We start from the raw sequence: 144,179 nt of genomic DNA on the forward strand, positions 1-144,179 counted from the left end.
CAAAGGGGAGGAAAATCTACCATTACTGCAATCAAGGAAGGCCAAAGGAACCCCTCCAACTGCTTGTAAAAACCTTTTCCAGCCCTACATCTTGATAACTTTTCCGTCAAGTTTGCATTACTAACAGGGCAAATAATAAAAACAATAGAACTGAAGTTGCCCAGCATAATCTAGGGAAAAGATTGTAAGGATGTTTTTAATGGACGAATTTGCATTTTGTGTGGGTTAAATTGATCTCAGAAAAGACAAGAAGGTGGCAATTGAACCAGTAATAAATTGATGTGGTGAAAGCTTTGAGTCTAGTGATATCTTTCCCCCGTAATATCATCTGCTGCTGGTTCAGCATTAAAGTAATAGTTTCCGTACATACCTTTTAAATTATAGCTTTAGGATACCAACTCCCATTAAAACCTTTCCTCCTTATATTTCCAATACACATCTGCATGCCCAGGCAAATGTTTGGAATAGTATTACGATAATCTATGATTTTAACTTCTTGTGCAAGTGGGGAGATGAGTGACAGTTGCCAAGTCATTGAACATGACTATTCACACCAAGCAGTCCATCAATGCCGCAAGAGAAAAAAGATCTTAAGAATTCTAGTAACTCATCCTGCACAACCACTGATTCAGATCTCTGCTGCTTAACATTTCTAATGAAAACGTCTCATATGAAACAGAGAAAAAAGACTTTTGGAGAAAAGGGCTTTCTTTGTTCTTGTGCAATACAGAACATTCTCAAGGCATTCTTTGTTTTGTGTGTTTTTTAAGGCTAAGCAGCTCTTGTCTACTAGATGAGTGTTCATGCAGGACTACAAAAGAAAAGAAATTTGAGTATCCCAAGCCAGATGACTCCTCCCCCGCAGCAATGGCGAGCCATCTCACAAGCTTTTCTTTTTACAATGCTTTTTTTTTTTAAGGATGTGAATTCCTTCCTCCAGTTCCTGCATGAGAGAAGACATCTCCTGGACCATATTTGTTCAAAAATGCAGGATTCCCTGTATGCAGCAGGACTTCATTCCCTTGAGGCAAGGCTCATTTATCCACATGGCATCTGCCAGCACCAAAAGTCAGGGATTTGCAGCTGGAAATTTACATATAAAGAGCAATTTTTAAAATCCCTCATTTTTAAATATCATAAGTGTTCCAAATTATTTGGGAGACTGGGAATAGCTGCCTTATTGGCTCATTTCCCCCCCCCCCCCCGACTAGTGGTAAGGTTGGGAAGGGGTGGGGGGAAGTCGATATATACCTTACAGTGAAGTGATGTTTTCCATTGGAACTGTAAACCCATCTTCCCATTCAGATTGTCCCACTTGCCAATTATACCATCTCTCGGGCTTTAGGAGGACATCTCTATATAAGAACGGACCCTTTGTTTAAAAATCTGACTTCAGTTTCTGAAGCAAGAAGTCACCCAAATCAAATTCCAATTGGTTTTGTTTTGTTATTGTTATGCACAGCCCTTACCCACATTTTTACCTGAACTTGTAGCCAGGACTGGAAGCCAGGGGCAGAGAAAATTCTCAATGCTACTGCAGCTGCATTTCCAATATGTGGCACAGTCTAGTTATGTATGTATAAAATTAGCTCTGGGTGACTGGCTTCACAGCCTTAGCAGGATATTGCTTTCAGGATACCCATTCTGCACTGGCATGCCCGACCCCCTCCCTTTTCAGTTCTTGCCATTGTGTCAGCAGGATGCCCTTCATGCAAGGACAGAGCCCTTGTTCATCGCCTCCATCTGAAATGGGCTGGGGCATACCTGCAGCATTCCAGTGGCTTTGGCCAGTGCATCGCTACAGGAGATAGGAGACTGTTGATTAGGCTGCTTTTGGGCCTGCCTGTGATGTTTGTAGCTGCAGATGAAGAAAAGCCTTTGTGGTGCTGGATGACAATTGAATGCTGAAATTCTGGGGCAGAATATGAAGTAGCTGCATTGGAAAATCAGAAGGAAAGTCTCAATTGCTACCAACCAGTCCCATTTTGTGTTCTAATTAGGTTGACAACTTTAAGTTGGTGCATTCCTAGAGATTTGGGGGTAGAGTCTGTGGAGGGCAGGGTTTGGTGAAGGGAGGATACTCAGGGAAATATTTTGCCATAGAGTGTTATCCCAAAAGTTCTGATTTTAACAATGTGGAATTTAGCTTTGCAAAAGGGGGATAACCAGCAAGTAATTGTCTTGCACAGTTTACAAGGTGATTCAGCCATTTAGGAATTAGCAGATTGGAAATATTTTTAAAATTAAGATTATGGCTTTATTCACAGAATAAGACACAAGACAATCACTAACCAAGACTAAACAGCTTGGCAGGAAGAAGCAGAAGGTGCCAGCTCAAAAACTACTAATGAGTTTTGCTTTCTTTTTTACAGTGTGTGAGAGTATATAGGTTGCAGGAGAGTGGGGGCTGCTTGAGCGTGTGTGTTTTTGATCTGTTCCTTGCCTGGTGTTCCCCGAATCGTGCTTACACATGCCCTGAGACACATGTTTTAAGCCATGGGGAACTAACTGAGCAGCGAGGGGTGGGGGGTGTAATTTAGCGTTTAAGGTTCAATTTTGCCTGTGTTTAATGACGTAATTATGCCCTTAAGAACTTAAGGCAGACAATGTTGCTAAATTGTAATAAGAATAAGAATAATCTTTATTAGAAAGAAATTAATTAAAGCATAAATATATCTAACACACTAACAAGCAATCATATAAAGAAGAATAGGGTGGAAAAAGAGAGTCCAGTATAATTACCTTTCCATAGAGATGATAGACAAGAGAAAGCAGGCTGCACGGAGACTGTACAGGGTGTTTCAGATGAGTCCCATAACCAAAATACACAAGGGGGCTTGCTAAAGCCACTGCTTACTAAAGAGTTTTTTTTTGGGGGGGGGGGGGCTGGCCTACATGATGCAAGCCAGGCATAAGAAGTGGAAATTTCCACTGAACCAGGTGTTGGGCAACTGCTGGCTCAAGCTGGAGATGGTTGTTAATGGCCCTAGACAAAGGGAACCATCTTTAAACAGCCCCGCAGCGCGGTGCGCCGCGGACTGAATAAAAGAGTAAGAGCTGTCTGGGAGGAGTTAGGGCGGCCCCTGTCCTGGATAAAAACTCGGAGGGGCCAATCAGGAGCCACGAAGTGGCTCCTGATTGGCCCCTCCGAGAGTCCATCCCGACCCAAGCACGCAATGGGGAGCCGTGCTCCATTGGTTGCTTCGCCCGGCCAGGGAATCACCGCATAGATTGGACTGCCAGCCGATGCGGTGAGTCCACTGGGGGGCCACGCCACCTTCTCCCGGCCGCTGGAGTGGCCTCGCTGCGAGGCCGCTCCGGTGGCCGGGAGAAGGCTCCAGAGAGCTGCTAGGGAGGGAGGGGGCCGCGCCGCCTTCTTTCGACTTCGCCCACGGTGGAGGGGCGGGAGCCGGCCTTCGCTCGGCCCCGGGAGTGGCCTCGCCATGCCGAGGCTGCTCCCAGGGGCGAGAGAACGCTGTTCAGGGCTTCGGGGAGGGTGGGGGGGCGGGACCCGGCCTTCTCTCGCCCCCGGGAGTGGCCTTGCCACAGCGAGGCCGCTCCTGGGAGTGAGAGAACGTCATTTTGGCCTTCGGGGAGGGTGGGGGGGCAGGAGCCGGCCTTCTCTCGCTGCGGCAAGGCCGCTCCCAGGGCCGAGAGAACGCTGTTTGGGGCTCCAGGAAGCGTGGGGGGGCGGGAGTCGGCCTTCTCTCGCCCCCAGGAGTGGCCTCGCTGCGGTGATGCTGCTCCCGGAGCCGAGAGAAGACCGGCTCCTAGCGCCCATTTTATTGCAGAATAAAATGGGCTTTATTTCTAGTCCTAGACTAGATATTGTGCTATCTATTGACTGGATGATGGGCTTAGACCCTCGCAGAGCGACCAAGTTTGGGGAGACCACACTATGGGGTGGGAGTGGGGAATCAGGAGAGTCCAGAGGCACCTGAAATTCCAGCCTATAGCAAAGGACCAGCTGAGGCATGTCCTGGTTTACAAGATGGATTCTGCCCCATAGTGTGTCTTGTCAGGGTGTTTCAGGGTGTTCCTGTGACTGGCTTGCTCCCAAGCCTAGACTGTTGTGGTGTACTACTGGTTATGGAGTACAGTCTGCCAGTATGTGAGGCAGGGGTGCTGCGATACTTAACAACGGGTGGTGGAGGACTGCTGCTAATCATATTAGCTGATTTGCATTAGTTGGCAGTGTTGCTTGGGGCCGTACTTCCAGGGGATTCTCAGACCCCACCTGGAGGCTGGCATCCCTAAACCTCAGTGGAATATAATGCTACAGTCACCCCTCCAATGCAGCCATGGAGCTGACCTTTATAGTCTGGAGATGAGCAGCAATTCCAGGAGCTCCAGGCCCCACCAGGAGGTTGGCTGTCCCTGGTCTGGAAATATTCCTTGAGGTTTGAAAGTGGGGCCTCAAAAGTGTGTAATGCCTCCACAGCTACCTAACCAGCTACATAGTGCCCCTTGACCTATTTCAGGTCAAGAAAACATTGCAGAGAGGAGGTAAGGTTGCCAGACCGGTGTAGGTTCATGTTCTGGAATTCCACACGACCTAGGTGTCCATGAACCTGATTTGGATCAAGACTGCTGGGCACAGAGAGACCTCTCCTTAGGGGTGCCAGCTTCCAACTGAGTCACTAAACCCACACCAAACCATGACCTAGCACCCATTGTATTACAGAATGCAACTTATTTTTTAATTGACAAGCAGCTGTGAAGCCCTGCTGCTCATACTGTGGAGCAGTAGGGGTTCTTTGCAATGTTATCATCCAGTGTGATTGTTGGCAGTTAGGGATGTGTGATGCAACACAATTAATCTGAAAAAAATCCGAATCAATACTGCCATCACGTTTCAACTGACTTCTGGCAAGCCCATAGGGTTTCTAAGGCAAGAGACGTTCAGAGGTGAATTGTTCTTGCCTGCCGCAACATAAACTCAGCACCAATAGGAGATCATTAATCAACTTCTTATTGGAGTGAAAAAGAAAAGCATCATAGTCATATTTCATTACTCCCTCCCTTTCTTGCTTCTTGCTAGTAATGTACACAAATGATAAATTTAGAACACATGCAATTCCCATTAATAAAAGTCACAGACAAGCATCAATACAACTCATGGTTAAATATGTAAGAGGAAGTTTTAAGGATCTATGATTTCTCTTTTTTATTTGATGGAAGGAAGACAAAGGTGAAATTGTAGAGATGGAGCACATGATGAGTTGAACCCAGGTGGCTGCCTTATACTGAGTCATACTATTGGTTTTCCAGGTCAATATTGTCTACTTTGACTGGCAGTGACTCTCCATAATGACATAACTACATGACAACTTAACTGAACACCATAGGGCTCCCTATATACCCCCCCTGAAAAAGCAAAAATCAAGATGCTTTTTGTTTTTATCTGCCCATACAGCTGATTGACTGGTTTTAGATTATTTTAGATTTTACAACTGGATTTGGACTGCAAAGACTTGGACTGCAAGGCGAACAAACCGGTCAGTCCTAGAGGAGATCAGCCCTGACTGCTCCTTAGAAGGCCAGATCCTGAAGATGAAACTCAAATATTTGGCCACCTCATGAGAAGAGCCTAATGCTGGGAGCGATCAAGGGCAAAAGAAGAAGGGGACGACAGAGAATGCGGTGGCTGGATGGAGTCACTGAAGCAGTGGGTGTGAACTTAAATGGACTCCGGGGAATGGTAAGGACAGGAAGGCCTGGAGGATCGTTGTCCATGGGGTCGCAATAGGTCGGACACGACTTCGCAACTAACAACAACATACATTTATTGTATATGTTTTTATGATCATGTTGTAAATTGTCCCAAGCTGGCAATGCCAGGAGGGGTGGGATATGGACAAATAAATAAAATGAAGGATGCAAAGTTTACATCAAATTCAGCACTTCCCTGCTCAGATCAACAAGGCCCAGTTCTAAGGGCCATTCCGCACCTCTAAAAATATAGCTTTAAGCAACCGCAATTGCTTAACGCTATAAAAAAACTCGCCCCCCACCATTTCTCATCTCCTCGCTCTCTCACTTTCTTCTCCTGCTTTTTGACGCTTCCAGGCACTCTGCATGGCTGATTAAAATGGCTGCGGAGAGGGACTCACAATACCAGCAAGTCTCCCCCTGCCTGTCAATCATGGCAGCCAGCCAATCAGCTTTCTCCTAACTTTAAAGGGAAAGCAGTCTTTTTTTAAAAGTAAAACTTCTCCATTGTTATGTCTGTGCATATAATCATAGATGCATAGTGCATAGTTTAATGCCAGCCTGTTTTGACAGTTTGAAACTTGAAGATGAAGAGAAATGATTCCCCCCCCCCGATTTTGGGGGAGTGGGTTGAGAGGCATGCTTTGTGTGCCAACTGGTAGGTGGGAATTTTTTTTGTTCTGCCTCTATGGACCAATGCGTATTTGTTGCTCCAGGCAGCTTGCTAGCAAAAAAGAAAAAAGCCCCATTCCAGGGGGAAGGGAAAGGGAGGTGGGCACGAAGGCAGGTACTGGAGATGGAGATCACACTACTTCTGGCCACTTTGGTTACATACAGCCATTTTGTTAGTGGTTGCTGGTTGCTCTCCTGTTCATGCAATATAGTTGGGTGAATCCGTTTTATGCGATTCCCCAATTACCGCTTTAAAATGGAGGATGTAGCTGCCAGTTTGCTGCTGGAACACTAGATGCTGACGACGTCATGTACAACATTTAAAAAAAAGTGTCTTCAAGACTACACTATACACTTTCTGGGTGTGGAATAGCCCCAAATTTTACTTTGGAGACAGTGGGCTGGTAGGAAAGGATGAAGACCTCTTCCAAAGATGCAGTTTTAGGATTCACAAGGTAATATGCTCTGAATCTCCCTACCAGAAACTGACTTGTTCTTGTTAGAATCTGAGTGCAATAACTGTTGAGGTTTTATTGATTTTGATGCTGTCATAGATCAAGTAAATCTTTTAAAACAAAGAACTCCTTTCCCCCTGTTCTTACACAATCAGTAATTTGCAGGTACAGCAGGGATACATTCTTTCAGCTCTCAAGTAATCATATTTCAAATTGCATCAGCATGATTGGCAACGCTGCCCATAGAGCTCGTGCTCTAACAGGCTCAACAGCTTTTCCTCTCATCTTGCTTCCCTTGCAAGTCTTTCACTCGTGGCTTTTCAAGCAGGAAAAACAGACTTGAACTACTGCAAACTGAAACCAACTAAAGGGGGCTGGCCTCTTAAGCAAATCTGGTGCAAAATACAAGTGGGTATGGAGTGAAAATACCATCAGGATTACAGGCCACCCTAGAAGACATCGAAAGGAAGAGCAGCTAGGGTAAGAATATGAACTTAAGTTTGTGAAGTTCCAGTGGTAAACAGAAAGTTCTCTAAAATGTGATATATACTGATGTCAAGGGGTATGCAGAAACATTGATAGCGGCACAGATGTGGCAAAGGTACTGATGCAGGAACAGAAGTTTAGAAAGTAAAGACCTATATTAGTTCAATATACACACGCTCGCAGGATAATCCAACAAGGACTATTTCAAAGACAGTAGTAATATATCTAATGTAGACGTAATGGTTGTGAGGGAAGAAATGTTTGATAATCACTGCTTACAAAAACAAAAAGGTGGGGAAACTGTTCTTCATTTCTGGTGTGAGGAGTACAAAACATATACAATAATGACCTCAAACAAAAGAATGAAAGCCATGGTTAGGGTATTGCTGAAGAGAAAGAGGGTAACCTTTATGGTATTCAATGATATTTTTCCCCAGTGGTTTTTGATGAATGATATGAACTTAGCTCAGTGAGGGAGCATTTGACCCCTTAAGAGACTTAATTAAACAAAACGTAAAAGTCAGCCTTTCAAATGATGAGAAGACGCCATATGAGCGGTCAGTTGTGTTTCACGGGATGATGGCAACACTGTCCAGCAGGCTCTCGGAGCACTGGCACGGCCACATTCCACCCAGCACTTAATATGGCAATTGGAATGCAGGCTGAGACACTCTCAGCCTACCTAGTTCTAAAGCTTGTTGTTGTGGGGATAATATGGGGGAGGGCACAATAATGTTGTATGCCACTGTGGATCCCCACCGGGAAGAAAAGTGAGGTGCAACTATAACAATAGAGTTAACAGGCTCTATTTTCTTCAGTAAAATATAATTTTAAACATATAGCTTTATAACATAAATACATATCTTAATCTCATGCAACAAATAACTACATATTTATTGGGTAATAATAATGATAGTGATAATAAAGAGCATTTTTGTAAATTAGTCTTTTCAGCTCCTCTGTGTTGCCATTATTTGGTTGAATCGAAGAGCAGAGAAGCTACTATTCTTCCTGTAGGACTCTCCCTTCCTGTTTCAGGAATATTGATTTTTAATCAAGTATTGTTTCCATTTGTCTTTGAACAAAAGATTATCCTACAATGCACAAAAAACCCAATCCCCTCAATGTATTATTACTATTATTATTAATTAATTAACAGTTTAGCAGCATCTGATTAACAGCATTGATTGTCTTTCCATCCACAAAACTAGTCACTGCTGATGGATCTTCCCAGGGTGGGTGTCTCTATGGGGGTGTCTTTTTTGTCAGGGGACCCCATAGATGTAAGTAAGTGAGATATGACAACAGAGTACTGTAGCTGGAGTACTGATGTACTATAGCTGGAGTACTGATAAAGGGAGCGATCTGCAAACATCTGGAGGACAATTTGGTGATCCAAGGAAGTCAGCATGGATTTGTCTCCAACAGGTCCTGCCAGACCAACCTAGTTTCCTTTTTTGACCAAGTAACAGGTTTGCTGGATCGGAGAAATTCGGTTGATGTCATTTACTTGGATTTTAGTAAAGCTTTTGACAAGGTTCCCCATGATGTTCTGATGGATAAGTTGAAGGACTGCAATCTGGATTTTCAGATAGTTAGGTGGATAGGGAATTGGTTAGAGAACCGCACTCAAAGAGTTGTTGTCAATGGTGTTTCATCAGACTGGAGAGAGGTGAGTAGCGGGGTACCTCAGGGCTCGGTGCTCGGCCCGGTACTTTTTAACATATTTATTAATGATCTAGATGAGGGGGTGGAGGGACTACTCATCAAGTTTGCAGATGACACCAAATTGGGAGGACTGGCAAATACTCCGGAAGATAGAGACAGAGTTCAACAAGATCTGAACACAATGGAAAAATGGGCAAATGAGAACAAGATGCAATTTAATAAAGATAAGTGTAAAGTTCTGCATCTGGGTCAGAAAAATGAAAAGCATGCCTACTGGATGGGGGATACGCTTCTAGGTAACACTGTGTGTGAACGAGACCTTGGGGTACTTGTGGATTGTAAACTAAACATGAGCAGGCAGTGTGATGCAGCGGTAAAAAAGGCAAATGCCATTTTGGGCTGTATCAACAGAGGCATCACATCAAAATCACAAGATGTCATAGTCCCATTGTATACGGCACTGGTCAGACCACACCTGGAGTACTGTGTGCAGTTCTGGAGGCCTCACTTCAAGAAGGACGTAGATAAAATTGAAAGGGTACAGAGGAGAGCGACGAAGATGATCTGGGGCCAAGGGACCAAGCCCTATGGGTGCTGTCGCTTTTGAATAGACTCTTTTTATTTTGCTGATCCAAATCACTTCCTGCTCTGAATAGACTTCCAGGTTTTCAGTGCTTTCCTTCCTTGAATCTGTTTTCCCAGGTTCTTCAAAGTTACTTTGGGTTTTTACATCCCTAGCTCTCTCCCCCTCATGTTGATTAACTTCCAAGCATTGAATTTTCGTTTGATTTATTATTGGCTGGGCTATATCAGCTGCTCTCTCCAGACCGTCGGCTCCGTCCAAAAGCTCCCCCTTAATCCCACAGATTTCCTTTTCCAGCTTATTGACTGCTTTCAGTATCTTGGAGTTCCCTTCGCATAACAAATGGAAAAGCTGTGCCTTAGTTAATTTTTCCATAGTTCTAGGCAGTCACAAATTATAAACAGAAAGTCTCGTGAGGTCTCGCGGGAGCACGGGCGATCCCAAATTATCAGTTTGTCGATCTCCGTATCAAGTCAGCTACCCCCACTGAACTTTTTCCAACAAAACTTCAAAGCTGTCTCTTTGTTTGGTTAGCGGGTATAATTAGCTGGGAGTCTCTCACTCGACGAAAGAAGGAATTCACTTGTAGATTGGTTGAGGAGGGGGGAGGAAGAGCTTGTGGGAGAAGAAAGAGAAAAGCCAGAAAGCTTTCAATCCTTACTGTTGTAGACTTCAGCTTCTGTCAACGCTCCTGTCAATCTGGTAAAAGATGGTCTGGGAAGAATGTAAGGTCAGCTGGTCGTTTCAAGCTTGTAAAGTTGTTTGTGACAAGGGCGCCATCGTGACCTTGAGCACACGCCGCTGTTGATCTTGGGAGCTCGGTCTCCCTACCTCCCCACAGATCTGTAGGACCCTCAGGATGCCGTTCCCGGTTCCTGGGGCGACCGGTGAGCAGATTTGCGTATCTGCTCAGGTCAGCCAGGTGCAGAAGCTCCTGACCCTCGGCATGGCTTAAGAGCTGAACAGAAGTCCAGCTTTTATGGCGCCATCTTCAGTCGACTCCTCGGGACCAAGCCCTATGAAGATAGATTGAGGGACTTGGGAATGTTCAGCCTGGAAAAAAGGAGGTTGAGAGGGGACATGATAGCCCTCTAAGTATTTGAAAGGTTGTCACGTGGAGGAGGGCAGGATGCTGTTTCTGTTGGCTGCAGAGAAAAGGACACGCAGTAATGGGTTTAAACTACAAGTACAACGATATAGGCTAGATATCAGGAAAAAAAATTCACAGTCAGAGTAGTTCAGCAGTGGAATAGGCTGCCTAAGGAGGTGGTGAGCTCCCCCTCACTGGCAGTCTTCAAGCAAAGGTTGGATACACACTTTTCTTGGATGCTTTAGGATGCTTAGGGCTAATCCTGCGTTGAGCAGGGGGTTGGACTAGATGGCCTGTATGACCCCTTCCAACTCTATGATTCTGGAGTATGCAATGTCTAGCACTATCAATTTAAAAAGCCCATATTCTGTATGGATGCATATGTGCAGGAGGACAAGCAGCATGGTAGATCTTGATAGAAGCTAAACAGGATCAGTACTTGGAAGGGAGACCACCAAGGAAGACTCTGTGGTAGAAAGCAATGCTTCTTATTTACTTTGAAAACATTTTGCTGTGGCATTACCATCAATTGGTTGCAACTTGACAGCACTTCACACACACACATGTGCAAACCACAGGATTTAGTTCTGTTGCTGAAGACAATCAACATTTATGTTGCTTGGCTGAAGAGTACTAGGGGGCCATATTTATTTATTTGATATTTGATATATATATTTGATTTTTGTTCCATCAAGATGTTCAAGGCAATATAAATGGGAGACCCCTAGAATGCCTCATATTCTGGCATAGACTTGATTTTCTTCAGACTGGTTGCTGCACCATACATATGTCCTAAGGCAGACCACTGACAGCAGGCATGTCTTGAAGACTTCACAATGAAGTTCACATCCATGGCACCAGGCAGTTTGGACATTTCTGGTCTGGTGAAAGTGATAGCCATAAGCTTTTTGATTGGGGATCCTAGAGGGAAAAGCCTGCCAGGCCTAACTCTGATGTTAGAGTGCAACCAGAAATAGCAGTGGAAAGAACCTGGAAGGGTCTCCTTACCGCTGGACCTGAGCTGAAAACTGAGGATGTTTCCACACAAGGACCAATGTTGCCAATTGGTTCCACAAAGCGGATACGCTATTTTAAATAGTGGAATCTCGGTGTTCCGCATACCTGCATTTGTAGTGGAATCCAGTAGCATTTCATTCGTTCCCCACAGGTTTCCGGTCTCACAGGAATCGCTAGAAAGGAAGCGATTTTTTCTGTGCTTGGTCCCGCCCCTGGCTGTCAATCAAATGAACAGCCAATGGGCGGTTGTTATCATGCTCCACAAAAGCCCCTTTCCCTTTAAGCACAGTTAAAAAAAAACCACGAATATGTGTTGATTCGTTGCACCAGAAAGACACATCTAGCTGGCGTGTGAGCTGGCGATTCATCGTTACCACACTCCCCCACACTCCCCCAAGTGAAAAAAAAATCCCCCCCCCCGCACAGGCACGATTTTTGGCCGAAAATAAAGGGAACTTGCAAACGGGGCTGTGTTGTACTTGGGGACTTAGGGGAGCTTTAAGCACTTCTGTGGAGAGACTGTAGCCTCGCTGAGTGAATGAAGCCTCGCTGGTTCATTGCTTTCCCCGCTCGCTCCGAGGGGGGAAAAAATGGCAATCGCTTCACCGGAAGTTCGGAGGACAGAGCCAGGGGGAGGGACTTTGTTGGAACCGCAACAATGAGAACGCACAGGTCTTTTTCGCTAGTGTTGCAGATTGTTCACAAGAGTGTAGCGCTTTTCGAAGGGTGAATCCACTTTTCCCGATTTCCCTAGAAGCGCTACAACGAATTGCTTTTCGCGAAACTGTTGCAAGAGTGTTGCAGACTGTGTGCGACGTCTTGCGGAACTGCAAATTAGTAGAGTTTACAATATGAAAGCCTTCTGCTACATTAAACTCATGCGGAATGGCCCTGAGCATGGGACAACCAAGAAATGGGACACTTCTTGCACTAGTCTGCTTCCACTAAGTCAGCCTTTCTCGACTTTTTTTTACCACTGAGAAACCCCTGAAACATTCTTCAGGCTTCAAGAAACCCCAGAAGTGGCATGATCATGCAGAATATAGTTGGGAGGCATAGCTGTGTATACGCCCACCTGGGGCCCCTCTCCTTCCCACCCCCTCCAGTCCCATCATTGGCCATTTCGGGAGGGGGGTCGACATGACCATATACAGCCATATCATCCAACAAATGTTTAACAAATGTTAAACATATATTAAAAATTAATTAACTCCCACCCATTCAGGAAACCCTTCCAGGGCTGTCAAGAAAACTGTCAAGAAAACGCAGGGTTTCACAAAAGCCTGGTTAGGCCTGCACTAAACCCAAGAGCTCTTTGTATGAAAGGGACCTTGTTCTATGTGGGTTAACCAACTGCCTGAAGAAAAAAACCTCTGTCTTGCCCCTTTAGTAGAGGCTTAATGGGATGTTATTTACCAGATGATGTTATTGATCTCCATACCATGAAACATTTCAGCTGTTTGTTTCTCCACACTAAGCCTCTTATAAAGGAACAAAGTTCAAGTCCAGTGTGTATGGACACAAACGCTTATATCCAGAATTGGTCTGAATTCTGGGCTCAAACTTTTTTCTATCACTTCAGACCAACACGGTGACCCACCTGAATCTAACCTTTTAGAAATGGATAGGACATTGTTTTTCTCTTGGCAATATTATAAAGGACTTACCTACTGATAGCAGAGTGAATAAGGCAGTGGGACTGCACACTCTGATTGAAGAGTAGGTAAAGGTTTATTTAGGAAACACCATACTGCAGAGGAGAGACAGAGATAGTAGCCAACTACATGTTTGAGTGGGGGGCAGCAAGAAATTGCCCCTAAGAGACAGATTAGGAATGACACTTGACAGGACAGAAGGTCCTGACTTCACTATCCTATCTAACAGTCTCCTTGCTGCCCCCTGCAGTCTTCTCATTTTCGTTGTACGCCAGACTTTGCCTATTCCAACACCTACTTTGCCAGTTTGGTGTACCGGTTAGGAGTGCGGACTTCTAATCTGGCAAGCCGGGTTCGATTCTGCACTCCCCCACATGCAACCAGCTGGGTGATCTTGGGCTCGCCACGGCACTGATAAAACTGTTCTGACCGAGCAGTGATATCAGGGCTCTCTCAGCCTCACCCACCTCACAGGGTGTCTGTTGTGGGGAGAGGAAAGGGAAGGCGACTGTAAGCCGCTTTGAGAGAAAAGCGGCATATAAGAACCAATTCTTCTTCTTCTACTTGTGTCTGGTCCATTGCTGCTGTGACAATAGTAGGAAGAAGTCTCCCAGAAAGGTGGAAGTTCTTGATATCAGAAGCTTCACAATACACCTACACAAAGAGGGGGAAATGGAACTGGAAAAGTAATATAGACACGGACTGTACAACAATTCACCAGGGCTGTTTCTGCAGTTGTCTGTATTCTCTGAATCTCCCTCGTTTTGGTCTCTGGGAAGGCAATTCGGTTTTGCGCCTTGCTGTCTGCACTAGGTTGCCTCCAAAGGCAAAAACTGTGGATAGAGTTTGCTTCCTTCCCTTCACATTAACCTTGGACCAGTGGTCTTCCCGGAGCCGTGAGTACACCATCCCCACCCCCTTTTTGTTTTTGTACATGTGCACTAAGGATTGATGGTTCTATCGCAAAGGTGAAAAGTTCAAGGTGAGGATTCTTTGCTCTGTGGTCATGTTTCACTTCTCTTAGTTGGCCATGGCTTTGGAGTTACAGCTCGCATTACAACTGCTGGCTCAATTGATTTCAGTGCTGCCGCTCCTGCTTTTCAGCATGAAAAATTCCATAGACTTTTGTGCTGCTTACCTGTAGTGTTTAAAGAAAAGGAAGCGGCAGCAACAGGACTATTTTGATTCATCGTCAGCAAAATGGTTACATGTGGCCACCAGCTACCTTGGGAGCAGCAATGACCTGTGGGTCGGCTGGCATGCCGTAGCTGGAGTGCGGTTCCCTCCCAGGTTCTGGGTTGACAAAAGAAGCCGTGACTGGTGGGACAACTTCATCCTTCTAGCATGGAGTGACAAGATGTGGCTGAGCAACTTCAGGATGACATGGGGAACCTTCATGGAGACTGTTGAGGTTCTAAGACCAAGGTTGGAATGCCAGCAGATGAGGATGTGGTCACCAGTCCCTGTGGAGAAATGTGTTGGGGCAGCCATCTGGTATCTTACCAGAAAGTGGGGCAGCTTCTTGGACTCGGTGTCTCCATAGTGGCAGAAATGATCCGGGAGTTCTGTTTTGCAATGGAGGCTGAATTGTTTCAAAAGATCGTCTGCTTGGGTGATGAGATTAGGAAGGTAATTAGACTTTTTATTTCATTTCTTTTTGATTTGCGAAATACTGCTATCGCGATGGACATGGGGCTAATTTTTACCTTTTGTGTCATATTCTATGCTAGATCATGGATGGCTTCACAAGACTCGGCTTTGCACATTGCATTCATGCTGTGGATGGCTGCCATGGACAGCTGACCAGTGCCGCTCCAAGTTCAAGTGGGTAAAGGGGGCATTTATGGACAGCCTGGAGGCCTAGCAGGAAGTGCCTTGAGAGAGCAGCTGGACCATCCATCACAAAAAAAATGATGGAGATCTGGGAGGCAGCCGGCCATCCCACTTGGGAGGTACGCTGGCACAGGGGTGAGTCTACTACAAGGCAGCCATTTTTTAAAAAACCTAGCAGGACTGTCTGTTGGATGTTTTATTGCAGCCCTTTCTCCATTCATCCTATATCCGTGCAGCAGTGCTGTGTTAAATTACCCTTCATTTCATGTTGACATGTTCTGAGATAGTTGGCATTTCAACCATACATATCACTGACATTTTGGAGAGATTCCATGATAATGTGGGGCCATACAAGCCATGAACCTTTGCAAGTGCACACATTGTGCAGATCCATTCACGTCTACACTTTGTTGAGGTGGGAAACAGGTTTGAGGGAAAGTAACATTGGTGAAGGGACATGTTTGGTTGAACAGTGAAAGCACATCTCTACGCAATGTCCAAGCATGCACTTCCACAGATCACAAAGCAGCATAGTTATACATTACTGCAATTGTAAATTGCCATGGTTATCATCACATCCACCCAGCCAACCCTTTTTCCTTGCATATTTCTCACTTTCCAATTCCAGCAACAGCTACTTGTCAACCCACACAGGATCCTAGGGATGCTTGGGAAGAAGAAGAGAAGTTTGAGGAAGAGTGGGGTGGTCATGAGCCAGGCCTGGGAGAAGAAGAGGAGGGTGGGGATGCCACCCCACACCAGCATCAGATCCAGGTTGATGGGTGGTGCATTGTCCTGGCACTGTCCTGCACTAATTGCAACTGATGAACTAATAATAGATAACACCCTTGAAACTGATGCAGAGTTCTTTATAGAGGGAATGCATGTTGACTTGCATCCTTCTTAATTCCTTGACTGGCTCTTAATTAGGACCTCTTATTGGCCAGATACATGTGAGTCTCCAAACTGGTTTCATATTAAAGCACAATGAAACTCAAGTGGTGTATACATCAGCAACAAAATAAAAGCTCTGTGGGTCTTGACTGTCTCCCTTTCCCTCCGAAGCCACAAGGTCTTCTTTGACAGAGTAAGAAGCAATGCAGGGGGGAGAGGATGACGTGGGTCAGACAGAGAAGGAGGAACCCCACCACTCTCAAGAACCAGTGCCAGGTATGTTTTATCTTGAGAATCTTGAAGGGAGTATGGGAATGGCCCTGAAGGAGATGGCATGATTTGCTGGCAAAACAATTAAGTGGACTGCATGTCTTCTTTCAAAGAAACTTCAGGGCAGGTGCAGCCTGAAGGGGAGGCAAGGTCCACAACAGTGGAGGGAGCACTTGGAGAACTGAGAAACACTATAAGCTCCCACCGCTGCCACTTATGCTTCCTGTGAGTAAGATAAACATTTTGAGTTAAAAAAAACATGTTTGGAATGACATAACGATTTTGTCTTACTTTCCCCAACAGTGTACAGAGTTAACTGCCGGCTCAAATGATTGAAGCAAGGATGGAGAAGTTGGAGGCAAGACAAAGAGCATCCATCAAAAAGTTTTCAGAACTCTGGTCGAGTTCTCGGGGAGAGGGGCAGGAGTAAGGTTCCTTGTTGGGAATTCTGTTATGGGGCAGAGGTTTGTTGGTTCATTGTAATTGTTGGGTGTTTGCTAGTAATCAGTTTCAAATTGTCACGAATAAAAGAAAAATTGTTTGAACATGGATTTATTTTTAATGTACTGGGACAGAAAAACACAGGCAAAAAATGTTTAACATTGAATGACCAAAAACAAAGCATTAGCAATTTCGTGGAAAGGGGGTGATGGAAACAATGGGCCATTCCGCACCAGGATCTACGTAGCAAATTGGTTGTGGAACAAAAAAAATGCCATTTTAAATAGTGGAATTCGTCGTTATGCATACCTGGCTTTGTAGTGGAATCCAGTTGCGTTTCTATCGTTTCCCACAGGTTTCTAGTCTCGGCAAAAATCGCTAGCCAGGAAGCGATATTGCCGAGCTGTATCCCTCCCCTGGCCATCAAGCAGCCAATGGGCGGCCATTATCATGCTCCCCAAAAGCCCCTTTCCCTTTAAGGAAGGTTAAAAAAAAAAAACGTTGCAACGAATCTGCATTGATTCGTTGCAATGGAGAGACCCATCTAGCTAGCAGGTGGTGTTTGAGCTGCCGTTTCATTGTTGCCACGCTCCCCCCGAGTGAAAAAAAATACCCCCCCCGCATGGGCGCAATTTTCGGCTGAAAATACAGTGAAAAATAAAGGGAAAATAAACCAGCAAACGGGACTGTGTATTGCTTCGTGCCTGGTGAGGGACTTCGTGCCCAGCTCTGGAGAGGGACTGCAGCCAGGGAAGCCTCGCTGGGTAAACAAAGGCTCGCTGGTGCGTTGATCTCTGCTCGCTCCGAGAAAAAAAATGGCGATTGCTTAGCCAGAAGATCAGAGGAGAGAGCTAGGGGGAGGGACTTTGCAGAAACCGCAACAATGGTAACCCACAGAACTTTCCTGCTAGTGTTGCAGATTGGTTGCAAGAGTGTAGCGCTTTCCGGAGTGTGAATCCACTTTTTGGGATTTCCCTGACAGCGCTACAACAAAGCACTTTTTGCGGATCGGTTTCAGGAGTGTTGCAGATTGTCAACGACGTTGTGCATAACAGCAAAATAGTAGCAATCTCAATTTGTAACCATTGTGCTATTTTGAACGAGTGCGGAATGGCCCAATGATTACGCTCCACTTACAGGTTAAATGTTTTCCTTTTTCTAATTGGGTGTTTACCTATCCTGGGCGCAACCTGCGTTCTCTGTGAACCTACACCTGTGTCCTGCTGAGGGGGCAGATTCTCATTGTTCAACTGCAGAGTCAGTATTGTGGATGCATGCCTGTGCCCAGCTGTGCCACTTGTACTTGCTTCCTCAGGGGTCAGTGCAGCTCTGGTCTGCTTGCTCCACCTTTGCCATACTTGGCTGGAATGCTGGATGTCACGCAACACATCTCCCATGACAGAAATTGCTTCCACTGCTGACCTCATGATGTCCGATCTTTCTCCCCGTCCTCCAGCGTGACATGTGGGTACTGTTCATCCCTCTCCATCCAGCGGTCAAGCTTGGCATCTGCATGCTCATGCTAGAGCCTTGCCTGGTCAAGGATCTGCTCAGCCATATTGCTGAGCATGGCAACTCTTCTGTTTCTCCTTCGCATGTTCTCCAGCCATGTGCTGGCTAATGCGCTGCCAGATCCTCATCTTGCTCCTCAGCCGCACCTGAATGAGTGAAGTAGGCAGCAGGAGTCCTCAGTTCCATAGTTAAACAACAGCACATTTTTTCACCCAAAAAGAATTTGAAAATTAGGGAGACATATAGATTTAAAGATAGTCCTATGCATGCATTTGTTCACACACTTCTACGTTTAAACATTAACCCTGGCTGGTAGTGTGGTTGGGATTGATAGATGGGGGTATGGGATGGGTTGGGGAAGAGTCTGATTGCAGTCCAAAATGCAGTTCCCAGTTGGAAAACTGTATCGTGTACTCCTCCCATACCCACGATCCAGCCAGCACACCCTGGAATGAGACCCACTTTCCTCTCAGGTCACCATAACCCTGACTGCTCCCTGCAATGCCAACGTCACACTCGCCACTGGGTGTGTTCTCCTCCTCCTGTTCAGGCTCTGCTCCATTTTCTTCTTGATTGCGGGGCTCCATTGGATCTCCCTGTAGTGATTCCAAGCATGGAGGTATGCACAAGCTTCATAAAACAGATGTCCACAAGGACCCCATCAACACTGTGGTCAATGCCAGTTTTCTCCACCATAACCAGTTTGGTGTAGTGGTTAGGAGTGCGGACTTCTAATCTGGCATGCCAGGTTCGATTCTACGCTCTGCCACATACAACCAGCTGGGGACCTTGGGCTCGGCACAGCACTGATAAAACTGTTCTGACCAAGCAGTGATATCAGGGCTCTCTCAGCCTCACCCACCTTACAGGGTGTCTGTTGTGGGGAGAGGGATGGGAAGGCGACTGTAAGCCGCTTTGAGCCTCCTTCGGGTAGGGAAAAGCGGCATATAAGAACCAACTCTTCTTCTTCTTCTAACCATTCAGGGAGGCTTACTCAGGCACCCAGATACAAGGAAGCACTTTGTTGTTGTTATGTGCGAAGTCGTGTCCGACCCATTGCGACCCCATGGACAATGATCCTCCAGGCCTTCCTGTCCTCTACCATTCCCCGGAGTCCATTTAAGTTTGCACCTACTGCTTCAGTGACTCCATCCAGCCACCTCATTCTCTGTCGTCCCCTTCTTCTTTTGCCCTCGATCGCTCCCAGCATTAGGCTCTTCTCCAGGGAGTCCTTCCTTCTCATGAGGTGGCCAAAGTATTTGAGTTTCATCTTCAGGATCTGGCCTTCTAAAGAGCAGTCAGGGTTGATCTCCTCTAGGACTGACCGGTTTGTTCGCCTTGCAGTCCAAGGGACTCGCAAGAGTCTTCTGTAGCACCAAAATTCAAAAGCCTCAATTCTTTGATGCTCGGCCTTCCTTATGGTCCAACTTTTGCAGCCATACATTGCAACTGGGAAGACCATAGCCTTAACTAAACGCACTTTTGTTGGCAGGGTGATGTCTCTGCTTTTTAGGATGCTGTCTAGATTTGCCATAGCTTTCCTCCCCAGGAGCAAGCGTCTTTTAATTTCTTTGCTGCAGTCCCCATCTGCAGTGATCTTGGAGCCCAGGAAAATAAAATCTGTCACTATCTCCATTTCTTCCCCATCTATTTGCCAGGAATTGAGAGGGCCGGATGCCATGATCTTTGTTTTCTTGATGTTGAGTTTCAAGCCAACTTTTGCACTCTCCTCCTTCACCCGCATCAACAGGCTCTTTAGTTCCTCTTCACTTTCTGCCATTAGAGTGGTATCATCTGCATATCTGAGGTTGTTGATATTTCTCCCTGCAATCTTGATCCCAATTTGTGACTCCTCTAATCCCACATTTCTCATGATGTGCTCTGCATACAAGTTAAATAGGCAAGGCGACAGTATACAGCCTTGCCGAACTCCTTTCTCAATTTTGAACCAGTCAGTGATTCCATGTTCAGTTCTCACTGTTGCTTCTTGACCTGCATATAAATTTCTCAAGAGACAAATAAGATGCTCTGGTATTCCCATCTCTTTAAGAACTTGCCACAATTTGTTGTGCTCCACACAATCAAAGCTTTAGCATAGTCAATGAAGCAGAAGTAGACATTCTTCTGATACTCCCTAGCTTTCTCCATGATCCAGCGTATGTTGGCAATTTGATCTCTAGTTCCTCTGCCTCTTCGAAATCCTGCCTGTACTTCTGGAAGTTCTCGGTCCACATATTGCTGGAGCCTAGCTTGTAGGATTTTGAGCATAATTTTGCTAGCATGAGAAATTAGTGCAATGGTGCGGTAGTTTGAACATTCTTTGGCATTGCCCTTCTTTGGGATTGGAATGTAAACTGACCTTTTCCAATCCTGTGGCCATTGCTGAGTTTTCCAAATTTGCTGGCATATTTAGCACTTTTACTGCATCGTCCTTTAAGATTTTAAATAGTTCAACTGGAATGCTGTCACCACCACTAGCTTTATTGTTGCTCAGACTTCCTAAGGCCCATTTGACTTCACATTCCAGGATGTCTGGCTCCAGGTCAGTAACTACCCCACTGTGGTCATCAGGGATGTTAAGCTCGCTCTTGTATAGTTGTTCTGTATAATTTTGCCACCTTTGTTTAATCTCTTCTGCTTCTGTGAGGTCCCTACCATTTTGGTCCCTTATCATACCCAACTTTGCATGAAACGTTCTCTTCATATCTCCAATTTTCTTGAAAAGATCTCTGGTCCTTCCCATTCTATTGTTTTCTTCTATTTGTTTGCACTGTTCATTTAAGAAGGCATTCTTATCTCTTCTAGCTTTTCTCTGGAATTCTGCATTCAATTGGGTGTATCTTTCTCTTTCTCCCTTGCCTTTCACTTCCCTTCTCTCCTTAGCTATTTGTAAAGCTTCCTCAGACAGCCATTTTGATTTCTTGCATTTCTTTTTCTTTGGGATGGTTTTAGTTGCTGCCTCTTGTACAATGTTGCGAACCTCCGTCCATAGTTCTTCAGGCACTCTGTCTATCAGATCTAATTCCTTAAATCTATTTGTCACCTCTACTATGTATTCGTCGGGGATATGATTTAGTTCATACCTGAGTGGCCTAGTGCTTTTCCCTACTTTCTTCAATTTAAGCCTAAATTTTGCAACAAGAAGCTCATGATCTGAACCACAATCAGCTCCTGGTCTTGTTTTTACTGACTGGATAGAACTTTTCCATCTTTGGCTGCAGAGCACATAGTCAATCTGATTTCTGTGTTGACCGTCTGGTGATGTCCATGTGTAAAGTCGTCTCTTGGGTTGTTGGAAAAGAGTGTTTGCTATGACCATTGTATTCTCTTGACAAAATTCTACCAGCCTGTGCCCTGCTTCATTTTGTACTCCAAGGCCAAACTTGCCTGTTATCCCGGTTATCTTTTGGCTTCCTACTTTAGCATTCCAATCCCCCATGATGATAAGCACATCATTTTTTGGCGTTGCTTCTAGAAGGTGTTGTAGGGCTTCATAGAACTCATCAACTTCATCCTCTTCAGCAGCAGTGGTTGGGGCATAGACCTGGATCACTGTGATGTTGAATGGTTTGCCTTGGATTCGAACTGAGATCATTCTGTCATTTTGGGGATTGTATCCCAAGATTGCTTTTCCTACTCTCTTATTGATTATGAAGGCTACTCCATTTCTTCTGCGAGATTCTTGTCCACAGTAGTATACCTGATGGTCATCTGAATTAAATTCACCCATTCCTGTCCATTTTAGTTCACTGATTCCTAAAATGTTGATGTTCAGTCTTGTCATTTCTTGTTTGACCACGTCCAGCTTGCCTTGATTCATGGATCTGACGTTCCAGGTTCCTATGGAATAAAAATCTTTACAGCATTGGACTGTCTTTTCGCCACCAGTTACTTCCACAACTGAGCGTCCTTTCGGCTTTGGCCCAGTCGCTTCATTCATTCTGGCGCTACTCGAACTAGCCGTCTGCTCATCCCCAGTAGCATATTGGACACCTTCCGACCTGAGGGGCTCATCTTCCGGCGTCATATCGTTATGCCTATTGGAACTGTCCATAGAGTTTTCATGGCAAAGATACTGGAGTGGTTTGCCATTTCCTTCTCCAGTGGATCACCTTTTGTCAGAGCTCTCAGCTATGACCTGTCCGTCTTGGGTGGCCCTGCACGGTATAGCTCATAGCTTCACTGAACTACGCAAGCCCCCTTGCCACAACAAGGCAGCAATCCTTGAAGGGGGACAAGGAAGCACATTGGCACCTTAAAAACCAAAATAGACGTCAGTTGTTGGGCTCAATTCACCCACCTTTTGTTTTGTCGCGTGAGAAAATCTGGGAATGTTATGGGTGCGTGGAGAGCTCTTTAGGAACTGCTCAGTTATGTAGGCTCCATAAGGACAGGCTGAAGCTAAAATATATACACAGAACTGTACTTTGAGGAGTGGGGAAATGCTTTCCTTGACTATATCATGCCTTGCAATGTGAGAAGCAAGTTTTGGGGTGTGGGGGACCAGAAACAGCCCATGTCTTCCTCTTCTGTGTACATCTCAAGCAAACAATTGTTGTGCAAGAAATTTACACATCACACAGAGACTGACTTCAAAGGTTGCTTTCCAACAGATGGTTTTTACAACAGTTGACAGGGTCATTACAGTGCAGCAAAGCTCTCTCTATCTAAAACGTATATAAATGTTCACCCTGTATTCCATTGTAGCATGCTGTGTCAAGCTCCTGAACTGGATAAATGGCATTCTAGTCCTGATGTCCCTATTCTGGTGTATGTGGATAAGCACACCCACTACGAGGGGTGTTTCCTTGTCCTTGCTAGATTCCCACAGGAGAGGGAAACAGGGTTTGGAATATATGCTAAGACCTTTGTCCACAGCTCCAGTTTCGACAATGCCTTGATGAGAGTACTTTCTTACTTAATAAATCTTTGACTATTTGCCAAGAGTTTGCTTTTCTGAGTAACCAAAGATCCTCACAATACCACCCTAAGTCTCAAGGGAGGGTGGTATATAAATGTAAAATAAATATCTTCACACATAGTAAGAAAGAAAAAACACTCACCAGTAGCTACTGAACTGGCACTTTTTCCTTCTCCCTGACCAGCTGCAGGAAGATGGTTTTCCAGCACCAAATTCCAAATTGTTTTGGTTGTAAGCTTACAGCCTCAACTCCAAGGTATCACATCTATCTGGCTGTGTCAGATACAACACTGATGTCACAGACCCCAATGAGATATATCACTTATAATGTTAATGCTTATAATGATAGATTCAAAAGGGTAGCCATGTTAGTCTGAAGTAGCACTGGACTCTGGTTTTATAATGCTTATAATGTCAATTGATGTCATGCTGCACAATTTGTACTATCTTTTCCACTTTTAAAAAATTTAAATCTTAGAAGCAGATGACTTCTCCCAAGCTGGTACTTCCAGGGGTGTCATCTTCCCCCTCTACTGTCAGTCAGTAACCTTTTATTGGCATAAAATATGTATAAAACATATAGAAATAGGGCTTAAAATTTCAACGAAATAATAAAATAGGCCATGGGGTTACATAACCGAACAGATCTTAAAATGATTAGGTAAAGGTAAAGGTATCCCCTGTGCAAGCACCGAGTCATGTTTGACACTTGGGGTGACGCCCTCTAGCGTTTTCATGGCAGACTCAATACGGGGTGGTTTGCCAGTGCCTTCCCCAGTCATTACCGTTTACCCCCCAGCAAGCTGGGTACTCATTTTACCGATCTCGGAAGGATGGAAGGCTGAGTCAACCTTGAGCCGGCTGCTGGGATTGAACTCCCAGCCTCATGGGCGGAGCTTTTAGACTGCATGTCTGCTGCATGTCTGCTGCCTTTAAATGATGAGATAAACTATAAAAGATAACATACAAAATAGGCAGCATATTATAAAAGCATCTTAGTTAAGACTCTGGCAACTATAATGGTTACCTTTGGGTCTTTGTCAGAGAGCAGAAATTACAAGGTCATAGACTTACTTACAGAAGGCTTGTTTCCCAGCAAAGCAACAAAACTGTCATCCCAGCATTGCTCATATAAAGGGCAATCTAACAGATTTATTAAAGGCAGGAACCCATAAGGGGCATCCAAACAGGAGCTGGGACATCACTTTGGCATTAAAAATTTTAATTGCTGCAGGAATAAATTGGTTACCTTTCGCAGATAAAAAAGAACTGTTTTATCAGGAAAGATGAGGATTTGCCCAAATTGACAGCTCGTTTGCAGTGGGAGCGCCAGTTCTGGTTATATTGGAAGGTAACACCTAGATACTTAAATGTTTTGACTTGTTCTATTGAGGTGCCTCCAATAGACCAAGTCATCATGTGCCAGCTCTTAGAGAAAACCAAAACTTTTGTTTTACCATAGTTAATTACTAACTTATTATCTTGGCAATATTGGTAAAAGGTGGATAAGTATCGTTGTAAGCCAACCCTTGTGTATGAGAGTATTGTAGTGTCGTCGGCATACAACAACAAAGAAATATGCTGGGAACCAAGTTTTGGGAATGACCATTAATAGGTTCCAATTTTTGCACTAAATCATTAATGAATAAATTAAACAGCAAGGGGGCCAGAATACATCCTTGCTTAACTCCAATGGTCATTGAGATCTTAGAGGTTAAGTCTCCCTTTGAAGAATACTGGACTTAACAGGAGGTGGACACAAAGTTTTCGGATGAGAAACACAAGTCTCGGTTCCATACCCATTTGTTGCAATTTATTCCAGAGCATATCCCTATCTATCTTATCAAAGGCACTTTTAAGATCTATAAAAGCTGTATAGAGCCTCTTACCGTTTTGGGTCGTATATTTCTCAGCCAGACATGAGAGAATTAAACAATGATCTATAGTAGAGTTACTCTGCAAGAAACCAATCTGTACTGGACTTATAATTCTTTGAGAGAGAGCACAATCAGTTAGGCGCCGTTCAAGATGTTTTGCATAAATCTTACCTATAATTGATAATAAACTAATAGGTCTAAAATTATTAGGGTTATTAAGGCCACCATTTTTAAACACGGGAACAATCATGGAATTCAACCAAGAACTTGGGACAATCCCATGTAGATCAATTAAGGTAAATAATTGGCCAAAGGTGGAGCCCACCATTTAGAGTTGTTTTTTAAAAGTTCTGCAGAGAGGGCATCCTGGCCTGGAGCTTTGCCTATCTTAAGGCTCAGAATTAGTTCCTCTACTTTGTCAGGCAATACCAGGGACCATCTAGGGACATTAGTTGGAATGGAATCATTCAGCAGATTTTCTGGAGCTGCTGGGACATTAAATAGAGCAGGTCATCTTCCCACTAGGGGCTCTTGGAGGGGCTGTGGAAGATAAATAAAGAAAACAAAAAATCAATGAGGTAGGGGTTCCAGACCTGCTAGCAACCTTAGTTGCATGCTGCTGATCCTAGCAGCAGTGGGAGAAAAAATGGCAATATTGGCTTTATTGTCACTGCTGCAAAAAACCTGGAAGTGATGTAGGATAATCCTGGGGGGCTTTTTGCACGCCTTCAAAATAGCACAATGGTTGCCAATTGAAAACGCTACTGATTTGCTGTTATGCACAACGTCGTCGACAATCTGCCACACACCTGAAACCAATCTGCAAAAAGCGCTTCCTTGTAGCGCTTTCAGGGAAATCCCCAAAAGTGGATTCACCCTCCGGAAAGCGATACATTCCTGCAACCAATCTGCAACACTAGCGAAAAAGACCTGTGCGTTAACATTGTTGCGGTTTCTACAAAGTCCCTCCCCCTGGCTCTCTTCTCTGATCTTCCGGCGAAGCGATCGCCATTTTTTTTTTCTCCGAGCGAGCGGGGATAAACGCACCAGCGAGCCTCTTTCAGTTTAGAGGCTTCCCTGGCTTCAGTCCCTCCCCTTCAGTCACTAAGCACAAAGAACAGAGAAGCCCGTTTGCTGATGTATTGTCCCTTTATTTTTTACACATTCATTCAGCCGAAAATCGGGCCCGTGAGAGGGGGGGAGGGGGGGATTTTTTTTTTCTCACTCGGAGGGAGCGTGGCAACGATCAAACGACAACTCAAACACACCAGGCAGCTGGATGGGTCTCTCCGTTGCAACGAATTAACACAGATTCGTTGCAATGGGTCTGTTTTTTTTTTTTAAAAAACCTTTCTTAAAGGGAAAGGGGCTGTTTGGGAGCATGCTAACGGCTGCCCATTGGCTGCTTGACGGCCAGGGGCGGGACGAGCTCGGCAATAGCGCTTCCTTTCTAGCGATTTCTGCCGAGACCGGAAGCCTGTGGGAAACGCTACAAAACGCAACTGGATTCCACTACAAAGGCAGGTATGCATAACGACGAATTCCACTATTTTAAATGGCGATTTTTCATTCAGTGACCAATTTGCTACAAAGATCCCGGTGCGTAAAGCCCCTGGGTATTGCCAGAAACTCTGTGGCTGAGTAGAGATTTAAATCCAGCTCTCCTCAGTCTGCAGCCAACATTCTAGCCAGTACACTCATTCTCCAATATGACTAAAGAAATAGTGATTTATATCCCTGTCTTTGAATCCTGATAATTAATGCACAATCACTAACCAACCTCCTTTCGGTTCAGAGTTGACAATCCACATTCTTGTGCATACAAACACACTAAGAGAGTTGGAAATTCACTCTTGTTTTTATCACTCTGACCTCTCTGCTTGAGTAGCCTAAGAACAAGAGAGAAACGGAAAAAGTCAATGAACATTAGTGCAGGGGAGGAAAGTAGAATGTATTAAATGTCAGTGTTGTACTTCCAAGCGGTATATTTACGACTTGGATGCCTGTAAAAGGCTTGGCTGCACTCATGTCTGCCCATTTAATGTAAGATATAGGTCTCTTCAATCAGACCCACACTCAGCAGAACATTATCTTTCAAGGTTTTAAGCAACCTTTCCCTCTAATTTCACCACCACATACGCAATTTGAGGTAGTCTAAATGTGTTCTCTGTCCATCAGTCTATCCCCACCAATCTGAACCTTATGAAATAATGGGAAAACTCAGCTCAAAAAACCTACTAATTCTCTGCAGAGCAGAAACGGCTGCTGTTAACCTTCTTCTCTTGATTGCTCCATGAATCTCAATTGTACTGTTTAAATGCCACTTATTGGAATGATAGGAAACTATATTTTCATACTGTCAGTAATTGGGTGGGTGGAGTGGGGTGTTGCATCTGGCATAGAAATACTTCTCTATTTTCTGACTGCCTACTTTTCTCAGTCCAGCCTTTTTAATTTATTTGATCCTGTATCTTCACCACTTCCTAAGGATTACCCTAGCAAGTTCTATCCCATGGGATAAAAAACATAACCTAGCTGGCTGATCATATCGTCCAACCATTCTGGGATCCCACAATCAAAATCCTATCCATGCATCTTAATAAAATAGGATATAAATGGGGTTCCCAAAGTATGGTTGGAGGACATCTGATAGACCAACGTATCTGAAGCTAGGGAGCTTTAGGTCTGATCGGTACCTAGATGAGAAGCATCCTTGAAGTCCAATACATGATTTCCATGCAAGTGGGAAAGTGTTCAATTGTCAGTTAATATACAATAATATATACAACATGTAAACTTTTCTCACTTTACTTTGTTCATGTTTCTTTGTTCATGTTTAAGGCCATACACGGTCTGGGCCCAGTATACCTGAGGGACTTCCTCTCCAACTACACTCCTCAGAGAGCCTCGTGCTCTACTACATCCAACCTCCTGGTGGTCCCTGGCTCCAAGGAAGCCCGCTTGACCTCAACCAGGGCCAGAGCTTTCTCCATTCTGGCCCCCACCTGGTGGAACGAGCTCCCAGAGGAGATCAGGGCCCTGACCGAACCTAAACAGTTCCACAGGGCCTGCAAAAGGGAGCTCCTCTGCCAGGCATTTGGTTGAGGTTGACCCAAACCACCACTGCCAGTTGGCCCCCAAGCTCCCCTCCCCTACGACCAACAATAATCGGTTTAACCCACTGGGTCCCAGTAAGAGTTCAGCTGAGGCTCTCGCAATTTCTATTTATAATGTTATTGTTTATGATCTTGTTAAGTTATTATTGTTTTATTGTTATTACCGTTACCTGTTGCCATATGTTAATTGTATCTCCTCCTGTTTTCTGTAAACCGCCCTGAGCCCTCAGGGAGGGCGGTATATAAATATAATAATAATAATAATAATAATAATAATAATAATAATATACTGAAATGGAATATTACTTGGATAACATATTGCATTTCCTGTTCAATGTTTTGCATGCATTGAAAATTAATCATGGCATGTATGCAGCTATCTCAGTGCCTTTGAAGGAAATTGTGAATGCTAGTCATTCAGGATGATGTCACTGTAAGAAAATTAAATAGAACATCATCAAAGAGATGTTGAAACACTGCTTACCCTGTCTGGACATTACAAATAGCAGCTGTAATTAGTTTAAAGTCTCACATCACTTTGTGTGTACTCATTTCTATATGAGGGACATCAGCTTTTTAAAAAAAGTGTAGTTTTCAGAGAAATCATTTGGCAACTCAAGTCGAGGCAAGCATCTCAAGATCTCGGTGTTTATATTTTAACACTTTGCAATGTTCAGATCATGGGTACCATGATGATTTATCAAAATATTAGTAAAATGCCACTGTGACAAGCAGATGGAATCATTAAACTTAATTGTAATTTTCTTACATGGTGCATTTGACCACCGCCGCTTATATGTTATATGTGACTTGTTGCTTGACATAAATTGGGGGGTTTATGGGAATTTTATTGTGTTTTAACTGTTTATGTTGTAAACCACCCTGAGACCTATTTGGAGAAGGGCGGTCTAAAAATTAAATAATAATAATAATAATAATATGCTAGTTACTTAGCAAAGCAATGGATATCCATATGATTGAGATGCTCTGCTAATTAAAACCTGATTACTCAAGCATCAGTGAAAATAATTCTAGAAAAGTAACCAGCCACACTAGATTGCATACAGAAACCATGAATAGACCTTAGTTTGTTTGACAGGGCATGAAAGACACTTAGCAGGAAATGAACCTCCATTATCTCAGGGCCCCACATTCAGAGGTTATGATTACCTGGATTTAGCTGAAGATTTGTGTCTTCAGAACAGGATATCTAACTCTGGTTTGAGAAATCCCTGGGTATTTCTCAGTGGATCTTTAAGGAGAAGAGGAGCCTCAGTGGGGTATAATGCCCTAGTAGAGTCTGCCTTCCAAACGTTACCAGAAATTACATACACAGGTGTCCGGTGACGTAAGTATATTCAGCAGTGAGGGAAAAGCTTTGTGAGAGGTTGGTAACAGCAAAAATGGATTGTTTGCCTGTTTCTATGAGGTAATTGCACCCTTAATAACTCGATGCTAAAAGCCAGCCCTGCAGAGCAGGCTGTTGTACAGTTTTATACATAGGGAATGCTCTGGGACTCCAAAGGGGTTCTCTGTGTGACCGGAAGAAGTTTCAGAGAGTGTGGCAGGGGATGGTGGGTGGGGGTTTTTTGGGGGAGCTCGGGGGGTGCATTTCTTCCCTTCTACACTCAGTATCCAACTATGGCTTGATTAAAATAACAAAATGAATAAATTTTGGATCTTTGGTGCTAAAAGCCAGCCCTGCAGAGCGGACTGTTGTATGGTTTTACACATAAGGAGTGCTCTGGGACTCCAAAGGGGTTCTCTGTGTGGCTGGAAAAGTCTCAGAGTGTGTGCCAGGGGTGCTAGGAAGGGTTTTTTTTTTTTTTTTGGAGCTCCAGGAGCGTGCATGCTATCAGCATTTAAAAGTGCTAACGAGCATGCCTTTCAAATGGGAGAGAGGGAAGGCATCCAGGGTGCTTTCTGCTACTGCAGAACCCACTGCCCCCATGGAAACCACACCAGTATATCTACTGCAGAGTCAGGATGAATATATATTTCTGTTCAAACACATAGCTCTCAGCCTGTATGAACTGGCTTTCTAAGGAATTGCTCAGCCAGTTTGCCTACTGAATAGCTCACATATGTCAGAAAGGAAAAGGCTGGTTAGGCTCCGCCCCCCTCCCCTCGAAACGTCAGGGAGTGTTGATTGTGGCTTGCTGGAGCTTGGGTGTCCAGCGAGTGTGTTTCGATGTGATTAGTAGAAGGGTGGGGTACGACTAATGGGTTTTTTCTTCTATCGTGGGGGGATATCTGATCATTCGTGGAATAGAATATAGGAATTTCTGAGTGCACTCTTAAAACAGACCAACATGAAGTTTTTTATTCTTGTTAATTTCAAAAGTGGCAGGCCTTCCCCCCCCCCCCCTACACAGAGCCTGAAAGCAACTGGCTGTATATAGTCAACGATGTGAGAGCCTCTGAGTTGACTGATTTATTTTTGGAGGGTGGGTGCCCAGGGAGATTCACAATATAAAGAAAATCCATAAAATATATCACATAAAATACATACAAAAGCAAATTTTAAAACCACAATTTAGGACTACTTTAATCCGATGCAATCCTAAGTAAAGCCGACAGCTGCCTAGTAAGGACCAAAAGCGGGAGGTTCAAGTGTACAACCCAGAGGAGCTTGTTCCACAAGTGTGGGGCTGCTGCTGAAAAGGCCCTTTTTTCATGTAACCACCAAATAAGCTTCTTTGGTTACTGGGACAACCAGACAGGCCTCTCCCAGTGATCTTAATTCCAGGACTGAGTTTTTCTATGCAGTGGTATATTTTGTGTACAAGGAAGCCTTCAGACGTGTGAGCTCTCACTTGCTGTCTGCCATGGTAAGCCACATGGAGGATCACCATCTCACTGAGAAGAATTAGATCTACATACTAGGGAAGGTCTTGTCATTGGAACACAAACTCAATAATTTGCCTGTCAAAAGCTGCTAAAGGGGATCTGATGTGGACTTGAGCCGTGCAAAACTTGTCCCAAAGTTGTTTCACTAATTAAAACAACAACAACAAAAATGCCCTTCTCCAAGCCTGGATGTGTGTGTGTGTGTGGGGGGGGGGGAAGTTGAGCATAATACAGATTCCTGTATTTTTCCTATACCAGGGCTTAATGGACCTAGGGAGGGGTGGAAAAGTTCCAATGGGGTAAATAACAGATGGAATGGAGAAAGTTCCTCATTACCACAACACCAGTCTAGTCACACACACTCTACTTCTATCTAGGGCCGAATTACATGCTCAGTTTTCTGCTCTGTGCCTGTTTTCCTAGATGCTATTCCTGGGACATCTCTTGCCACCCTACAAAAAGCAGCCCCCCCCCTCCCCCATATGTGTACTTTTGTTTTATAGTCTTGTGTTAATGCCACATCTCATACTGGTGAAATTCACAAAATAATAAATACCACAACATAGACAGAGTGTAAAAGAGCACACCCCCTCACCCCCCACAAAATATTCTCAACACAGCGTGTTTAATCAAGAATATTATTTATTTATTTGGATTTTTATACAATGTTTAAACAAAATTATACCTGATAACAGCAATGTTCCTACACGTTCTGAAAACCTGCTGTCAGCAATCTGAACATAAGTTTGATCAGATATACAACGTTAGGGCAACTCAGACCGTCAGTTCGGTATAGAGGGCTCCAACATAGCCTGACAATCATGTCTTTTAAATTTTCTAAGGGAATGCTCAGTGCAAGCAGGTGTGGACAGACAGCTCTCTGTGCAACAGGGTGCCTTCTAAAAATGCTTTTTCAATTGCACTTCGGGTTGCTTTAGAACAAAGTAGGGTTGATGGGGGAACATTAAGATTCCGTTATTTTAGCGGATGTGTAAGGGGGTGTGGTGGGAATAGGCTGAGGCTCCTGTATCTTTTTCAGTATTGATAAGAGATCCTTCCGAGAAAAAGCAGGGTGTGTGTCTTAACTGTTCCTCCACTGTGCCCTGGCCTCTGGGGGAAAAAAAACCAGGCCATCCCCCCCCCCCAACACCCTTCAAACACAATAATGGGTTTGCAAAACTTCGAGCTCCCCCCCCCCCGTACACAGAACCCTGAAATTTAAGATTCGGTTATTTTAATAATTGGATATACATTCAGCTAAACTATTAATGTGTAATGTCCATTACAGCCCCTTGATATTTCACCACAACAGGGGGTTCCAGAGACCAGAGTGGTAGACATGGATCCTGCAAACTCTTCTCTGGTATGGAGCAGTTACATCCTTCAGTTTAGCCTGCCTCAAAAGGGTGTGTTGCAAGGGGGCTACAATTGTTTGTGTGTGTGTGTGTATGTGTGTGTGTGTGTGGTGGGGGGGGGATTTGCCCCACGTATTGAAGGGCACGACACGGAAGAAGTCTGCAGAATTATATATGCTGTTAGAATTAAGTATGGGGAAATTATTCTCTCTCGCTCATAGGATACATTTTTCTGACCACAACCTGGTAAATTTGGTTCTTGAAACCTAGTCCAATTTAGATGGAGATTAAATGAAATATTACAAAATGAAGGTTGCCGGGAATTGTAAAAAATTAAGCCAGTTCTCTGAAATTTATTTAACCCGAGGTATTTGAGAATGAATTTGGATGCGAAGGAAGCCTTGCTGCGATCAGTTGTGCAAAAGGGGAAGGAGAGTTGTGTGTGTGTGGGGGGGGGGGGGGTTGGTCATTTCAGAAACCAGGGACACGAGAAAACGTGAAGGAACATGTTTTCCTGATAATGTTTCTGTCTTCTGCAAAAGAAAGCAGATAAGGTTCAACGTTCACCCAAGCATACTGTGATATCAACGTTATTCAGCTTGACACAATTCGAGATAAACAAACAATGACCACGGGCCCTCCTTAGAAAGCATTAGGTGTTTGGTAAAATAATAAATAAATAAATAAATAATCTTGTTTTGGGAACTGTTAGAGCAAGGGTATGTAAGAGCCTCATGTTGTCTCACTAATGCGCACTCAAGATCACTTAATGCAAACAGCCTTGCTATTGGCCTATTCTTACAACAGTCCCTACGCATTTTAGCCAGACGTTTCTTAGGAATTATATAAAAAAATGTTACCTGTAGATTTAATGATCCAACTGCAAATTATTACTCCTATGTTTAGAAAGCGTTAAAATCAGGGTGGCTGAATAATAATAAAAGGTTGGCTTCCTCCAATGTATTGGCCAATGTTAATTATTCCAAACTAATGAAATAACAATTTATTATGCATAATGTTATTGTGCTATTTCGTCGCTATACATATGTGGTAGAAGAGTCTAATTTACATTAGAAGAGTTAAGTAAACTCTTCTTTACAATAAGGGACTCAAGTAAGGTAAAGGTAAAGGTATCCCCTGTGCAAGCACCGAGTCATGTCTGACCCTTGGGGTGACGCCCCTCTAGCGTTTTCATGGCAGACTCAATACGGGGTGGTTTGCCAGTTGCCTTCCCCAGTCATTACCGTTTACCCCCCCAGCAAGCTGGGTACTCATTTTACCGACCTCAGAAGATGGAAGGCTGAGTCAACCTTGAGCCGGCTGCTGGGATTGAACTCCCAACCTCATGGGCAAAGCTTTCAGGTGGCTGCCTTACCACTCTGCGCCACAAGAGGCTCCTTAGGGACTCAAGTAAACTATCACAAATGGCAGCTAATTAGATAAAATAATCCAGAATACAAAAGTGAGGAGAAAAAGATTAGATTTGTCCCACATATTGAAGGGCCATGGCACGAAAGAAGTTTGCAGATTATAAATTATTTTAAATAATGATATTTGAGAATGGTTTTGGATGCACGTGAAGCGTTTATACAGCATAATGCTGAAACCGAGAAAAAGAGACCAAAAAAAAAAAAAAACGAAAAGAGTATGACTTTTTCTGATGTCTAACTATAATCATTAGGATCAGGGGGCAGGGGGGCTGCAGTCAGGGGGCCCTCTCTGCCTCCGCTTTCCTCACAGAAGTCTTGATTAGTGATTAAATTCCTTTACTGAAGAAGCAAATTGACAATTGTATAGCCCCCCCTCGGAAAAAAAATGCTAAGAAAGGAAAGTACAGGGGGAAAATATTCACCCATGACAGTTTCTCTTTAAGATGTTACTCCTTCAGATCTACAAACTGCTTTTAAACATGCGGTACAGATGCATTTCAGACTGCCTGGATATTTAATAAGGGAATTCAAAATTTAGGTGAACGCATACCCGATTATTATTAAAATAACTGAAAGTCTACGATTTAAGACTCAATAATCCCCACTGCTGAAGATGAAACTCAAATACTTTGGCCACCTCATGAGAAGGAAGGACTCCCTGGAGAAGAGCCTAATGCTGGGAGCGATGGAGGGCAAAAGAAGAAGAGGACGACAGAGAATGAGGTGGCTGGATGAAGTAACTGAAGCAGACGGTGCTAGCTTAAATGGACTCTGGGGAGTGGTAGAGGACAGGAAGGCCTGGAGGATCCTTGTCCATGGGGTTGCACTGGGATGGACACGACTTCGTAACTAACAACAACAACAACAAACCCCCACTGCACTTCATTTCAGAGTACAATGTACAGAGAGCAGGATTTGCAAAGCCCCTCTTGTGTTTGGAGTGGGTGGGGTGGGGAGCGGCTGTTTTCAGAGGGCAGACACGCTAGAGGAACTGCGAATACATGCATCCTGTTTTTTCCAGGGGGGAATGCTTATCAATACTTTCCAGAAACACGAATATTACTCTTCTCTCATCCCACCTCACATCCTTACACATCTTCCTGTCTCAGTGAAATCACAGGTCAGACAGGGTCCGAGTGACTTTATTTTATACAACTGATCTTTTAATATGCATTTATACATGCCGGTTGCATAATATTACTGGAATGACACAATTCTGTTGATCATCAAAAAGGTATGAAACCCCTTGATGTGATGAAATATCAAGTCCTATAATGAACATAGATGCTTCACAATGCTGGGTGACCAGAACTAAAGCCCTTTGTTCTAATGTTCTACACAGTTCAAATTTTTTTTTGTAACCTGAAAGCAAAAACCAGAATTCGGAGAATACGTGTATTTAAAGGCTGAAGTTGCTGTTTGAAGACACCTGTTGAAAAAAAATCTTTATCTCGGGTGTCCTCACAGAAGTCTTGATTAGTGACAAGCAAGTCGATAATTTTATACCCCCCAAAAAATGCTAAGAAAGGCCAGGAGGAAAATTTTTCACACGTGACAGTTTCTCTTTAAACTCTTACTCCTTCAGATCCACAAACAGCTTTTAGACACGTGGTAAGGTTGCATTTGAGACTGCCTGGATATCTACTAATGGAATTCAAAGTTTAGGTGAATGCATACCCAATTATTAAAATAACTGAATCTTAAAGTCTACAATTTAAAACTCAGTAACCCGCACCGCACTTCATTTTGGGGGACAAGAAAGAGACAAGTTCCAAAAAACCACCCGAGATGCTACCTGCTCTCCAGTAATACCAAAGAAAAACACTAATACTGTGATTTTCCATAGACTATTGATTTTTGATTTTTAGCTGATGCTTGTGTCAGTTGTAGCCCTCAACGGATCACTCTCATGGTAAGCAATGTCTCAAATAGGTAATGTGCATAGGAAACATAAGCTACAGATTTATGATTTCCTTTACTGAAATAGATGTTTTGAGATGCACCTTAACTACCATTGCAGAATTAGGTGTACGCAGTCAGTCTGAGTAAACAAATCGTCTGAACTTTAACAGAAGAATGGGAGTAAAAACATTGTGAGCCTGCAATGTCAGTGCTGCTGTGCCAACAGTGCTTTACGGTAGATACTAAGGACAGTCCCTATGTATGAAAGTCCTTGACTGGCTATTATCTTATTAGCAGGATTCCCCTCAACTCATGGTTTGTTCTAAAGCAACCCAAAGTGCAAATGAAAAGCAAGCATTTTGCATTTAATTTCCCCCCCCCACCACCACACACACACACACACAAACAATTGTAGCCCCCTTGCAACACACCCTTTTGAGGCAGGCTAAACTGAAGGATGTAACTGCTCCATACCAGAGAAGAGTTTGCAAGATCCATGTCTACCACTCTGGTCTCTGGAACCTCCTGTTGTGGTGAAATATCAAGGGGCTGTAATGGACATTACACATTAATAGTTTAGCTGAATGTATATCCAATTATTAAAATAACCGAATCTTAAATTTCAGGGTTCTGTGTACGGGGGGGGGGGGGGGGGAGCTCGAAGTTTTGCAAACCCATTATTGTGTTTGAAGGGTGTTGGGGGGGGATGGCCTGGTTTTTTTCCCCCCAGAGGCCAGGGCACAGTGGAGGAACAGTTAAGACACACACCCTGCTTTTTCTCGGAAGGATCTCTTATCAATACTGAAACAGATACAGGAGCCTCAGCCTATTCCCACCACACCCCCTTACACATCCGCTAAAATAACGGAATCTTAATGTTCCCCCATCAACCCTACTTTGTTCTAAAGCAACCCGAAGTGCAATTGAAAAAGCATTTTTAGAAGGCACCCTGTTGCACAGAGAGCTGTCTGTCCACACTTGCTTGCACTGAGCATTCCCTTAGAAAATTTAAAAGACATGATTGTCAGGCTATGTTGGAGACCTCTATACCGAACTGATGGTCTGAGTTGCCCTAACGTTGTATATCTGATCAAACTTATATTCAGATTGCTGACAGCAGGTTTTCAGAACGTGTAGGAACATTGCTGTTATCAGGTATAACTTTGTTTAAACGTTGTATAAAAATCCAAATAAATAAATAATATTCTTGATTAAACACGCTGTGTTGAGAATATTTTGTGGGGGGTGAGGGGGTGTGCTCTTTTACACTCTGTCTATGTTGTGGTATTTATTATTTTGTGAATTTCACCAGTATGAGATGTGGCATTAACACAAGACTATAAAACAAAAGTACACATATGGGGGAGGGGGGGGCTGCTTTTTGTAGGGTGGCAAGAGATGTCCCAGGAATAGCATCTAGGAAAACAGGCACAGAGCAGAAAACTGAGCATGTAATTCGGCCCTAGATAGAAGTAGAGTGTGTGTGACTAGACTGGTGTTGTGGTAATGAGGAACTTTCTCCTTTCCATCTGTTATTTACCCCATTGGAACTTTTCCACCCCTCCCTAGGTCCATTAAGTCCTGGTATAGGAAAAATACAGGAATCTGTATTATGCTCAACTTCCCCCCCCCCCCCACACACACACACATCCAGGCTTGGAGAAGGGCATTTTTGTTGTTGTTGTTTTAATTAGTGAAACAACTTTGGGACAAGTTTTGCACGGCTCAAGTCCACATCAGATCCCCTTTAGCAGCTTTTGACAGGCAAATTATTGAGTTTGTGTTCCAATGACAAGACCTTCCCTAGTATGTAGATCTAATTCTTCTCAGTGAGATGGTGATCCTCCATGTGGCTTACCATGGCAGACAGCAAGTGAGAGCTCACACGTCTGAAGGCTTCCTTGTACACAAAATATACCACTGCATAGAAAAACTCAGTCCTGGAATTAAGATCACTGGGAGAGGCCTGTCTGGTTGTCCCAGTAACCAAAGAAGCTTATTTGGTGGTTACATGAAAAAAGGGCCTTTTCAGCAGCAGCCCCACACTTGTGGAACAAGCTCCTCTGGGTTGTACACTTGAACCTCCCGCTTTTGGTCCTTACTAGGCAGCTGTCGGCTTTACTTAGGATTGCATCGGATTAAAGTAGTCCTAAATTGTGGTTTTAAAATTTGCTTTTGTATGTATTTTATGTGATATATTTTATGGATTTTCTTTATATTGTGAATCTCCCTGGGCACCCACCCTCCAAAAATAAATCAGTCAACTCAGAGGCTCTCACATCGTTGACTGTATACAGCCAGCTGCTTTCAGGCTCTGTGTATCAGGGGGGAAAGGCCTGCCACTTTGAAATTAACAAGAATAAAAAACTTTATGTTGGTCTGTTTTAAGAGTGCACTCAGAAATTCCTATATTCTATTCCACGAATGATCAGATATCCCCCCACGATAGAAGAATAAACCCATTAGTCGTACCCCACCCTTCTACTAATCACATCGAAACACACTCGCTGGACACCCAAGCTCCAGCAAGCCACAATCAACACTCCCTGACGTTTCGAGGGGAGGGGGGCGGAGCCTAACCAGCCTTTTCCTTTCTGACATATGTGAGCTATTCAGTAGGCAAACTGGCTGAGCAATTCCTTAGAAAGCCAGATCATACAGGCTAAGAGCTATGTGTTTGAACAGAAATATATATTCATCCTGACTCTGCAGTAGATATACTGGTGTGGTTTCCATGGGGGCAGTGGGTTCTGCAGTAGCAGAAAGCACCCTGGATGCCTTCCCTCTCTCCCATTTGAAAGGCACGCTCGTTAGCACGTTTAAATGCTGATAGCATGCACGCTCCTGGAGCTCCAAAAAAAAAAAAAAACCCTTCCTAGCACCCCTGGCACACACTCTGAGACTTTTCCAGCCACACAGAGAACCCCTTTGGAGTCCCAGAGCACTCCTTATGTGTAAAACCATACAACAGTCCGCTCTGCAGGGCTGGCTTTTAGCACCAAAGATCCAAAATTTATTCATTTTGTTATTTTAATCAAGCCATAGTTGGATACTGAGTGTAGAAGGGAAGAAATGCACCCCCCGAGCCCCCCCCCCCAAACCCCCACCTACCATCCCCTGCCACACTCTCTGAAACTTCTTCCGGTCACACAGAGAACCCCTTTGGAGTCCCAGAGCATTCCCTATGTATAAAACTGTACAACAGCCCGCTCTGCAGGGCTGGCTTTTAGCATCAAAGATCCAAAATTAACCTGATTATTTTAATTAAACTATAATACGTTTAAAATTAACAAAGATAAAAAACTTTGGGCTATGTCCAAGAACCAAATTGGGACATCATGATTGCTTTTCGCCCTATGTGCTTCTGCAGGGAGACTCTTCTTGTAAATACTTACAAGAGCCCACCCTGCAGGATTGGTTTTTTAGCATCAAAGATCCAAAATTAATCTGCTTATTTTAATTAAACCATGACTCAAGCTACAACACTCCACCAACCAGCCCCCGTGGCACACTCTCTGAGACTTCTTCCAGCCACACAGAGAACCCCTTTAGAGACCCAGAGCACTCCCTATGTGTAAAACTGTACAGCAGGCAGCACTGTTGTGGGATGTTTTTGTTTTGTTTTTTAGCATCAAAGATCCCAAATTAATCTGCTTATTTTATGCAGGCTATGATACTTTTGAAATTAACAAGGATAAAAACTTTGAGCAATGTCCAAGTACCAACTATGGGACATCGTGATTGCTTTTTCGCCCTATGTGCTTCTGCAGGGGGAGACACTTCTTGTAAATCCTTACAAGAGCCCGCCCTGCAGGGTTGGTTTTTAGCATCAAAGATCTAAAATCATTCTGCCTATTTTTTAAGCGAGCTATGATACTTTGAAATTAACAAGGATAAAAAATACAGCACCATCTACAGGGGCATTCTGATCGGCTTTTCTCTCAGGTGCTTGTGCTAGGAGACTCTGCTTGTAATATCCTTACACCTAACCGCCCCGCAGGGGTGGTTTTTCAGTATCAAAGATTCAAAATTAATCTGCTTATTTTAATTAAACCAAGACTCAGGCTACAACAAGACATAATTCCAACCCCCGTGGCACACTCTCTGAGACTTCTTCCAGCCACACAGAGAACCCCTTTAGACACCCAGAGCACTCCAAATGTGTAAAAATGTACAGCAGGCAGCACTGTTGTGGGATGTTTTTGTTTTGTTTTTTAGCATCAAAGATCCCAAATTAATCTGCTTATTTTATGCTGGCTATGATACTTTTGAGATTAACAAGGATAAAAACTTTGAGCAATGTCCAAGAACCAAATTGGGACATCATGATTGCTTTTCGCCCTATGTGCTTCTGCAGGGAGACTCTTCTTGTAAATCCTTACAAGAGCCCACCCTGCAGGATTGGTTTTTCAGTATCAAAGATTCAAAATTAATCTGCTTATTTTAATTAAACCAAGACTCAGGCTACAACAAGACATAATTCCAACCCCTCCCATTTTTTCAGGGGGGAGGGGCCAACCTGACCACGTGGGCAGGACCTTACACCCGCCTTAGTCCCGCCTCCTCTGCGCTCTCATTGGTTAGAAAATACTACTCCTTCTGGTAGAGAAAAGCAGCATATAAGAACCAACTCTTCTTCTTCTACATCAGTGGTCCCCAACCTGCGGGCCGCGGCCTGGTGCCGGGCTGCAAAGGCCATGGCGCCGGGCCGCGGCTCCCTCTCCCCGCCCCCCCCTGCAGTAAAAAACTTCCCAGGCCGCAAGCTTGCGTCCGGGAAGCTTCTTACTGCGGGAGGGCGGGGAGAGGGAATCAGGGCCGGGCCGTGCCCGTGCAGGCCGCGCCCGCACGACTTGATCCGCGGGCGCGGCCCGTTCCGTGGGCGCGGCCCGCGGGCATGGCCAGCACAACACAGCCTCGTTTGCAAGTTCCTTAATTTTCGGCCGAAAATCACGTGCAGGGGGGGGATTTTTCTTTTCACTTGGGGGAGCGTGGCAACAATGAATTGCCAGCTCACATGCCAGCTGCCAGCTAGATGGGTCTCTCCGTTGCAACGAATTAATGCATATTCGTTGCAACATGTGTGTGTGTGTTTTTTAACTTTTCTTAAAGGGAAAGGGGCTTTCCCGGAGCATGATAACAACCGCCCATTGGCTGTTCGTTTGACTGATGTTTGACTGACAAAGCACAGGAAAAATCGCTTCCTGTCTAGCGATTTTTGCAAGACCCGAAACCTGTGGGAAACGAATGAAACGCTACTGGATTCCACTAAAAAAGCAGGTATGCGTAACGCCAGGATTGCACTTTTAAAAATAACGTTTCCGCTTTGTGGGACCAATTGGCAACATTGGTCCTTGTGCGGAATCAGCCCAGGAATTTCTCAACCTGGAGCTGGAAGTCCTGCCTTGTGAAGCAGAAGGGCAGAGTCCCAGGCTGTAGTGCCCTCCCATATCTCCTTTGAGTCTCACCCCAGGACGAGCCTCACAAAGGGCAAAGGGAAGGGGGTTGCCTTCACCCTGATCTCTCCTCCTCACACTTCCTCCTCTCCCCAGGACAAACATAGAGGAATGCAGTATATCAGAAAGCAGCTGACCTGTACACATCAGCAGGCCAGTATGGATGCACTGATGGATCTAGCATGGCTGAGAGTAAGAAGAGTGTCAGTTACATTCATTAGTTTGTTTTTAAGAGGAAAATTAGGTTACTGTGTTTATTTTTGTAGAAGTCTGGGGATCACAGGAAGCAATGGGAATCATCTCTGTAAGACAAAGGAAAAATGACGATTTGCCATTGCTTCCAGTATTGGCACATGAATCAGAACACTGAATGGGAGGAAGCTGGACCAGAAGATTGGAAATTAAGGATGAAAAATGGTTAATACCAGGAAAGGAGCTGATTCTAGAATTTAAGAGAGCTGGAAATAAAGCTGGAAGGCAAACGTAAGCAAAAGGTAAAGTGGCAATTGCTGGGAAGAAGAAAAGAGTCATTAATGGGAGTAATAATGACAGTGATGATTAAAGATGTAAGATGTAACTTCAGCTGGGCTGTAGGAAAAAGGGACAGTGATATATTGTCCTGTAGAACCGACTTCCCCAGAGGAATAACACAAGCGGCATCAGTTTGAAATAAGATTGCCAGGTCCCCCTGGCCCCCAATAGGGGGGTATGGTTGCCAGCTCCAAGCTGCAAAATTCCTGGAGATTTGGGGATGAAGCCTGGAGAGGACAGAAATCTCAGTGCGGTACATCATAGAGGCCGCTCTCACCGTTTAGGCACTGGGAACTTCACTGCCCCAGCTCCCATGCAGGAGCACAAATCGGGTGCAGGAAGAGGTGGGGCAACCTGCCACGACTAAAACTCCAGCCGGCAGCCCGACATGAAACCTCCAGTGCATAAACGGTCCCTGTGAAGCATCTGTTTTCTACAGAGGAACTGATCTCTATAGTCTGGAGATGAGCTATAATTCCAGAAGATCCTCAGGCTGAAGGCTGGCATTTCTATTAATCAGAACATCCTACAACATGCTGCTCACATAAATTAATTCTATAGCTTGAAAATCAGAGTCCAAGATGATATGATATGTTATAATATAACAATTAATATAATAATAATAATAATAACTCTATAGTAGAGTTTGCCCAAAATCCAGAGTGGGTGCCATACCTCACATCCCCCCTCCCCGAAAAATTGCACAGCCTGTATTTGCGGCTCTGTGCCAGACACCACCCACTGCCATCACCAGCTTGCAGAACTGGCAGCCAGCTCCACAAGTTTTGGGTGGGAGGGAGCTGGCGTGTGTGACAGCAGCATGCCACATCTGCAGCACAAGTTTCAGAGGGGTGAATGGAGAGGGGAGAATTCCCTTGTTATATTAAACCCCTAATGGGGAGAGGTATCAAGTGGGGATTCCCCCATCCCCAATGCCAACACATATCTGCTCAATGGGCAGGAGCCAGCTGGCAAAATGGAGGGGGGGGGGAGGCAATCTTCATTGTTGTATAATGATGCCACTTCTGGTGTGATCTGGAAGTTCCAACACTGCACTAGTGTGAGGCTCCAGCACTCATCCAGAAACTCCCTTGAGTGCTGGAGTGTTGCCCTGCTGAGATGTCGTCAGTGATGTCATCACGGGGTGATGAAGGCCACCATCTCCCTTATGTACAAAGCCCCTGCCTGTCCCCATCTCTGGCTGGTTGCCAGGCCATGCCTAGCAGTCCTACTCAAAGAGATTAATAAATAGAAGCAACTGGACAATTAATAACCAGGAGCCTAAAACGGCAAATAAAATATGCCTGGAAGAAACTGCCTTCCCAAACGCCTGTGTGATGCCACAGCACCATCCTCAAACACCACTTTTCAATGAAGTTTGTGACACAATCCCATAGTCCATCTTCTCTACTGAAAAGAAACCGAAGAAGATAAGCCCCATGGGAAATGGGAATCGAAGCAACCGGAAATACTGTTGAGATTTGGCTGTGATACATGGAAGACCACTGTTGATGGATCTGTAGAAAATGCCAGTCCTGCTCTCCATGTAACCTTGAGGATAAAAAACTGATCTTGTCAAGTATGAGAAGATTAGCTGGCTGCTGCTATTTGGAGTCAGCTCCCTCCCACCCCCAAACATGATTACAAAGATAGGAAAATGTAATAAAGCATGAATTAAACATTAAACTTAACTCATCCATTGCTACAATTTGTGCTCCTTCCCAATCAAATCTGTTTTGATTTGGGGCTATTACTGTGCCAAAAAACCCACCCACGTGTAATTACAAAATGCTCCGCAATCAATCCCAGGAGAAAGTGTATGTCCCCACCTGACAGGCCAAGAACAGGCCATTTAGACCTTTAGGGCTGTCTAGAGAGCAAAGTCTGTTTGCTCACAGCTGACATAAAGGCCTATACTATCAGCCTATTAATAAAAGTAAATGAAATTGCCCCAGGAAGGTGTGACCTGAACATGCTGAGGTTCATGACATTCAGTAAACCCAGAGGAAAAGGGGGCCCAGCTTTAAAGAAGTGGCTGAGAGCATAAACTCTGTCAGCTGACTGTTGTGGCCCACACCTGCAGTATATCTCCCCCCCCCTCTGTTTTTGTTGAGGTTGTTATTTTGCACAGCTTGTCTCCCTGTTATTGGTTCCCTAGGAAATCTGCATTTCTGTTTTCATCCAGCAACTTCCACAGCTGGCCTGCAGCCAGAGGGTTTGTTGCTCTGGCAGTTTGTGCTGCATTGAGAGTGCTGGGCAGGCTTACGCCTGTAGCTCTGCTGGAGTCGCACACAGCCTGAGCCTGCAGTAAACAGCACAAGAAGAGCATGGCAGCGGCTGAGCGGAGCTGGGCCTGGCTGGCGAATCCACTCACGCAGCTGAGTGGGCTGGTCCTTTCAACCCTCTGAGGCTGTGCTGCTGCGACTGGCACTAGCTGGGTTTATTATTAACTCCTCTAAAGCTACAGCGGTGGCAGAGGCACCTTCAACAAGGCCAGAGCTCCTGGCTAATTAACAGGTAAGAATTAATAGGTAGGAAATAGAGTGGGAGGGAAACCCACTAGAGAGCATTTGCTTTGCTGACAGTGGACTTAATTCTCCTACAGGGGCCAAGCCCTAAGCAGTGTGTGTGGTTAGGAGAAATATACCGGGTAGCCATCACTCAGGGTCTGCTGCCTCTGTCTGCATGGAGGAGAGGAAAGGTTGTATAACCACATTCCAGAGTCAGCACTATCTCCTGGAGGAAAAAAAGCAGGTGCCTGTCACATGAGGAGGTGAAAGAGAAACCTGCTGTTTTTGTTGATTTCACGAACATTCCTGCCTCTTGTTTTCTGGCCATGATCATCCTGTACAGGCAAAAATATGGTTGGTACAGTCAAGTCATAAAGCTGCAGTGTTGAATTTCTGCCTGCCACATAGCTATTAGCAACATTTTTCCAGAAAAAAATGGTGGCAGCATTAGTTATTAGGCAGACCTCCGGTAAAAAGCGTAACCAGGAGCCTTTTGAGTGTTTGAATCTGGGAAAATGAGGATGAATGGTTCCAAATTTAAGGCACACTAGAATATAAATCTGATGAAAAACCCATAAATAATTTTGGCACTTTCCTGTCTGGTTTTTGTAAGATGTTCTAAATGTTCAGAAAAAGCATGTGATATATAGTCTCATGTTTCTTTAGAATCTAGGGGCACATTACTAGGGGCACATTGCCAACTTCCAGGTGGTGGCTTGAGATTCCCTGGGATTACAGAGATTAGGTAACAGAACAATTCACCTGGAGAAAATGGCCATTTTAGAATGTAGACTCTGTGGCATTATACCCCATTGAAACAACTCCCCTCCCCCATTCTCCTCAGGTTCCACTTTTGTCCAAAGATACGCTTGACTCCTGAATATTGAATGGGGGAATTAGTGATTTTAAGGGATTCCCTACAGAGAGGTGTAGATGCCGAACTGTGTAGACCAGACTTGTTGTCTCGAGAGGTCTGCTGTCTACCTGGTCCACGCATCAAGGATGTCACAGAACAGCTGGACAGTCTCATCAAGCCCACAGATCATTACCGCTTCCTTCTCATCCATGCAGGAATAAATAATACTGCCCAGCATAGCATGGAACAGATTAAGAAAGACTTTCTGGATCTGGGGGAAAGGTAAAGGATCTGGGAGCACAAGTTGTGTTTTCATCAGTCCTTCCTGTAAGTGGCCATGGCTTAGGAAGGGAGAGATATATCATGCAAGTAAATGACTGGCTACATCGCTGGTGTCATCAGGAAAGGTTTGGATTTCTGGATCATGGTCTACAATGTCAATATAAGGGGCTACTATCAGGAGACGGTGTGCACCTCACAAGGGATGAAAAAAGTATTTTTGGGAGAACCCTTGCATACCTGGTGAGGAGGGCTTTAAACTAAATCCAAAGGAGGAGTGAGATGTAAATTCAGAACCTGGTGTGATGGCAAGAACTGAAGATGAGAAGATTGAAAAGCTACAGGGAATGGAACATAAGCAGGGAACTACTAACTTGCAAGGAAGTTCAAAAGCCAAAACCATTGGGCACACAAAAGATGGATTACAATGTCTTTACACTAATGCACAGAGTATGGGAAACAAGTAGAATGAACTAGTAGTCCTAATAGAGGAAGGGGACTATGACCTAATAGGAATCACAGAAACTTGGTAGGATAATACTCACAATTGGAATACTAGAATTGAGGGGTACAATCTATTCAAAAGGGACAGACAAGTAAAGAAGGAGGGAGGTATAGCAATATATATTAAGAATCTTTATACTTGTGAAGAAATACAGGAACCTGAACATGAAAGTTCAGTTGAGTGTATTTGGGTAAATATAAAAGAAGTAGGAAAAGAGAATGGTATTATTGTAGGGGTCTGCTATAGACCACCAAGTCAATCAGAGAACTTGGATGAGATACTCCTATAACAAATTACACAATTCTCAAAGGGGGGAAACAGTGGTTATGGGAGACTTCAGTTACCCAGATATCTGTTGGAAGACCAACTCTGCTAAAAATACAAACTCAATTTCTTAACTTGTCTTGCTGACAGCTTCATTTCCCAGAAAGTAGAGAGGGAACTAGAGGCTCTGCTACTTTAGATCTGATTCTCATCAATAGGGAAGAACTGGTAGATGAGGTGGAAGTAGTGGGAAAACTTGGTAGTAGTGACCATGTGATTTTGGAATTTTCAATTGTGGGAAAGAGAAAACCTTTACATTGTCGGAAATATAAACTGGACTTCAGGAAAGCAGTATGTTGGGTAGAGTCCTGTGGTCAGAAAGACTTAAAGAGATGGGAATCCAAGAGGGCTGGGAGTTTCTTAAAAGTGAAATATTGAAGGCTCAATCACAAACAGTTCCCTTGAGAAGAAAACATGGAAGGAGCCTAAGGATGCCAAGGTGGCTCCTTAAGCAATTATCAAATGATTTGAGGAATAAAAAAGAGTCCTTTAGGAAATGGAATTAAGGCCTTATTACCAAGGATGAGTATAAACAAATAACCAATGATTGTAGGGAGAGTGTTAGAAAAGCTAAAGCTCAATATGAGCTTAGGCTAGCGAGAAGTGCTAAACATAGCAAAAAAGGGTCCTTTAGTTGTATTTCAAGTAAGTAGGGACACCATAGTGCCACTGTGAGGACAAGAAAGTGAAATTATAACAGACTAGTAAAAAAGCCCATTGTATGAAGAAGACAATGGGCGCTAGCAGGTGGGGACCAGAGCGAGCGGCAGGCGAGGGACAGAGCGAGGGACAGGCTACCTGAAAGAGGAGGCGGGCGGCGGCTCCTCGGCGTCTCGTAGTTTTTGCCGGGGAGTCCGAGGTGTGGTGCGCTGGGCTGTGGCAGCTCCTCTGCATTTTTTTGTTCTTCTGCGGCTTTCCCGGCGGCTCCATTGTGTTCTGGGGCCATGAGGGCAGGGAGCACCCAGCAGCTGCGCTGTGGGCGGCTGCCGGGGCTCCCAGGGCGCCGGCTTGAAGCGGCGAAAGGCTCCTCCAGGGTTTTTTTTTTTCTGCTGCCTCTCGGCTTGGAGCTGCGAAAGGCTCCTACAGGGTTAATGCTTTTCTGCTGGCTCTCGTGGGCGTGCCGGCTTGGAGCTGCGAAAGGCTCCTACAGGGTTTTTTTTTCTGCTGGCTCTCGGCTTGGAGCTGGGAAAGGCTCCTACAGGGTTTTTTTTTCTGCTGCCTCTCGGCTTGGAGCTGCGAAAGACTCCTACAGGGTTTTTTTTTCTGCTGGCTCTCGGCTTGGAGCTGCGAAAGGCTCCTACAGGGTTAATGTTTTTCTGCTGGCTCTCGTGGGCGTGCCGGCTTGGAGCTGCGAAAGGCTCCTACAGGGTTTTTTTTTCTGCTGGCTCTCGGCTTGGAGCTGGGAAAGGCTCCTACAGGGTTTTTTTTTCTGCTGCCTCTCGGCTTGGAGCTGCGAAAGACTCCTACAGGGTTTTTTTTTCTGCTGCCTCTCGGCTTGGAGCTGCGAAAGGCTCCTACAGGGTTTTTTTTTCTGCTGGCTCTCGGCTTGGAGCTGGGAAAGGCTCCTACAGGGTTTTTTTTTCTGCTGCCTCTCGGCTTGGAGCTGCGAAAGACTCCTACAGGGTTTTTTTTTCTGCTGCCTCTCGGCTTGGAGCTGCGAAAGACTCCTACAGGGTTTTTTTTTCTGCTGGCTCTCGGCTTGGAGCTGGGAAAGGCTCCTACAGGGTTAATGTTTTTCTGCTGGCTCTCGTGGGCGTGCCGGCTTGGAGCTGCGAAAGGCTCCTACAGGGTTTTTTTTCTGCTGCCTCTCGGCTTGGAGCTGCGAAAGGATCCTACAGGGTTTTTTTTTCTGCTGGCTCTCGGCTTGGAGCTGCGAAAGGCTCCTACAGGGTTTTTTTTTCTGCTGGCTCTCGGCTTGGAGCTGCGAAAGGCTCCTACAGGGTTTTTTTTTCTGCTGCCTCTCGGCTTGGAGCTGGGAAAGGCTCCTACAGGGTTTTTTTTTCTGCTGGCTCTCGGCTTGGAGCTGCGAAAGGCTCCTACAGGGTTTTTTTTCTGCTGGCTCTCGGCGTGGAGCTGGGAAAGGCTCCTACAGGGTTTTTTTTCTGCTGGCTCTCGGCTTGGAGCTGGGAAAGGCACCTACAGGGTTTTTTTTCTGCTGGCTCTCGGCTTGGAGCTGGGAAAGGCTCCTACAGGGTTTTTTTTCTGCTGCCTCTCGGCTTGGAGCTGCGAAAGGCTCCTACAGGGTTTTTTTTTCTGCTGCCTCTCGGCTTGGAGCTGCGAAAGGCTCCTACAGGGTTTTTTTTTCTGCTGGCTCTCGGCTTGGAGCTGCGAAAGGCTCCTACAGGGTTTTTTTTTCTGCTGGCTCTCGGCTTGGAGCTGGGAAAGGCTCCTACAGGGTTTTTTTTTCTGCTGGCTCTCGGCTTGGAGCTGCGAAAGGCTCCTACAGGGTTTTTTTTCTGCTGGCTCTCGGCGTGGAGCTGCGAAAGGCTCCTACAGGGTTTTTTTTTCTGCTGGCTCTCGGCTTGGAGCTGCGAAAGGCTCCTACAGGGTTTTTTTTTCTGCTGGCTCTCGGCTTGGAGTTGCGAAAGGCTCCTACAGGGTTTTTTTTCTGCTGGCTCTCGGCTTGGAGCTGGGAAAGGCTCCTACAGGGTTTTTTTTTCTGCTGGCTCTCGGCGTGGAGCTGCGAAAGGCTCCTACAGGGTTTTTTTTTCTGCTGGCTCTCGGCTTGGAGCTGCGAAAGGCTCCTACAGGGTTTTTTTTTCTGCTGGCTCTCGGCTTGGAGTTGCGAAAGGCTCCTACAGGGTTTTTTTTTCTGCTGGCTCTCGGCTTGACTCCTACAGGGTTTTTTTTTCTGCTGGCTCTCGGCTTGGAGCTGGGAAAGGCTCCTACAGGGTTTTTTTTTCTGCTGCCTCTCGGCTTGGAGCTGCGAAAGGCTCCTACAGGGTTTTTTTTTCTGCTGCCTCTCGGCTTGGAGCTGCGAAAGGCTCCTACAGGGTTTTTTTTTCTGCTGCCTCTCGGCTTGGAGCTGCGAAAGACTCCTACAGGGTTTTTTTTTCTGCTGGCTCTCGGCTTGGAGCTGCGAAAGGCTCCTACAGGGTTTTTCTTTCTGCTGCCTCTCGGCTTGGAGCTGCGAAAGGCTCCTACAGGGTTTTTCTTTCTGCTGGCTCTCGGCTTGGAGCTGCGAAAGGCTCCTACAGGGTTTTTTTTTCTGCTGGCTCTCGGCTTGGAGCTGGGAAAGGCTCCTACAGGGTTTTTTTTCTGCTGGCTCTCGGCTTGGAGCTGGGAAAGGCTCCTACAGGGTTTTTTTTTCTGCTGGCTCTCGGCTTGGAGCTGCGAAAGGCTCCTACAGGGTTTTTTTTTCTGCTGGCTCTCGGCTTGGAGCTGCGAAAGGCTCCTACAGGGTTTTTTTTTCTGCTGCCTCTCGGCTTGGAGCTGGGAAAGGCTCCTACAGGGTTTTTTTTTCTGCTGGCTCTCGGCTTGGAGCTGGGAAAGGCTCCTACAGGGTTAATGCTTTTCTGCTGGCTCTCGTGGGCGTGCCGGCTTGGAGCTGCGAAAGGCTCCTACAGGGTTTTTTTTCTGCTGGCTCTCGGCTTGGAGCTTGGATAAACTCTACGCACAAAAGGTTTTCAAAAGGTGTTCAGTGGGGAAGCGGCCTACCTGTATTGACGGACGGCAGCGGGGCAGTCACGGCAGTAGCGGCTCGGCTGGCGGCGGCGGCGGGTCGCTGGCGGCGGGGCGGCCATTTTGGGCGGTTGGTGATTTTTGGCAGCGGCTGGCTCGCTGGCTGCGGCGGCAGCTGGCTAGCAGGCTGTAACGGCGGCCATTTTCGGCGGCGGCTGGCTGCCGGCGGCTGCGGCGGCCATTTTCGGCGGCGGCCAGCTGCCGGCGGCGGAGGCGGCTGCTGGCTGTCGGGGGCGGCGGCCGTTTTGAGAGGTCCGTCGGAAGAACGGACGGGAGTCCCCGGCAGCCGCGTCAGTCCGCCGGGCAGGGAGCACCCGCCAGACGCGCATAGCGCGGCTGGCGGGTGCTCCCTTGCCAGTGAAGCAGGGAATGGGCCGGGATGGACACTTGGAGGGGCCAATCAGGAGCCGCTTCGCGGCTCCTGATTGGACCCCTCCGAGTTTTTATCCCGGACCGGTTCCGCCCTAACTCCTCCCCACCACCCCTTACTCCTTTATACAGTCCGTGGCGCCACGGGCTGTGTACAGATGATGAAGAGAGGGCTAAACTGCTTAACTCCTATTTCTCCTCAGTCTTCTCTTGTGAGGGAAATAGTGCTCAATGTGTCAAAAACATAACACAACAGAGGGGAGAAGAGGTAAGGTGACAGATGATTGGAGGTGAGAAAAATGTTGTCCCCCATCATCAAGAAAGGGAAAAAGGAGGATCCGGGTAACTATTGACCTGTAACTGCCAAAAGTTTGGAACAAATCATCAAGCAGTCAATCCTTGAGCAGCTGGAACAGAAAGCCGTGATTTCTAAGATTCAGCATGGGGTTTTGCAAGAACAAGTAATGTCAGAACAACCTTATATCTTTTTTTCAAGAAAGTGACTACCTTGCTGGATAAGGGGAATGCTGTGGACATAGTTTATCTGGATTTCAGTAAAGTTATGATTTTTTTTTATTTTCATATAGAAAGAAAAAGGAAAGATATCTTTGATTACAATATTACAATATCATCCCTCCCTCTACTCCCCAAAGTCCCCATTTGCTTGAAGTTGTGCATTGCTGAATACTGTAGATGTCAGTTGCCTGTAAATATAAAAACAAAGCCACAACAAAAAAATCCCACTTTAACATAACATTTACTTACAGTCAACAGGTGTTTTAAAAATTACCTTTAGAATTGAACCAAGGCATATCCTTAATCTAGAAAATCAGCTGGTTCCTGCACTTGTTTACAACAACATATTTTAAGTACTTAACGTTAAGCATTTCTTAGAAAACAATCTGAACTTTAATCTAGTATTTATAAAAAGAAAATAAAAAAGGAAAAAACCCTTTATCATGACATTTACAGCTACTTTAGCCCAGTATTTTTTTTTAAGGGAAAAAAAGAAGCCCGCTTTATTGTAACATTTGCAGCTCTTAAATTCTTCAATTCAAATTGTTTTAAAATCTTTGCAGTTACTGTTAATGCCATCCATACAGAAACAGAATATAGAAAAAATGTCAGCCCTCCCTCCCTCCCTTGCGTCTTTCCAATCTTCTTAAGGAGGTCTCCATTCGAGGCTTAGGAAATGAAGTTGTGCCCCTTTCCACAGAATATCTGCCAACGATTCTTGAAAAAGTTGCACCTCCTGATCTCCAATCTGGAGACCATTTTTTTCCTGGGAAGCTCTTTTAGAATGGTTACTTTCAGGACAAACAATTGTGTCTTTTGGCTGATTCTTTTGTGCTTCTGCTTTGAGATATGTCTTTTCAGTAAAGGTAACCTCATCTGGGGGAACTTGATCAGTGATGATAATAAGTTCTTATTGCAGGTCTCGCTTTCTGAAGGACTCCATCTCCAATGCTTCAAAATTTTCTTCCACTGGAGATTTCCAATCCTGTAATTCTTCACTCTTGCTATTTTTTTTGTTCCAGTTGGTTAATATTATCATTATCATTTGGTTTATCATTCCTGTTCTTGCCATTTCGGATCTCCTTAAAAATATCTTTCAACAAATTTTCTGTGAAGGCATTTAGATCTTATCTTTCTTTTGCTAACAGAAGGACCACCTGAGTCAAAATAGCCATATTAAAAATCAGACTTAGAAGTCAACACCAGCCAGTTTTGTGCAGTGTTTCAAACAGCCAGGAGAGGTCCTCCCGCAGAAGTTCTGATTGCTTAGAAAGTCACACAGTGGGAGAGATATCACGAGAGCCGTTATCAAGGGAAATCTCTGTATAATGTAAAAAGTCCAAATTAGCTCATTTATCTTTAAAAATTGTTCATATGTTTCACCTTTCCACCAGAGTTTGAAAAAAGACAAGAAAAACAAGCAGGAAAGTCTTTGTGAGAAAGATGAACTCACTGCCGCGGCTTGGTAGACAAGACAGGGGGAGGTGTACAAAAACAATTTAGTGTCTTTAAAACGTTACTCACTGTTGATAGCAGGCATTTGAAGTTAGAGAACTCTGAAGTCTCTTCAAAGCAGTTCAGAAAATGAGAGAGGAATGAGAAAGAAAAGGCGATCCTTGTTAAAGAAGGCTCTGATGGTAGACTGCTTCTTGGCCTTAATAGTCACGTATAGCTTAAGATCTTGAGAATCTCTCTCCGCAGATCAGTGATGGGCCTTTTTAGAGCTCCGGAGCTTTCTGAAGCTCTTATAAGGAGAATTTAGCAAGGTTTGCGCACCTTGCTTGCTTCTGCCAGACGTAGATACGTTCAGCCCCCTATACGGACCAAGAGCTCCTCTTTAGGAGAAGTGCTCAAGCAGCCATCTTTCCCATCTATCTGGATTTCAGTAAAGTTTTTGATAAGGTTCCACATGATATTCTTTTTGACAAGTTGGTAAAATACGGTATGGATCCTAATTCTGTCAGGTGGATCGATAACTGGTTGACAGATCGCACCCAAAGGGTACTTGTTAATTGTTCAGCATCCTCTTGGAGAAAAGTGACAAGTGGAGTTCCCCAGGGATCTTTCTTGGGCCCTGTGTTGTTCAAGATATTTATAAATGATTTAGATGAGGGATTAGAGGGGTTACTTATTAAATTTGCAAATTATACTAAACTGGGGTAGCAAACAAAACAGAAGACAGAATCAGAATACAGGATCATCTTGATAGGCTCAAAACTAGTCTAAACTGAATAAAATAAAATTCAATAGGAACAAATGTAAAGTTCTGCATTTAGGTAGAAAAAACCATAGACACCAATATAAGGTGGAGACTTGTCTTGGCAGTAGTATTTGTGAAAAGGATCTAGGAATCTTAGTAGACCATACATTTAACATGAGTCAGCAGTGTGACTCGGTGGCTAAAAAGGCAAATGGGATTTTGGGCTGTATCAAATGGAGTATCATGTCCAGATCACGGGAGGTGATGGTACCGCTTTACTCTGCTCTGGTTCGGTCTCACTTGGAGTACTGTGTTCAGTTTTGGACAACCCAGTTGAAGAGGAATGTAGACTAACTGGAGCAGGTCTAGAGGAGGGCAACAGAGATGGTAAGGGTTTGAAGACCAAGACATATGAAGAAAGGTTGGAGGAGCTTGATCTATTTAGCCTAAAGAGGAGACGACTGAAAGGGGATCTGATAACCATCTTCAAGTATTTAAAACGCTGTCATATAGAGGATGGAGCAGAGTTGTTCTCTCTTGCCCCGGAGCGATGGACCAGAACCAGTGGGATGAAATTAATGCAAAAGAACTTCCATCTGTGCTAGAAGAAATGGTACACATAACTTTTTAAATCACATAACCCTTTTAGGATATGAATATGTTATAGAATGGGGAGTCTCAGATTTTGCAAATGAATGGACAAGGCTCTCATAGCTTTCCTTCTAGTTTCAGGTGCAGAAATTGTTCAAATATGTATCCCATGGCTGCTGAAAAGGAGCACAGTGCATAGAGTTGCTAACTTTTAAAGTGATTCCACTATATGTGCCTTTAGATCAGTGGGACCTGCAGCAATTATCAAGAGATATTGATTAAATTAATTTATGTATTTACTGTATTTGTATCCCACCATTCTCCCCAGTGGAGACTCAAAGCAGGTGACATTATTTTACTTTCCTCCATTTTATCCTCACAACCACCTGTGAGGTAGGTGTGAAAATTGGTTCTTATGGGAGGAAAGTTCTACTCACTAAGCTTCTCTGAAAGGGGCAGGGCTTCTTTTGTCATGTCCCCTTTGCAATATTTGTGCATTGAGTGGAAGTCACTTACAGGAAGGACTGATGAAATAAAAAAATTAAATTTGGGCAGAATGTTCATTTTAATTGTAGCAATACCAGGAATATCAGTTTGACCCACCTTGCCAAGTCCTGCTGAAGAGTGTTCCACAACTTTTCATAATTATTTGCCAACTAGAAATTAAGCCCGCTGTACTTTAAATACAGCGGGTGCTAACGGCCCTCCAATCAGGGCCAGGGGGCCCCTATGGGCCCCCCTGCATGGAAGGCTTTTAGCCTCCCCCCCCGGAAAAAAGCGTTCCCAGCGCTCGCACTCCTCGGCCCCTGGGAACGCTTTCCAAACACCCCCCCCCCATTAAAGATAGATCTGAGGAATTTTTTCCTAAGAACACTCCAAGGTATTTCACCATCTTATGTTGACTTCGCAACCAGAGCTAACCAGAGTGTCTGAATCCGAGACCTCCAACAACATAATTTTAGTCTTAGCTCTATTAACCTGATCTGCAACCAAAGTCTTTCAACAAATCAAACAACAGTGGGGTAGATATCACTGGGTTAGTTAAAACACAAATAACATCGTCAGCATAGCATTTAGTTCGAATTTTAGTTTGATACTTCTCCATCCACATTTAAGCCCATGATTTGAAGGGGTGTGCAAAAAATACCAGAATCACTGGAGCATTACTCACATTTGATAACAAGCAAGTGAAGTCAGATGTTGGGGTCTGTCAAAACTCTGGAATCTCTGGAGTAAAAGGAGGAGCTCAGGGAGTAAAAGGAGGAGTAAAAATTGAAAAAAGAAAAAAGAAATGGTGGCCCCTTAGCACAAACGGCTTGAGATTCAGAGACTAAGCTCCACAGATCAGTTTTGGGTCCCCTTGGACTCCAGAAGCCCTCAGGGGAGACTTTTGGTGAGATTTGCAACTCTTCACCAGCATCTGCTGAGCTCTTCTGGGCTCAGCCCCTCCACTCAGATAGGGTGCCATTCCGCACCAGGATCTATGTAGCAAATTGGTTGCAGAACGAAAAAATGCCTTTTTAAATAGTGGAATTTGTCGTTATGCATACCAGCCTTTGTAGTGGAATCCAGTTGCGTTTCTATCGTTTCCCACAGGTTTCCGGTCTCAGGAAAACATTGCTAGCCAGGAAGCGATATTGCCGAGCTTTGTCCCGCCCCTGGCCGTCAAGCAGCCAATGGGCGGCCATTATCATGCTCCCAAAAAGCCCCTTTCCCTTTAAGGAAGGTTTAAAAAGAAAAAAACACGTTGCAACGAATCTGCGTTGATTCGTTGCAACGGAGAGACCCATCTAGCTAGCAGGTGGTGTTTGAGCTGCCATTTCATTGTTGCCACGCTCCCCCCGAGTGAAACCCCCCCCCCTCACGGGCACGATTTTCGGCCGAAAATAGAGTGAAAAGTAAAGGGAAAATAAACCAGCAAATGGGGCTGTGTGTTGCTTGGTGCTTGGTGACTTAAAACAGCTCTGGGGAGGGACTGCAGCCAGGGAAGCCTCGCTGGGTAAACGAAGGCTCGCCGGTGCGTTGATCTCTGCTCGCTCTGAGAAAAAAAATGGCAATCGCTTTGGCAGAAGATCAGAGGAGAGAGCCAGGGGGAGGGACTTTGCAGAAACCACAACAATGGTAACCCACAGAACTTTCCCCACTTGTGTTGCAGATTGGTTGCAAGAGTGTAGCGCTTTCTGGAGGGTGAATCCACTTTTGGGAATTTCCCTGAAAGCGCTACAAAGAAGTGCTTTTTGCAGATCGGTTTCAGGAGTGTTGCAGATTGTCAACGACGTTGTGCATAACAGCAAAACAGTAGCGATTTCAATTTGCAACCATTGTGCTATTTTGAACGAGTGCAGAATGGCCCAGGGAATTCACTGAAGAGTGGATTGGTCAGGACACCATCTTCCCCACCTCCTCTATCTACAAAGAAGTTCAGTTCAGACAATGGCCTAATGTAGGTGGAACAATTACATTGGAGGCAGCCCAGAAAAGTTTTCAGAGTTAAGTCATGGCCATGCTTGTAACCTGCATGCAGTGTCTGAGGCACTGAGCAGGCACAAAGGTAGTATCAAAGGTATCCTTTGGCTGTGAGAGCAGGAATGTATGAGTTCTGTGTTTCCTGAGTTCCCACAGACTACATCATCATGTGCATCTGCCCCCTAGCCAAATCAGGACTTGGGCACCCTGCCTGGAGGAGCAGGAGAACAGATCCAGTCATGGAGTTGGCTTTCATACAAAGAGGCCATTGTGTCCTGCTGTATCTCCACCCCACCATTCATTCTTTCAGCCTCCTGACTCCAGTGGCTGCAACCAACAGCTGAAACTGTGTTCTTAATGCTTGGTATTAAAATGAGGAGGCAGCATTGTTGCAAACAGGAGCACTGTCTAACAAGTCCACTTCTATTTTGGTCTGGAGCAACAATGAGTACAACTTCCTTTCTCCCTGTTCCAAATCCTTGAGTGGAGTTAGGCATCTGAAACAGTGGCCTGAATTGACAGAACACAGTTGACTTGCAAGAGGGCAGTTTTAATCTAAGAAGACGTGCACACATTTTGTTGGTATATAAAAGCTTTTATTATTACACAACATGAGGTGTTGGCATAGCAGAGGTATGGAGCCCCTTAAGTAACCATCTGGCCACAATCCAAAACCCCACTACAGCAGCTCCCCTTATATCCTGCACTGGTTCCCAGCTGGGAACACAGGTCCCAAATATGCTGCTGTAGTTCCTAACCAGGGAAGTGGCCCATGGAATGCCAGAGTGGGCATACGGTCCCTCTTGGCCCATTCCAGAGCCACTCAAGCCTGTGAGGTCCTCTTTGCTCTCCTATCCTGGAAAGCATTGTCTTGCAGGCCACAGCCTCTTTATGGAGGCCTCTAAGTTGGGAAGTCAGCCGTGCAAGATGGACTCCCCCCAAAACTGGCTCCATCCCCTGCCAACCTGCAAACCCAAAGTCAGTGACAATGTAATCCAAAACTTTATAACATAAACTCCCATGTGGCCTGAAAACCCCGCCAGCCTTTAACTTTAAACAGGGTGGGAGGGTGGGTTAATCCGGGTGGTGTTGCTCGGCAGAAGCGGCCAAGCTGAGCACATGGCTCCCTTATAAGGGAGGAGCATGCTCCACCCCCTGTTATGGCCAGACGCACACCGTGCTTCACGCCTGCACCCTGGCCCCCTCCCTGCGTGCCTTCTTCTCCCTACTCCTTTGCTGCGTCAATGGGGGCCCCGGGTGAGTCCATGCCACTGAGGACAAAATAGGTAGAAGAGTCTTGCCACTGCATTATCACCAGGCCTTTCTTGCCTGAGGCCTCTCCTTGGCTCAGTCTCTGATGCCAGCTTGCTTCAGGTGGAGGTTGCTGAGGAAAAGAGAGTACCATAAGTAGGATGGTGCTTCTTCACCCCACGCAACTCCCAAATGCTTTTCTTTTAACTTTGTTTAATAAATATGCAACACATTACAGTAATACTGTATAGCTTCAATGATCTCTTCTTCAAAGGGAAACAACCCAAAAGTAGCTGTGTTAGTCTGAAGTAGCACAATGAAATCAGAGTCCAGTAGCACCTTTAAGACCAACAAAGATTTATTCAGGGTGTGAGCTTTCGAGTGACTCTTCGTCAGACTGTGATCATGTATGAAGAGTGCTTGCACTCGAAAGCTCACGTCTTGAATAAATCTTTGTTGGTCTTAAAGGTGCTACTGGACTCTGATTTTATTGAACCCAAAAATACTGTCTCAAGAACTTCTAGTTACTCATAGAGCTGGGGAATGCCTAACATTTTCAAATGTAGCAAAATAAAATGTGCATTTGAAGCAGGCCTGAACATTATCAAATGGCTTCACATATATAAACATCATCTATTTCTTCCTCTCTCTGCAGTTTCCAATATGGCAAATGACAACACAGTAGAGCCGCTGGCTCAGGAGTCACCCGAGACTGATTGTAACATATATGAAGAAGTGAAATGGTTCAACAAAGCAGAACAGAACCAACGGATGGCTGTGGAAGAGCTCATCAGCACAGAAACTAGCTATGTACACAATCTCCAACTCTGCATTTCAGACATACGTGATCATCTTCAGATAAAGCAGGTGAGAAAAGAGAGAGACCTTGACTCTAAGGACAATTATTTGGAAGGGAAATGCATGCCAAAATGTCTAAATCATAAAATATACCACAGGGAATTCCAGACTGTACTGCAGCATATTTTAAGGAAATTAGGAGAACTAAGCATTACTTTCTTGTTGTGAACTTTGACAGTTGGAACAGAATAAAGCACTACTATGATGTTAGTGTCTTCTATCCAATAAGATCTACTTGCACTGTAGGACTTTCCTCAGGAACACTGCAGGGGTCAAAGTGGGGGTCTGTAATGAGAGTGAGAGTTGGCATAAATGGCTGATCCTATTCCAAAGATGGAAGCAGTCATTCAGAACTGTGTGGTGGAATGCAAGCCAGTTGACAAAGGACTTTTGCATTCTTTTTGTAAGATATTGCACATTGTGGATAGGAGTGCACTTAATTCATAAACCCTTGTAACTTGCTCCCCATATTTTTTCTCTCAACAATGCTGGGAGATTCTGAGACTTGATCTGGAGGAGGCAGATAGACAGACTGAGACAGGAAAGTCAGCCTCCAGGTGGGACCTGGGGATCTCCTGGAATTACACTTCTTCTCCAAGCTACAGAGATCAGTTCCCCTGGAGAAAATGGATGTTTTGTAGAGTAGACTGCATGGCACTGTAGCCCACTGGTGTCTTTGTCCTCCCCAGGCTCCATAGAGCCTATCAGGGTTGTGGGCAATCTCTCCAGTTTCATGCTGGGTGTGATTTTTGAAACAGGATCTAGAGATTCTTCAAGTTATATTTACTCTCAGGTACCCATCTTAGCAGAAGTTTAATGGTTCTCTTCCCTATAGCTCCACTATAGCTTGTGTTTTCCATCATTTAAAGTTTTGTTGGTTTTTTTGCTAGCACAATAAGTTTATTTATATGAGATTATTACTAGCTTTGGAGTGCTGAAGAAAAAAATCATTGGCAGAGAAAGTTTTAAAAGTTTGACTTGAGGTAGCATGTAGGTGCACAATTAAAAGTTTGAAGAGATGAGTGTCCTCAGGAAATGGTGAACAGGTGGCCAGAGAGGCAGTGGTGGGCACGCTGCAAAGGAAGGGAGAGAATTAAGAACTTGGCTAGTATTGTGCTGGCGATGCTCTCCCCAGCGGTCAAATGACAGCCTGAGCCAGGCCGCCTTGCCAGCCCTGTGGCAGGACTCTGGCAACTTGGTAGCTGCCTGACTTTGGGCTGGGCTGCCTCTTGGCACTAATGGCCAGGCAGTGGAGGAGGCGCCTTCCAGAGCTGCTGTGGGCAGGCTGGTTCAGTAGTAGAGCACAAGGAGGCTCAGGGCCAGGATGCAGAGGATGAGCCTTTTAACTGCACACACACACTTGTTTTCTCTAGCCAAACATTTAAAGATTTCCCTGCCAATAATTTTTTCCTACAGTGATTCAAGATTGCTAGATTCATTCTGTTTGTAACGCCCTTCCCATTAAAAAGTTGGAAACATAAGCAATATAATAGCTTGTATACTAATGATGATGAAGAAGAGTTGGCTTTATACCCTGCTTTTCACTATCCAAAGGAGTCTCAAAGTGACTTACAATTGCCTTCTCTTTCCTCTCCCCACAACAGACACCCTGTGAGGTAGGTGAGGCTGAGCTCCTGGCAGGACTGCTGAGTCAGAACAGCACTATCAGTGTTGTAAGGAACCCAAGGTCACTCAACTGGCTGCATATGGAGGAGTGGGGAATCATACCCTGATCGCCGGTTTAGAAGTAGGCACATGCGCTCCGGACTGTTCTCGTCAAAAAATCTCTGAAGCAGGGTTGCTTCAGAGACAAATAGACCGAATACAGTCCAAGGCATAAAATTCTATAGGGGAATAGAGCCAAAATGGCTGTCTGAAGCGAGTTTTGGCACGCTTTGGCGTGCTTCAGCACCTGCCCTGGAGCACAGTTTCTCTTGTGAGGTCTGCCCTGAACAGAGGAGAGCAAGAGCCCCACCCTGGTCCACTCCCTGCCTGGGCCAGTACCGCTACTCGCTCCCTCACTCACGTGCGCCTGGTCCCCCAACCGCCATTCGGAGAAAAGCATTCCCGCGTCTCTACCCACCAGAGGGGCAACGAGCAGCAGCCTCTGGGGCTGCTGCCTCCCCCGGGCACCGCGAAGTAAGTACACCACTGAGGGGAGCATCCTGTCGTCCCACCAGGCATCGAGTTTGAGGTAGAGCGGGAGCTGCACCAGCCCAGGAAGGCGTCCAAGCCAACTTGCTTGCCCTGGAGCCAGAGAGGGTGGGCTTTGAGGAGAGGGAGTCAGGCCTTGCTTTTCCCATCTCCCAAAGTAAGCCCCACGTCTGCCATGGAAGCGTGGCTTTGGCCTGCCTGGCAGAGCGGGAAACTGAGGTGAGACTTTAGTGGCCGAAGCGTTTTGGTCAAGCTTATACCAGTCCAAGGCATGTTCTTCTGATTCTGAAGCGGTCCGGATTTTTTTCATTAGCACACATGCCTAATTAGAAGTCACCGCTCTTAACCACGCTGGCTTTTGATGAAAGGAGGTGAATGGCAGAAGGTGCAGACTTGAAGGAATAATCTCAGTATGGGTGGTGGAGTGGCCTCTGAGACCGTTTCTGCACTGGATGCTCCACGCTGTGCTGCTGTGCTATGGTGAGCCCAAGGTCACCCAGCTGGCATTATGTAAGCTGGCTCACCAGATTAGACGTTGGCATTCCTACTTACTACACCAAGCTAGCTCTCCTGATGGACATGATGAAAGCGAGGAAAAACACCTGTGCGTAATAGGGCAGAAAGGAAAGGTCAAGAGAATTAAATCCCTTCAAGAAGCTTAGAGACTATTTGAAACTACAGTCCTAAAAGCTCAGTACCACAGGACTCAGTCTAATGGTTTTAAACTTGTTTATTAATGATTTGGGGCTGGGAGTAACCAGTAAAGTGGCTATGTTTGCAGAGGACACTAAGTTGTTTAGGGTGGTGAACACCAAGGAAGACTGTAAGGTGCTCCAGAGGGATTTGTCAGAACTGAACAAGAGGACATTAATGTACCAAATGAAATTCATCATGGGCAAGTATACATTGGAGCCATAAATCTCAGCTATAAATACATGTCAGTGGGGTACAAACAGGTGGCAACTGGCCAGGAAAGTGACCTTGGAGTCATGGTAAATAATTCACTGAAAATGTTGACTTCGTGTGCAACAGCAATAAAAAAGGCAAATATTATTATAGGGATTAGTAGAAAGGGATTGAAACCAAACTAGCCAGTATCATAATGCCCCAGTATAAACCTATGGTGCAGCCTCACTGGGGATACTGTGTACAGTTTTGGTCACTGCATCTCAGAGAAGATATTATAGCAGTAGAAAAGGTACATAAAAGGGCGACAAGAATGATTATGGGGATGGAACACTTTCCTTATGAAGAAAGGTTAAAGAGGTTAGGGCTCTTTAGCTTTGAGAAACATGACTGAGGAGTGTCTTGAAAGAAGTTTACAAAATTATTCATGGGACAGAGAAGGTAGAGGGGAAAAAAGTATTTCTCCCCCTTCTCCCAATACAAGAACTCGTGGGCACTCAATTAAATATGTTTAGAACAAATAAAAGGAAGTACTTCTTCACCCAAAGAGTAATTAAGACATGGAATTCATTGCCACAGGAAGTAGTGGCATCTAGAGGGGATAAAAATATGGAGCAGAGGTCCAGCAGTGGTTATTAGCCACAAGGTTTAGATGGAGCACTACATCTGGGGCAATGATGTGCTGCATCTATGGTCTTTGGAGGGCCACAGTGGGAGGCCTTCTGGAGTTCTGGCTTACTTACTAGAGAACCTCCTAATGACATCTGAATTTGGGCCACTTTGTGACACAGAGTGTTGGACTGGATGAGCCATTGGCCTAATCCAACATGGCCTCTCATGTTCTCTCACCCCACCCCCATCTCCTGCCAGTGGCCAGGGGGAACCTGGCAACCTTATACTGTGTACAGAATACTAGCGCCTTTTGGACTGAGTAATCTTTCAGTGAGGTTTTGTCAATAATGTGTCATAGACATGGATTAGCTTGGGAGATAAACATCTCTGCCTAGAGGGTAATATATTTGTATCTCCTGGAAAATGTGAGCTTGTGTGGAGGATTGTCCTTTTTGCTTTTCAGCTGCCTGAAATAGACTTGGAAGGACTGTTCTCTAATATAGATGATGTCCTGAGCATATCCAAACAGTTTCTGACAGGCCTTGAAGACATGACAAACCAGGAACATGAGCAGCTGCTTCATATTAGTGAGTAGGACCAAGCTAATCAGTCTTCCTAGATATGACCTTTGGGGGGGGCAGTAGCTTAACTCAACTGTGTACCTCATGTATTGTGAATGCTTGCCTCTGAAGCAATAGTGGTGAGCAATTTTCTGCAGCTAAGTCATATCCAGACTCCATAAGAATTTGAAGAACCCCAAATGAAGTATTTGTAGCTGCATATATTAATCTATGGATCTAGTGATCAGGTGAGCTATGTTCTGATCCCACCCAGGTTAGGTTACTGTAATTAATTTAACATGTGCCTGCTTTTGAAAACTGTTCAGAAACTTCAGTTGGTCCCAAATGCAGCATCCAGGCAATTATTGGGTATAGGGACCATATAACTCCTGTGGTAAAGGAAAGGTTGTTCACACATTTCTGAGCAAAATTCAGAACGCTGGTAATTACCTTCAAGACGTTATGAGCCTTGGTCCAGAGTACTTGAAAGACCATCTTCTGATCTCTCCTGACACGTTACACCCTTCCCAAACCCTGAGTTCTGTGGCCCTGCCTAAAGAAGTGTGTTACTTAACAGTTAGAGGCAGGGCTTTTCTAATAGTAGAATTTAATTTTTGAAATATCCTCCTCCTGAGGCTTACCTGGTACCAGGCTAAAGAAGTTCTATCTTTTCAACCTCTTTTGAATGGCTTGCTTCAAGCCTAAGGGCTGCTTTATGAATACGTAGTTTTGTTTCAGGCTGCCTTGATCTCAATGGCTTGTTTTTAACTGCTTGTTTTTTATATTAATAATTTTTGTTGTTTTAATTATTTTATCACATTGTTTTTTCTTTTGAGCCACCATATACATTTTTTTCAATAAGTTTAATGGACAAGCAATCTAGCTGATCCAGAGAGAGAGAGAGAGAGAGAGAGAGAGAGAGAGAGAGAGAGAGAGACCAATAACTGCACATCATTGCCTTGAATTTTTCAGTCCTCCAAAATGGTGGAGGGCATTTATCCTGGTTCTTAAATTTGTGAAAATAAATGGACAATACTGTAGTTGCTGCAAGCTTCTTTGTAATGTGTGCAGTGATCATTCACAATTTCCCACAAGTATGGAAGAAGGTTGAATCGCTTCAACTTGTGGACATGTGTTATTTGAAAGTCTCTAACAATGTTAACAGGTATTTCTGTTGGTAATGTGACTTAACACAGAATGGCTGCCATATAACTTTCTTCTACTAGGCACCTTATTCCAGGAGCTCAAAGAGGAGATGGAAAATGTCTACAAGGTTTATTGTGGCAACTATGATCAAGCTCTTTTCCTGCTGGATATTTACAGAAAGGACCCAAGATTACAAAGAGCAATTTTGGATACCCTGCATACTACAGTGTATGTGAATGTTTCTAGCTAAATGGATAATTTCAGCTCTGTAGAAGATAGTGAATCGCCAAGAGATTCAGCCTTGTAAAGTGTTAATCATCTAGCAAATGAAAACTGTGCTAGTAGTATTAAAATCTGTCTAAAGCTGTTTTAACCTAGATGTAGCTAACTCAACTTTGGCTGCAAATGAAACACGAGTTTTCTTCTAGACAAGGGCTCCTCAGCCTTGTTGAGCCTGTGGGCAGTTGTGCAATTTTGAGGGGGAAATAGTGATAGTACCAGGAGGCAGGACCAGTTACAAAATGAGTGTCATGGAGACAATCACAAAATATTGTGAGGTTTCAAGCCAAGCATTTTCCTGTGAAGGGGTAGTAATTTCTGAATGAATGCTTTCTGCAGCCTCCAAAGTGATGTCTCCTGGGGCAGATGTGTCAAACATTCATGTTGTTATGTGGCTCATGAGCAGTGGGGAAAACCATTCTTAATATGGACCAGAAGGGCCTCTATTAGGGCATTATATCCCCAGCTGAGATTCCTCTATGAAACAAACACAATAGGATGAAGAAAGGTAGTTCTAGATAAGTGATCCCTAATGTCACCCCTAGGCATCACTGGGCACACTTGTGTTCCTCCTCAAAACACCTGACTATCCTCCAGCTAACTGAAGCAGTCTTTCAGAAGGCCACAACAGAGGTGTCAAACTCATTTGCTATAAGGGCCAGATGTGATATAAATGTCACTTCATTGGGACAGGCCATGTGTGCCAGAAAATGCAAGACTGGAACTATTTTACCACAGACCATGACTACTTCACTGTTAGATCCCTTTCTTCCCCAAATCTGGGCCGTTTCCCTGGATCTCCAGGGATTGCCCAGCCTAGCCTTGGCCACCTTAAGGGTTGAGGTCTGGTTTGGCCCCCAGTTCTGTGCAGCCCCCGCCCCAGCACCTAACAAATCACCTTGTTTTGTATGACACAAAATGCATTGGGATATCTGCTCTCTGCTGTTATCATGGCCCAGAGTGTAGATGTCTTAAGGGACCGATAAGGGTTGCCAATCTCCGCGTGGGGCTTCTGGAATTCTCTCAGAATGGCAATTCATTTCTGGCCTCCAGAGGAGAAGAAGAAGAAGAGTTGATTCTTATATGCTACTTTTCTCTACCCGAAGGAGTCTCAGAGTGGCTTACAGTCACCTTTCCTTTCCTCTCCTCACAACAGACACCCTGTGGGGTGGGTGAGGCTGAGAGAGCCCTGATATTACTGCTCAGTCAGAACAGCTTTATCAGTGCCGTGGCGAGCCCAAGGTCACCCAGCTGGCTGCATGTGGGGGAGTGCAGAATCGAACCCGGCATGCCAGATTAGAAGTCCACCTAACCACTACACCAAACTCCTAACCACCTCACCAAAAAGGCCATTTCCCCTGGAGAAAATGGCAGTTTCACACTGTGGGTTCTATGGAATCATCCCCCTGCTGAGCTCCCACCCTTCCTCCCTCCTCTGAACATCGGGAATTTCTGAATCTGGAGTTTCAATTTCTGCCTAATCTCAGTGTCTAATTGGATGGCTATCCCAAAGCCTTGTAAATGGGGACAGAAATGTTCCTCCCTTGGAGATAGGATTGCCAGCCCTTGGTTGGGAAATGCCTGGAGACTTTGGGGTTAGAGCTGGAAATGAGCGGGATTTGGGGTAGGGAGGGACCTCAGTGGAGTATAATGCTGTGGAGTCCACTCTCCAAAGCAGCTGTTTTCTCCAGGGGAACTGACCTCTGTCACCTGGAACCAGGGGATCCCCAGGTCGTATCTGGGGACTGACAACCCTACTTGGAGGACTTTTGATCTAGATTAGGGGATGTCTCATGGCTTTACCCTGCTAACCTATACATAGGGTTGCCAGCTCTGGGTTGGAAAAATGGAGATTTTGGGAGTGAAGCCTGGGGAGAGTGGGGTTTGGGGAGAGGAGGGACAGGGAGGGATATAGTGGGGTATAATGCCATAGCAAAGCAGCCATTTCCTCCAGGGAAACTGATCTCTGTTGGCTGGAGATCAGATGTCATTCCAGGAGACCTCCAGGCACCATCTGGTTAGGTTTTTAACAGATTGCTTTCATTTTATTGATCTTATACATCTGGGGCCAACCCCTGCTTGCTTTATTAGTCAACCTCTTAGCTCTCTGTGCTCACAACTGGGGATCATCCCCTGCTGGCTTCCCGGGTTAACATTAGAAGTGGAATTTGGCCATGTGTCTTTCCTATGTTCCACAAAAGCATTCAGTTAGCAAACAGGATTTTAAAACAACATAGCATCTGGATTTTAATTAATTTTATTATGAAATTAAAATAAGTATAATGATTTTTTGGCATATATTTTAACAATTCAGTTTAAGAATGCATTGATTTAATATAATAATGATATCCAGCAATTTTACATCTACAATTATATGGTAAAAATATAATAACGAATAACAAATAACTAAGTTACAAATATTAATTAAAAATTAAAAGAGCAAATTAATTATGATAGCAAAACTTCCTCTTGTGTGTTGCATTAATTGTCCTTCTCTTGGGAGCTACAGTAAATAGGTTTTTTTTTCAATTTCCTGCTCTTCGGCATCTTACATAAAGTTGCCCATGCGCAAAGCAGGGATTTTGCCAATCAAGACCAACTGTTTCTGAAAGTATAGTAAGGTTCTTATAATTTTTTTTTAACAGTCTTCTAATGCTATTTTATACTGACCCAAGATTGCCAGTCCAGCACTGGCAACTGCTACGAGTGGGTGGGTGGACACCTGGCAAAACAGCATAACACAGTGATGTGATGTCACTCCCAGCTACACTGCACTGCACTGAGCTCTAGGATTTCTCCCAAACTCTATGGGAAAAACCAGGGAAATGTCTACTGTGTTGTTCTTTGCATCAGGGCTGTTCCAGGTTTTGAAGGACCCTTAGCAAAGAGAGCCCAGGGGCCCTGTCTTCTCCTTTACTCATCAACAGGCCTTCGGTGGTATCTCTTTTCCTGTTTACTCCCCGGCCTAAGAGTCCTTCAGCCCATGAACCCTTCCACATGCCCTTTCTCTAGTGGCACCAGGCAACATGGGGATGGGCAGTGCCACTTTTATTGGTTGTTGGAGGGTAGGGTTGCAAGATCCACATGGGGAAATTCCTGGATATTTGGAGATGGAGCCTGGGGAGGCCAGGGACCTCAGGGGAATACAATGCCACAGAGTCCACCCTCCAAAGCATCCATTTTCCCCAGGTCTCACCTAGCTGCCCCACCTGAGAATATGCTGATACCAGCCCTGCTATACAGTAATGATATTTCTGTGTACATAGCTAGAAGGGACACCATGTCATTGTGCAACACCTTCCCCTCTTTGCCCTATTGAGCAATAGCTGGGGCCAGAGCTCCAGGTGGGAGGCAGCATGAGCTATCCCAGTCTTTTCCAACCTCTTTTCCCCTAAAAAAAAAAAGGGGAAGAGAGGCCCCTAAAATATTCTTCAGGCTTTGTGAAGCCCCAGAAGTGGTGCCATCATGCAGAATATGGTTGCTGTGTACATGCCCACCCAGGACCCTTCACCTTCCCATCCCCTCCTGGCCCATCACTGGCCATTCTGGAAGGGTGGGAGAGGTCAACATGGCCATATATATTCATTTCCTCTGATAAATGTTCAATAATTTATATATTTGATTAACTTCCATCGACTTGGAAAACCCTTCCAAGGTTGTCAAGAAACCCCAGGGTTCCAGGAAACTCTGGTTGAGAAAGCCTGAGCTATTCTGTTAGTTAATGGTGGTATTCTTGGGGGGGGGGGCTCAACCTGTTACAATTCTCCTTTTGAATGTTTTTAAAATGTTCCTTTTGTTTTATGAGGAACATCTGTGTTCTGAAGGTGTGCTGTTCAGACAATTGTTAAGTGTTAGGCTATTAACAGTAGAAGGATATCTTATTTCTTTTCTCTTTTGCTCGTAAGGACAGGCCCTCTCAAAATTTAGTGCACAAGTATTTTTTTTAAAAAAGTAGTGACACCCAGGCTCTCACAGATATGTGGAACACATACCTGCTTCAGAGCTATTTGATCCATCCCCTCTCCCTCTCTCTCACAAACACACACACACATGCAGACCACTTCCCCCTCCCCTCTCACTTCCCTGACCTACTCCCTGGTCACTCCCCCCGTCACAGACACGCACACAAGGAGTCTTCTCCCCTCCCTCCTTGCCTGATCTCCCAGGAGGGCCACAGCCTCCTCTGGCCTGGAGGGCAATGCCTGCATCACGGCCTGGCCCCTAGAGGCCTGGAGGGCAGTGGTCCAGCCCCCGGCAGCTGTGTAACCTCTGCCCTGGCCCCCAGAGACCTCCAGGGTGGCGGGGCAGCTTCCGCAAGCTACATGGCCTCACCCCGGGCCCAGAGGCCTCCGCCTCCACCAGCCACCTCCTTCCCTTGTGGCAGACAGCCCAGCATCCGCCTCCACCAGCTCCCTCCCTTCCTCCCGCCATCCCTCTTCTGACATACTCCCTGGGGCAGGACTATGGATGTCATGTCCAAACCCATTTCCATCCCCAGAGGCACACCAGAAGATGTGTTCCACATCAAAAACCTATGTGTTATCTGAAGAAAATGTGTGGGCCTTGTTGACTACTCTCATTTCATGCTTCTCAGCTTTAGTGGAGACACAGGTTGCTGATCTGGTTATGAACTATTAATAGATATCTTAATTTAGGCAGGTTCTGGTTATTTTGAAAGAGATTACCTCAGTAGCAGTTGCTCCTACCTGCAGACTTGTTGTCTGTAAATAGGGGCATAGGTTACTTTTATTATGCAGGTGATGCTGTCAGCTAGTTAAAGCTGAGGTACATTTGTGGTGGTTGATGCTTTTTGTTATGTCAGGCATAGTTGGTTTTGAGCCTGCTTATTGTGACAGCAGAGCCTCATGTGGTGCAGAGTGGTAAGGCAGCAATATGATGTCTGAAGCTGTCTGTCCATGAGGCTGGGAGTTCGATCCCAGCAGCCGGCTCATGGTTGACTCAGCCTTCCATCCTTCCGAGGTCGGTAAAATGAGTACCCAACTTGCTGGGGGCTAAAATGGTAATGACTGGGGAAGGCACTGACAAACCACCCTGTATTGAGTCTGCCATGAAAATGCTAGAGGGCGTCACCCCAAGGGTCAGACATGACCCGGTGCTTGCACAGGGGATACCGTTACCTTAACCTATTGTGACAGCAATGGTGCCCTGCTGTTTTTTGGTTTTTAAGCTGTCTCTTTAGGAAAATATGTATGCTTTAGGCAGTTCTGTTTTGTTACCTTTATTACCTTTTCTGTTTTGTTACCTTTCAAACAGCCCACCTTCTCTGAATGTTCGGGAAGACAAAATAGAGACCCCAAAGGGTTTCAGTAGTTGCCAATACAACTCTTGATTAAGGAAGTACAAAATGACAGAGAAAATGAAAGGATTTTTGAAAATTGTATCTCAGAGAAGTTGCTAAACCTCCCTTTCCCATCCTGTCTCTTCCATCTCCACTTTCCTGCCTTCGAGTAAGTAAACCGGCATGTCCATTACAAATAGCACAGAGATATTCTGGAAGGAATCTGGGCCAGGATGGTCTAATATCCCTCATTTTAGGAACTGTAGTGCCATGAAGCTAATGGCCAGTTTTAAAACATCCAGCTTTATTTTCGGATAAGTTACTCCTGCCATGACACACATTATTTTGTTGTTATAGATTATGGCCTTTGTGTTCCATTTTAGTAACTGGCTACTAATGGATTTTTTTCTGTCATTTCAGACAGACCCATTTTAGTAACAGTCTGCTAATGGAATTGATGTACCTTTTCAGAAAATCTGCTTGCATTTGGGAACTACCTTCTTCCATTTCTACCCCTTTGTTCCTCTGAATCACTATAGTGTGATAGCGCTTCCTACCGTGCCACTTTTCCCTTGCCCTTTTTTCACCACACAATCTTCTGCATACTTTTTGAAACACATTCTATGTTGAGCGCTTTAAAAGGTAAATGTACCCCCTGTGCAAGCACCGAGTCATGTCTGACCCCTGGGGTGACACCCTCTAGCGTTTTCATGGCAGACTCAATACGGGGTGGTTTGCCAGTGCCTTCCCCAGTCATTACCGTTTACCCCCCAGCAAGCTGGGTACTCATTTTACCGACCTCGGAAGGATGGAAGGCTGAGTCAACCTTGAGCCGGCTGCTGGGATCGAACTCCCAGTCTCATGGGCAGAGCTTTTAGACAGCCTTTCAGCCGCTTACCACTCTGCACCACAAGAAGCTCTTTTAGCACTACACTGATATCATTCTATAGTGGCACCATTGAGACTCTCCAACTTCATTGACTCCTGATATTATGCAATGGAAAAGGCGGGGGGGGGAGCACTCTTTGAAATGGCGCAGCACTTTAGAGACAGCTCATTAATGGAAGGAAATTCACTGTATGAAGCTCCCTGCAATCCATCCCACCCCCCACCCACCCCGTCCTTGTATCACTTTACTCGAAATCAGGCTAACAATGAATATCCTCCGGTTTAGAATGGTAATGTGAAAATAAATTAAATAAATAATGGGACCAATTTTTGGTCTGGTGGGGATCTTAGGTTATCCTGATTCACAAATGAACTTCCAAGTGGTAAATTCCATCAATCCAGGTTCAAAATTCAGGTTTGAGGCCATTTTCTATTATCTCTGTCACATAGAAATAGGGAGAATAGCTGACTTCCTTCCCCATTGTTCACTTGGCAGAGGTAGATGGGGGATATTTTTTTAAAACATCATAATGCAAATGGCAAATCCCTGAAAGTGAGATCACATCAAAGGAATGTTCTAGGACTCTGTGGTAAAACCATCATGTATTGTCTTAATCCTAGAGCATCATATCAGTGTCATGTCAGCAACATCAAGGGATTGCCCTCTTGCTCATTGGCTGGCAATGTTCCACAGAAATGAGACTATTTAGCCTATGACAGTTCTGTGTCAGGCACCAGTTTTCCTGCAGCCTTCAAAGACAGAAAACCAAACAAAATACAGTCTTGTTTCAGAAATCTAGCCAATATGTCCTTCAGTTATGTATAGGCCAGGAAATTCTTGAGCCCTGAAATTTGTTTACATCTGTATGCATTTCTTGTGCAGACCTCACACCGGTGCTTCTGACTTGAGCTTCTTCTTGCTGATGCCAGTCCAACGAATTACAAAATACCCACTACTTCTGCAGAAAATATTGGAGAACACTCTGGACAGTGACAGCGCTTATGAAGCTCTTTCAGCTGCAACAAAGGCAATGATAGAGGTGAATGCTAACATCAATGAATACAAAAGACACAAGGAAGTAGGTGAGGGAAACCAATGTGCTTGGGACACCTTTTTGACTAGAAGTCCATAGCTCTGTAGTGTTGTGTGGTTTGAGCACTTGGAAGTATTTAATACCTGTATCTGCCATGGAATGCTTATTGTGTGATCCTGAGGGTTCAATGAACTTATTTTATTTTTTACTCAGGGCCAAGCCCGTTGCATTCAGGAATACAATGGGCACTAGAGTGGGGGTTGGGCGGGGGGTGAAAGAACTCTGTGGATGGCCTCTCCCTCCACCCTTTGTGTGACACCCTTGATTCCCGCACCAGGTAGACAGCATACCTCCCGAGACAACCAGTCAACACACTTTGATTTCTACTCCTCTCAATAGGGAATCCCCAATTATTAGCAGGCGTCTCCTAGTCCTAATATGTTGGGGAGCAGAAGAGGTAGTCCTCTCATCCACAGGGGCCTGTGAGACATCTGAGCTTTTGGGGAGCTGGGGGAATAGCCCTCGTTCCTGTGGTCCAGAGTCACTATCTAAGGGCAGTTCCTGGAAATGTTTTCTGAGAATCAGAGGGGCAGAACTAGGCCTTGTTTTTTGACACCTCTGGGTAACATTCTTCCATCCAGTGTCCTCCTGTATTGGGTTCTCTTTTAATTGGTGAGACACCTTTCCCACCTCTTTCAATTGTTACTGTTATCAAACCAGGTTTTGAATTTATGTCTCACTCCCACATTGGATTTAGTTTAAAACCTTCCTCACCAGGTGCGCAAGGCTCTTTGCAAACACATTTTTCCAACCCTTGTCAGGTGAAACCATGTCCCGAGAGAAGAGCCTCATCACAGTAGTATAAATCTGGCCCTTCCCATTTTTTTCCAGAGCCACATAGTTTGTTTTAATATGTTCCATGCCGCACCAGGCCATATCATTTGTTCCCACATGAATGAGCAGGGAGGGATAATGATCCGTGGGCTTTACGAGCCTTTCCAGCCTTTCTGTGACATCCTTGATGCATGCACCAGTTAGACAACATGCTTCTCAAGACAAGAAGTCCATTCAGCATGCTTTGGCCACCATCCCTCTCAGTAGGGAATCCCCAATTACCAGCATCCACCTCGTCTTACATTGGGGAGCAGAAGAGCCAGTCCTCTCATCCACAGGGGACTGTGAGACATCTTCTGAGCTTTGGGAGAGTTGCAGGAAGAGCTCTTGTTCCCGTGGTCCTGTTCAGCTATGCCATATTAGGGAATGAGAAATCACTGGGGGGGGGGGGATATGTGTTGCTCCCTGGGACGCCATTAACCCAGCCAGCTGTCATGGAAATGCTGGGGCTACTTTTTATTTGGTATATCAAAACTGATTAAAAAGAGGGATTTTTCCGCCATCATAGCCATACTTCAAAAACAAGTTTTTCCCATATATTAAAAAAAGAGTCTGTATCACCAGACTCGGATAGTCATAGATTTCTTCACTGACTTATATGATACGTTTCCTTTCTTGTGGTTTCCTGCCTTCAATATAACTGAGAATAGCAGACAAATACAACAAATCGGGGTATCTGACTTTGAGGGAGCGCCTGGCTCGACTCAACACACATTCCATTGCCAAGAAGACGACACGACTGAGTCGCCTCTTTATGCATGAAGCCGGAATTATACCTAAAGTAAGTTTCCTAACCAGCTTGAAGAGCACACATTTCTCATGCAGAATGTACTAAATATGTATTTACTAGAGGCACAACCTGTTGTACCCAGGAATACAATGGGTGATACCACATACATCTGCCATGTGATCTTCCTTGGTTCTGCCCTTTCCCCCTGCTCCCCGCTTGATTTTGAGATCCAGTGTGGTGAAGAGGTTAAAGAGTAGAAGACTCTAATCTCGAGAGCTGGGTTTGGTTCCTGACTCCTTCATATGCAGCCAGCTGGGTTGCCAACCTCCAGGCAAGGGCCTGGAAACCTTCAGGAATAACAACTGATCTCCAAGGAAGAAGGAGAACAAGGAAGGAAGGAAGGACAGAAAGAGAGGGAGAGAGGGTTGGAGGGAGAAAGAGTGAGAGGAAGGAAAGAAAGAAAGAAAGAAGAAATAAGGAATGAAAGGGAGGGGAATAGTGGTAGGAATAGAAAAGATAAAGAAAGACATAAAGAAAGAGAGAGGGAAGGAGATGGGAAAAGACAGAAAAAGAGAGAAAAGAAAAACGTAAGAAGGAAGGAATGAAAGGGAGAGAGAGAAAGGAAAGGAAGAAGAAAGGGAGAAGCACAGAGAGAAAAACAAAGAGAAAGAGAGAGGGGAGAGAAGAAGAGGGAGAAAGAGAAAAAGGAAGAAAGGAAAGACAGAAGAAGGAATGGAATGGAGGGAGAGAAAGAAAAGAAAGAAAGAAAATGGAGGGAGAGAGGAGGGAGTAAGAGAGAAAGAGAAAGAGTGAGTAAGAGAGAAAGAGAAAGAGAAAGAGTGAGAGAAAGAGAGGATGAAAAAGAAAGAAAGAAGGAGGGAAGGGAGAACTAGAGGAAGGAGAAGGAAAGGAAAAGGAGGAATGAAAGTGAAAGAAAAAAGCATGTGAGAAAGAGAAAGGAAGGGGGAGGGGATGGGGAAAGGATGGGGAAAGGAGAATGGAGGAAAGGAAGGAGGGGGAATGGAGGGAGAGAGGTGGAAAGGAGGAAAGAAAGAACAAGGAAGGCAGAGAGAAAGGAAGGATGAAAGAGAAGTTGGAAGAGAGAAGAACAGGATGACAGAGAGAAAGACACAGAGAAAGAAAAAGAGAGAATGAAAGAAGGAGAAGGGAAGGAAGGTACACATTCTTCTGGAAAAAACAGCTACTTTGGAGGGCCACTGTCCCTCCTGTCCCGCATACAACTGTATCTACACAGGTCACCACTATACCTACCTTCCTATCCAATCCCACATCTTCCAAAGGCCAGGCTGGGAAGGCTGTAGGGGGTGGGTGGGTTGCCACCTTCCTGCTGCTCCACATCTCCTGAAGTCTGGGCCAGGCAGGGATGTCTGGGCCTGGGAAGGGGATGGACTGCCTCCTTCCCACCTGCTATTCCACATCTCCCAAAGATCAGGCTGGGTAGGGAAGGCCATGGGGGAGGGGTGGCTGCTTCTTTCCCACCCACCCTCACATCTTCCAAAGGCTAGGCTGCTCAAGGAAGGCCACGGGGAGTGGGCTGCCTCCTTCCCACCTCCCCATCTCCCAAAAGGCAGGCTGGGCAGGCAAGACCATGGGGGGCAGGTTGCCTCCTTCCCATCCAAAGGTCAGGCTGGACAGGTAAGGCCATGGGGGGGGCTGCCTCCTTCCTTTCCCCCACATCTCCCAAGGGCCAGGATGGGTGGAAATGGCTGCTGGATCCTCCAAACCCCTCTGAGGGGAAGAAAACAAAGACTCTAGTAGCCAGCTACAGGACCATGGGGAGGTTTTGTGAGCCCAGATCCTGTTAGGGAGGACTCCTTGGAGGAATAGCCTTTCCAGGAGCTGCCAGCTTCATCCCAGCTGGTTGAGAGCTCAGCCCAGCCATATGTTCAACAGGCAGAGAGCTTTGACCAGCAGGAGGGAAAGGAGCTACAGGCAAACCAGGGCTTAGATTCCAAAGTTGTTGCAGGAGCTCCTCATTGCTCTGTCCAGTATCCAGCTGCAGCTCCCTGGTTCACCTGAGCCAATTAAGCAATGAAAGCTATGTGCTGGAAGAAAGCTCAAGTCTAAAAGGCATCACACCACATTAGCAAGACATTAGCTAACTGCAGAAACTTGTGAGATCACAAAGTCAGAACTGAGAGGCTGCTGACAGCCTATATTAACTTGAGGCTGGGAGGCCTGGGTTGTGGACACAGCTTTGCAGCTACCTGTAACCTGCTTCTTCTGCTGATGTCCTTGGATTGTCTGAATGAACCCTTGAATTACTGGACTGAGTCAAGATGTTAATTGCATTCTGCATGTCTCTTGGACTTCTATTTTTGAAATACTGATTGTCTCTGCCTTCTTGCCACTTCATCTGTGCTTCCTTCCAGCAGAGAGCTGATCCTGGCAGTCCCTCCCAAGTCAGTGATTCTATGAAACCTGAGACCAACACAGGAGGCAAAGGAAGCAGCTGGCTTCCCTCCCTTGACTGGGGGAGATGAAGGGTTGGAAGAGGCTGAGGATGGGGCAACTTAACAGCAGCAGGCCCTTTCAGAGAGGCCACTCCTCTTCCAGGAGGACATTTCAGCCCCAGTATAGGCCCTCATTGGGAGAGTGCTCTCTCCCTATTGGTGGCACACCCCAGGGAGGGCCAACCAGGTAGGGGGTGAGTTGTCTACAGATTGGTCATCATTGGGAGAGTGCTCTCTCCCTATTGGTGGCACACTCTCAGGGAGGATCAATCAGGTAGAGAGTGAGTTGTCTGCACACAACTTGAACTTTATTATGGTTAAAGATAAAGATTTGGATATCTCTTTGATTTGTAAGACTGGGTGAAGACAAGACATTCACTTACAGTGACTATTCTTGTGGAAGAGTTCTTTCCTTAGATGCTCTTCATTTCTATCTGTCAGACTGAACTCATGGGTGGCTTAATGATGCTTTAGGAATAGTGATATGCCATTCTATGCCAGCCATTCTGTGGTCACTTTGGGGATCATGACATTTGTACTGTGAAGACAGTAACAATGACTCAGAACCCACTTATGACCTGGCTGGGGATGTTTCATATGTAATTTCAAGACTAGCAAAGTCTACAGTACTGTTAGCATTGAGTCATTTTCCAGTGTGCTCATTGCACCCATGGTGAGGTAGGAAGTTCAACACCATTCCTGTTTCATAGAAATTTAAATTCAAGGCAGTAAATCCCTGAATCCCAATGCCAGGAGGTGACATCAGGGTTCTTGGCTTCTATGCCCTGTTGTTGGTTATCTAGAAGAACTAGTTGGGTACAGTATGAGACAGGTTGCTGGACTATATGGACATATAGTCAGTGAATGAACTCTGTAAACTCTGTAGCTTGGAGCTAGAGCATGCATATATCACTAGCAATGTGTTATTTCCTGGAAGTCTTTTCTCACAAAAGCTATGAGGTAATTTTCTTTCTCTGGGGTTTAGACAGAAGACAAGGAGTTTGATGACTTGGAAGAGAAATTTCAGAGGCTGGCATCGTGTATAGCTGATCTGAAGGAAAATGTAGCATCTTTCCTGAGCAACACAGAGGTAATATTCCTTTTACTGGTCTGCCTGAGGATTTGCCAAGCATTTGTGTACTCAGAGTTCCCTGTTGAAAATTCTTGGGTGTCTGAGGGAGGTCAGTCCAGATTGGGATGGGAGAAGGAACTTAAGCTTTTGCCCCATTCCATTTTCCTAACCCGAAAATGCTCCAGAGGGAAATGCCCTGTTGGGAAAAGTACATGCTTCCATTAAAGGAATACAGAGTTCATGTTAAGAAATACTTCTTTTCTGCTTAAGACCATGAAAAGCTGCTGTCAGTCAGAGCAGAAATACTGGACAAGAAGGGCCAGTTATCCGATTCATTACAAAGTGGCTTTATAAATTCATCTTTAACTTGCAGAGAGAAAACTTCTTCCAGAGGACCTTCCAACTGTGTGATACAATGGCTCTCCCTTGATTCCTTCTCTGGAGGCCTTACTCAATCCCTTTTCTGACACATTCTGTGGGGATGACCTTAGATATGTTTGTGATGATGATGTTTGGCAGTACTGTGCATCAATCCACTCTAAGCTCCTCACCTTTCAGCTGGGGAGATTTTGACAAATTGCTGTGAGCTTAGAGATGAGAAAGAGAAATGACCAGAGGGCTGGTGAGACCTGACTTCAAAAAAGAAGAAAAAGGCTGCTTCTAAAAATGGGTAGCTGAATTATTATGAAGATTAGCACTGAATAACCAGGAGAGGTTTTAACCTCCATAGCAGAAGGTGGTTTATCTTGTTCAGGGACAGCCAAATGTATAATATTCTGAATGAACATATTGTGGAGCCATTTGAGACACAGGGAAAGTGCCTAACTATACATTTTCTGAAATACTGGGCCATTCCACACAAGGACCAATGTTGCCAATTGCTTTCACAAAGCGGAAACGCTATTTTAAATAGTGGAATCTCAGCGTTCCGCATACCTTCATTTGTAGTGGAATCCAGTAGCGTTTCATTCGTTCCCCACAGGTTTCTGGTCTCGCAGGAATCGCTAGAAAGGAAGCGATTTTTTTCTGTGCTTGTTCCCGCCCCTGGCCATCAATCAAATGGAAAAGCCAATGGTAGGTTGTTATCATGCTCCCAAAAAGTCCCTTTCCCTTTAAGCACAGGTTTTTAAAAACACACACACACGTTGCAATGAATATGCGTTGATTCGTTGCAATGGAGAGACCCATCTAGCTGGCGTGTAAGCTGGCAATTAATCGTTACCACGCTCCCCTGAGTGGGAAAAAAAATCGCCCCCCCCCACGGGCGCAGCGAACAGGGGGCTGTGTTGTGTTGGGGACTTAGGGGAGCTTTAAAGCACTTCTGTGGAGAGACTGTAGCCAGAGAAGCCTCGCTGGTTCGTTGCTTTCCCCGCTCCAAGGGGGAAAAAATGGCAATCGCTTCACCGGAAGTTCGGAGGAGAGAGCCAGGGGGAGGGACTTTGTTGCAACTGCTACATTGAGAACGCACAGGTCTTTTTCGCAAGTGTTGCAGGTTGTTGGCAAGAGTGTAGCGATTTTCTGAGGGTGAATCCACTTTTCCCAATTCCCCAAAAATCACTACAATGAAGCGATTTTGGCGCTAGTGTTGCAGGAGTGTTGCAGATTGCTCACGACATCATGCAGAATGCAGTTTTATTGGCAAAAACAAAATGTAAGACTAGTGCTATATTAAAGTCATGCGGAATGGCCCACTGTTTCCAGTGGGGTTTACCATCAAGTTAAGAATACATAAGATAGTATGCAGCCGTGGTGTCTAAGTAGCCAATTATTCAATGTCATGCCAGTTTTTTCAGTCCTTTGTTTCAGCTTGGCTTCAGATTTCTTCAGTCCTAATCTTATGACACTTCTTATTGAACATTCCATCTTCTTGATTGTATTTACTCATATTGGGTAGTTCTCAATGAGAAAAGAGGATGACAAATAACATAAATACATACAAATCTAGAACAAAAGTGCTTCTGCCTCTCAGTGTGTCTGGAAAGGTTGAAGACTTCTGGAAAGGTCTAGAAAGGCTGAAGATTTCTCAACAAGATATTACTGGGAGATGGGGGGGAGGGGGGATGATGTGAACTTATAGTGACCATATCTTTTAACTAAGGCCTTGAGACATGAAACAGCTCTTGTTCATATCACACTCTTCAAAATGCATGTTACTGCAAACAGTAATTGTACAAACTTTCTGCAGTTTATCACCAACTGCTAATTCATGCTTCCATACCAGTATTGTTATATGCAGCAGTATGAGCACAGTGGTTGAGGATGTGGTTTCCCAATGCAGTATAAGTGAGAGTGTGTATTTCTGTCCATGCCACATAAAACAGATAGAAGTCATGGTGGATAACCTGTATTTGAATAGCCATCTGCATGACCTAGCAAGGAAATTTGTGCATTGCATAGTTTCCATGCACACATTTCCCTTGTTGGATTAGGGTACTCAACATTATTTTGCTTCAGTTGTGGCACTTTTAACGCTGCCCTTATACTATTCACTGATGGACTTGCAGAAATAGATACCTCTTTTTCTATATTACTGAAAAGGAAGTCCCCTTCTGGCAATTCTACCATGTATACAGCAGTGGGGCTTAGGCTTTTATTTAGTCCTGTTCAAACCCACCCTAACAAGGGGCCATTTCTACTATTATATTTTGTTATTCTTGTTAGGAATTTCTTGTTAGAAATGCCAGCCGGACAATATGCTTCATTATAATTCATAAATTTTTAGATGTGGATCTGTGACAAACATCTTATTATGTTTGTGCCGTCTTCCTTGGTATACTCATATCTCAGATGTTCACCTCTTGATCTGATGATCAATAGAAAACTACCAGGAAGAGAATGAGGATAAATGAAATATTCTTGTGAGAAAGAGGCTGTAAATCTTTCTGCAGGAATTGTGTCATTAGCAGCAACTTTTAGGGCAGATGGAACCAAACTATTGAAAATATTTCTCATCAATACACCCTACCCTGTTCTTAAGCCATGTGCTAACACTGCCAAATTCTTCCAGTGGCCTTATCTCTTTGTGCCAAGTAAACCAGCCAAATTGGATTCGGAGAAGAAACAAGAAACCAATAAAAAAAACCCAGTCTGCTCTGTGGTGTGTCTGGCAAGAGGTAGAATTGGGAAGGTTATCTTTGAAACTGTTAATAATTCTTATTACACCCTGAAAGTCCTTTCCTTTGAGATTCAGCACATTGAACATGCACCAGCTTTATACCCTGCTGGGGATATGCATAAAATTTGGGGATTAAATGAACCTAGGTTAGGAAGTCCTGACCTCCAAATGCATTGCTTGGCAGGTTGGCAGTAGTTTTGTAATCCCTCTGCCTGGGTCCTTCTTGTCCTTCTGCAAAGTCAGTCCTTTATCACAGACAAGGAACTGGAACTATGTTTATCCACAAGCTGCAGAAATAGGGCTGTTCTTATACAGGTTTCAAAATGCAGATCTGGAGAGTTTATTTAGACAGTGGCCTTGAAATTAATCACACTCAATTTCTGATCCTTATCTTTGTATTCCAATAAGTGCCTGTCCTTCTTAGTTAAGGGTACACACATGCAGGTGCATGGACACACACACCACAACTATCCTGAAATGAAACTTCATAAAGCTATCTAAAAATGCCATTGCCACTGAAAAGTGATACAAGTGGCCCTAAGGAACCCCAAATGTCTGTGGGTATTTCACCAATTCTCTAAGGAGGAAGGGTTTATGAAGGAGAGGTATTATGGCTCTTTATCTAAGTCAATAGAGTGTTGATTTATGTGACTTAGATAAAGTTCTTCTCAAATTCTCTGAATTGGAACCTATGCATAGTTACAAATAACTTTTCAGGCTAGTAGCAATGACTGATTATTGAGCTTGGCAGGAGGTCAGATATGGTAAATAACTATTGGATCAGCATCTCCCCATTCGATTTCAAACAAAATACCATCATCCCTCCCCCTGCACTTTGTAAGAGGCATGCCATAACTCACAGTTGCAATATTGCAATATGGTATTTGCTGTGCTCTGGTACCTGCCCTGGGCTTTGGAGAGGTAGCACACCATCTAGTTCGGCCCTTGACCCATACCAGTCTGGCTTCCGACCTGGCCACGGAGAGGAGACCGCGCTGGTTGCCCTGACGGATGATATCCGGCACCAGCTGGACCGAGGTGGTTCCGCCATGCTCATGCTCTTAGATCTGTCAGCCACATTTGAGGTGGTTGACCATGAGATATTGGCACACCGCCTCGCCGGAACCAGAATAAGAGGGACCGCACTACAATGGCTGGTCTCCTTTCTCCGGAACTGGACGCAGAGGATTGCAGTGGGCGATGAGTTATCGGAATACTGCAAGCTCTCATGTGGGGTTCTGCAGGGGGCGATACTCTCCCCCACACTTTTCAGCATCTATATGCACCCTCTAGCCCAGCTGGTCCGGGGCTATGGGCTGGGATGTCACCAATATGCAGATGACACCCAGCTCTACTTCCTAATGGACAGCCGGTCGGACCCCCCCCCCCCCACCTGAATACATTTGCCAGCTGTTAGGAAGCAGTGGCTGGATTGCTCAGGCAGAGTCGCCTGAAACTCAACCCCTCCAAGACGGAGGTCCTGTGGCTGGGTAGAAGAGGGCAGGACCAGGGAGCACGTTTCCCATACCTGGACAGAGTACAATTAACACCTGCACCAATAGCCAGGAATTTGGGCGTGACCTTTGATGCTTCCCTTTCCATGGAGGCTCAGATCACGAAAGAAGCCGGACGGCGTTTTTCCATCTTTGCCAAGCCAGACTACTAGCGCCCTACCTGTCCTCAGATCAGTTAGCCACAGTGATCCATGCAACGGTCACCTCCAGACTAGACTACTGTAACTCGCTCTACGTAGGCCTGCCCTTGTCTTTGATCCGGGAGTTACAATTGCTAGGGTCCTCACTAGAACACCTTGGAGGGCCCACATTCAGCTGGTACTCCAACATCTGCACTGGTTGCCAATTTGTTTCCGGATCAAGTTCAAGGTTTTGGTTTTAACCTTTAAGGCTACACACAGCCTGGGTCCTACCTACCTATGGGACCACTTGGTTGCTTATACCCCCCGCAGGGCCCTTCGCTTTGCGGGTGCAAACCTACTGGTGGTTCCGGGCCCTCGGGATGTTCGCCTGGCCTCGACCTGGTCCAGGGCTTTTTCGGCCCTGGCCCCAACCTGGTGGAATGAGCCTGCAAGATAGAGCTCTTCCACAAGGCATATGGTTGAGGCCAGGGCGGGCGGTCCCGACATTAGATCTGGGCTCCCTGGGTTCATCTGAATGATCTGATTGCCTCACTCCCATATTAGCAATCTGATGTCCCTCGGCTAATGTGGGGCAGTTTGGGGGGGGGGGTTAGTGGGGTTAGTTAGTGCTCGCCTATTGCCTAACGTTGATAACGTTGATAGTGTGGATTGGTTTTAATGGTTTTAACTATGGGTTTTATTGTAATTTTTATCTTGTAAACCGCCGTGAGCTTAAGGGAACGGTGGTATAAAAGTTTAATAATAAATAAATAGTTGATAAGAAGTCATCCTCATGGTCATTTCCTTCTCCTTCTTCACACCACTAGTCCCCCCCCTTTTCTTTAAGTATTCTGCTTTCACAAGGAATCTGTTTTAATATGTCTTTGAGAAATGTTGCATATACAAATAATGATGTTTCTGAGGCTGTCTTTTTAGTCACAATTGTTTTTATTTGTTCATAGTTTTCCTGAATGCTCAGGTGAGTCTTATGCCCTGACAGTGTTCTTGACAAAAACGTATTCAAGTAATTTTTATATGACCTGGCCCATTTTTTATCATGCAGATGTTCCTTGGCTCTAAACCCCATGAGAATGAGCTGAACCTAGAAGAAGAGACCAGACATCAGTATTGCCGCTTTGCAGGAAAACTCAACAGCACTATTTTGCCAGAATTTGTAAGTGCCATTTGTTTCTAGTTGCATTCCATTGCAACAGGAGGGCTGGTGAGAACCAAGTCAGGGATTTGGAAAACAATGCTGCTAGTTTGCTTTGTTCCATAAAGGCTATGTTTCACTGTGTTCCAGAACTTTCCCATTTCGGTCCTCTGGTGGTCGCCCTTTGCCCAGTCATAATAACTGATGCTTCCAAAATTACTGTCATCCAAATCTTTCCCCAGATTTTGGAGTTCCTGTTCACGTAATTTAATTTTCAACCCTTACCTGAATAGACCAGACTAGCTTGATCTTGTTGGATCTCAGAAGCTAAGCAATGTTGGCCTTGGTCAGGATTTGGATGGGAGATGACTAAGGTTGTGACACAGAAGTAGGAAATGGCAAGACAGTCGTCTTTTGCCTTGAAAACCCTTTGGGGTTGCCTTAAGTCTCCTGCAGCTTGACAGCTTGACTTTCCATGACCCATATCCCTTTCAAAGCAGAGATGCAACATGTTAGTCATTCTCCATTGACAGATATTGTTATTTCTGAATTTTGCACAGAGCAGTGCACAGACAGTTTGCAGCAGACTTCAGTACGTGCCATTCATTTGTCTAGTTTCCCCATCTGTGTGACCAAGGAGCATGTTGTTATGGAGTCGCCTCAATGATGCAGCTTACTCCTTAGTGCCTGCCACTATGAACTAGATACCTGAGCAAGGTCGCCTGTGGGGTGGGATTGTGGGGAAACCTTCCAGTTCAGACTCCTTCTGTTACAAATTGGCTCAGAAGAACTAGAGCAGTGTTATCAGCACCATAAAAGTTCCAGTTATGAAGTTTTTCTGGTGTAGTACTGAAAGAGATGGTCTCTAGTCCACCTCAGCTAGGTGAGTGTGTATGAAAGAAGAGATGACAAACCTACCCCTTCCTGCTTGTTTATTGGTCTCCCTGCACCCCCCCCCCCAGGGCTGTTAGCATCCCCATGTGAATTCTGATAAATCTAAGGCAGCGGTTCTCAACCTGGGGGTTGGGACCCTTTTGGGGATCAAACGACCCTTTCACAGGGGTTGCAGCAGGGCAAGCAGCTTGGCCAGAGATAGAGTGTTCATCTGTCTGGAGCAGTAGAAAAGAGCAAGATCGGCATGGTGAGACAAGAGGCAGAACTGAACTGAGAAACCCCAGCGGGGAAAAACAATTTATATACAATCATGAACAATGGATCTTCACGCCATTGGTCAGTTTCGGTTTAATTTCTGTGAAAGAACACTTGCATAATTTTATGGCTGGGAGTCACCACAGCATGAGGAACTGCATTAGGAAGGTTGAGACCTACTGACCTAAGGACCAAGGTGGGTTGGAATCTTCATGCAAGAAACTTCCTGTCTCAAGAATCAAGCACTTTGGTTCCTACAAAGATCTTTATTCCGCTAAGAGTCTAATTTGAAGAAACAATGTATTTGTTAAGGACAGTGTTGAACCTCTTAGGAGCCAGCATGGAGTAGTGGTTAAAAGCAATGACTTCTAATCTGGCAAGCAGGGTTTGATTCCCCAGTCCTCCACATCCAGCCAACTGGATAACCTTGGGCTCTTCACAGTCCTGATAGTAATGTTCTCATAGAGCAGACCTATCAGGCTCTCTCAGCCTTGCCTACCTCACAGAGTGTCCATTCTGGGGAGAGGAAGGGAAGGTGATAGTAAGCCGCTTTGAGTCTCCTCCTAATAGTGAAAAATGGGGTATAAAAACCAACTCTTCTCCTTCCTGGGGATCTCCAGGAATTACAGCTCAACTGCAGTCTAAAAAGATCAGTTCCCCTGGAGAAAATGGCTGCTCTGGAGAGTAGCATTATACTTCACTGAGGTCTCTCCCCACAACAAAGTTTCCAACCCAGAGCTGGCCACCCTGTCCATACATGAACTCAAAGTGGCTTACAAGGTCCAAAGCACATCAAGGACAAATGTCACAGATACACAAAATAAGCCAGTTTCACAATTTCTATTTGCGGTTTAACTAGTTCATAAGGCGAAGCAGGTGGACACTCTTGAAGAAGAGTTGGTTTTTACATGCCACTTTTCTCTGCCAGGAGTCTCAATGTGGCTTACATTTGCCTTCCCTTCCCTCTCCCCACAACAGACACCCTGTGAGGTGGGTGAGGCTGAGAGAGCCCTGATATCACTGCTTGGTCAGAACAGCTTTCTCAGTGCTGCGGCGAACCCAAGGTCACCCTGCTGGCTGTATGCAGAGGAGTGGGGAATCAAGCACGGCTCTCCAGATTAGAAGCCACCACTCTTAAGCCCTACCCCATGCTGGCTCCCAAGCTGGCTTGATGAATGAGTCTCTCCTCCAGGCAGGGAGGCACTCGCTTCCTCCTCCTAGAAGGCCACTTCCTTTACAGCTGCAGGAGGAGAGGAGCAGGACAGGTGCAAACAGCCCTGCCCATAATAGACGTGTCTCTCCCCCAACCAGAAAAGGAGAAATATATATATACTAGAAATTAAGCCTGCTGTAGAAGAAAGACAGCGGGCGCTAGAGCATGGGGAAGCAGACTGTAGGGAAAGAAGGAAGAAGGGAATAGGAGGCATGGGAGGGAGAAAGAAGGGCAAGGGGTGGTTGAAGGGATGGGTAGAAGGGAGAAAGAAAGGAAGTAAAGGAGAAAGACAGGAAGCAAGTGAGAGGGAGAGACAGAGAGACAGGAAGGAGATGGAGAAATAGAGGAAGTCAGGAAGGAAGAAAGGAAGGCAGGCAGAGAGGTAGGTGAAAGGGGAGGGGACAGGGGTGTGTGAAGGGTGAGGGGAGCAATCGGGGGGGGCGAATCGGGAGGGGGAGGAAGCGAGGAAAGAGGGGGTATAGAGGAGTGTGTGCGTGGGTGTGTGGGGTGAGGGAAGGTGAGAGAAAGTGGTGTGTGGGTAGTTTGTGTGTGTGTGTGTGTGCGTGTCTGGGGGCGGGGAAGTGGCAGCGGTGCAATGGGGGGCAGACAGGGAGGTTTTCTCTGTGTGTGTGCCTCTGTAGGGGCGGGGAAGCGGTGGCGGGGCGATCGCAGGGGGGTTGGCTGGTGAATGTGTGTGTGTGTGTAGCTCTGGGCACGGGGAAGCAGGGGGGGCACGATGGGGAGGGCAGCCAGGGGGGTTGGTTGTGTGTGTGTGTGTGTGTCGGGGTGAGGGGAAACCAGCGGGGGGGACTCACCATTGGGGAAGCCTGCTTCTCCTTGTGTGCAGTGAGTCCCCGGCCGGGCAAGGCTGGGCCAAGCGGCCAATGGAGAGCCAGGCTTTGTGCGGCTCCCCATTGGCCGCTTGGCCCTGGAGTGGCACTCGGAGGGCCCAATCAGGAAATTTCATTTCCAGGACTGCAGACTATTGAGTGGTAAAACTCAAGCCACAGCTTGCATCACTCTGGAATTGAACCACATAATCACATTTTAAGAGAATATTGGGAACTACAGAAATGTCTCTGCCCCACATCTGCTACATGAGGAAAGGAGGGATGACGCTAGCAACTGAGTAGTGGGCCAGTTAACAACATGAAAATCCAGTCAGGCAAACACCACTGACCTCCCATTTATAAACTCAATGCTTCAGGCTTATGAAAATAAAGTCAATTAGGAACAGCAGCGTTCAAGAGCAAAGATTATTATTTTTTCCAAGGTATTATATTTACAGTCATCTTCAGAGTTGGAGAGTGATGAATTTCTACATATTTTTTTCAGTCCTAAAAGGTACAGCCTACATATTTGCCAAACTTTAGCATATTATTTCTAGAAAAGCAAACGTTCTGGAAATGCTGAAGATGGGTTGGGGATGTTTCTCAGACTGCAGCATCATTCCCCTCCTTTCTTTGGACTGAAGATATCTGAGAGACTCAGGGCCTTTTCGCACAGGGATCTTTGTTGCAAATTGTTTGCGGAATGAAAAATCGCCATTTAAAATAGTGGAATTCGTCGTTATGCATACCTGCCTTTGTAGTGGAATCAGTTGCGTTTTTTAGCGTTTCCCACAGGCTTCCGGTCTCGGCAGAAATCGCTAGAAAGGAAGCGCTATTGCCAAGCTCGTCCCGCCCCTGGCCGTCAAGCAGCCAATGGGCAGCCGTTAGCATGCTCCCAAACAGCCCCTTTCCCTTTAAGAAAGGTTTTTTAAAAAAAAAAACCCGACCCATAGCAATGAATCTAGGTAGATTCGTTGCTACGGAGAGACCCATCCAGCTGCCTAATGTGAGCTATCGTTTGATTGTATGATCGTTTGCACGCTGCCTCGAGTGATAAAAAAAAAATCCCCCCCCCCCTCTCACGGGCCCGATTTTCGGCTGGATTTATTTGTAAAAAATAAAGGGACTTTATTTCAGCAAACGGGCTTTTCAGTGGTTTGTGCTTAGTGACTAAAGGTGAAGGACTGAAGCCAGGGAAGCCTCTAAACAGAAAGAGGCTCGCCAGTGCGTTTATCCCCGCTCGCTCGGAGAAAAAAAAATGGCGATCGCTTCGCCGGAAGTTTGGAGGAGAGAGCCAGGGGGAGGGACTTTGAAGAACCAGCAACAATGGTAACGCACAGGTCTTTAGCGCTACTGTTGCAGATTGGTTGCAGGAGTGTATCGCTATCCGGAGGGTGAATCCACTTTTCTGGATTCCCCTGAAAGCGCCACAACGAAGCGCTTTTTGCTGATTGGTTTCAGGATTGTTGCAGAGTGTCTACGACGTCGTGGGTTATGGCAAATTAGTAGCGTTTCCAAATAGCAACCATTCTGCTACTTTGAAGCCATGCGAAATGGCCCTCACTCTCCATTTCTCTCCTCAATAGGGATGCCAGGTGGGACCTGGGATCCTCTTGAATTATACCTCATCTCTAGGTGGCAGAGATCAATTCTCCTGGAGAAAATGGCTGCTTCAGAGGGTGGATGCCATAGCATTATGCTCCACTGAGGTCCCCACCAGGCCCCAGGCCCATTCCCAGCTCTTCCCTCAAAGTCTCCAGGTATTTCCCAACCCAGAGCTGGCAACTCTACTCCACTACCCTATTCATCAATAATATTTCCAGTTATGGATTAGAGGCTTCCAGACCCTGCCCTCCGGTTTGGTGAGAGAGCAAATTGGCTCTTTGATGCCCTACAGATGACAAATCACCTGATCTTCTATCAGCTGACTGCTTGGGCTTTCCCAAGCCCTCCATCACACCAAAACTAACACTCTGCACAAACACGCTTTGTGAAGCTTATAATCTGATTACCCCAACAAAATATTTACCATCACAGGGACCAACAATGATAACACATACATCTTATAATAAAGCAGAGGGAAAGAAATAAGTCTTGATAGGGTTATTCATATGGTTGTATCGAGATTTTTATTGTACATTTTCATCTATACCCAGGCATATAGGTCGACACTCTGAAAATTCACTTTTGCAGCATTTTATCAATGCAGAGGAGAAAAGGTGTGACTGGAAGCTGGGGAAAGCTGCAGATGAATCATTCCCCAGAATCAATATTCTCCTAGTTAAATTGGAATCAAGGAGGAGTTAAAATATAGCACAGAAAAAAATCCAAAACAATACATGATAAGAATGGATAAAATACTTTTATCTCTAGAGAACTCAGGGGATTTCCGTACCCATTAAATGTAGTGAAATGCTTACCTTATGTAGTTGTTATATTCTGGCCCCTCCATATGATGTCACCAACACCCAGCTTCTGAGCAGTAACCAGCTTGCTACATCCTCCATTGTAAAGCGCCAGTTAGGGAATCACATAAAGTGGATTCCCCAACCTATTTAGCACTAGCTAATGGAGAGCAACCAGTAGGCCACCAACAGAGGGAAGTTATGGAGGCTAAAATGCACTAAAGGCACCTACCTCATCTTGCCCTCGCACCCACCTCCCTCGCCACCAACTTCCTGCGCCTCCAGCTCAGCTCTCTGCTCATTCGATGGCTCTTCTCTCTCGCAGGGGAGAAGAGTGGCCAACTGAGCAGAGAGCCCAATGGCTGGTCTCCTGGTAAGCCAGGAAGTGTCAAAGAGTCCAGCATGAAGGACAAATTAAGCAGCCAAGTAAGAGGTGCGCAGAGCTGGATTGGGGAGCCCGGCGCAGGCTCACCCACAGGCTTGGTTGGGGCTCCCTCTTGGGTGACAATGGGCTTCCAGTGCCCTGGAGGGGAAGGACCAGCTCAGCCGGGAGGAGAAGGATGGCAGATCCCGTGCATCTGACATTGCATGGAAAGGAATTGGAAAGGTTACTGGTGTCTTCCAGGACCCTGTAAGAAATGACTTCCATTAACAGATGGACACTCTTCTCACTTTAGGCCTGTTATCTCCAGCAGGTTTGATTCTGAATTTGAAGTTTACTTGAGTGAACTCACTTGCTGGATCTTTGGACTGGTTAGATGATTAGATGCATAGGTGTTTAAACTGAGAAGTATGAATTTAAAAAAAATGAGCAGGTATTGCAGGACCTTTAAAACATGGAGAAAGGGGATTTGGTGTCTGGATTGATTGACAGGCAGAAGAGAGTAGTGCATAAAGCACAATGATCTCTTCCACCATTTCCAGCAGCCGATGTGGAGGGTGAGAAGTGCGAAAAGGCGGCAGACTAAAGCAAGATAGCAAAAAGGTGAGGAGGGGCTGGGAGGCATGATAATATTTAGTGCTACGCCATTTAGCTGGCATAACGCTATTTTTACTGATGTGCAGAAATGCCCTTACAATTCCTTGATTGAAGAACACTGAAATTTTGCTTTGATGCTTATTGCTGTAAAGTAAGGCTTTGAATATTTGCAAGGTTTCCTTCAGGCCCAGTTGTTTGGTTGTATAACAACCTGGTGACTGATATACCCAAATCAAGTTTCTCTTCTGCTCTCCAAAAAGAATTTCCTCAGATCCAGCCTTTTCCTGCTTGGGGTGGCATATGGACATGGAGAGGAAAAGGCAATGTCTTACCCCCCCCTCCCACAAAAATAAAACCCCTCTTCTGATCTGCTGTACTCCTAGCACAATGCAAAACAGTCATATTTCAGGTGTGTGTGTAATTTTTCTCCTTTACAGAAGAAACGCCTGCAATGCCTGGTGTATCTGCCACTGTGCAATTTGTCAGAAACACTGAAGGGGCCTCAGTCACTTATCAGGAAACGCTTAGACAAACTGCTGGACTACGAGGAACTCGAGGAGAAGAGAAATGAGACAGGCAGTGTGACATATGAGGAGGATGCTGCCATGAATACCTATCTAGCAATTAATTCCTTGCTGGTGTCTGAGCTTCCTGTGTTCAATCTTGTGGCCCAGAAGTGGATAGAGAAGATCCTGCATACTTTTGTGGTTCTTCAGAGGGATCTGGCCAAGCAAGTTCTTCAAGAGGCAGACGGAGAGATAGCCCAGGTAAAAGATACATGGCACAGTTGCTCCAGATGCAGACTTTTTAAATCAGTAGGGCAAGTTTGCATCAGATCGCATGGTAGATCACATCGTCAGTGGATTGGAACTTTCATGTGGATTTATTATTGCTAATGTGAACAGTTAAGCACATTATCTTCCAGGTTTGGGACCCCACAGCTGTTGGGAAAGGCAAGGTATCTTATAAGGTTATTATATCTGTTATACCAGTTCCTTAGAAACAAAACCCATCATGGGATTGCAACATTTGCTTGGTTAATACCATTGCTGGGAGAGGAGCAAAGCCTGTCCCATCTTTGCCCAAGAAAGTGGTTACCAGGAAAATTGAACCCATCAAGAGATCCATACATAACCTCACTCATATGCTTTGAAGACTAGAGAAGGATTATTGGGGGTGGGGTGTTGGCAAAGTTAATATGCAGAGAGGGTGAAGCACTGGGCTGTTTAAAGAATAAAATAGTTTTTATTCAGAAGAGAAACCACTATTTATAGAAAGAGAGAGATGGAGACCTAACTAGCTAGCTAGCTGCATTCATTCTTCTGTTGTTCAACTGCTTATTTGGAGGCAAGCAGGGAGGAAGTGTGCTCATAAAGCAGGAAATCTCCTGTTGAACCAGTCAGGACACTAAGGAGATAGTTTGAAAATCATCAGGATTCCTAAATCATCCTATATCCTATCTATGCTAAATACCCATCTCCTCCGGTGCCCCCTGCAGGACACCCTTTATATTCTGCTCAATTATGCATACTGCAAATCTTGCATATTGCAAAATGAGGTTGGGTATTTACTTTTTTATTCCAGTGCTTCTTCTGCAATTTAAATTACTCTTCTAAAGCAACATTTATCTGGATGTGGAAGGGGGGAAGATAGCTGTGGAGCTTGTACTTGTCTTCCCCCCACCCCTGCAGAATTAATTACTGTGGTATCAAGGGCCATATAAGTTATGGAAGAGGCAAGGAACGAATAAGTTAAACACCAGTGACCCAGTCCTAATCTTTATAGCTGCCAAGTTGGGGCTGCTAATTAGCTTTTAAAACACGCACACACACACAACAATGTTCCTAATTGCAAATCTCTCACATCTTTTCCAGTTTGGACTGCAGCCACCATGAACAATCTGTCATCTTCCCTCCACCCTCAGCAGCTCGCCTCATGAGAGGTCCATAAGAGTACAGAGATGCTTCCCCCCTCCGGAGACAATGCTCCTGAAATAGAAAGGCCCTCTTTGCCCTGTCATAATAATGGTCACATTGCTTGACTCTCATAAAGAAATACTGTTGTTCTTCCACTTCTCTCTGTGGAGCCTTGGGTCTTTTCCTTGGGGATATGATCATAGCCGGCATGCAGTGGACTCTAGATTAGAAAACTACCGCAACTATTGTAGTCAATAGTACCTTTACACCATAAATCTTTTTACCACGTTTCCAGTCTTTCCCCCCTTATATTCTCTCAAATGTGTCATTTGTTTCTTGACAGCTGCCACACAAGCACCTCCCTAAAGCTGATTTCTGGAAGATGGTGAAAGACACCTTAAGCCAGGCGGAAAATCAGCTTTATTCCATTGCCCAGAAATTTGAGAGTGTTATGCCAACTCCAGTTGTGCAGGTAATATGCCCACAGGAACTGCTACAGGTTGCTTCCTCTTCAGATCCTGTCACTCAGGAGGATGGCTAGATGACCCATGGAGGGGGAAAGTATGTGACTTATCTCCAGGGATATCATTGGCACTGTCTAATAGATTTCTATGACACTTGAATAACCTTATGCCCCACAGCACTCAAGAGAGAGTCACTAACTTTTTTTTCACTGACAGAATATTGATATTCCAGTGCTGCAGAAATATCCCAAGATGGAAGACACACCCAGCTGGTGTTTTTTTTTTTTTTTTTTTTTGGGGGGGGGGTGCAATTTGAATGTTGTGGCCCAGGCACCAGACTGTCACATGTACCACTGCCATCTGTGGCCATAGTGCTTCCTTGGTAAAAGGTGTTTGTATCCCTTGCAATGCTTGCTTGCTGCAGAATTAGTGGCTGAAAAGGACTTAACACTGGAGGCCATTCTGTACTTCTAAAAACATAGCATTAAGTCAGTGCAATTGCTTAACACTATTAAAACTCACGCCCCCCGCCATTTCTCACCTCCTCGCTCTCTCGGCTTCTTCTCTCACTTTTTCCTGCTTTCAGACACTCCGCATGGCTGATTAAAATGGCTGCAGAGAGTCTCCCCCTGCCTGTCAATCATGGCAGGCAGCCAGCCAATCAGCTTTCTCCTAGCTTTAAAGGGAAAGCAATCTTTTTTTTAAGTAAAACTTCTCCATTGCTATGCCTGTGCATCTAATCATACATGCATATAGTGCATAGTTTAATGCCACCCCGTTTTGGAATTATGAGGCTTGAAGATCCACAAAAACACTTCTTTGCAGAGTTGAAGGCTGACCTTGCGTGCATAACGGAGACCTGGCTGAGAGATGGAGAGGATGTGGCCTTGAGAGAACTGGCCCCAGCAGGTTACTCCATTCTTCACCAATCCCGGACCCACAAGAGAGGAAGGGGAGTGGCAATCTTGGTCCAGGAGGTTCTCTCCTACGGGGCTCTCCCGGGGCGAGAAGTCGGTGGGGTGGAGTGTGTCGGTATTGGGTTGGGCTCAGTCGAGAGCTTGGCTATCTGGCTGGTATATTGCCCGCCCAATGCCCCGCCAGATGTCCTGCCCCGCCTGCTGGAGGCGGCGGCCGCCTGGGCGTTGCAGTTCCCCAGGCTTCTAATCCTGGGTGACTTCAACATCCACGCGGACGCGCCCTCTTCAGGACTTGGCGGGGACTTGGTGTCATCCATGGTGACACTGGGGCTCTCGCAATTTATTGCTGGGCCCACCCATCACACCGGCCACACGCTCAACTTGATTTTTGGCATCGGGATAGAGATGGATCTGGATACAGCTTTGGCTGTGCCGTGGTCAGACCACTATGCCCTGCGGGCCCGGCTCGAGATACCACCCCCTCCCCAGTTGGGTGGCGGGCGTATTTTTGCCCGCCCGCGGAGACTCATGGATCCGCTCGGTTTCCAGAATGCTCGGCGGGACCTGATGTCTCATAGAATCATAGAATCATAGAATCATAGAGTTGGAAGGGGCCATACAGGCCATCTAGTCCAACCCCCTGGTCAATGCAGGATCAGCCCTAAGCATCCTAAAGCATCCAAGAAAAGTGTGTATCCAACCTTTGCTTGAAGACTGCCAGTGAGGGGGAGCTCACCACCTCCTTAGGCAGCCTATTCCACTGCTGAACTACTCTGACTGTGAAAAACTTTTTCCTGATATCTAGCCTAAATCGTTGTACTTGAAGTTTAAACCCATTACTGCGTGTCCTCTCCTCTGCAGCCAGCAGAAACAGCATCCTGCCCTCCTCCAAGTGACAACCTTTCAAATACTTAAAGAGGGCTATCATGTCCCCTCTCAACCTCCTTTTCTCCAGGCTGAACATTCCCAAGTCCCTCAACCTATCTTCATAGGGCTTGGTCCCTTGGCCCCAGATCATCTTCGTCGCTCTCCTCTGTACCCTTTCAATTTTATCGACGTCCTTCTTGAAGTGAGGCCTCCAGAACTGCACACAGTATTCCAGGTGTGGTCTGACCAGTGCCGTATACAATGGGACTATGACATCTTGTGATTTTGATGTGATGCCTCTGTTGATACAGCCCAAAATGGCATTTGCCTTTTTTACCGCTGCATCACACTGCCTGCTCATGTTTAGTTTACAATCCACAAGTACCCCAAGGTCTCGTTCACACACAGTGCTACCTAGAAGCATATCCCCCATCCAGTAGGCATGCTTTTCATTTTTCTGACCCAGATGCAGAACTTTACACTTATCTTTATTAAATTGCATCTTGTTCTCATTTGCCCATTTTTCCATTGTGTTCAGATCTCGTTGAACTCTGTCTCTATCTTCCGGAGTATTTGCCAGTCCTCCCATAACTGAAAAATCTTTTCTTGTTACAATGGGCTTCCCTGTCCAATCTTAGCTCACTCTCAGCTTTGGCCTTTCTTATGATTGATCTACAGTGCCTAGTAACCTGTAGGTACTCTTCTTTAGAGCTCTGTCCTTCTCTCCATTTCCTGAACATTTTCCTTTTCTTTCTTAGTTCCTCTTGAAGTTCTCTGTTCATCCAAATAGGCTTCTTAGAGCTCCTGCAGTGTTTTCGTCTTTCTGGGATAGTCATTGATTGAGCATGCAATAGCTCCTGTTAGAGTAGCGCCCACCCTTCACATGCTCCCTTCCCTTCCAGCATTCTCGTCCATGGTATGACACTCATCATGTCTCTGAGTTTATTAAAGTTTGCCCTACGAAAATCCAACATCCGCATCTGGCTACAAACTTCCTTGGCTCCCCATCTCAAAAGGAATTCTATGAGGACATGGTCACTTCCCCCTAGGGTCCCCACCTCCTTCACCTCATCCACCAACTCTTGCCTGTTGGTCCGTATTAAGTCCAGTATGGCTGAACCTCCTGTGGGTTCATCTACCATTTGAGAAATGAAATTGTCAGCCAGGCAGGTCAGAAAGTTGCATGACTGAGGACGCTTCGCAGAGTTTGTTTCCCAGCACACATCTGGGAAATTGAAGTCACCCATGATGACAAGGTCCTGCGGCTTCGATATTTTCTCAAGCTGCTCACAAAGTGCAGCATCCACATCCTCTCGTTGGTCAGGCGGTCAGTAGCAGACACCAACCACCACACTGTTTGTTTTCCCCTCGCTTATTTTCACCCAGATGCTTTCCACTGTAGATATGCTCTCCTTCACTAGAATTTCCTGACAGGTAAGCCCTTTCCTCACATACAGTGCCACTCCTCCACCTCTTCGATCTATTCTGTTTTTTCTGAGCAGTTCATATCCATCCACCATTACATTCCAGTCATGAGAATCATTCCACCAAGTTTCTGTGATGCCTACTAGATCATACCTTTCCATCAGCATGAGAAGTTCCAGCTCTTCCTTTTTATTGCCCATGCTTCGGGCGTTAGTATAAAGACATCTGAATCCTTTTACTTTTGGTTCCCTATGAGCTGGCCTTGCCGGTTGGGCTGCCTCCGATCGTTTTCCTTCCATACACTCCCTATGTTGATCGTCTCCTTCCCCTAGTGGCTTTAGTTTAAAGCTCTCCTGATGAATCTCCCCAGGTTCCTGCCAAACACATTCTTCCCCAGTTTCGATAAGTGCAGTCCATCAGGTGCTAGTAGACCTTCCTCAAGAAAGCCTATCCCATGGTCCCAGAAACCAAATCTCTCCTGCCGGCACCAACTACGCAGCCAGTGATTCACCTCCATTATCTTCCTCTCCCGACGCATTCCTCTTCCCTTGACAGGCAAGATTGAAGAGAATACCACTTGTGCCCCCATTTGCTTGAGCTTCCTCCCCAGATCTTGATAGTCTTTTTTAATAGGAGCGATGGTATTCAGGGACATGTCATTCGTTCCCACATGGACCATCACAAATGGGTAGTGATCCGTAGATTTGAGGAGTTTGGGCAGCCTTTCTGAAACATCTTTAATTTTCGCCCCTGGCAAGCAACACACCTCTCGGGTTAGGGGGTCGGGCCCAGTCACATGGCGATCCATTCCTCTTAGCAGGGAGTCTCCAATTACCAGTACTCTCCTTTTATTTTTCTTCTCAACTCCATTTCCTTCTGTCCCCGTGGCCTCTTCCCTTTGTCTTAGAGTTTGTTTTGGGACCTCTTCCCTTGTTGACCCTTGCACCTCCTCTGCAAGGGCCTGAAATCTATTCTGGAGCTCCAAAGGCCCCGAGAACTGTCTCGCCCTTCGCCATTCAGTCTTTTTCTGAACTGCCTGCAGAGGCTCCCTATTGTGGTCAATCTCCTTATCCTCTTCAGGACTGGTTCTATTGTCTTTATTCCAAGTTGCAGAGCTCTGGACTATGAACTCCTCCCCTTTCTTACTTTGGGTCAGAGTAATAATTCTGTTTTCTAGTCCCCTAATCTTTTCCTCCAAAAGTCTTACCAGCTTACACTTGGGGCAGCTGTAGTCCATCTTGTCTTCTGGGAGGAAGGCAATCATGTCACACTCACTGCAGATGATGGGATGAGTGTCCTGGAGGTCCATTGTAATGTCTAGGCAGTGGAAGTACTAGGGAAATATAATCTACTGATATAATCTACTGATTCTAATTGCTCGGCCAAGAACCCCAGGCCAAGAGCCCTTTGTCTCTCGGCTCGCGCCTCTGGTGAGGAGCAGCCCTTTTTAATCCTCCCAACAATCCTCTCCTGGTGACTCACTTGTGGCCATGGTGGGGGACTGGCAGTCCCGCCTGACGGCTGCCATAGATGAGATCGCCCTTAAACATCCTATCTGCCCTCGACTCAAACAGGCCCCCTGGTACACGGGTGTGCTCTGGGAGAAGAAAAGGGAAGTGAGATGACTGGAGCGAGTGTGGCGGAAGACTTGTGATGAGGCTAAAAGAACATATCGTACGCTTATGAGGGCATATGAGATGGCGGTGAAAGTGGCTAAACATGAGTTTTTTGCCACGGAAATCACGTCCGCAAGCTTTCGCCAGGCCCAATTACTCACCGCCCTTGAGGGGCGCCAAAATATTAGACAATTGGAAATCGGCTGCGAGGCATTTGCGAGCCATTTTGCGGATAAAGTCTTGTCACTCTGCCACGAACTTCCCGTCACAATTAATACAGTGAATGAACTGGAGACCTGTTGGCCGCCGTTGGTAGTGAGGTTTGATGGCTTCAGGCGGCTCTCTTCTTCTGAAGTGGACAAGTTGCTAGGTTCGGTCAGGACGACCGCCTGCCCCTTCGACCCCTGTCCTTCTTGGCTCCTCAAGGGAGGTGGCCAGAAGATAGGAGCCCAGCTCAGAGATCATCAACTCCTCCCTGAGTATGGGAGAGTTTCCTGAGCGGCTCAAGGAGGTGGTGGTCCGCCCTCTCCTGAAGAAACCATCGCTGGACCCGCTGGACCCTGCTAACTACTGCCCAGTGGCGCACTTAGCGTTCCTGGGCAAGGTGGTGGAGAGGGCTGCAGTGGACCAGCTCCTGGCATTCTTGCTTTAGGATGCTTAGGGCTGATCCTGAGTTGAGAAGGGGGTTGGACTAGATGGCCTGTATGGCCCCTTCCAACTCTATGATTCTATGATTCTTCTATGATTCTAAACTTCGGCACTCAATCCATATCAGTCTGGCTTCCGCCCTGGCCATGGGGTGGAGACGGTTTTGGTCACCCTCCTGGATGACCTCCGTCGCCAGCTGGATAGAGGCGGGTCAGCTGTGTTGGTCCTTTTAGACCTATCGGCGGCCTTTGACATCGTGGACCACGAACTGTTGGTCCATCGCCTGGCCAGTACGGGGATACGGGGCACAGCCTTGTGCTGGATACGGTCCTTCCTCCAGAACCAGACCCAGACCCAGAGGGTTGCTGTGGGGGAAGAGTTCTCGCGGCCCTATAGACTCCCTTGCGGGATCCCTCAGAGTGCGGTCCTCTCCCCCACATTGTTTAACATCTTTATGCACCCTCTGGCCCAGCTGGTACTGAGCTTTGGGCTGGGTTGCCATCAGTTCGCTGATGACACCCAGCTCTATCTCCTAATGGACGGCCACCCGGACTCTCCCCCGGAACCATTTGCCAGATGTTTGGAAGCAGTGTCTGAATGGGTTCGAGCAGAGTCGCCTGAAACTCAACCCCTCCAAGACGGAGGTCCTGTGGCTGGGGGGAAGGGGGCGGGAACAGGCAGCACGTCTACCCACCCTAGCAGGGGTGCAACTTACCATCATGCCCCAAGCTAGGAATTTGGGTGTGACCATTGATGCCTCCCTGACTATGGAGGCTCAGGTCAAGAGAGTAGCGGGCCAGGCATTTTTCTATCTTAGCCAGGCCCGGCTACTAGCGCCCTACCTGTCCCCTGACCACTTGGCCACTGTGATCCATGCGACAGTCAACTCCAGAATAGATTTCTGTAACTCGCTCTACGCAGGCCTACCCTTGTCCCTGACTCGGAAACTACAGCTGGTGCAAAATGCAGCTGCCAGGGTCCTCACTGGAACATCTTGGAGGGCCCACATCCAGCCGGTGCTGAGGCAGCTGCATTGGCTGCCAATAGCTGCCCGGATCCGGTTCAAGGTTTTGGTTTTAACCTTCAAGGCCATACGCGGGTTGGGACCCACATACCTGAGGGACCGCCTACCGCTCTATGCCCCCTGCAGGGCCTTACGCTCTGCAGGTGAGAACCTGTTGGTCATCCCCGGCCTGAAGGAAGCGCACCTAGCCTCGACCAGGGCCAGGGCCTTTTCGGTCCTGGCCCCTACCTGGTGGAATGAGCTCCCGGGTGATCTGCGGGCCCAGCGGGATTTGTCAGCTTTCTGCAGGGCCTGTAAAACGGAGCTCTTCTACCAGGTCTATGGTTGAGGCTGGGGTCTCGCTCCCCCCCCCAGGAGTTGGAGTGTACGCTACTCCCCCATCCTTTTCACGTCTTTGATAATTGGGGGAGGGATAGGATTTTTAGCCGTCATGTTAGTAGATTGATGTTTTAATGGGAATTTTAATGGGGTTAGTTGTTGTGACCCGCCTTGAGCCTGTCGGGAGAGGTGGGAAATAAATCTAAAAATAATAATAATAATAAAAGTATTTTTTTCCTGATTTTTTTTGGGGGGGGGGGTGGTTGAGAGGCATACTTTGTGCGGCAACTGGTGGGTGGAATTTCTTTTTCTCTGCCTTGCTTAAGCAACTCATATTCATTGCTCCAGGCAGCTTGCTACAAAACAAAAACCCCATTCCAGGGAGAAGGGAAAGGGAGGTGGGCATGAGGGTGGGACGGAGATCACGCTACTTCTGGCCACTTTGGTTACGCACAATCATTTTGCTAAAGGTTGCTTGTTGCTCTCCTCCCACTCATGCTACAAGGCTGGGGGAATCCAGTTTTGTGGATTCCCCAGCTGGCGCTTTAAAATGGAGGATGTAGCTGCCAGTTTGCTGCTGGAATGCTGAATGCTGATGACATCAAGTAAAATAGCGGTCCCCAACCTTTCTCAGGTCAGGGACCGCTTCCGGAGTGAGGGAAGAGCCGACGGCCCAGGTGCTGCGAAAATGCGCATGCGCAATTGCAGCGCATGCGTGTTTTGCCACCAGGTGGCGCTAACGCACATGTGCGGCAACTGCACGTGCGCGTTTTCTCCACTAGGGGGTGCTAATACGCATGCGCGGCAACAGCACGCATGCGCATTTGCGTCACCGCCATGCCAGCAGCTGCGCCTGCCTCTTCCCTTCCTTCTCTCTGCCGGCTGGGAAGGCAGGCGTGGCTGGCGGCAGCCCGGTACCGTGGCCTTTGCGGCCCGCCACCGGGCCGCGGACCGGGGGTTGATGACCCCTGAAGTAAAATGTAAAAAAAAAAAAGCATCTGCAAGAGGTAACCCTTTCATTTTCTGGGTGCGGAATGGCCCTGGGATTCTGCAGCCATGGCCAGCCCAGAGGATCTCTGTAGATTTTCTCTCTTTGCAAGTGGCAGAAGTTGTAAATAATTGATCAGAAAGATACCTAATTTTTAAATGTTTTCCAGTACCTAATTTTTAAATGCTTTCCTGTATCATGTGACAGTTACATCAATTCAAATATCACCAATATGGAACATACCTTTCCCTTTCAGTTTAATTGCACAGATTAATTATTTAATTCAATTTATGATCAATCATCTGTTTGATTTGCAAACAAAATTTTCCCGTTATCATGGGATAATTTAGCTATGGCAGAGCAGTGGCTTGCTATTGACCCATCTTCCAGTTGTCCAAAGCAACAAAACTACACCATGACAGTGAGACCATATTTTGCAAGAGATCTCCCCATTCCAACCTACTTTTGTTTGTGCTTCCCCAGCCTCTCAGCCCGGCAGAGGAAAGGAGGGTCCTTTTGCTTGTAAATAAGCATGGACCAGACAAGCTGTACCAGGTAACAAGCAATATCAGTGGCAGCAAAGAGATGGACCTGACTCTTCAGAGAGGGCAGATTGTGGCTCTCCTTCATGACACGGACACCAAAGGCAACAGTAACCGATGGCTGGTGGATGCTGGAGGTATTCTAAGCGATATGACTCCCACTAACTCTTTTCCTTTGATATCATAGGTGGAGTTTGGTTTGCATGAGCCATGGCAACTTAGCACGGTCCTGATGCCTCTCAAAGTACATTAATCCAGGAATGCCTACTCAATGTGCCTGACCTGTGCTGGGTTTCCAGTCAGGCATTCACTGGGGGAGCTCACCTGCCTTGCGAGGCAAGGGAGGGCTGCCAGAGGGGAGAAGGAGCTTCCAGCTTCCCTTCTACCCTGCTTTTACCAGTGGACAGGGCAATGAGGAGGACTTCTTGCTCCTATTCTCTGGCTCCCTATGCCCTGCCCCCTCCAATGCCCTCCTTACTGCATTCTGTTACTGCATTCTGTTACTTTTAGCATTTACTCTGCTCTGGTTTGGCCTCATTTGAAGTACTGTCTATTATTTTTGATACTTCTTGGAGAATAGGTGAGGTGCCAGATGATTAGAGGCGGGTGAATGTTGTCCCCATCTTCAAAAAAGGGAAAAAGGAGGATCCGGGTAGCTATCAACCGCTGACAACTGTAGCTGGCAACATTTTGTAAGAAATCATCAAACAGTCAGTCCTTGAACAGCTAGAACAGAGAGCTAAGACTCAGCACAGTTTTCACAAGAACAAGTCATGTTAGACTTACCTTATCTCTTTTTTCGAGAAAGTGACTACCTTGCTGGATCAGGGGAATGCTGTTTATCTGGATTTCAGTAAAGCTTTTGATAAGGTTCCACATGATATTTTTGTTAACAAGTTGGTAAAATACAGTATGGGTCCTAATTCTGTTAGGTGGATTGATAACTGGTTGAATGTAAAGTTCTGCATTTAGGTAAGAAAAACCATGTACACCAATATAGGATGGGGGAGACTTGTCAGTGTGATTCAGTGGCTAAAAAGGCAAATGGGATTTGGAGCTGTATCGAACAGTGTATCGTGTCCAGATCACGGGAGGTGATTGTACCAATTAACTCTGATCTGGTTCGGCCTCACTTGGAGTACTGCGTTCAGTTTGGGGCACCACAGTTGCAGAGGGATATAGACAGTTGTAGAGGGATGGAGTATGTCCAAAGAAGGGCAACAAAGATGGTGAGGGGTTTGGAGAACAAGACGTATGAAGAAAGGTTGGGGGAGCTTAGTCAGTTTAGCCTGGAGAGGAGATGACTGAGAGGGGGTTTGATAACCATCAAGTATTTAAAAGGCTGCCATAAAGAGGATGGAGCACATTTGTTCTCTCTTGCCCCAGAGGGATGGACCAGAACCATTAATTCAAAATAAATTCCATCTAAACATCCCGAAGAAGTTCCTGACAGTTAGAGCGGTTTGTCATCTGACGGAGAGACTGATCCTGTGAAGGTTCAAGGGGGTGGCAGGTTACAGTGGATGAGCGATAGGGTTGTGAGTGTCCTGCATAGTGCAGGAGGTTGGACTAGATGACCCAGGAGGTCCCTTCCAACTCTGTTATTCTATGAGAGGAGAGGCCCCAATCATCCACATGTTCACACAAGTTAATCAAGTTAATCAACAGAAAGGACAAGGCTGTTTGTGGTGTTCATTATGACCATGACTGCCTCTGTGCCACACAGGGCCAAGAGGCTACATCCCACCTTGGAAAGTTCAGCCATATCATTTCATCCAAAACCCAAAGGCCAAGATGGAGACATTGGCTCCAAATGATGGGGCTGAGAGGAGATGTCATTTTTACAATTCTCCTGAAACTCCCAGCCCATCCATCAACTTCATTACCACATCTTTCAAGGTGAGTACAGGAAAGAAGCATCATCCATTAACAGTGCAATCCTGTGCAGATGTATTCCCCCCCCCCTAAGTCTATTGTTTTTCATTGGTGTAGACCACACTGTAATTTTTCTTTCCTCTATTTCCCTAGGCATAAGATGGGTTTTATATGGGCAGAGGGCAATGAGACTTCCTGTACTGTTGTGCAAATTTGCAGCATGAACTTTACTTCAATCATGCCTTTTCTGTAGGCAAACTTGACTATTTCTCTCAAGGGGCTTTTCTAAAGAAAGGATGGTTTTGCTCAATTAGATTGGCAAATCCTGAGACCTCAGACACGGTTAAGCAAGAATTTCCCCCACAGTTGTAGCAAAAAGCATGCCTCTCTAAGCTTCCCCCCCCCCATTCAGGAATGAGATTTATTTTTAAAAGAAAGAAGATTTGTGATTCCATAAGTGGTGGCAATAAAGAAGCACTTAGATGCATAGGTATTTCAATGGAGAACTATTGATTTAAAAAAAAAAATAGCAGGTATTGCAGGCCCTTTAAAGCATGGAGAAAGGAGATTGGCTGCCTGGCTTGACTGACAGGCAGAAGAGGGTTGCATATAAATCACGTTGCTCTCTTCCACCATTTCCAGTAGCACTTGTGGTGGGGGAGAAGTACAAAATGGCAGCAGAGAAGAGCAAGACAGCAAAAAAGATGAGGAGGGGCCCAGCTGGCGTGATTATATGTAGCATTACGCCACTCAGCTGTTCTAACGCTACTTTTAATGATGTATGGAAATGCCATGAAAATGCTGTGCCAAGAAAAGTGGGATTTTTCAGATATGTATATATTCACATTTTGAATGTCTGATTCAGCTGCTGCTAATCTGCTTCTGTACTGAAGCTCCACCACACAGAGAGGAAACCCAGCTTTCATTCTGATAGTGCATCGAAAGTCAGGGGATCTGGGATTTTGGAAACCCTAAATTCTACAGTCAGTTTGAGTCACTTATTCTTTGATGTTGTTGTGTATTCATAACTGAATTTCCCTGCATTCCTCAGGTGGTGGCTGGCTACGCATTCACAGCCAGAAGCAACCATGAGATCAGCTTGACACCAGGCGAGCCCGTGACTGTCTTGGAGCCCCATGATAAGAAGGGGAGCAAAGAGTGGAGCCTAGTAGAGGTGAATGGACAGAAGGGCTACGTGCCTTCCAGCTATCTGGTAGCAGTGCCCAATCCACAGACACCTGGGTGGAGCTTGCCGGCATGGCCTCTTCCAGGTCAGCAGACGTAACAGCAAGAAAATGTTCGCTTCCAGAAATCAGGCCTGCTTCCCCTGAGCTGTCCTCTTCATTCCCCCTCCCCACAGGGACTGGTCATACAGTAAGGGAAAAGGCAGGTGGTGAGGCCAGGAAGTGAGCAGATTGGTATGTCTGTCCTTTTACGGAAAATGGGAAGGAATGTCGCTGTGAGGCTGCTAGCTGTGCTCAGTTTTTTTAGGTTGGCACCATCAGTGTACTTGAAAAATGGATGTTTGGGCATGAACAGTTCCTGTGGAATGTCAGGGATGTGTTTGAAAATTAACAGTGTCTTCATTCTGGCATAAAGAAGGTACCAAAACATCCCTCACATTCAAACTTATAGGTAGAGTGTGACAGTAAATTAACATACAGCATAATGAAAATGGTTAACAGATTCCGGATAAATAGGGGAAAACAGCAATTTGGTTTTGTTTGCATTCACTTGAGATTGAATCACATGGAAAACATTTTGCGTACAATAAATATATCCACATTAAGAGAATAATGGGCGACTAGATAATCAATTGCTGGAGACTTTGCCCTTCTGTCCCCTGCCTTTCCTCTCAAGCATGGAAGTGCTAATACATGATTTTATAAGAGAAATACATGCACTTTTTAATTTATTTTTGTTTTACTTTGCTTTAGTTCTAAAAAGTGAAGGGAAGAGGAGAAACAGAGTAGGCAGCTGTGTTGGGCCATAGAAAAATTACAAAAATACTAGTTTTATAGTATGTATTTTTATTAGAAATAACCCAAATATTTTTAAATGGTGGACAAATGTTCAGGTGTTAGAGCAGAATTTCAATAAGCTAAGAGGATCAAAGCACTGAAAATAAAACAGTGTTACAGTGAAGAGAAACAAACTTTGTACAGAGAGAGGAGAGAGAGAGAGTCCTAGCAATCTAACTCTTCTGTTCATTCAGTCTGTTTGTTGAGTACTGGAAGCAAGCAGTGAGAAAGTGTGTTCATAGGAGCAGGAAGTCTCTAACTGAGCCAATCAGGATACTTTGAAAAAGTATCAGGACGTTCCTAATCTAACTATGCTAAATACATGTCTCCTCCGATGCCCCCCCTAAAATATTCATTATATTCATTTGAATCATGCACACAACAGACCTTGCATATTTTTTATCCAGACACAGAAAAACACTTCCTAATGTACTTGCTAATGAGCTCCATCTAAACTCAGGAAAAATGCTTCCTAGTTCCAGTCCATCCCCTGGTAGACTCCCAGGTAAGACAGAAAAGGGGTTACACACACACACACACACCGAGAAGTAAATAAAATGCCCAACAATGTTCACACACTTCACACCTTGGCACATCTTGCCATGTTCTGCCTTTGAAGATGCCAGCCACACACACATCAAGGTCTAAAACTACTAGACCATGACCCACAGCAACCAGATGCCTACTACGACATCTTCTCTAGTCTCATCATTTCCATCCCTTTATATGCAGAGTCATGGGTTGGCCACTAGATGGCTCAGCTACCTCATTTGGACTAATGAATCCAAAGTACTCTTAGCAGACACCTATGCTTTGAGAGCAGCTTTATGGAGGGGGGGGGGTGCATTTTGCAGTTTGTTTTCATTCTCTCCAAAGGTGGGCTTCTGGACAACTTCTTGCTTCTTACTTCCAGTGGATCAGCTCTCATACAGCAAGAGGCAGATTTACGGCTACAGAGCACTAAAACTGGAACAGAATCTCATGATGTTGCTTCTGCTGCATGTAATGAGTCAACCCTATGATAAGAGGATCTCCTATTCAGTGTGCCACTTGAATTTACCTTGTTGCAAACCATAAAATAGAAGAGAAGTGAAGATATAATAGGAAGGAGATGAAGTAGCTGCCGACACTCTGTGTGCTTGTGTACGTGTGGAAGCAGAATTCTGTGCAGTATGCAACATGAGAATAGTGTGTGTCCCGTTAGAGAGATGGCCCATGACCTGGATAGCCCAGGCAAGCATAATCCCACCTGATCTCAGAAGCTAAGCAGGGCCGGGCCTGGCTAGCCCTTGGAAGGGGGATCTCTAAGGAATAGCAGGGTCATGATGAGAGGGCGGGCAATGGCAACCACCCCCGAGCATCTCTTGCCTAGCAGCCAGACAATCTTAGGATCTCCTGACTATACTATACACCAGGGGTCCTCAAACTTTTAAAACAGGGGGCCAGTTCACTGTCCCTCAGACCATTGGAGGGCCGGACTATAGTTTAAAAAAAAAAACTGAACAATTTCCTATGTATACTGCACATATCTTATTTTGAAGTAAAAACAAAACAAAACGGGAACAAATACAATATTTAAAATGAAGAACAAGTAAAGTTAAATCAACAAACTTGCCAGTATTTTAATGGGAACTATGGGCCTGCTTTTGGCTAATGAGATGGTCAATGTCCGGTTCCATATTTGTCACTGCTAGTCATGACAAGTGATGCAAGTGTGCATCAGTTAGTCTAGATCTGGTTGGAGATTTCAGATGTTTCATTCTGGAAAAAGTCTGTTCACAGACATAAGTGCTGCCAAAGGTGGTTCCCATTTTGAGCGCATGGTTCCTGAGATTTAATGTGAGTTCAGCCATACAAGCACATGGCTGAACTCGCACTGCTCAGAGATCACAACAGTGTGAACCAGGGCTTACACAGCACACAGCATACAACATCATACGCAACTGAATAGCAATCAGAATATAAATGCAGTTTGGTGTAGTGGTTAGGAGTGCGGACTTCTAATCTGGCGTGCCAGGTTCAATTCTGCACTGCCCCACGTGCAGCCAGCTGGGTGACCTTGGGCTTGCCACAGCACTGATAAAGCTGTTATGACCAAGCAGTAATATCAGGGCTCTCTCAACCTCACCCACCTCACAGGGTGTCTGTTGTGGGGAAAGGGAAGGCGACTGTAAGCCACTTTGAGTCTCCTTCAGGTAGAGAAAAGCGGCATATAAGAACCAGCTCTTCTTCTCCTTCAGTAATATCAGGGCTCTCTCAGCCTCATCTCCCTCACAGGGTGTCTGTTGTGGGAGAGGAAAGGGAAGGCGACTGTAAGCCGCTTTGAGCCTCCTTCGGGTAGAGAAAAGCAGCATATAAGAACCAACTCTTCTTCTCCTTCAGTAATCTCAGGGCTCTCTCAGCCTCACCTCCCTCATAGGGTCTGTTGTGGGGAGAGGAAAGGGAAGGCGACTGTAAGCCACTTTGAGCCTCCTTCGGGTAGAGAAAAGCGGCATATAAGAACCAACTCTTCTTCAGTAATCTCAGGGCTCTCTCAGCCTCACCTCCCTCATAGGGTCTGTTGTGGGGAGAGGAAAGGGAAGGCGACTGTAAGCCACTTTGAGCCTCCTTTGGATAGAGAAAAGCGGCATAGAAGAACCAACTCTTCTTCAGTAATCTCAGGGCTCTCTCAGCCTCCCCTCCCTCACAGGGTGTCTGTTGTGGGGAAGGGAAGGGGATTGTAAGCCGCTTCAGACTCCTTCAGGTAGAGAAAAGCGGCATATAAGAGCCAACTCTTCTTCTTCTACTGTCAATTAAATTGGGTTTCCTACTCCTTCGCTGTCTGCAGAGCTGGATTAAGTTCCCATGCTGAGCACTGACCATTTTCATTTCCTCTGAGCACTGACAATTTGCATTATCATTGTGATGCCACCCACCTAGAAACCACCCCAACCAATTAACCAACTTCAAAAAAAGGCTCTCCTAATGCAAAAAAAAGAATCCTAATTATTTTAATGTGATGCGGGGGGGGGGGGTGACCGGGTCTCTCTTCAGAGGAAGGTGGCTGACAATGGAGAGCTTGGCAAAAAAGATCCGACAGGAAGGTGGGGGGGGGTAAAGATTAAAATCCTTGCAAGAGCAGAGTTTTTCTAGGGCAGCCGCTGTGCGCTGCAGACCCTGCGCTGCTTTGCAAACCTCATTTTCCTGTTGCCCTCTAAGCTCAAGCCAACTAACCAACTTAAGAAAAAAGGCTCTCCTAACTTTAAAAAAGACTCTCCTAACGTAAAAAAAAAATCCTAGCTTGTTTTTAACCTCGATCAGGCAGCCGCTGGCTTTGCACAGGCACACTCGTTATCCCTCCAATCATGCCAGAGACTGAGAGGAAGAATGAAGAGACGGAGAAAAGGTGGGAAGTCAGAGAGTGCAGCTCAAATTTCACACATGCGCACTGCAGGGAGTCAGCTGCTAAGTGACAGGCGGCTGGAGGGAAAAATACCCGGCAGGCCGGATAAAAATCGTCCGCGGGCCGGATTTGGTCCGCAGGCCGTAGTTTGAGGACCCCTGCTATACACAAATAAACAGAGATATGGAATGAGTGTAGGCTCTTCCCTGCAGTGTTATCCTCTCCCTGTAACACTATAGAAGGTCAGGGCTTACTAGACAGAAGCAGGGTACAGAGGACTACAAAGCAGGGCAGAAAATGTGCTCTAAAATATAAAATAAAAACAAGCAAGGAAAGGGCCGCTCACATTTTTGAGATATAGGATGTCAGGTTGGGATGCTTATGCTGCAGCAAAAATTGGTTGCTACTGCAAATGTTCGCCTAATTTTATATGGGAGTTGGCTAGTATGCAAGCTTTTACATGCCAGTTTTGAGGGTGAACTTACAGCTCCTGCTGTCAAACAGGTGCTTGCTCTCTGGCACAGGCATATGCAGCTTGCAGGCCCAGAACAAGTAAGACAAAGACTGCCAAAAGTAAGTGACACCAAAATCTCATATGGTTGACCTAGGCAGGTCATAGAATTGTAGAGTTGGGACCTTACAGGCCATCTAGTCCAATGGTCCCCAACCTTTTTATCACCGGGGACCACTCAACACCTTTTACTGAGGCCTGGTGGGGTGGGGGGTAGTTTACTCCTCTACTCTCAACCACTGCCCTAACGCTCTTTGATCGCTATGGTAATGTTTAAACATCCCTTCAAAATAAGATACAGACACGCCACAACAATGAAGTGTGTTGTAAAGGGCTGGGGGGGGGGTGAAGTAAAGGGCCGGGGTGGGGGGAAAAGGTGTCCTTCAGGGCCCACCTCCAGTTAGTCGAAGGACCACATGTGGTCCGCAGCCCACAGGTTGGGGATCGCTAATCTAGTCCAACCCCCTACTCAATGCAGGATCAGCCTAAAGCATCCGTTTCAGCATCCACTCTGTAATGCTTTATCTTTGCCCCTGGCAAACAACATACCTTTAGGACTAGGAGGTGAGGTGTTGGCTTTCCCTGTACCTTATGTTAAATAGCTATCTATCTGATAAAGCATCTCTGATGACATAAGAAACAAAGGGTACAGTCCCCCTGAAAACAGCAGTAAATCTTCTTTGAATTTTCTCAGTGCAGGATTACAGCCAAAGATTGTGAATGTCAGGCATCCTATTTAGAGAAGTAATACATTAAAAAAAATATGTACATATTTACTTTGCGGCACAAAGTATGTAAACCAATACCCTTTACCACATTGACTTCTGATAGTCAAATAGAACAGATTTTAGTCTCTTCACCTGCCGCTTTTTCACACGTAAATGGCATTTCCAGGCACTCTCTGGCCACTGGCAGGATCAGAATAGAAACGGAGTGAGGTGATGAATACCTGCCCATAAAGAGTCTCACCCCCAACCCCAGGTGTAATACTCTAGTAGACAGAGATTCAACACAAGGAAGCAGCCACCACCATGCATGCACCATTCGTGCATGAGATAGTGGGGCCTGGCTGATGCTTCAGGGCTGTAGGATGTTATGCTAGGCATGATCCATCCCTTAGAATTAGGCTAAATCAGCTGGGCTTTGGCTTCTAAGCTGCTGCCTACCATTTTAGAGCAGGGGTCTCAAAACTGCTAAAGAACAACCCTTAAACAGTTGAGACATTGCAGAACTGCACTTTTGGAATTCTGCTTCCAGGGAACTGATTTGGTATAACTCTAGTGTTGCCAGTCTCCAGGGGGGAGAGAAGAAGGGAGGCAAGAGCCACTGTATATAAATATCAACAATAGTATTCAGAAGGTCATTGAGTGTAATGAATGTACACAAACAGTTCAATAGAAGGCAGTTCAATAACAAAATTCAAATATGCATAAAGCTACATGCAATTTTAAACAAAGTACTATTTCCCAAAATGCATAAATGAAATTAGAACAGAAACAATCATAAATGTTATGAAGAGAAGTAGAGAAATAATAGAATGGGCTAAAGCATAGGCAAGGCAAGTCTCCCAGTGGGGCCTGGAGATTCCCCAGAATTACAACTGTCCCGACCACAGAGATCAGTTCCCCTGGAGAAAATGGCTGCTTTGGAGGGTAGAATCCGTGGCATTATAAACAACTGAGGCCCCTTCCAAAGCCCCACTCTCCCCAGGTTCCACCACCAAATCTCCTGGAATTTTCCAACCCTATGGGTAGGAGAACTAGATCCCAGACTCTAACTCTGCCATTAAGCTCACGACAACCTTGGGCTGGTCATGTCCTCTTTCAGCTTCACCTACTTCACAGGATTAATGTGAAAATAAAATTGGAGGGTGGGGCAACACTGTACGCTGGCTTGAGCACCTTGGAGGAAGGATGGGATAAAAACATACTAAATAACTAATTGTGTAGTTATTGCCAGACATTTAAGGGGAATGCTGAGTCACTTCCATGAGTGCTCCAGGCATGTTACCAAAAGTAATTTCTCCGTTTTTCTTCTTTAAGCCTTGTTCTGATCCCTTGCCCTTACTTGTAAGAAGTAGCATCCTCAATGAAAAATGGTGACTCCAGGTTCTAATCCAGATGTCTGTTTCATCCCAATTGTGGAAGAAGCAGGATTTGAAGTGGTTAGTCTTGTCCCACTGTCTTCTCAGCCCTTTCTGAGTTCAGCCCTCTCCTACCCACTATGCATCGCAAATCCTGCTTGCTACAGCAAGCAGAGATAGGGACATGCTTTACAAAAAGGGACATAGGAGCGATGAACAGATGCCAGTCTTCTGAGTAAGAAATAATCAACAGATTTATGCCAGTGCACCCAAACTATCATGCAAGTGTGCTCCTGTGTTTGTTTATTATTTATTGTGAGACCTCATGTGTGTTTGCTACTTCTTAATAAAGGACTTGCAACAACCAGTGTCTGGCCTGTGTAATCTTTATGGGCAACCAATACCATGAATTGAACAACAGACTTGTGCATGTCACTGTGTGGTGCGTGCATGCAATGACCAAGGCAGTGTCACAAAATGTGAGATGATCAACTAGAGAGTCTACTGCTCTGTCATTGTCTTAATAGTTAAGAGTCTACTGTCATGCTGACAGAGTGATGAAAAGGAATGGGCCAAGAATGGAATGAGCTTTTCCAGATCCCTCTTTTCCTCTTGCTTTCTCTGAGCTGGCTCTGACCTCTTCCAGCCAAAACATGTGGGAGAATAAAGGGCAGTATGCAGGCCTTTAAATAACCCAGCAAGGACATACCCTTCCATTTGGAATGCTCTGGCAGGTTACTAGAATGTGCTGGGTTTTGGAGGGCAGCGGATGGTGCAAGTGGCCCAGGAAAGTTGGGACAGAGCCTGATCCACCTGCTAAGCCCAACAGGTGACAATCTGCATGAAGTATTACCTGAACTGCATGTCAGGAGACACATGTTCTGTGGGAAATGGCTAATGAGAGGATCAAATTGCCTATGTTTATGAAGTAATTCTCCCCTTAAGAACTCATGGCAGACAACAGATAGTGAAATAAAACAACAAGCAGTCTTTATTTAACAGAAAGCAAGATAAAATAGACATAGAGAAACATATAACAAACGGGAAATAAAGAGAGGAAATGAATAGAGTCCGGGAAAGCAGGTCAAGGGAAGAGAGCTTTACCAACTCTGAAGAAGCGGGAAGGCAAAGACAGGGACGAGACAATGACCAGTGTTGTGAAGGGCAATCGGGATGGATCTGGGATTCCAGACTGGCCATATGGCTTGTCAGGGCAGGGGTTCTTATATCCTGTCAGAGGGCTGTATGTGCCTCAGTCTGCACATACACAAGGTGGGCCAGCTCAGGATCGAGACAAAAGGGAGACGAGTCTTGATGAATTTATGTTCTGAGTGTTAATGGCTCCAAAGAAAAATAATCAGGGCACAATATGGAAAAATCCAGGGGCCTCCAGACACTAGCTATCTGGATGGGGGAAGTTTCCTTCTGGCAGCGTAGTTTAGAGTGAGTTAGAGCCGTGAGACAAAGAGCTTGGGCCAAGAAAGCCCTTGGCAAAATGGACTCTGCCAGTCACTTGATCAGCAATACAATAGAAGGGGGGGGGGGAATTTAGAGCACTTTGTGGTTGTTTTGGTTGTCAGGTCAAACCAGTGGCTTCTGTTGAGGTGAAATGTAAAATGGAGTATGGCCAGGCCCATGTCCTGGCTGATGGGAATGCAGGGTGTCTGGCTTTGCTTTAGCTTAGATTGATGGTGGCTGCCACGGGAATTTGGGCACTGTGTGCTAGTCCAATAATGAGGGGTTTCATCCTATGAAGGGGGAAATCCCCTGGCAGTTTCTCTGAGCAGCAGCCCTGACTCTCAGGGTATTGTTTTCTGTGGATCCAGAATGTCAGACTAGAATCAGTGGTCTGAAATGAAATGGAAAGAATTTTTGCCTAAACATTAGGAAGAACTTCCCAACAATTCTCTTAAAGCTGTCTCAGCCACCTGTACCTCGCAGGGTTTGTGGTAAGAGGAAGGGAATGCAGTTTGTAAGCTACTTTGGGACTCCTTTGGGTAGTGAAAAGCAGTGCTGGGTGTGCGGATCAACAGAATCACAGAGTGGGAACTGCAACTCCAACTATAAGGAATCTTAACCTTATTGGTGAACTCACAGGATCCATCCTGCCATTGGGTCCATTCAAAAGAACCAATCAGTTCATACCTGGGGAACTCGTACAAGCCAATCACAGAGTTTGGTGGGCCTCTCAACCTGTATATAAGTTTGGGGGCCGGGCCATTAAGTTCAGTACTGTGGTGTGATCTTAATAAAGAGATGATGTTTCACTCTACTAGTGACTCTGCACCTTTTTGAACCCACTATTCAATGCAGGGTATAATAAAAAGAACCCAGCTCCTCCTCCTCCTCCTCCTCCTCCTCCTTTTCTGGGTCAGGAATAAATTTTCCTCTGGGCCAGATTGCTCCAGGGTGCCTGGAGGTCCTTTGCCTTGCTCCGGGCATAGAGCAGGGTCACCGGGAGACCATGTGGGAGGTAGTTGTGAACAAGCTCTCTCATCTACTGTGCATCTGCCTTGTGCTCTCTGCCTCTCAGGATAACCTCTCAGGGAATTCATGCTATTTTGGCGGCAGTTGGGGAAGAAGGGCACAAAGGACCCCACAGCTGTTTGCGCATCAAAGGGGGTAACTCCGTGTCCAGTTTCAAAGAAGGTGGCACATGGGAGGACAGCACAGCCCATGAATCGCTTTTACTTGGCCAGTGGAATGGAACAGTACGGCAGGGGCAGGACAGTTAAATCAGGAAGGAGGGCAGAGAGCTCATCAGTTTTGCCACCGTCTGAAAGGCTGCAGTTATTTCCCCAGTCGCATGAATTTGACAAGTTGATGGCCCTGAGGGAAATCACTTTCATGATGTACAATCACCAGGTTTGCTCACATATTGGAAGCCAGAGCATGTTCTAAGGACAGGTGCATCCAACACTCAGGGCTGATGCAAGCAGGAACACTGCTGGACGCATTGGCAGGGAGCATAGCACAAACTGGAGCCACCTGAGGGTCCTCCTCCTTGTTACTCTTTTGTGAGGGAGCAAGGGACAAAAGGGGAGGAACGGCCGCCATCTTCTTCCTCCAGACTTTGCAATACTGGAAATAGCTCATGGCTAAAATGGAGCTGAGACTCATGTTTTTTTATTGTACAGGAAGGCCCTGTTAGATTCCCCCTCCCCACATATACACTGCATTTTATTTATGTAGTCACTTACTTTTCTCCTTTTCTAACTGAGGCTTAAGGCAGATTATACAGCGGAAGTCGATACAAGCAATCAATAGGCTGAGACATTTAATAAGCAACATAATAGGGCTTAGATTACAGAAATCTGAAACAAAGCATCAAGCATTAGTCATGATAGGCAACAAAAACGGTGTTGCGTAAATTGAAAACAAGGTAATACAGCAAAGAGCTTTATTTATTTACAGTTAGATTTTTATTCTGCCATTCTCTCAGGGCTCAAGGTGGCTTACAGAATTTAAAATACACAATAATTAAATATAATATCCATTTAAAAATCTAAAATTCAGTTTTAAAATTTAACCAATTCAAAGATAAGGAAAATCTTTGGCCGCCTCTTCTTGTATAAGCATTAAGGTGGAGTACTGACTAGGGGTCAGATGGAGTCCTTGGAGCGGTGCCTAGAGCTGGACTTTTGAACAGAAGGCCAGCATCTCCTTGGTGTTATTTCAGGCCTGGCAGAACTGATTGAGGTCCCACAAGGCCCTGATCTCACCAGGCCAGGGCCACTCTCACCTCTAAGCAAATTCCAGTCACTAGATCTTAGTGCTCTTGGAGGGATGTAATGGAAGAGACAGTCCTGAAGACACAAGGGTCTCAGACTATTTAGCATCAAAACCTTGAACCTGATTTGGTCTCCAGTCTGGAGCCAGTGCAGCTGGGAGAGCACTGGTGCGATATGAGCTCTCCACGGGGTCCCAGTAAGGACCCGGGCCAGTTAGGGTTTCCAGAGCAGCCCTGTGTAGAACAGTCATTACAGTAGTCTAGTCCGGAGATAACCATTGCATAATACATTATACACACACAGAGTGATACAATAACATCAGAGTGCAGTGGCACCTTTAAGACCAACAAAGATTTATTCAGGGCGGGAGCTTTCGAGTGCAAGCCCTCTTCCTCAGACTATGAACTCCCTGTTGGTTTCTCAACCTCCTCCCTGCTTCCATGAAAGCTCATGCCTTGAATAAAACTTTGTTGGTTTTAAAGGTGCCCCCGGACTCAAACTTAGTCCACAACGCTGTTTCCTTTATGAAGCTTCTTCCTGAACCATTCTGTTATCCTGTAGGGGGGGGGGGCACAACAGAATGCATGTGCTTGGGGAGCTGTGGATCGTGCCCATTTGCAGGGCATCAGTACTGCTTTCCCCTCCCCCTGTACAGTCTCTTCGTTTCTACATCCCTTGTGCCCTTCTTAACTGGGAGAAGAAGCTAGCCCACGGAGGCCTTGTTTGACTTCTGTGCCCTCGCAGAGCCTTATCTAGCCTCACCGGGTTTTGGTGTCAGCCTTCAACGAATAAGCAAGAAGGGCAACGTTCCGTTCACTGGATTGCTATGTCACACCACAGACCCAGACCTTCTCTGCCTTGCCTTGCCTTGCCTTGCCTTGCCTTTCCATATAGGAGTGTCACTAACCCCTTAATGCTGAAGTCCCTTGGAACGCAGCTTAGGCACAGCAGTTTCTTTCCATCTCACCATCCCCAGACACCGATTAAATTTCATGGCTTGTTCCTTTGCATCTCCCGACGGCTGTAGTTCAGTCGACATGCACGAGAGGGAGTGAAGCCAAGAGAGATCAAGGGATTAGCTGTAAACGAAATGCTGTTAGCCCATAGCAATAAGAGGACTCAAAGTACTTTGGCACCCTTAGAGACTAATTCGTTTATTGTAGCAATGAACTCTGGCTGGTAGCTTGCACATTCCAGGATTTAAAACCACACTACATTCTGCATTTTCAGTTGTACCACAGTCTTTGGATCTCCTTCTCACATTTCCACCTCCATGCTACCTGCCCATTTCATTTCCCATAATACTTCCATGTATTTATGGCATCAGCAGTGTACTCTTTTTCTGTTAAGTCCTTGCTGTGTCATTTATCCTGAGTCTAGTCTTTTAAAATCAAATTATAGCCCCATGCAGTTCCAGTTTGGACTGTAGCCAAGCAGGAAGGAGGGAGAGGGCTAGACCTTTCCACTCCCCCCCCCTGGGCAGTTTGACCAATTGAAACTGGCCCCTGAGGACCATACAGGGATGTATTTGAACTTTCAAAAGCCAGGCCTTGCCAGCATCTCATTACGAACCTTAGTGCTGGTTGTGATCTCCTCAAGGCACAGCCAGGAAGCCAGGAAGAAGAAGAGCTGATTTTATACCAAAGGAGTCTCAAAGTGGCCTACAATCGCTTTCCCTTCCTCTCCCTACAACAAACATCCTGTGAGGTAGGTGGGACTGAGAGAGCCCTAACAGAATTGCTCTGAGAGAACAGAATTGCTCTGAGTGGCCCAAGATCACCCAGCTGGCTGCATGTGGAGGAGCAGGGAATCAAACCCGGCTCTCCAGATTAGTGGCCACTGCTCCTAAGCATGACATCAAGCTGGCTTGAGTGGCAAAAACCTCTCAAGTGTGTAGAATCTGCTGGGCAAGGCTGGGGGACAGCAAGGAAGCTTCCCTGGGAGATCTGCTCTCTTCAAGGGAGCAGAAAGTAGTTGATTTCTCACATCACTTTATACCATTGTGAGATGATTTCCACCCTGAAACAACTGGCTTGAAAGTCCTGTGCCAGTAAACATCTTGCTTGGTGTTCCATTTTCCGTTTCAGGCCAAACAAGGCAAGGCTATAATAACAGAGAGACAAGTCATGCAGCTTTCTCCCTCCTGTCCCCTTCCTTATGCACCCCAGCATGATGAAGAAAAGTTTTTCATTTTTGTTCTCCTTTTGGTCGGGTTGGGAAGACTGGGGGCAAGGACAGCCTTGGGATAACAGTGTGAGAATATGCATGTACAAAACATTTGCAATGCAACTTAAGAACAAGTTCAAGTACTTGATAAAGGGGAAACTGTTTTTTTTAATGCTCGAGGGCGCTGCTTGCAATTTGCAATCAGACTGCCATTTGAAAAGAGGCATGATTGCATATTGCCAGGGTGACTGTGAAGTTTTGTAAGGATGACATGGTGTAATGAAATTTAGGACTAATCCACACATGTAGTAGCATTACAGGAGAGCACTGTGACTTGCAACAGCATGAGTTAAAGAAATTTGCCCCGTCTAAGGTATGTAAATCTGTGGCCAAGAAGCCAATACAGATAGCCAGTGGGGATAAACACTGCAATGTGCAACCCGATTCCCACAACAAAGTCTTCAACTGGGTCAGGGACATGCAGTGTGGATTTGCATCTGTCCACATATGTGCTTCTTAAGATGGCATTAGCAAAACACACAGCCTGTCCTGTATTTGCCCGAGGATCTGTCTGTGCAGCATTCTGTTGCACACACTGATCCTAGTCGGACAAAGCAATCAGTGTGCAGCTGCCTGCTTCGACCTTTGAAGTGCCTTTATCAAATGGGTGTGCTTGTGTCTCAGGTGATGTGAGGTGATGTGGAAGCACGGTGACGTTTGGTCTAGGAAGGAATTTTTTTTAAACATGCAAGTGATTCCTTTACGTTACAGACACAAAGCCACAAATGCACCTGTGCAAAATGAAGGCAAACTGCCGATTGATTTCTCCTTCAACTAGATTCCCCGATTGTTCTGGATCTGGAACAATGTATGCAGCTTCAGCCAGCACAGGCCAGCAGTCATTCCCAAGGTTGCTGCTGGCTGGGAAAAGGGCTTCCCCAATCAAGGCACTCTTTGCCAGGCTCAGCTGCCTGTCACTATGTCCAGCTCGGTCCAGGCTTCCTCTACATAGTCCTAAACTGAGATGTTTGGCAGGAATCCTGTAGAGAAGAAGACACCAGTTGCTTACTTGTCTGAGCCTGCCATTAATCCTAAAGAAGGAAGGTTAGTAGTGAGGGCAGCAACTTTTCTGTATAACATTTCAAGCCTCTGGATGGAAAGCTAAGTGCAACATGACTTTCCCCCTACATAGGACATATTTCAAAGGCTGCAATCCTGAGTGCACTTTCATAGGAGTAAGCCCCATTTAATAGAAAGGGACATACTCCTGGAGAGACTTGTTTAAGATTGTTTCCCCAAAGCGTGAAGTCCTAGAGAGCCAGTTTGGTGTAGTGGTTAGGAGTGCGGACTTCTAATCTGGCATGCCACGTTCGATTCTGCACTCCCCCAAATGCAACCAGCTGGGCTCGCCACAGCACTGATAAAACTGTTCTGACCGGGCAGTGATATCAGGGCTCTCTCAGCCTCACCCACCCCACAGGGTGTCTGTTGTGGGGAGAGGAATGGGAAGGCGACTGTAAGCCGCTTTGAGCCTCCTTCAGGTAGGGAAAAGCGGCATATAAGAACCAACTCTTCTTCTTCTAGATGACTCCCCTTTTAAAGGTTGCTCAGAGAGAGAGACAGAGATGGAAAAAATAGCTACCAATGAGTGAATGTAACCGCCATTTAAGATAATTATACCAATTACATACCAAACAAGCATTATGGTATAAATTCATGATCAAGTACTTAGACTTAAGTCTCTAGTTAATGGAGGCATAGTTTTATCACAAGGTTTCTCTCTCTCATGACTAAATCTCTTCACTCCCATGTCCCATGAGTGTCAGTGTGGTATAGCAGTTAAGAGTGGCAGCCTCTAATCTGGAGAACTGGATTTGATTCCCCCTCATCCTCCATGTACAACCTGGAGGTATTTTACACAGAGCCAAATAAAACAATTTAAAAACAACCAGTTTAGACAGCTTTATTATACTACAATTGTTGTTCTGCATTGAATATAGTATGTTGAAAAACTACGTTGCAATGCTTTCTGCATGGAACAATTCATAGCCCTGTCCTCTGTAGTTTTGCCAACTCCGCTTTGTTCTCTAATGCAGTCACTAATCTGCATAACCAAAGAAGCTTCTCTGCATGACTAATAGTACGTCTGTGACAGGCAGGGCCTCTTCTGCATGATGGATAAGCTGATGAAAACTCACTAAATACATTGTTGTTTTTCTGATCTCTGCACAGAAGAGTGAATTTACTCCATAAAACTGATTTTGCTCTGCATGGTGAACTGCCTCTTCGATGCTTTAAGCATCTTTTAAGCGTTGTTTCTGAAAGATGCTTTTCATCTAATCATTTCTCTCCTGCCTGCCTGAGATGGTGCATAGAAGCTCCTTAGCCATGCAGAGAAGCTCCTTAGTTATGCAGATTAGTGTCTGAATCAGAGAACAAAGTGGAGTTGGCAAAACTACAGGGGGCAGGGCTATGAACTGTTTCATGCAGAGAGCATTGCAACGTAGTTTTTCAACAGACTATATTCAATGCAGAACAACGATTGTAATATAATAAAGCGGTCTAAACTGGTTGTTTTTTAAAGTGTTTTATTTGGCTCCATGCAGAATACCTCCAGGAGAGAAATGAATCAGTGAAAAGCCTATTTCAGAAACAATGCTTAAAAGATGCTTAAAGAAGAGGCAGTTAACTATGCAGAGCAAAATCAGTTTTATGGAGTAAATTTACTCTTCTGTGCAGAGATCAGAAAAACAACAATGTATTTAGTGAGTTTTCATCAGCTTATCCATCATGCAGGAGAGGCCCTGCCTGTCACAGTCTCACCTACCTTACAGGGCATCTGTTGTGTGGAGAGGAAGGGAAGGTGATTCTTCTTCTTTAGTCCCTTTTGGAGCTATGTACAGTTAAATTTTGTCATATAGCCATCAGCTGGCCAGGAGGATGAGGGAAGAAGACAGTGCAGAGATAGGGCAGGAGGTTGTAGTTTCTAGGTGAGGAGCTGTTGACTCTCTTTCTTAGAAATGTTTCCACACTAACAAGGCAAGGTATGCTGAGCAGCAGTACAAGGATTCCTGTAGGCCAGCAGCACAGCTGCAACAAAGATGGCATTAAGATGCGAGGAAAGCACTCCTCTCCCAGCACAGAGTACAAATGCTGATGCGCTGGCCCTTGGCCAGGCAACACATTAACTCACCATTGCAGGCTGACGTGTAAACTAGGTGTTGTGCATACAGACCTACTAAGGACTGAGCTTGAGGTCCGAGGCAGGATTGTGATTTGCAGCCTCTGATTGGTTCACGGACAGCTGGCTTCCCCACGGGAGCCGGTGGATTCAAATGGGATAGCCTCAGACTGGTTGGTCAGCTCACAGCAGGATCCTCCAGGGATCCAATCAGTTCAAACCTAGCATGTCTTGATACTCTCTTGTATTATGTTCTTGCACCAGGAAAGAGCTGCAACAACTCCAGTGTCTGGGTGTCCCTGAACCCATGGATTTAACACTGGCAATGAAGGTGGGATCACGACACCAGGCATGCTGTGCTAGTAAGTGGCCACCCCCTGGAGCCCCTCCATGCTGCAGAGGCCTGCCTGCCTTCCAAGGGGGGACAAATCACTGAAATCACTAACTGTAGAGCCCTGCCTTCTGGGGGGGGGGGCTACTGAATCACTCGCTGCAGAGCCCTGCCTTCTGAGGAGGGACAAGCCGCTGAAATCACCTTCCGCCCAGTGCCCAACCTCCAGGGAAGGGACTGTCAGACCAACTGAATATGCTGTCCAGAGGACAGACTCCATCTTGTGGAATCAACATGGCCAACCAGCCAAGTGGGAGGCCTATGTATAATTTCCATGATAATGCAATCATGGACCTGCAAACTCTGCAGGACATGTTTTTGAGCATGTATGGCATGGTGACCTTCACATTTGCCAGAGACCTGACAGCTTTAACATTCTCACCTCCAGCGACATGATTGAGAAGCTGAACCAGTAGCCCAAAACCTGGCATCATTGCAAGCCGCCATGGCTTTTACCAGCACGTCCAACATGAAGGCAAGACTGTTGCTGAGTTCATGGCAGTCCTCTGGAGCTTGGCAAGATTCTGCGCATTGCACGACATGGATGAAATGCCCTGTGACTGGCTGGTGTGCGGGCCTCAGAGATGAGCACACCCAGTGTCACCTTTTCACCATGGAGAACTCAGAGTTCAAGGTGGCACTGGCCAAGGCCTTCTCTGCTGAAATGGCCACTCGGAACACCAAGCAGGTCCACAGTCCCAGTCAGCCAGTGCACCACTTCAGGACACCATGAGGTTGTCTCACCATTTGACTCCAGCATGGAGGAAGGCAAAGAGGTCATCTGTGCAAACTTCACCAGAACCAGTCCTTGCTGTCCCACTGCACATGCCACCAACCTATCTGCCAGCTGCGGTGGCCCACATGTCCTGTGCCAGGCCTGTGGAAACAAGGGGTATATCACAATGGTGTGCTGCTCCAAGGGAGCCTCTGGGGGTTCTGGCCCACCAGGCAACCCCAGCGACTTTGACAAAAAGGATTTTTAAAAAGCTTGGGCTACACCGCATAGCCCTTTGCACAACCCTATTCCACCACTGTCAGAAGTACATGCCCCTCCACCAAGCCCAAGATCTGGCTCACAGGCAGAGTGGATGGTGCACACTAAAGGATGACAGTGGGAGAATGGCACCTGCACTTGGCAAGCTTACTGGCCTGCCAGCACATCACTCCCACAGCAGTGACTGAGAAGAGCCCAGCAGAGCTGCTAATGAATCAGCACCTGACAACCCTTCTAGATAGGCTGCTCCCAGACCATGCAGAGGATCAGCCCAGCAGACACTCCAAGGACACCCAGACTGTGGCACCTGCTCATTCGGCCCAGAGGACCTTGCCAGCTTGGATTCCCACTACAGTAACCAGGGCCACTGAGCTGGTTTTCCATCAGGTCCAGTCACCAGACAGCCGCACCTACCACCACCACCACATCAAACAGCTGTAGCACTGGGACCCTACATTGTTCTACTGGGATGAACTAGCAGATGATACTCCGCTTCCCACAGCCCTGCCAGCACTGCAGCCACTGCAAGTCGCACCTCCGACAGTCTCTGACCCATCAACTGCACACATTCCAGCTCTGGCTGGGGTACTCTCTCGGTCCATGATGGGCTCACCTCCTCTGCTGGCTCCGGTGCCAGTGGAACCACAGCAATCCCACCGCACTCAGACAGTACCCGGCTACCGGTAGGACTTTGTGTTGGGGGGGGGGGGGCTGTGGTGTACAAGTCCCTGCAGATATAATCCCTCTTGTAATGAAAAAGGGTTCAGATAGCAAGAAACAGAACCAGAGTGTTGGAGTAGATGGAGCCTTGAGGGAGAGATCTTAATTCAGATCTCTGCTCTGCTGTGCAACTCGTTTGAGCACTGGTATATGAAGGTGAAGCAAAATATGACCCATCTAGTCTCATTTTCCAGAGTAAAGACTAGGAAACACTAGGAAAATGTAACATTATTAGTGCTTTGAAGATTATCAGTTCTTTGTCCAGCTATTGTAAGTCTACATGTAATATGCTTACAGGCAGAGGATGATCCCTGGGTGACCAGTCTTTAGCACGAACCATCACAAACATTTAAAGGCTAAAGAAACTAATTGGGTTCATGAGGTTTGTGATATGATAGAATAGCCCCCCAGCATGCTAGAGACACCAAACTCACAGGACGTCTTCGGCTGAATCTCCCCTACCAGATCTTCAAGTCTGGTGAGGATTGAATTTATGGGGTCTAAGTTATGCCCCCCCAAGTAGGTGCCCCCAGGAAAGTGATTTCTGGGAAAATGACAGACTCGGGTTCAGGAGCATATAGAATGGATCATTTACAAGCTAGAGACACAAAACTCACAGGAGATCTCTGGCTGACTCTTCTACATTCAAGTTTTATAGGGATTGGATTTAAGTTGTCCAAGTAATAGCCCCTCCCCAAGAAGAATTCCCTATTGTTTCCAATAAAAGAAAAGGCACACAAAAAAGTAATTAAAAAGCATGGGAAATAGAGACCAAGCAGAACAGAATCACAATGCCAGATAACTTATGCAGTAGAAATTGAAGATGGGGAGCATTTTGCAAGCTCTGCAGAATGACTGCAACATGCCCAGCAGAACCAATGTCACTGTGACACTGCAAACCCAACCTGACTATGGTCAAACCAGAGAATCTCTGCAGTAGAAGAGGGTGTTTTAAAAAGCTCAGCAGACCCCAGTGCCATTGCACCAATACATTCTCAACTAGACTGATGTCTAACACAGAATCACATTTTGAGCTGGGGGTGGGGCAGAAAGCCAGCAGAAACCAGTGCCAATGTGGCAATGTCATAGAATCATAGAATCATAGAATCATAGAATCATAGAATCATAGAATCATAGAATCATAGAGTTGGAAGGGGCAATACAGGCAACCCCCTGCTCAACGCAGGATCAGCCCTAAGCATCCTAAAGCATCCAAGAAAAGTGTGTATCCAACCTTTGCTTGAAGACTGCCAGTGAGGGGGAGCTCACCACCTCCTTAGGCAGCCTATTCCACTGCTGAACTACTCTGACTGTGAAAACTTTTTCCTGATATCTAGCCTATATCGTTGTACTTGTAGTTTAAACCAGTGGTCCCCAACCTTTCCGAGGCTGGGGACCGGCAGGGCATCGGGCCGCGCCCCCGCGGACCGCGCCCGTGCGGGCCACGCCCGCGGATCGGGCCGCGCCCGGGCCGCGCCCACGGATCGGGCCGCGCCCCCGGGCCGCGCCCGCGGATCGGGCCGAGTGGGCGTGGCCCGCACAGGCGCGGCCCGGCCCTGATTCCCTCTCCCCACCTCCCGCAGTAAGAAGCTTCCCGGGCCGCAAGCTTGCGGCCTGGGAAGTTTTTTACTGCGGGGGCGGGGCAGGGAGAGGGAGCCGCGGCCCGGTGCCATGGCCTTTGCGGCCCGGCACCGGGCCGCGGCCCGCAGGTTGGGGACCACTGGTTTAAACCCATTACTGCGCGTCCTTTCCTCTGCAGCCAATGGGAACAGCATCCTGCCCTCCTCCAAGTGACAACCTTTCAAATACTTATCATGTCCCCTCTCAACCTCCTTTTCTCCAGGCTGAATATTCCCAAGTACCTCAACCTATCTTCATAGGGCCTGGTCCCTTGGCCCCAGATCATCCTCATCGCTCTCCTCTGTATCCTTTCAATTTTATCTACATCCTTCTTGAAGTGAGGCCTCCAGAACTGCATACAGTACTCCAGGTGTGGTCTGACCAGTGCCGTATACAATGGGACTATGACATCTTGTGATTTTGATGTGATGCCTCTGTTGATACAGCCCAAAATGGCATTTGCCTTTTTTACCAAAGCATCACACTGCCTGCTCATGTTTAGTTTACAATCCACAAGTACCCCGAGGTCTCGTTCACACACAGTGTTACCTAGAACCGTATCCCCATCCAGTAGGCACACTTTTCATTTTTCTGACCCAGATGCAGAACTTTACACTTATCTTTATTAAATTGCATCTTGTTCTCATTTGCCCATTTTTCCATTGTGTTCAGATCTTGTTGAAATCTGTCTCTATCTTCTGGAGTATTTGCCAGTCCTCCCAATTTGGTGTCATCTGCAAACTTGATGAGTAGTCCCTCCACCCCCTCATCTAGATCATCTGTACACAGCCCGTGGCGCCACGGGCGCCACGGACTGTATAAAGGAGTAAGGGGTGGTGGGGAGGAGTTAGGGCGGGACCGGTCCGGGATAAAAACTCGGAGGGGTCCAATCAGGAGCCGCGAAGCGGCTCCTGATTGGCCCCTCCAAGTGTACATCCCGGCCCAAGCAGGCAATGGGGAGCCGTGCGAAGCGCGGCTCCCCATTCCCTGCTTCACTGGCAAGGGAGCACCCGCCAGCCGCGCTATGCGCGGCTGGCGGGTGCTCCCTGCCCGGCGGACTGACGCAGCTGCCGGGGACTCCCGTCCGTTCTTCCGACGGACCTCTCAAAATGGCCGCCGCCCCCGACAGCCAGCAGCCGCCGCCTCCGCCGCCGCCAGCTGGCCGCCGCCAAAAATGGCCGCCGCAGCCGCCGGCAGCCAGCCAGACCCTGTAGGAGCCTTTCGCAGCTCCAAGCCGAGAGGCAGCAGAAAAAAAAACCCTGTAGGAGCCTTTCGCAGCTCCAAGCCGAGAGCCAGCAGAAAAAAAAACCCTGTAGGAGCCTTTCGCAGCTCCAAGCCGAGAGCCAGCAGGAAAAAAAACCCTGTAGGAGCCTTTCGCAGCTCCAAGCCGGCACGCCCACGAGAGCCAGCAGAAAAACATTAACCCTGTAGGAGCCTTTTCCAGCTCCAAGCCGGCACGCCCACGAGAGCCAGCAGAAAAACATTAACCCTGTAGGAGCCTTTCCCAGCTCCAAGCCGGCACGCCCACGAGAGCCAGCAGAAAAACATTAACCCTGTAGGAGCCTTTCCCAGCTCCAAGCCGAGAGCCAGCAGAAAAAAAAACCCTGTAGGAGCCTTTCGCAGCTCCAAGCCGAGAGCCAGCAGAAAAAAAAACCCTGTAGGAGTCTTTCGCAGCTCCAAGCCGAGAGGCAGCAGAAAAAAAAACCCTGTAGGAGCCTTTCGCAGCTCCAAGCCGAGAGCCAGCAGAAAAAAAAACCCTGTAGGAGCCTTTCGCAGCTCCAAGCCGAGAGGCAGCAGAAAAAAAAACCCTGTAGGAGTCTTTCGCAGCTCCAAGCCGAGAGGCAGCAGAAAAAAAAACCCTGTAGGAGCCTTTCGCAGCTCCAAGCCGAGAGCCAGCAGAAAAAAAAACCCTGTAGGAGCCTTTCGCAGCTCCAAGCCGAGAGCCAGCAGAAAAAAAAACCCTGTAGGAGCCTTTCGCAGCTCCAAGCCGAGAGCCAGCAGAAAAAAAAACCCTGTAGGAGCCTTTCGCAGCTCCAAGCCGAGAGCCAGCAGAAAGAAAAACCCTGTAGGAGCCTTTCGCAGCTCCAAGCCGAGAGCCAGCAGAAAGAAAAACCCTGTAGGAGCCTTTCGCAGCTCCAAGCCGAGAGCCAGCAGGAAAAAAACCCTGTAGGAGCCTTTCGCAGCTCCAAGCCGGCACGCCCACGAGAGCCAGCAGAAAAACATTAACCCTGTAGGAGCCTTTCCCAGCTCCAAGCCGGCACGCCCACGAGAGCCAGCAGAAAAACATTAACCCTGTAGGAGCCTTTCGCAGCTCCAAGCCGAGAGCCAGCAGAAAGAAAAACCCTGTAGGAGGCTTTCGCAGCTCCAAGCCGAGAGCCAGCAGAAAGAAAAACCCTGTAGGAGCCTTTCGCAGCTCCAAGCCGAGAGCCAGCAGAAAGAAAAACCCTGTAGGAGCCTTTCGCAGCTCCAAGCCGAGAGCCAGCAGAAAAAAAAACCCTGTAGGAGCCTTTCGCAGCTCCAAGCCGAGAGCCAGCAGAAAAAAAAACCCTGTAGGAGCCTTTCGCAGCTCCAAGCCGGCACGCCCACGAGAGCCAGCAGAAAAGCATTAACCCTGTAGGAGCCTTTCGCAGCTCCAAGCCGAGAGCCAGCAGAAAAAAAACAACCCTGTAGGAGCCTTTCGCAGCTCCAAGCCGCCACGCCCACGAGAGCCAGCAGAAAAGCATTAACCCTGTAGGAGCCTTTCGCAGCTCCAAGCCGAGAGGCAGCAGAAAAAAAACAACCCTGGAGGAGCCTTTCGCCGCTTCAAGCCGGCGCCCTGGGAGCCCCGGCAGCCGCCCACAGCGCAGCTGCTGGGTGCTCCCTGCCCTCATGGCCCCAGAACACAATGGAGCCGCCGGGAAAGCCGCAGAAGAACAAAAAAATGCAGAGGAGCCGCCACAGCCCAGCGCACCACACCTGGGACTCCCCGGCAAAAACTACGAGACGCCGAGGAGCCGCCGCCCGCCTCCTCTTTCAGGTAGCCTGTCCCTCGCTCTGTCCCTCGCCTGCCGCTCGCTCTGGTCCCCACCTGCTAGCGCCCATTGTCTTCTTCATACAATGGGCTTTTTTACTAGTTAATAAATACGTTAAAAAGTACCGGACCGAGTCCCAAGCCCTGAGGTACCCCGCTACTCACCTCTCTCCAGTCTGATGAAACACCATTGACAACAACTCTTTGAGTGCGGTTCTCTAACCAATTCCCTATCCACCTAACTATCTGAAAATCCAGATTGTAGTCCTTCAATTTATCCATCAGAACATCATGAGGAACCTTATCAAAAGCTTTACTAAGATCTAAGTAAACGACATCAACCGAATTTCCACAATCCAGGAAACCTGTCACTTGGTCAGAAAAGGAAACCAGGTTGGTCTGACAGGACCTGTTGGAGACAAATCCATGCTGACTTCCTTGGATCACCAAATTGTCCTCCAGATGTTTGCAGATCGCTCCCTTTAATATCTGCTCCATTATCTTACCCACAACAGAGGTCAGACTCACTGGTCTGTAGTTTCCCAGGTCATCTTTCCTCCCTTTTTTGAAGATCGGAATAACGTTTTCTCTCTTCCAGTCCTCCGGGACAACTCCAGTCCTTAAAGAGGTCCCGAAGATGATGGACAAGAGTTGTGCAAGTTCTCCAGAAAGTTCTTTGAGCACTCTCAGGTGCATTTCATCCGGCCCAGGGGATCTGAACTCATCCAGTGCATCTAGATGCCTCTCACCAACCTCTCTGTCCATGTCAACCTGCCACCCAGACATTATCTCTTGGCTCATGCCATCTCTAGATGTGCCTAAACCCTTTGACCTTTCTGCTTTCTCTGCATCCTCCGTTAGAGTCTGTCCATCCGCACCCAGTGGGCCTATTGTCTCCTTTACTTTACGTTTGCTCCTCACATAACTGAAAAATCTTTTCTTGTTACAGTGGGCTTCCCTGGCCAATCTTAGCTCACTCTCAGCTTTGGCCTTTCTTATGATTGATCTACAATGCCTAGTAACCTGTAGGTACTCTTCTTTAGAGCTCTGTCCTTCCCTCCATTTCCTGAACATTTTCCTTTTCTTTCTTAGTTCCTCTTGAAGTTCTCTGTTCATCCAAATAGGCTTCTTAGAGCTCCTGCAGTGTTTGCGTCTTTCTGGGATAGTCATTGATTGAGCATGCAATAGCTCCTGTTTGAGTAGCGCCCACCCTTCACATGCTCCCTTCCCTTCCAGCATTCTCGTCCATGGTATGACACTCATCATGTCTCTGAGTTTATTAAAGTTTGCCCTACGAAAATCCAACATCCGCGTCTGGCTACAAGCTTCCTTGGCTCCCCATCTCAAAAGGAATTCTATGAGGACATGGTCACTTCCCCCTAGGGTCCCCACCTCCTTCACCTCATCCACCATCTCTTGCCTGTTGGTCAGTATTAAGTCCAGTATGGCTGAACCTCTTGTGGGTTCATCTACCATTTGATAAATGAAATTGTCAGCCAGGCAGGTCAGAAAGTTGCATGACTGAGGACGCTTTGCAGAGTTTGTTTCCCAGCACACATCTGGGAAATTGAAGTCACCCATGATGACAAGGTCCTGCTGCTTGGATATTTTCTCAAGCTGCTCACAAAGTGCAGCATCCACATCCTCTCGTTGGTCAGGCGGTCGGTAGCAGACACCAACCACCACACTGTTTGTTTTCCCCTCACTTATTTTCACCCAGATGCTTTCCACTGTAGATATGCTCTCCTTCACCAGAATTTCCTGACAGGTAAGCCCTTTCCTCACATACAATGCCACTCCTCCACCTCTTCGATCTATTCTGTTTTTTCTGAACAGTTCATATCTATCCACTATTACATTCCAGTCATGAGAATCATTCCACCAAGTTTCTGTGATGCCTACTAGATCAGCTGAACAGGACTGATGTCTAGGACAGAATCATACTCCAAGCAATGGGAGGTATTGGAAGCTCAGCAGAATCCATGCAATTTACTAGTGCCCAGCAGAATCATAATCCAATCAAGAGGGCATTTTTGCAAGCCCAGCAGAACCAGTACAAGAAACAAACTGCCCAGCAGTGCCTCCATAAATACAGAGTGCCTAGGAAATTCCAATGCCACTGACATTACATGCTTAGAAGGACAGAGGTCAAACACAGAGTTGCAAATCCAAGCAAGGGGGATGGGGCTTTGCAAAATCTGCAAGAAAATGGGAGGTGAACACAAAGAAAGGTGGGCAAGCAGGGAAGGAAATCCTCTTGAAATTGGCATGACTAGTTTGAAACTGACAACCAGGCACATGGACTCCCCCCCCCCCCAAAAAAAAAAATCAGACCATTTCAAGTTCGAAGGGACTTGATTTAGACTGTTTCAGCTGTTTCAGATTAGGGGCCAGCCAAAATGTTTTGGAACTCTCTGAAATGTTTTGGCCATTGAAATTTATGGACACCATTAAAGTCAATGGCAATCTTCAAGTATCCATCTTCCCTGTGGCCTGTGGGGGGTCAGTTAAAGGCTCCAAACATTTAGTGGAGCTCAAGGACTCTCTTCTCTAAAGACCCCCAAGTTTCAAGAAGATTGGACTAGGAGGTCCAATTCCAGGGGGACCTAAAGAGGATGTCCCCATCTGACCTCAATTAGGGTAACATAGATTCTCTGCTCTGTTCTTAAATTTTCACCATCTGTCACTATTATAAAAAGCTGAATGACCTTTTGGGCCTCACAATTTAAGGGCCAATTAATGCTCCTGCCTGTGTCATCCTGCTATTTGAGTGACTGTCGCATCCAACAACTTCACTCACTTTGCCTCAGACCGCTGACTGAGCTGGTGGGTGCCTGGTGAGTGAGCTTTCAGGGTTGCGTGGGGGCCCTTCAGGTTGGCCTTCTCTAATCTATTCTCCTCTCTCAGGGCTCTCCTGCCTCAGTTCTGCAAGCACAAAACAGGTATGAGGGATTCAAAGCTGTTCTAGCAAATATTCCCTGCATTTTTCCTGTTAAAATATGGACATAATCTGTACTTCTGGTCCTTCATGTCCCCTTGAACTTGCTGGATTTTCAAAAAGGGAAAAACTTCTGTGATTGGCCAAAAGCTGTTTTTGCCCCCAAAACTTCCTCCCTATAGGCTAAAACCTCCCTCCCCAGCCTCCTTTTCCTCACTTAGAAGAAGAAGAATTGGTTCTTATATGCCGCTTTTCTCTACCCAAAGGAGTCTCAAAGTGGCTTACAGTCGCCTTCCCTTTCCTCTCCCCACAACAGACACCCTGTGAGGTGGGTGAGGCTGAGAGAGCCCTGATATTACTGGTTGGTCAGAACAGCTTTATCTGTGCTGTGGCGAGCCCAAGGTCACCCAGCTGGATGCATGTGGGCGAGCATGGAATCAAACCCGGCTCGCCAGATTAGAAGGCCTTGCTCCTAACCACAACACCAAGCTGGCTCTCTTACTTTGCCTTGCACTGTAGCAAGCTTAGCATGCTGGAAGACCTCATTGCAATGCATCTACAAGATACAATGCAATGATTGGCTAGACTCCTCGAGGGAACTTAGCCATTGGTCTGCCTCCCTTCCCTCTCCCTTTTGCCCTGGGAGCCTGAGCAAAGGCTTCCCAACTCTCTGATGCGATGGAGGCACTGCTGGAGCCCATGGCCACCAAACCACCTGTGCACCACCATGGAGTAATTTCTCCAGGTAGGAAGGGGTGGGTGCCCTCCCTGCCACTCCTTGTTCTTCTTGTGAGGTCTTCCGACTGAACCCCAACTCACCTGCCACCACCTACAAGTGGCCTCGGATGAGGGAATATCCCCCACAAGTCCCCAGGCCTCTCTGGCTCACCTCATGCCTCATTGCCACTGCAGCAAACAGCCAAGCTGTTTCTGCAGCATCTAGGGGACAAAAAGGCTCAGCCCAAACCTGTGGTGCCTTTTATAGGCACCATGGCCTCTCCACCATGTCAACCATGGCCATGGTGAGTTTCGCTGTTCTTTCTCTGAAGGATTTAACTCTACACAGGATGGGTTCTACAGGCAAACACAAATAAAGTTTAAATGAGCGGGGGGAATGGATCCTCTTTCATTACAGCTCCATCAGAGATGACAATGTGTGTACTGAACGGATTTTACCCAAAGTGGACTCTCATAAGACATGTGTACAGGAGGTTTATTTGGGTCCATCTTTGGGGGAAGGGAGAATCAGGTTCTTTAACATGTTACTTGCTTGGGATTGTTATTATATTCAGGCTATGTTTGCACAGTTTTCATGACTATTCAGTTTACAAAACACTTTTGAATACATACTTCTGGAACGGCCAGTCCAATCATTCTGTTACTGTTCCACATAAGTGGATGATGCCCAAAGACACCCCCCAAAATTTGCTCTTATGTCACAAGACAAAACACTTTGGTCACAGTTCTCTGCAAAGCCATTGAAAACCATGGGCTTAAGTGTCATGAACCAAAGGCTAGTCTGGCTAACTAGAAGAGACCCCCTCGTAGAGAACTGCTCCATACACATGCGGTGCAAAGAAATCAGTCTTTATTGAAGGGTTCTATAAGGTGCAACAGGACAAAGCATGGCAAGAACAGGAACATTGACAGAGACAAGCACAGATAGCCTCCTCAGGTCTACATATAGGGGGATAGTTTAAGCGGGAGAAGTAGTTCCCACAGAGGAGGCTTTTGATCTAAAAGGGTGTGAATTCAGGAGACATCCAGTCTGCCCTCTCTGCCATTCCTGGCAGTAAATTTCCAACCCCTACTATGTGAACCAAGGATGGTGTCGTGGTTCGGTCCTTGGTGGCTGGGGAACCGGACCGAACCCCGCCATCAGAGGCGCCCGCGATCACGGAGGTAGGGCATGGTGATCATAGGCAAGCCGGCAGCTGGGCGCCCCACCCGATCGTTGAGGTGGCAATGGCCGCTAAAGAACCTCAATGTCCCCCTCCACCTTTTGACAAGGGCCCGGAGATGGCCCTTTGTTCCAGGAAAATGGGCCATCAGGAACCCCGGAAAACCTCGCATATGTGCATGAGTCATGATTGTATCAGCATGTTCCCTCCGCAAGTACTGGGTGGGGCAATACAGCCTAAGGAGGTGGGTTTTGTATAAAAGGGAGCTTCCACCTGGAGTTCGGTGGAAGCTCTTACTCCATACCAGCGGACTCCACGTTGCTGAAATAAAGCTTGTTCCTGTTGTATCGTTCACCAGGCCTGGCGTGACGTTTTCTTCAAAAGGGCACCCTGGTTTTTCAGTTAGCAAGCGGGTCCCCGACATCGTAAGAGCTTCCCACCGAACTCCAGGGTCGGCATCGCATCCGAGCGCTTATCGGGACGGATCCAGAGATGGCGTTTTCAAGCAACGGGGCGGTCTCGACCCCCACGAACCCCGGGAACATGAGTTTAATGTCCCCGGGAGATTTCCTCCGAAAATCGGGGGGCCAGGAGCAGCTGTCCGGGACCCCGAGACCCTCGGCAGCGGCGGCCAAGGGAAGGCGCCGGGCCATGGGGTTCCCAAGCACGGCGGGGAGCGCGCCGAGGTCTGGGGGGTTGGCCCCAACCTGGGACACCCAGCTGAGGCAGGCGCTTCGCCCGGTAGGACCTGAGGAATCCCTAGAGGACCTGCGGCGGGCCATGGCGGACTTGGCCAGGCGCTTGCAGGCAGCTGAAGCCCGTGAGCAAGCTCGGGCCGGGCCCGGAGGGACTGGTAATACAACGGCGGAGGGGATCGCGTCGAGTGAGGACGTCTCCAGCGACGAGGACGAGCCCGGCACTGGTGAGCGGGCCCCGGACCCCGACCCGGAGCAGTTTTCAGTCCCGAGTAGGCGAGACGGCCAGCGGAGAGGCGAGACAGCAGAGGATCTCGGGGGAGCGGGTGAGCCGACGGGGCGGCGAGAGCCGGACCAACGCAGGAGCGACGTGCAAGGCAGGGAGCGGCACGGCGTCGTTGGGCAAGTTGGTAGCCGGTGGAGCGGAGCAGGACGAGACGGCGGACGCCGAGAATCCCGGATCCGGAGGGGGTCGGACTACTCTCCAAAACGTTCCCCCCCAGAGCTTAAGGCGCGTTTCGACGGGACGCCGGACGACCTCCCGCAGTTCCTCCTCCACGCGCTGACGCATGCCCGGAGGTATGGAGACCGGTATGAGGACTCCGAGGACTTGGTCTGGGGGGTGGCCTCGTGTCTCCAGGGCAAGGCGGGTCAGTGGTACCTAGGGTTGGCCGAGCGCGGCGACCCGGCAACTCGGGACCTGCAGGACTTCGTGGTCGCGCTCCGCCGACGATTCCAGGACCCCCAGGCTGAGGACAAGGCAAAGAGTCGGATCAAGGGACTTCGACAGGGTACTAGGGGGGTTATGGACTATATAGACATTTTCCGGAGGGAAGCAGGCAAGGTGTTCTCCTGGAACGAGGAGACCCAAATCGAGTACTTCCGGGAGGGCCTTAACCCGAAGCTTAGGGAATGGGCCGTGATCAAGGGGACGGAAGAAGATCTGTCTACACTGGAGGGGTGGTGTTTTGTGGTCGCCAAGCTGGAAGCCAGCCTGGGTTGGGCCGCCGCACCCCCCCGGGAGGCCAAAGGCGGGTCAGCCGAGGCGCCGAGACCGGGCCCCGACAACTCTCGCCCCAAACGACCCCCGAACCCCGAGCGGGAAAGGAGACGCCGGGAAGGTCTGTGCCTGAAATGCGGGGGGTCAGGACATTTCGCAGCAGCGTGCCAACGGCAAGGGGGGGAGGACCGCGGGCTCTCCCAGGGGGGAGGTGCGACATGCCCCCAGCAGGCACGCCGGGCGGAGGACCTCCGCAACGAACCGGGAAGCGCCCAGGCGACGGGAAACGGCCAGGACCTGCTGTAGACGGCGCCGGGCAGCAGGTCCCGCGGTGCGAGGGAAAACCCCTACAGCATGAGGCGCGACCTCCGAACGTGGTAATTTTAGAGCTCCGGAACCCGGAGAACGGACTAAGTTGGGTGGGGGAGGCTCTTTTGGACTCTGGATGCGACCACAGCATGGTCCACCCCCAGATAGCCCGGGCTTTGGGGCTACCGAAGCGCATTCGGAAGGTTCCCCTGGTTTTCGTCCAGATGGACGGCAGCCCGATTCAAGGGGGACCTTTCGGGGAGGAGGTGGGTCCTATCGCCATCCACATAGGGGACCACCAAGAGCTGCGGTGGCTGATCCAGGTCCCCGTAGCGGGATATCGGGCGGTGTTGGGCCTGGATTGGCTGAAGGAACACAACCCCGTGGTGGACTGGCGGGCGGGGACCCTGAAGTTCGACTTGACGGTGGGTGCACGGCATCGGGTCCCCCACGAGAATTCCAGCCACAAGAGGACGGCGGCGCGTCCCAGGGGAGCGGCGGCGGCGCAGCAGGAGATACCAGAGCCCGAGGTCCCGCCAGAGTACCGAGACCTCGCAGCCGTTTTCAGCGAGCGGGAAGCGGACGAGCTACCCCCACACCGCCGCACGGACTGCGCTATCAACATCCCAGAGGGGGCGGTACTACCCAAAGGGCGCATCTACAAGATGAGTGAGGGTGAGCTCAAGGACCTCCGGGAGTTTTTGGGTAAAAATCTGGCCCGAGGTTTCATCCGGCCCGCTTCCAGTCCCATGGGAGCTCCAGTCTTGTTCGTCCGGAAAAAGGATGGGTCCCGACGGCTGTGCCAGGACTACCGGGGCCTCAACGCCATCGCAGCGGGGAACGCTTACCCCCTCCCGCTGATCCCGGATTTGCTGGCCCGGCTGGGCAAAGGGACTCTGTTCACTAAGCTGGACCTAAGGGAGGCGTACTACCGGGTACGCATCCGGGAGGGGGATGAGTGGAAAACAGCGTTTAACTGTCAATTGGGACAATTCGAATTTAAAGTGATGCCGTTCGGTTTAAGCGGGGCACCTGGGGTTTTCATGAGTCTAATTAATGAGGTGTTGCAGGACCTTCTGTTTCAGGGGGTGGTTGTTTATTTGGATGACGTCCTGATCTACAGCCAAGATCCCCAAGAGCACGTGACCCTGGTGAGGGAGGTGTTAAAGCGCCTGCTGGCAAACCACCTATACGTGAAGCTGGCTAAGTGCGAATTCCACCGTCCCTCCCTGGACTATTTGGGCTACCGCATCTCAGCCCAGGGCATAGCTATGGACCCCGAGAAGGTGCAGGCGGTGCTGGCCTGGGAAAGGCCCCGCACCCGGAAACAGCTACAAAGCTTCCTGGGGTTTGCTAACTTTTTTAGAGGCTTCATCCCCAGATACTCCTCCGTAGTGGCTCCCCTCACGGACTTGCTAGGTACCAAGGGGAGAGGTCCTCGCGCCACGCGGCCCAGCGCAGCGCTCGGCTGGAATGAGAAATCGGAGGCAGCGTTCCTGGCCCTCAAGCAAGCTTTCGCGTCTGAGCCCACGCTACTGCACGTCGACCCAACCCAGCCGATGGTGGTACAAGTCGACGCCAGCGACGCAGCAGCCGGGGCGGTTCTCCTGCAGCGAGACAAGGCGGGACAGCTGAGGCCGGCGGCCTACCTCTCACGAAAATTCGCCGAAACGGAGCGGAACTGGTCTACCTGGGAGAAGGAGGCGTTTGCGATTAAGTTCGCCCTCACCGAATGGCGGCATTGGCTGGAGGAAACAGAGGAGCCGTTCGAGGTCTGGACAGATCACAAGAATCTGGAGGCGCTCCGGCAACCGCGATCCCTGAACGCCAAACAGATGAGGTGGGCGGAGTTCTTTTCGCGGTACAATTTCAAGCTTGGTCACATCCCCGGCAAAGAGAATTTCCTCGCGGACGCCCTCTCCCGTCTGCCGCATTATGGGGAGGGGTACGCTCCCTGCACCAGGTCCGTGTTTGGTGAGGAGCAGCTGGGACGGGGGGTCGTCACTAGGCGTCGGGCCAGGGAGGAATGGGAGCCCGACCCGGCGACCGCCCCGCTCCGAGACCGCCTAGTGGCAGCCTACGGGACAGACGAGGAGCTGGCTGAGCTCCGGGACTCTTTGATTTTGGACTCCGGTCTCTGGCGGAGGGGGGAGGCTGTCTACGTCCCGGAAGGGCTACGACGGGAAGCCCTCAGCCTCTGCCACGATGCTAAGACCGCCGGGCACTTCGGTTTCGTAAAATCCTGGAAGTTGGCCCGGCGGCGGTTTTGGTGGCCCAGTCTGCGGCGGGACACAAAAGCTTACGTCAGTGGTTGTCCTGTCTGCCTGACCTGCAAGCCGGGGGTTGGCAAGCCGAAAGGTCTGCTGCACCCGCTCGAGGTCCCGACCCGGCCGTGGTCAGTGATCTCCATGGACTTTATAACAGACTTGCCTCCCAGCAAGGGGAAAACGGTGATCTGGGTGGTGGTAGATCTATTTTCCAAACAGGCCCATTTCATTCCTTGCGCCAGTGTCCCCAGTGCTTCACAGTTGGCTCGGATGTTCCTGGATCACGTGTTCCGACTGCACGGGCTGCCGGACAAGGTGATTTCCGATCGGGGCTCACAATTCGTGTCCCGGTTTTGGCAAGCTTTCCTGCGCCTGTTAGACATCGAGCAAGGGCTGAGCTCCGCTTACCACCCCCAGACGGACGGGCAGACCGAGCGGGTTAATCAAGTACTGGAGCAGTACTTGCGGTGTTTCGGTTCCTATCATCAAGACACCTGGGTGCCCCTGCTCCCCCTGGCCGAGTTCGCGTACAACAACGCAGACCACAGCAGCACGGAGATGTCGCCTTTTGCCGTCGTCTACGGGACAGACCTGAGACACTTCCCGGAGCTTGGAGAGGTCCCCGCCCGGGAATCGGCCGACCTTCGCGAGTGGGGGAAGCGTGCCGGGAGCTGCTGGAAGTCGCTGCAGGAGCAGCTCCACAAAGTCAAGGCAGCGCAGAAAGAGGACGCCGACCGGAAGAGACGACCAGCTGAAGAGATCCGACCGGGGGATCGAGTTTACCTTTCCACCCGGAACCTACGGTTGAATTTGCCCAGCAAGAAGCTAGGCCCTCGGTTTTTGGGGCCTTTCGAGGCCTTGGCCCCGATCAACGAAGTTTCGGTCAAGCTCAAGCTCCCCAAGAACCTCCGGCACATCCATCCCGTCTTTCACGTGAGCCTTCTAAAAAAAACTCCGGACGGTGACGTTTGGCACCCCGTGTTTTCCCCGCCAGCGCCCGAGGTCCTGCCGGGGGGGGAGCACCACGAGGTGGCGGATATCCTGGACTCTAGACTCCACAGGGGGAAGTTGCAGTACCTCGTGGAATGGAAGGACTTCGCTTTGGGGGACCGGGAATGGGTCTGGGCAGCGGACGTCCTTGCGCCCCGACTCACTGAACGTTTCCACAAGCGGTATCCTGGCCGTCCCGGGGGGTTGGAGAATGGACCTTTGGGGGGGCAGAATGTCGTGGTTCGGTCCTTGGTGGCTGGGGAGCCGGACCGAACCCCGCCATCAGAGGCGCCCGCGATCACGGAGGTAGGGCATGGTGATCATAGGCAAGCCGGCAGCTGGGCGCCCCACCCGATTGTTGAGGTGGCAATGGCCGCTAAAGAACCTCAATGTCCCCCTCCACCTTTTGACAAGGGCCCGGAGATGGCCCTTTGTTCCAGGAAAATGGGCCATCAGGAACCCCGGAAAACCTCGCATATGTGCATGAGTCATGATTGTATCAGCATGTTCCCTCCGCAAGTACTGGGTGGGGCAATACAGCCTAAGGAGGTGGGTTTTGTATAAAAGGGAGCTTCCACCTGGAGTTCGGTGGAAGCTCTTACTCCATACCAGCGGACTCCACGTTGCTGAAATAAAGCTTGTTCCTGTTGTATCGTTCACCAGGCCTGGCGTGACGTTTTCTTCAAAAGGGCACCCTGGTTTTTCAGTTAGCAAGCGGGTCCCCGACAGATGGGGAGGGATAAGAGAGAGCTCTTCCCAGCGAAGGGGAGATAGTCTCTACAGGTTATAAACTATGGGATGGAGGAGTGGAGGGAAGGTACAAAAAATGAAAGGAATGTGGGGGTTAGGGAGAGGTGAAGGACCCTCAGGCCCGTTGAACTTCTAAGTTAACACTCCCAAGGAGATCGGTCATGACATTAAGTGTGTCTAACCATGTCTTGGATTATGGCCCATAGTTCAATCTAATTCATTTGATGTCCCATCCAATTTTATGGTACATTGTTTAGAATCAGGGTATTACTCAGCTACATTTGCCAGAAATCTTTTGAATATATATATTTTTCACTTTATATGCCATAGTCAATTTATCATTAGATCCCATTTGGAAGTCAAGTTTCTACAGATGAATTCTAAAGTACTTTTTAATGCAGAATTTAATGATGGCAACACTTTTAATGCTATCAGTGTACTGGGCTAGACACTATGTTCGTGCTGTGTCTGTGTCCAGACCAGCTTCCCAGAGCTGCCAATCTCCAGGTAGTGATGGGAGATCTCCCAGAATTGCAACTTATCTCCAGGTAATAGAGATCAGTTCCCCTGGAGAAAATGGCTGCTTTGAAAGGTGGACTGGCATTCTACATAGCTGAGGTCCCTCCCCAGACTCTGTCTCCTCCATATTACCCAGGTATTTCCCAACTCAGGCACAGCAACCCTGTATACCAGTTATCCCCAACGCCCGGTCCGGGAACCAGTACCGGTCTGTAGATCAGTTGGTACTGGTCCGTGGCTCCTCCTTGTCCTCCTCCCCGGCTGCTGCCTCAGGGGCTTCCCTGCCACTTTGCCACCGGCTCACCTTTGGTGCTCTCCGGCGGCCGCCATGGCTGGGGCTCCCTCTCGGCGTGGCACTGCGCAGCTGCTGCTGGCAACGTCCCCCAGCAGGCAGCGGGAAGTCGGATGCAAGTGGGGCAAGGGCTCAGGCAGTGACAGCGACGTCCCTCAGCAAAAGATTACCCCTCCCCCGGGCCTCAATAAAATTGTCAAGCATTGGCCGGTCCCCGGTGATAAAAAGGTTGGGGATCACTGCTGTATACTACTTCATATTGGTGCTGTTCATAAACTACCGTTCTTTGCAGAAGTGATTAGCCTTCACCCCTACACACACACACACACACACATTTCCCCCCATAATAGCGTTGACATCTAGAAAGCTGTCACACATGCAAGACCAGGTGGCTTTTCATTGAGGGTCATGCAGTTATAGACAAAAGAGATGTAGTAGCTATGTATTTCTGCCTGCGTGGATAAAACTAATTGGTCTCTACTGGGGGACCATCTAGACTGGCTTCCAAGTATAAAAACACTGCAGGGGGCACTCAGAGCAGTGCTGGATGCATAATCATGTCAGATTTTCAAAAAGAACTACAGAGTTAAAAGTGTAGAAAGAGCTTTAAACAAAATGAATGTAGGTAAAGCCAGAGATCAAATGCACAAACAGGTGTACAATATGCTTTAAGGCAGTGGTTTCCAACCTGGGGGTCGGGACCTCTTTGGGGGTCGGATTACCCTTTCACAGGGGTTGTGGCAGGGCAAGCAGCTTGGCAGGGGGGGGGCACTGTCACTGTTGCCGCTTTTCCTGCAGGTGCCCGCACTCGACCGCCAGCTGCTCCAGTAGCGCCCCCAGAACAAAAACAACTTATATACAATCATGAACAATGGATTTTCGTGCCATTGGTCAGTTTTGGTTTAATTTCTGTGAAAGAACCCTTGCATAGTTTTATGGTTGAGGGTCACCACAACTTGAGTAACTGTAATAAAGGGTTGCAGCATTAGGAACGTTGAGAACCATTGCTTTAAGGGATCCAAACAATGAAAATTGAGTATTATCTTTACTGACCAGCAGAACTATGTATCAGCACTTCACATAATGAATACAACTGATGAGGATAAGAAGAGGGCATAAGTATGCCATGTTCAAGTATGCCATGGTTTAAATGCTTCTCCTACCTTAACCACTTTGCCCCTTCAGTTCTTTGACACAACTCGACTACACCCTTCTTCCCATGACATGTGGTTTAATTTATGGGTGTCTTTTTTCCTGGAGTAGCTGTCATGCAAGAGAAGGCATTAATCCATACCTTCTCCAGTAAGTGGGTATGCCAAGGAGCCTAAGGGAGACCACACCCTGGGTCTCAATAGAGCTTGATCACTAAAGCAGAGACATAACGGTGGTGCTAATAAATCACACATTCATTGCACGTCTTTTCAGTGGATTCTGAATTAAATTAAGCTGCCTTCTAACTGCTTCTTCCTTATCCTCATTCTGGAATTTTCTTAAGTATAAATCAAGTAAGCATAATTTCCTTCTAAAGAAAAGAAGAAAAGTGGCCTTTGAAGAGAATGGGGACTGGTTTTATCCCAATGCTTATTTTTCTCTAATTCTATAATTCCCTGAATTGGCCTTCTGCAGTTTTAATGAATGCCCATGTCTAACCAGGACAATTTGCTAGTTCTTGTTTTCAGTCTGTTGTTGGCAATAAAATCACTGAAGAGGGAATAGAGTATGAGAAACCAGGAGGAACTTGTAGTCCTAATAGTGGAAGGGGACTATGACCTAATAGGAATCACAGAAACTTGGTAGGATAATACTCACAACTGGAATACTAGAATTGAGGGGTACAATCTATTCAAAAGGGACAGACAAGTAAAGAAGGGGGGAGGTATAGCAATATATGTTAAGAATCTTTATACTTGTGAAGAAATACAGGTACCTGAGCACGAAAGTTCAGCTGAATTTATTTAGGTAAATATAAAAGGAATAGGAAAGGAGAATGGTATTATTTTGGGGGTCTGCTATAGACCACCAAGCCAGTCAGAGGACTTGAATGAGATACTCCTAGACCAAATTACACAATTCTCAAAGAGGGGGGAAACAGTGGTCATGGGTGACTTTATTTACCCAGATATCTGTTGGAAGACCAACTCTGCTAAAAATACATTAGCGGGCACACTTGGTAGTAGTGACCATATGATTTTGGAATTTTCAATTGTTGGAAAGAGAAAACCTTTACGTAGTTGTATGTATAAACTGGACTTCAAGCAGATTTTAACAGACTTAAAGGTATGTTGAGTAGAGTCCCATGGTCAGAAAGACTTAACTAGATGGGAGTCCAAGAGAGCTGGGACTTCCTTTAAAGTGAAATACTGAAGGCTCAATCACAAACAATTCCCTTGAGAAGAAAAGATGGAAGGAATCCAAGGTGGCTTCATAAGCAGTTGTCAAATGATTTGAGGAATAAAAAAACAGTAATTTAGGAAATGGAAAGAAGGCCTTATTACCAAGATGAGTATAAACAAATAACCAATAATTGTAGGACAATAAAAATCAGAGTCCAGTAGCACCTTTAAGACCAACAAATGTTTATTCAAGGTGTGAGCTTTCGAGTGCAAGCACTCTTCCTCAGACTATGAACTGTCCATCATGACAGTGGGAATAATTGTAGGGAGTGTTAGAGAAGCTAAAGCTCAATATGAACTTAGGCTAGTAAGAAGTGCTAAACATAAGAAAAAAGGGTTCTTTAGTTATATTTCATGTAAGAAAAAGAGTAGGGACACCGTAGGACCACTGCGAGGACAAGAAAGTGAAATTATAACAGATGATGAAGAGAGGGCTTAACTGCTTAACTCCTATTTCTCCTCAGTCTTCTCTTGTGAGGGAAATAGTGCTCAATGTGGCAAAAACATTACACAGCAGAGGGATGGGAATGGTGGCCTAGGATCACTGTGGGGTCAGTCCATAAACACCTAGTTTCTTTAAATGAAACAAAGTGTTCTGGGCCAGATGAACTGAATCCAAGGGTACTAAAAGAACTTGCAGATGTAATCTCTAAACCTCTGTCCATTCTTTCTGACACTTCTTGGAGAACAGGTGAGGTGACAGATGGTTAGAGGCAGGCAAATTTTGTCCCCATCTCCAAGAAAGGGAAAATGGAGGATCCGGGTATCTATCAACCCGTCAGCTTGACATCTGTAGCTGGCAAAATTTTGGAACATATCAAACAGTTGGTCCTTGAGCAGCTGGAACAGAGAGGTGTGATTTCTCGGCTTGGGTTTCGCAAGAACAAGTCATGTCAGACCAACCTTATCTCTTTTTTCGAAAAAGTTACCTTGCTGGATCAGGGAAATGCTGTGGACATAGTTTATCTAAACCGCCATAAGCCCAATCGGGAATGTGAGTATATAAATTTAAATAATAAATAAATATCTGGATTTCAGTAATGCTTTTGATAGGGTTCCACATGATATTCTTGTTGACAAGCTGGTAAAGTGCAGTATGGATCCTAATTCTGTCAGGTGGATCGATAACTGGTTGACAGATTGTACCCAAAGGGTACTTGTTAATGGTTCAGCATCCACTTGGAGAAGAGTGACAAGTGGATTGCCCCAGGGATCTGTCTTGGGGCCTGTGGAGTTCACAGTGTTTTATCATCTTCTCCAAGTATGGCCACTAGTGCCCTACCTGCCCCCAGACTGTCTGGACACAGTGATCCATGCAGTTTACCTCTAGACTAGATTTCTGTAACTCGCTCTATGCTGGCCTACCCATGTCCTTGACCCAGAAACTCCAGTTGTTGCAGAATGCAACTGCTAGGATACTCATTGGTTCATCATGGACACATATCCAGCCAGCGCCGTGGCAGCTTCACAAACTGCTAGTTTTGGCCCAGATCAAGTTCAAGGTTTTGGTTCTGAACTTTAAGGCCATTCGCAGTTTGGGCCCAGCCTACCTGGGGGACCGCTTGTCTGCTTATGCCCTCCACAGGGCTCTTCACTCTGTGAGTACTAATCTATTAGTGGTCCCTGGTCCCAGAGAGATACACCTGGCCGTGACCCAGGCCAGGACTTTTTCGGTTCTGGGACCGACCTGGTGGAATGAGCTCCTAGGAGAGCTGAGGGCCCTGACAGAGCTGACAGAGTTCCTCCCTCAGGCGGAAGGCCTCCCTCAGGCTCTGCTATACAACCTTTAGCGCACTTCTTGTTAGATGACTGTGGGAGGAAGGAGGGACCTGGCTATCCTGGGAGTCATACGGGTTAGGGGGTTTTATGGGATTTGATGGAATTAATATTTTTATGTAACCTGCCTTGAGACTTCCAAGGAAGATGGGCTATAAATTTAATTAATTAATTAATTAATTAGTATGATGAAAGAGAAGAAGGACAGAGACCTCCTTACACTTCCTCCATTACTATCAAACTGTCCCCTTTCAGAATTTGTGAGGAATATAGATTTGTCTAAATGCATCCATAAAAAACCCTGACTTCCGAAATCAAATAACCTCATGCTGAACAAAACCAACTTCTCTATATTGGATCAATGTGCAGCAACTACATTTGAATTCAGTCCTGTTTGCAGCACCATCTGGAGAAAGAAAAGAGCTGACCGTGATTGTCTGACATGTTTACTGCTGCCCGTTGGATTCAGGCCACAAAGTCCCAGGTAAATCTGAGAAGCAGAGCTGCCTCAATCAGAAGCCACTGGAGCATGCCTTTTGCAAGGTGACACTTGTCAGACCATGTTCATCTTCTTAGATTGGAAGGAACCATAATGTTCAGGCTGTAGCCCTATGAATGTTTATTTGGGAGTAATCCCAACACAAAGGGACTTGTTTCCAAGTAAGCATGCCTTGGATAAAGCTGCACATCTGTTTTCCCTGACATTTAGCTAGGGAGGGAGCAGTGTCACCCTGAGGCCAGAGAGCCTCTTCCTGAGCCCCACCTGCAATCTTGGACCTCCACCACCATGCCCAAATGAAGGAAGACTATGGGACAGCTGGATAAATATAGCAGCCAAAATGTCAGTTTGACATTTCTACCATTATATTTTGCTAATCAGAGCATCTCATGTATATGTACCTTCAGCACACAAGATGTTGTCAGCATAAGTCCCAAACAGTCTCATAGAAATGCACCAGCCCTCCAGACTTAGGGACTTGGGAAGAGTTATAACGTTTGGCAAAGGTCCTTCACCTTGACACCTAAATCACAGAGAAAATTGTTTGTGGGCACACTTCACAGCTCTGGCCTTTGCAGTCCTATATGGCTTGGGGCCAGGATATGTGAAGGGCTGCCTCTTCCTGTATCATGCAGCTCCCCTTTTAAGATTGACAAGCTGTGCTGTCTTCAGAGGCGAAGTGAGTGGCAATAAGAGACAGGGCTTTTCCAGTACTGGCACTTCATATGTGGAATGGCCTTTCCCATCAGCCATGCCTAGCACCTATGTGGCTGTCTCTGAGATCCCAAGCCAAAATTTTTCCATTCACCCAGGTTTTTAATTAATGCAGTGTGTGTGTGTGTTCATCTTTAACACCATTTTATGATATGCTTTGAGTCTGAAAACTTATTTTAAACTGTTTTTATGCTCTGGCGCTTTTCTTTTTAATTCTGGATTTTAATTAATAACTTGTAATATTTTGTTCTGTGATTGTTATATTTTGCAAGTCACCTCAAGCAGGCTCCTATGAGAGAATTCACTCCTTAAGGTATCCTGGGCACAAACTACACTGGGCCATTAGAAGTCAAAGTCGGCATATTAAGCCTGGAAACTACTTAGGAGTCAGTGGCGGGAATGAAATGGGAGAACTACTGTGCACTTTTCCATATACTAAACAGGCCCTGCATTTTGTACTCAATGAAGCTGATGTGAGCTTTTCAAACAATGTATGTTGCAGGGCACATGTAACTATAGCCTCTAGGTCAGATTGTGCGCACCAGGCTAAGGTAGGGAAATGCACTCTGCCTGCTGCTGCTACTTAACTATCCAGGGCAGGAAATGACTCATCAGTCAAAGTCCAGGAGAAAATCAAAAGAAATCGGTAGCCATCCTCAGTTAGTTTTGATTTTCACCTAACTATCCAGGATCAGAGGTGGGTCAAGGTGAACAATCCAACCCCCAAACCTGAATTTTCAGGGGAAGTATGGCACAGTACAAAAACAGGTCAAATACTACCACCTGGGTGAGCCAGACCCCCGTCCAACAACATCCCCATCTTGTCTAGATTCATCTTCAGGTTGTTGGCCCCTCAGAGCTGTGAGACTGATCCAATTAAACTTAAAGCTTTGCAAGCTGTTTTTAAATATGGAAACACTTGAGCATATCCTGGGAATTATTCTCAGTACTGGAAGGCAGATCTTCACATTGTTACACTGTAAGATGCCTTGCCCTTGAGTTCTAGGGCAGATATTTTGGTAACAATATTGGAAATGTGGACAGTGCTTTCTCGGTCCCACTCCAGAGAAGAAAGCAAGGGATGTGTAAGTCACCCCTCATCCTGCTGCCTTGACTTTTAAAGTCTGCTTCAGATCCAAGGACTATGCAACACTGGTTTCTGAGAGAAGTCAGAATGGCATGTTAGGAACTCATCTAGATTTGGGATGAGGGGAGAACCTGAGTGGATAAGTGCCAAGAGGAGAAACCAAACAAGTTCCCTTCAAGGGTTGGCTAGGATGAGGAAGGATGTGGGACTGGAAGAGGATATTATTATATCAGGATTTGAGCAACTGGCACCTGAATTGGCTAATAAAGTGTGAAATTGATTTTGCGCTCTGCTACTTTCTCAGAGAGGCATGCTGTCATTAGAGCTGCTCCCTGTCTCCTCCCCTGTGGTGATCCAGCTGCTTCCAACATCCCTTTGACTGTCAGGGCCTGCCACATGATCAGGTCAGACTCCTTCTCAGCTCACTTGGGCTGCTTTCAAAACACTGCCAGGAAGTCCGGCAGCCTGAAGTGTGGCTGTCCCCCGAGGCCAATTCTACACAGGTGTACACATGCAGCAAGCCCTTCTCTTCTCCTGGCAGCACCAGCCTGTATGCAACAGCATGCCTTTCACCTCCACGTGCCCCCTTCCCCTCCCTGGGACATCTTGTCTATAGTATGCAAGCCTGAGGGCAGAGCCTGTTCTTGGGAAAGGTGCTTTGACATTCTGGAAGTGGCCATAAAAAAGAGAAGCAATTGACTACTAAGTAACATGCTCTACACAGGCCTACCCTTGTCCCTGACCCGGAAATTACAGCTGGTACAGAATGCGGCTGTAATTCCTGGAGGGATCATGTGCAGCACTTGTTGAAACAACTTCATTGGTTACCAGTCTGCTTCTGGATCAGTTCAAGGTACTGTTGTTGACCTCTCAGGCTTTACACAGCTTGAGCCCTACGGGACCGCCTACCTCCTTATGCCCACCACAGGGTACTCCGTCTCAGACCCCTGGGAGGCATGTCCTGGCCCCTACCTGGTGGAAT

At 46.6% G+C, this 144,179-nt stretch overlaps 1 protein-coding gene across 2 annotated transcripts; it reads left to right on the top strand.

Moving 5' to 3' along the window:
• Positions 1-7,148: 7,148 nt before the first annotated feature.
• ARHGEF37 (Rho guanine nucleotide exchange factor 37) lies at positions 7,149-109,618 on the top strand. Of its 2 annotated transcripts, none has more exons than XM_077327094.1 (13): positions 7,149-7,319; positions 57,927-58,138; positions 62,265-62,388; positions 63,588-63,735; positions 70,857-71,056; positions 72,552-72,682; positions 76,091-76,195; positions 81,992-82,102; positions 89,095-89,424; positions 90,917-91,045; positions 99,324-99,519; positions 101,109-101,281; positions 102,309-109,618. In XM_077327094.1, exons 2-13 carry the CDS (start codon positions 57,935-57,937, stop codon positions 102,540-102,542), a joined length of 2,085 nt encoding a protein of 694 aa, XP_077183209.1. In that variant the 5' UTR covers positions 7,149-7,319; positions 57,927-57,934; the 3' UTR covers positions 102,543-109,618. The 2 variants fall into 2 exon arrangements, with proteins under 2 accessions (XP_077183209.1, XP_077183208.1); XM_077327093.1 differs by lacking the exon at positions 7,149-7,319 and adding an exon at positions 43,936-44,240.
• The last annotated feature ends 34,561 nt before the right edge of the window (positions 109,619-144,179 follow it).

This window comes from Paroedura picta, chromosome 3 (assembly GCF_049243985.1).
Source record: "Paroedura picta isolate Pp20150507F chromosome 3, Ppicta_v3.0, whole genome shotgun sequence".
NCBI lineage: Eukaryota > Metazoa > Chordata > Lepidosauria > Squamata > Gekkonidae > Paroedura > Paroedura picta.

Coding starts and splice junctions, on each gene's coding strand:
- ARHGEF37 (XM_077327094.1), top strand. CDS start 57,935: ATGGCAAATGACAACACAGTAGAGCCGCTGGCTCAGGAGTCACCCGAG. Junction 99,520..101,108: donor ATGGCTGGTGGATGCTGGAG/GTATTCTAAGCG, acceptor TGTGCCACACAG/GGCCAAGAGGCTACATCCCA. Junction 101,282..102,308: donor TCATTACCACATCTTTCAAG/GTGAGTACAGGA, acceptor TGCATTCCTCAG/GTGGTGGCTGGCTACGCATT.